At 40.3% G+C, this 141,804-nt stretch overlaps 10 protein-coding genes and 1 long non-coding RNA gene across 12 annotated transcripts; 4 read left to right on the forward strand and 7 right to left on the reverse strand.

Moving 5' to 3' along the window:
• Positions 1-4,671: 4,671 nt before the first annotated feature.
• On the reverse strand, positions 4,672-7,061 carry eif2b2 (eukaryotic translation initiation factor 2B, subunit 2 beta). Its single transcript, XM_073492819.1, has 8 exons — positions 6,793-7,061; positions 6,279-6,399; positions 5,847-5,998; positions 5,573-5,736; positions 5,360-5,455; positions 5,143-5,280; positions 4,997-5,063; positions 4,672-4,868 (listed from the first exon to the last, which is right to left on the reverse strand). The coding sequence occupies exons 1-8, from the start codon at positions 6,962-6,964 to the stop codon at positions 4,711-4,713; spliced, it is 1,068 nt and encodes a 355-aa protein (XP_073348920.1). The 5' UTR covers positions 6,965-7,061; the 3' UTR covers positions 4,672-4,710.
• Positions 7,062-9,498: 2,437 nt separating this feature from the next.
• tmed10 (transmembrane p24 trafficking protein 10) lies at positions 9,499-15,952 on the reverse strand. The gene is made up of 5 exons (XM_073492824.1): positions 15,734-15,952; positions 14,629-14,749; positions 14,160-14,233; positions 11,359-11,485; positions 9,499-10,906 (listed from the first exon to the last, which is right to left on the reverse strand). The coding sequence occupies exons 1-5, from the start codon at positions 15,908-15,910 to the stop codon at positions 10,785-10,787; spliced, it is 621 nt and encodes a 206-aa protein (XP_073348925.1). The 5' UTR covers positions 15,911-15,952; the 3' UTR covers positions 9,499-10,784.
• Positions 15,953-22,390: 6,438 nt separating this feature from the next.
• LOC141018253 (protein c-Fos-like) lies at positions 22,391-24,799 on the reverse strand. The gene is made up of 4 exons (XM_073493175.1): positions 24,513-24,799; positions 23,923-24,135; positions 23,705-23,812; positions 22,391-23,592 (listed from the first exon to the last, which is right to left on the reverse strand). Exons 1-4 carry the CDS (start codon positions 24,645-24,647, stop codon positions 22,933-22,935), a joined length of 1,116 nt encoding a protein of 371 aa, XP_073349276.1. The 5' UTR covers positions 24,648-24,799; the 3' UTR covers positions 22,391-22,932.
• A 4,917-nt stretch (positions 24,800-29,716) lies between these two features.
• LOC141017626 (uncharacterized) lies at positions 29,717-34,181 on the reverse strand. The gene is made up of 2 exons (XR_012180662.1): positions 34,051-34,181; positions 29,717-30,903 (listed from the first exon to the last, which is right to left on the reverse strand). It is a non-coding gene; the product is annotated as an uncharacterized lncRNA (long non-coding RNA).
• On the forward strand, positions 30,030-32,544 carry LOC141017625 (protein c-Fos-like). The gene is made up of 4 exons (XM_073492334.1): positions 30,030-30,158; positions 30,694-30,915; positions 31,556-31,663; positions 31,828-32,544. Exons 1-4 carry the CDS (start codon positions 30,030-30,032, stop codon positions 32,524-32,526), a joined length of 1,158 nt encoding a protein of 385 aa, XP_073348435.1. The 3' UTR covers positions 32,527-32,544.
• Positions 34,182-43,146: 8,965 nt separating the features above from the next.
• jdp2b (Jun dimerization protein 2b) lies at positions 43,147-54,137 on the forward strand. Its single transcript, XM_073493126.1, has 5 exons — positions 43,147-43,247; positions 44,921-44,973; positions 51,942-52,159; positions 52,689-52,793; positions 53,038-54,137. Exons 3-5 carry the CDS (start codon positions 51,965-51,967, stop codon positions 53,227-53,229), a joined length of 492 nt encoding a protein of 163 aa, XP_073349227.1. The 5' UTR covers positions 43,147-43,247; positions 44,921-44,973; positions 51,942-51,964; the 3' UTR covers positions 53,230-54,137.
• A 1,824-nt stretch (positions 54,138-55,961) lies between these two features.
• On the forward strand, positions 55,962-60,061 carry LOC141017734 (uncharacterized). The gene is made up of 13 exons (XM_073492464.1): positions 55,962-56,136; positions 56,225-56,394; positions 56,627-56,734; positions 57,126-57,219; positions 57,355-57,404; positions 57,493-57,574; positions 57,664-57,749; positions 57,817-58,011; positions 58,154-58,249; positions 58,348-58,476; positions 58,603-58,707; positions 59,367-59,452; positions 60,022-60,061. The coding sequence occupies exons 1-13, from the start codon at positions 55,962-55,964 to the stop codon at positions 60,059-60,061; spliced, it is 1,416 nt and encodes a 471-aa protein (XP_073348565.1).
• Positions 60,062-63,648: 3,587 nt separating this feature from the next.
• Positions 63,649-70,044, reverse strand: LOC141018438 (dihydrolipoyllysine-residue succinyltransferase component of 2-oxoglutarate dehydrogenase complex, mitochondrial-like). The gene is made up of 15 exons (XM_073493412.1): positions 69,870-70,044; positions 67,796-67,829; positions 67,438-67,480; positions 67,236-67,300; positions 67,069-67,143; positions 66,898-66,953; positions 66,701-66,809; positions 66,230-66,376; positions 66,026-66,093; positions 65,825-65,922; positions 65,466-65,596; positions 65,247-65,320; positions 65,068-65,151; positions 64,775-64,942; positions 63,649-64,686 (listed from the first exon to the last, which is right to left on the reverse strand). The coding sequence occupies exons 1-15, from the start codon at positions 69,930-69,932 to the stop codon at positions 64,552-64,554; spliced, it is 1,350 nt and encodes a 449-aa protein (XP_073349513.1). The 5' UTR covers positions 69,933-70,044; the 3' UTR covers positions 63,649-64,551.
• Positions 70,045-70,419: 375 nt separating this feature from the next.
• On the forward strand, positions 70,420-77,049 carry LOC141017735 (prospero homeobox protein 2-like). Its single transcript, XM_073492466.1, has 5 exons — positions 70,420-70,546; positions 70,883-72,276; positions 72,661-72,762; positions 73,328-73,522; positions 76,882-77,049. Exons 1-5 carry the CDS (start codon positions 70,420-70,422, stop codon positions 77,047-77,049), a joined length of 1,986 nt encoding a protein of 661 aa, XP_073348567.1.
• Positions 77,050-78,665: 1,616 nt separating this feature from the next.
• Positions 78,666-95,016, reverse strand: LOC141017780 (uncharacterized). Its single transcript, XM_073492511.1, has 21 exons — positions 94,169-95,016; positions 93,108-93,323; positions 92,046-92,234; positions 91,355-91,866; positions 88,260-91,091; positions 87,748-87,868; positions 87,120-87,261; positions 86,940-87,029; positions 86,660-86,840; positions 86,222-86,412; positions 85,920-86,074; positions 85,766-85,828; positions 85,452-85,571; positions 85,131-85,307; positions 84,958-85,041; positions 84,605-84,688; positions 84,443-84,517; positions 80,376-80,427; positions 79,842-79,963; positions 79,419-79,605; positions 78,666-78,951 (listed from the first exon to the last, which is right to left on the reverse strand). The coding sequence occupies exons 1-20, from the start codon at positions 94,727-94,729 to the stop codon at positions 79,459-79,461; spliced, it is 6,114 nt and encodes a 2,037-aa protein (XP_073348612.1). The 5' UTR covers positions 94,730-95,016; the 3' UTR covers positions 78,666-78,951; positions 79,419-79,458.
• A 5,592-nt stretch (positions 95,017-100,608) lies between these two features.
• Positions 100,609-120,691, reverse strand: LOC141017781 (uncharacterized). 2 transcript variants are annotated; one of them, XM_073492512.1, is made up of 22 exons: positions 119,902-120,691; positions 118,830-119,051; positions 117,661-117,699; positions 116,793-116,981; positions 116,130-116,641; positions 113,142-115,847; positions 112,636-112,759; positions 112,395-112,530; positions 112,220-112,309; positions 111,941-112,121; positions 111,505-111,695; positions 110,886-111,040; positions 110,726-110,788; positions 110,411-110,530; positions 109,560-109,736; positions 109,396-109,479; positions 109,206-109,289; positions 109,044-109,118; positions 102,495-102,546; positions 102,058-102,179; positions 101,418-101,604; positions 100,609-100,918 (listed from the first exon to the last, which is right to left on the reverse strand). In XM_073492512.1, exons 1-21 carry the CDS (start codon positions 120,454-120,456, stop codon positions 101,458-101,460), a joined length of 6,024 nt encoding a protein of 2,007 aa, XP_073348613.1. In that variant the 5' UTR covers positions 120,457-120,691; the 3' UTR covers positions 100,609-100,918; positions 101,418-101,457. The 2 variants fall into 2 exon arrangements, with proteins under 2 accessions (XP_073348613.1, XP_073348614.1); XM_073492513.1 differs by lacking the exons at positions 100,609-100,918; positions 101,418-101,604; positions 102,058-102,179 and having other exon boundaries at positions 102,501-102,627.
• Between the last annotated feature and the right edge of the window lie 21,113 nt (positions 120,692-141,804).

Below are 141,804 nucleotides of genomic sequence, written 5' to 3' on the forward strand. Positions count from 1 at the left end.
TTACTGGTTACTATCATCCAAAATTGATTACTAACGTTATCCATCCTGTTCTGATAATGAGCCATATTCATTTCTAGACTGTCTGCTTTCATTGCTTTAGGTGTAACAAAAGCAATTGCCTTTGCCTCTGCGCTCAAAGCGACAGGTAGTGGCCCACAGGTTAGCCACGCGCCTTCAAAGTCCCCTGAGGCCTCCAGGGGCCCCGCAGGAACACTTGGCTTGCTGCTGGCCTCATTCCCCGCTAATTACAGCACTCATCTCTGCTGTCCCATGAGACGCCACCACTCTGATGACAGCACGCTGCACAGTTTGGGGCTCTGCATCACCAGGCAGCAACAGCTGGGGCTGCCGGCTGCACGTCAATACCCAAGGGAGGGCAAAAGGAATAATGATGGTGTGTGTGTGTGTGTGTGTGTGTGTTGGGGGAGGTGGTAGCATAGCGCATTCATTCACACAACGCAGGGATAATTTTGTTGCTATTTTGCCTCCCAAACTCTTATCCTGTAATTGCTACTCAGCAGTGTTTCATCTGTTAAATTAGATTTCTGCTTCGACTGAGCGCCTGTGGAACTTTAACCACAACACAGTAACATGTTGTCTGAGGTCAGATATACAACATCATATAATCCAACACGATTAGAAAAATCAAGATGAATCTTGTTGTCCTTTGATCTGACAGGGTCAGACTACAGCTTACAGTCCCTAAGGATGACACCGGATCGATGAGCTCTACACATACTGTACTCCTCTCGGTGTGATTGCACTGACTCTTCATTAGCAGGCCGCTGGGCTTTAATGGCCCTACACACTTCTGTCGGCCGTAAATCTCCAGACTCCACCCAGGTTTGCTCCCCTGTCTCATCAAAGGGCTGTGAAGAATGAAGTCAGCGTGATGAAAAAAAGAACGAGATTTATCTCCTCCCTCCTCCTCTTCTACGCACTAAGACGAGCGCGTGAGCACAGAAAAATGACAAAGTGGGACCTCGCCGAGGCACGCCCATAAATGTGATGATACCACTGGATGTGTTTGAGATGCTGATGAGCCTTCTGGCCAAAGACAGTGACATCAGTGTGTGTCTCTGTCACATCTCAATGTGGTTCTTGGATGTTAAGTGAGCACTCGAGAGCAGAAACTCAAAGGCACAGCGGGAGAAGATAAAAGTGAGGTTTATTTTGTGTTGCAGACAAGCACACAAGGAACAAGGCAAACAGGCAGAGAAAGAAAATACGGCTGGAGCACAAAGACATAAGATAACTTTTTTCTTAAATGTTTTTGTGATATGTTTGTTTCGCGTGCAAAAACTCTTGAAAAATGTAATATATGGGCACAGTTGCTATTTGACTTTTGAGTTTATGTAACAGATGTCTATGTATTGTGTTAACAGAACTTACTGTGTTAGCAAGCATGCTAACCAGCTAGCCCCGGCCCATCTTGTCTCGAGGACTCCCCCATGTCCCAAGGTTATGGTCCGGTCAGATTCCGGTCAGCTAATAGGGCCACTGGCTCCACGGCTAACTAAGCTACTTGCAATCTAACTGCAGCTAGTAGCTAAAGCCTAACACCATGTCCTTACTGCATGATCAGCTTGATTTCATTGTTTCCTATCAAAGTGTCCTAACTGGCTGCCAGCAATGCAGCACTGCGCAGCGAGTTAGCATCACTGGACAAGAAACGGTTGATTCATGAAGTTGAAATCTGTTTGAATCTGAACGGTCAGATGAATCATTATGATTTTCTGGTGTTTTGGGTAAACAGAGACCAGATATGTATTTCTAAATCTTGCCCACTATGCTCTTTTCAGAGGGGCTAATTGTCAGAAAATGTTGTTTGACAGTTGGATGATGTCATGGTCTGACCAGCGAGTGTGGCGCAGCGGAGAGTGAAGACATGTTGCTGCGTCCCATTCATCCTGCAGTTCCAGGTCAAGAAATTTAGGTCAGAGAACAATGCACTCTCTCTGTTAGACCGTAGCGGGGTGCCAAAACCCTTCTCATGCTCCCCACCGACCTCCATCCTAAGCCTTCACATCCAACCACTCAACGCAACATTACACTTGGCAGACACGCCAAAACTAACAGTGGATTTAAAGATTTAAGGTGGGAGAACTACCTTTAAATAAAGCAGGGTGGGGAGTCATCTTGTGGTTAGATATCACAATTACACTTGAGCTATCTATCTATCTATCTATCTATCTATCTATCTATCTATACTGTCACTGTCCTTTTTTTTGTGTGAATTCAGGGGTTTTGGGAGACTGGGATGACAGTTACATTCTATGAATAAAAAAAGACATGATGAATATCTTGTAGGCTGGCTCCAGTAGGCAATTTGAAATTAGATATATATCATTTTACAATTTTTGGGTTGATACATAAGCAGATAAAGGATTCAGTATATTTCCCTGACAAACTTTGGTGCCTGGCAGTGTGAAGAAGGCTTTGAAACAACATTCATTTAGCCCTTCACGTTGGCATTTAAATCTTAGGCCAACAGGAAATGTAATTGCACAGTTAACTGTTGACAACCACAGCTGAATAGATAAAATATGACTTTTATTAGGGATGCCTACTTTGGTTACATTTTCAGCACACAATTATCCTACATTATTAAAAAAAACAACAAAATAAGTTTTTAAAAAATGTTGGCTCCAACTATAGGCTACACCATTCCTTAAATTTAAAGAGGCACTATGTAGTTTTAGAGAAGAAATTCAAGAGAGTTTTAATATCTACAATATTAATGAGGTAAAAATACAAACTCAAGTGTATTTATTTTTTTCCACAACTGAATAAACAAGCTGTTCTCAGAGGACAATAAGGTCCCCAGAACACTGTTTGAAGCTAGAAAGGTGGCAGGGTCTGCCAAATATAAACAAAGTAAAACAGTATGTAATTATGTTGTCCTTGTTTGTTTATTTAGTTTATTCAGTCATGAAAACAATGGGCATGTCAATGCTTGTTAATGGAATGTACTTTGTAACATGCTTTTCCTTTTATTATGCTTATTTGTCGAACTAATTTAACTGATGGTTTGGTTTTGTTTTGTTTTCACATGTCCCAAATAAATTTGCATTCATTCATTCAACAAAGAGAGTTTGTTAATTTAGTTTGTTTAGGCTGATAAACACTCAACTCTCTGCTGATTAAAATGTCTTCTCCAAAACTAACTAACAAGTGCACCTTTAAAGAGAAACAAATAAAAATCTGATTTATCAGGTTTTAGCAGTGACAGTAAACAAGATCAGCCTTCATTTCCGCCGCTAGAGGTCGCTGCTGGCACTTTATGATGACGTCACGTCAGTCCAAGTCAAAACCACTATGAGCTCTTCTGGTGGTCGCCGGGTGCGGTGGCGCGCGCCTGTAATCCAAGCTACCGGGAGGCTGAGGCTGGCGGATCGTTTGAGCTCAGGAGATCTGAGCTGCAGCGGACTATGCCGATCGGGTGTCCGCACTAAGCCCGGTATCGATATGGTGCTCCTGGGGGAGCCCGGGACCACCAGGTCGCCTAAGGAGGGGTGCACCGGCCCAGGTCGGAAACGGAGCAGGCCAAAGCCCCCGTGCCGCTCAGTAGTGGGATCGCGCCTGTGAATAGACGCTGTAGTGCAGCCTGAGTAATACAGCGGGACCCAGTCTTTTTACACTCACCGGGACGCTGCTGTCACAACACACACACTCAAACCCGACCTCTGTGCGCCACACAGCGGCTTCTTCATCTTCTTATTCCCGCTGAAGCCTCCACACACCTGCTGCTCTGCGTGTCCTACACCGCCTCCACCTGGAGGACACCTGCAACTACATCAGCCACACTCAACACTTCTCTGCAGGGTTGTAAACGCTGCTGGAGCGAAGTGACACATTTCTGTATGATTGTGGTGTGAAAATGTTTAATGTAATGTTATAAAGTGACGTCAGGTTGTAGTTTAAGATGTCAAGAAGAGAGCTAATAATGCTAGATAATGAAGCTAAGTTAGCTGCTAAGGATATTTATGAATCATCTGAATGTGAAACCTGTTAACTTATTTGGCTTACTGTTGCTGCTGTTTAGTGTCCCTCCTCCTACCTAGAGTGACTGACCAATAATTACACGTATTGTTGGGCATGTATAACTATTTAATTGTAGTGCAACCTTTTATTTTACTAATGCATAAACACAAGTAGGTAATTTGTTATGTTGAACCACTGGTGCAAATCAGTGTGCCGGCTGCAGCAGTTGTTTGTCCTTCTCTGTCTGCTGCAGCCACGTTTTTTGCTTGTACAGTAATAGTCAGTCTCTTGATACACTGCTGTTATTATTTTTATTATCACTGAATGTTATAGTTTAAACCTGTAACTAATTAAATGCCGGTCTTAGTCAAATTAAAGCTTATTTGTACAGTGCCTTCTTTATATGAAGTAGAATGACACCACAGACTTAATGCAGTGGTGTAACAGTATAGATGCACTGTATGTTTGAATACAGCTGCACATCCAGTATGCCACCTACCTCCAGCAAAACGCAGCCTGAGGCAGGTGAGTTCTGTTAATATATTGTGGTGAAGTGAGGTGATGTTAAAAATGATTTAGCCACAAAAATACCTAAAAACACAAAACTTACAGTCTCACAACTGTATTAAAGTGTAGGGAAGACTCCAAGAAGAAGACCTAAAGTACAGCAACAATAAACGACACTGCTTCAATCATTTATTTTAATTTATTTGTTAATTACACTAGTTAAAGTTCATGGTCTTCTGGGTGGTAAAGTTCACTCATCAGTCGGTAGATGTATGATGGTGCATGTCCTCCAATGTTAGAGATGAACAGTGTGATGAGCTCGGGTGGGACGTAGTCGAACACCGGACAGTGCACATTGACCTTTGAGAGAATCTCACCTGAAATACAAATTATAAACAGTGAATCCCTCAGATAATAAACTTTAAAGAGGAACATTTACTCTAAAGTCTTAAAAGCTGATGTTCAAAATGAAAATAAAGTTGACAGTCGTTTTGTTAGGGGTTACCTTCAGTGAAAGGAAGAACCTCATGTGGAGAGACAAACTTATGGAAGGTGTCTTCTTCATTTGGGAACTGAAGACACAAAATAGTTTCATTATTATTTGTCATCAGCAGAAACGATAGAAATCTGACAGGTGGAGAGTCTTCTTACCTGAGGCGAGAGCTTGAACATGGGGGCACAAACGATCAGAGGAGTCGAGTGGTGCTTGGCTGCGAGGGCGAGAGTGTGCGTCCCATTGACGGCCCTCAGTCCTCCGTTTGCCAGAACTGTCTGCGTACCGATGATGACCTGAGGGGAGAGATCACCCCTCATGTTAACCAACGTGCTTTGAAGTGACCGTTTTAAGGTCATCTGTGGTGTTGCATACCTTATTAACACGAGACATCACTGCAAATATGGCAGCGTCTCCGATCACGGTTGTTTCGATGCCGGCTTTTGACAGACTGGTTGCCATCTCATGTCCCTGGTGGAAGGTGAGTAAAGAAGATAAAGATTATAACTATATTTTATCTAAGAACACATTTTCTTGTTTTTCCTCCATGAATATAGAATTTCTCGTATTTTGGTGTGTTTGAGGTACCTGGCAGAAGGGGGCACACTCCGCCACGATGACATGGAACTTGCGTTTGCGTGCAGCATCTTTGAGGAAGGCCTCCACGGTGCGAGAGCGACCAATAGTCATGATGACCTCATTAGAGTGAATGTGTTCCAGGGCCTGCATCGCAATGTTGTCAGTTGTTCCCTCTGAAAAAGGAAACAAGAAGTGAACAAAACCTCACAGAATACATACAGACTTTAATGATTATCTAATACCAGCTGAAGGGAAATGAAAATGAGAAAAAAAAAACCCATACCAAGCTCTGTCAGCAACTCATTGATGGCCTCAATGACGTTCGCTTTGAGGGCGGCGAAATGCTGTCTGAAGTTCTCGTCACTGACTCCTCCAGAGGTCAGAAGCTTGTGGAGGGATTCCTGCTGGTCGGCCTCTTCACTGCTACCTCGAGATCTGCAGAAAACCACAAAGCAAACAAGCTTGTGAAAAAGAGGAATTGTGACATTTTTTGCAGAAATCTCAAAGTTTCATAAACACTGTGTAAATTTGAAGGCACGACACAAGTAGAGCAGCATTTACAATGCAGATTTAGGCTCCTTTCTGCAATAAATCCAGATCTGCTTTCATAATATTCATGATCCATGTGAGTGTGTGTACTCGGTGACCCTCGTCTATAACATTTCCAGCACAGTGACTGGTTTTTATTCTGTCTAGTCTCTGAAGGCCTCCTCACCTGGCATATTCCTCTCTGATGATCTTCAGCACCCGTCTGATCATGTTGCCAACAGTGGTCTCTGACGGCTGGGCGGCAGTCATTCTCCTCCCTTCTTTCCGGATTATTTCCATCAGATCGCCTGAGACGGAGAGCATTTTAGGTGGAAGTAAGAATGTGTCAATGCTGAAACTAGTGACAATTTGTTTAAATCACATATCTTACATACAGCTTGTGTATAAATTGATTCATTATACTGTGTGTGACAGTATATTGAGCATTTTTTGTTGTCTTATTAGTGTGACATCTCATATATATAATCTCATCACATCTCATATAGAAAAACAAGCGCAGTTTATTAGAAACTCGTTCCCTTGAGCACCATCTCCATCTGTAAGAGTCATTATTAGTTACCACAGCTCTGACAGGTGTTGCAGCAGCTACAACACTGATGTCCACACTGTGCAGCTTCACTGACAGCTTTCATACTCCTGTAAAGTCTGGGTTACACTGTATATGAAGTATCATGCGGTACCTGCGCTGCTCCACCGTGCCTGGGCTGTGATCCTACGGAGCAGGGCTGTCGTTTCTCGGGCTGTCTCCGCCGAGCCCCGCAGCGGTCCCGCCCCGCTCCCTCCACGGTTAAGGTCGAACAGAAACGCTTCAATTCTCTCCGTCAGGTCCGTTTCCTTGTCTGGACCCGGCATAGCTGCTATAAAATATGCCTTAATGTCAAAGTAAAAACTACGCAGCGCAGTGTTGCTACCACGAAACTGTTTTGACACGGAAGTACTTCAGGAGTACATCCGGGTGATTAGCTCGGCGCCTCCATCTGATTGGTGGATCGCTTCACGAGCTATTGCGTCAAGTCTGCAGTGTGTTAGCAAACAGCTAACACGTAGATTTAGTAGCTAACTGTGAACTTCGTCGTTTTTTAATCGTTTAATGAGCGCCTCGGACGAGCTACGCGTCTGTTAAATCACCGGAAAGTGTGTCACTGCTGTGACTTTCATTTGTCGAGTATTTTTTTACAAAGATGTGCAGCACAACCAGGCCAATCATACCTGGAGACAGGTGTAATGCCAGATGTTGTGTCCCCTTTAGATTCTGTTCCCTTAGCTGGCCGAAAATTGCCTGAACATTTTAATTGCCTGAATTTCAGTGTTTGGTGGAAACTTTTTTATATATATACTACTCAACATTAGTTAGAGATATTGGGATATTTTAGTCTTTCACTTAATTGTTTATTCTGTGACATATTATGTGTTATGTAAATATTTTTAGTCCCCATAAATAACGCAACACATTTCATTTGACTTTTATTGCATATCCATGCACATATGCACCCATATCCCAATATCCCTAACTTATTTTGAGTATTGTGCTATTTAAAGTGAAATACTACGGAAGCCCTAAGGGGCCATGCATTCATAACGATAACGAGTTAATTTCATTTGTTTTCTCGAGATCTCGAGTTATTATCTCGAAATAACAACTGCCGTTTTCCCGAGATAACGAGATAATTTTCTCGAGATCTCGAGATAACAAAACTTTGTTTTCCGAGATAACGATATAATTAATTCGAGATCTCAAGATAATGACTGTGATATGATAGGCCTTAGATTTCCATCATACGGAAGCCCTAAAGGGCCATGCATTCATACATTTTATTTCCTCCGTTTTCCCGTGATAACGAGTTAATTTCATGTGTTTAGAGATCTCAAGTTATTATCTTGAAATAACAACTGCCGTTTTCCCGAGATAATTTTCTCGAGATCTCGAGATAACGATATAATTCATTCGAGATCTACATCAGGCTCACTAAGACTGCGCCGCCAATATAGCTGAAGCCTTGCTAACCGTCTTTTTAGATTACGCACACTAATGTGTATATTCTCTGTAATAGCAAGGCATAATGCTATTTCAGCCTGTGTCAGGCCTTGATTGAAAAGATATGTGACGCGGTGATCGATATGCTCCTGCTCCCGACATTGCTACACTGAATGATGTTTCCTGCAATGATTTAATATACTACACTATCGTTTTGTTTTCTCAGGATCTCAAATTAATTATATCGTTATCTCGGGAAAACAAGGTTTCATTATCTCGAGATCTCGAGAAAATTATCCCGTTATCTCGGGAAAACGGCAGTTGTTATTTCGAGATAATAACTCGAGATCTCGAGAAAACAAATGAAATTAACTCGTTATCACGGGAAAATGGAGGAAATAAAATGTATGAATGCATGGCCCTTTAGGGCTTCCGTAGAAACATGTAAAACTCTAAGTAACAAGTTTTGGCTTTCAAGCACAACTACAATGTTAATTTACTGTACTGAGCACAGACTTGTCTTCAGAGTAATTTAAAAGAGGGTTATGCTTCTTCCCCAGTTTCCAGTGATGGAAATCTCCTGTCAGAGTCAGGCCGACTCTGTTTATTGGTGGGTCCACCACTCTGGTGGAAGTGGTGAGTTATATTTATCTTGAGTTGAGGTTCGAGGTTTGGTGGATCACTTACTGTAAATGTTCGCTTCCTGGTCTGTGATGAGAAGATGAGCTCATGATGGGATTCAGCAGTAGTTGAATAAATAATGAAATACTTATAACGTAACAAGTAAGCGATGGGATTCTGATTGTTGATTAAACTGATTGTCCTCAATCAAATCATGTGATGGTCTGTCAAATCCGAAGATTTAAGCTGGTGAATTCAAGTGCCATTGTTTCTTTGGCAACTAATAAGGGCCATAATGAGCTCCTGTATTGTAGCACTGTAAATGCTTTTCTGTGTTTGGGAGGGACGTGTTCAATTTTTGATGACCGCTAGCTCTTGTTACGATGGAGTTTAAATGCACTTACTGGAAGTTGCTTTGGATGAAAGCCTCTCCCAAATGAATGTATGACTCCATCCAGTCTTCAAAATACACCGAGGATGTAAACAGCTGTGGTCACGTGACCATTTACCAGATGATTTTTTTCAGACAAGTTGATCTTAAGTTACACATTAACACTGATATTTTATATTTGTCAGTGTTTCCTTTCCAGTGTTTCAATTGAATATTAGAAATTATTTTGAATATTTGTAAACCTTTACCCATAGTATTATGCCGTCGTGAGGTATTTTCTCTTGTAGCTATTTGAGTCCAGCACTCACCATACTGTGTATTTAATTTAAAGACCATAATCCTAATATATGGGTTATTAGAACTGCAAGTGGGAAATGAAATGTTAGACTACAGTATAACTAATGTAAATCCATCCAATATTTTATTGAATAAAAGCCCAACACAAATTTACAAAATTTGTCAGTCAACATAAAAATCATTGATTGCGCACAATGCGCATTTGTTAAAAATGTATCCATGACAGATGCCTCAATTAATCCCTGTCAAAAACAATCTGAATATTTGCAACCACCCACATTCTTATGTAACCCAAGCCTCATAAGTATTTCTAACGAAAAGAAGCACGCTGGATGGATCCGCAAGTACTGTAATTGGGAAGTGATATTCTGAAAATTACAAAAGGACAGCTGAATTTAACAGTGAGTAAAGAAAGAGGTTGTATGACTGAAAGGAAATTTCACAATAATGTTTGGATAGAATACTTTACATTTCCCCTGAAAACCTCCGTCCACTGCACTGCGACAAGAGAAACTTGCACAAGTATATATGAACCGTATCACAGAAGTCAGGTGGTTAAATTACTGAATAAACAAGGTTTTTGGTTCTGGCTACCTTTGATTGGTGACAAACTAATATTCAGGTGTTTCAAAAACAAAACTAGAACGTGCAAGAGCTCATAGAAGTGACCTAATTTATAACTAGCAGAATATTACTCTGACAGCTCACAGCCCCCCGCCCCAGAAAATATACCTGTTGAAGCAACTAAGTAGCATTTACAATATGAAAACAAACTAAAGACACGGTTAAAGTTAGCTACCAAACATGTATGCAAAATTAAGTGACATAACACAGAAGTTAAGTGGTTGCCAATTTTCTCATCGAAGTAACAACAAACCACTTTTCAATTAGCCTTCACTTGATAAAAGGGAACCAAGGCTCTAGTTTGCTTGGCATGGCAAATAATGTGTACATCAACAGAAGGGAAAAAGACATTCGCTCATGGCACATCCATTCAAACAAAGCTCAAAATCAAACATCACTGCTCAACTGATTGAAGGAACAAGTTCTTATTCAGTAAGCTGCAACATTCAAAACAGTGCAGACAGAAACGTGAAGTACCATGGAGATGGACGTATCTCACCAATGCAGTGACATACGCCTCCCATGTCTCAGAGTGCATTTCTCCCTACAGCGCTTTTCATGTTTTAAACCACTAAATAAGCAGGTGAATCATTTTTCAGAGGACAGCCTTGGTACTCTTTCTCTTACAGCTGTGAAAACTAGAATTTGAGCCCCTCGACCCCACTTGCTGTTGTTTGCTGAAGCTAGTCCAAAGAGGGTGGATGTTGGGATGTGGTGGCTGACTGGCAGGCAGCTTCCCCCGAGGTTAGGAGCTAGGGGCCGCTCTACTCGATCAGCTTCTTTGCCTTGAAGAAGCGCCGCAAGTAGAAGACCTGCCATGTGGCCAGGCCGATGAGACAGCACATGGAGAATATGCTGAAGTACAGCACGCGTGTGTTGGTGGACTCTGGAGGGAGGTAAAGAAAGAGGGCCAGTCATGTTATTGGTCAGTGACTTCTTCTCCACCAAAGTACAAGTACCCCAAAGCTGAAGAACAGTACTTGAGCGAATGTATCCAGTTACATTTCATCACTGTCCTCAGGTAATTAAAATCTGACACTTAAAGCCGGGCAGACAGATTTTATTCATCTTGTACATTGTGTTAACTCACGCTACCTATTTCAAATCAGCGTCTTTGTGCAGCTACAACTGACTTTTGTGCTCGCACTGACAATTTCAATGAAGACAACTGTGTGTCCTCAACAATGTTGAAAACGAGAGGAAGACAGGATTACTTCGTGCACTTCTGCTATGAACGTAAAGGATGGAGCTGCAGATAGCTACTATGGACCAATCAATTGTCTTTTCTCTGGTCAGTGTGGTCAAGTGCAATTTCAGTAAATTGTGTTGTTTTCTTACCATTGGTGTCCCGCATCTCCTCCTCTCTCTTCTTCATGTAAGCAAAGTCATTGACGATGGACTCTGACAGGTCCTCCAGTCGCCTCAGCTCGACCTCAAGGGGCTTCAGCTTCTCCACCTTGGCAATCTGGTGGGACAAAACAGGTACTACTACAGCCATGTAAAAGTGACGCCTTCAAAGCCAAAGTTAGGGTAGACAGAAGTACTCTTTCAGCAGTATATACTTTGTCCAGCAGGGGTCACTCTCAGACTGCGCACACACTGCTCTGTGTGTTTAAATTGTGTTTGGCCATTTCATCTTGTTCATTTAGGTTGGTGAGAAAGCTGCCATTTAAACTCTGGTGTGAACTGTACAGGTGCACTGCCTGAGAAAGAGGGTCTTTATCTTGAACAAACATCTGGTCGGCCCAACCACAGGTTGTTGTGAAATAACTGTCTGACGTGCAAATTTAACAGCCAAACAAGATTTATCTGATGATTATGACATCTAGTTGGCACTATGTTGTTGTGCAATTACGCTGTTGGTCCTAGAGCTGCAACGAATAGTTGATTAATCAATTAGTCAATCAAAAGACCATTAACCAACTTTGCCAACTTTTTTGATAATCAATTAATTGTTTCTGTCATTTTTCAAGCAAAAATTTAAAACCGGTTCCAGTTTCTTAAATGTGAGGACTTTCTGCTTTTCTTTGTCATTTATGACAGAAACTTAGTAGTCTTTGGGTTTTGGACTGTTGGTCACACAAAAACGATTAATCATGAAAATAATTGATTAATCAATAATGAAAATAATCATTTGTTGCAGCCCTAGTCGGTTCGCTTGTCTTAAGTCTGTGTGACCACAAAATAGAACAAATTTAAAACAGCAGCAATGTCTCGGATTCTCTCTTTAGTCCCGACCAAATAAACCCAACTACAGCCTTAAATGGTGCAGCAGCCCCTACCACAGAGATTTGCCCATTAGGGACTTGCACAGTAAAATCTGCCTGTGATAAAGTGTGCGTAATGGCAGCAAATAAGCAGATAACAAAGAAACACTGAGTACTGCAGCTTGCATCTGCCAAGTACACATTTCTAAAACATTGTGTAACAGACAGGGACTCTTTCCAGCATTTTTTTTTACCAAAAACTAATACATCATCTACTGAACAACATGCAAATTTGTTCTAAGAAACACACCCATCTATCTACGTAGGTGAATACATGTGTAAATTCAGCTCCACCCTCCTGCCAACAGACAGGCATGCCCACTCGAGCTCTCCCTTAACATCCACCTACACACTCGCTGTGCAGAACAGAACGTCATGTTCACGCAGCAGCATGTGTGGGAAGGAGGGTGATTCTCAGCTCACAGGGCTTTATCACTTCTGTACTTATTTTTAAGTGTTGCTGGAGGCAGCCGCAGAACCAAGTGCTATCCATTCTCAGAAGGGCTAGTAAGTAATGGATGTGATGATGCACAACGACGTGTCCCTATAAGGGGGCGATATTGAATGATGTGGAGGCAAAGAACCTCCCCCATCGATTTCCCTGTTTTCTATAATAGGAAGCTGTGACGCAATTATCATGTTTCGACAATGGACACGTGGCAATGCCACTGATGCATCACAAGGCATCTACGCAAGTACAAGTATTTAAATGTTGCATAAATGTAAATGAAGTTCCACAGCTCAACTTCATTTATTCATCTTTATCTGATTGCAGTATTGTGCAACTGTTACGGGGAAAAGACCACATGTCTCTTGCATCTCTTGAACCTGTACTTACTTTGTCTCTCACATAGTTTGATAAATGAGGGCCTTTATCATGACTAGGGGTGTACTTTGTACACATTTAACTGAGTGGTTCAAGCTGCAATTTTCAGAGTACAAAAGCAGCTTCTAAAAGAAGAACCTTGACCTAAACTGTAGGTTATATTTAGGACATTTAGGCCCTCTAGCACATTTACCAGGCTCAGGCTGGCAATCAAATGACAAAAGCATCCAATACCACTGATCATGATATGCACCTGCAGACGCTATGTGACACTGGCTTTTATTCTGAATGTAAATGATTTTCAGGATGACCTGTCTTATCGGCAGCCATGTGTGATTTGGGGAAATGATCATTATTCATTTAATTTTTTTTACCACTTTCAAAAGGTGGTTCTGCTAGGTTAAAAATTTTACCTCCTCCATAACAAATTGAACACCCATCTTCATGAAGACGTTACAGCTCTGCACTGCCCTACTAATACTGCACATTCAGCCACTGCAATCCTACAACAAACTTTTGATAATTTGCAAGATGCATTTTTAAATTAGAAGTGAGCCCTGAATACAAAAAAGACTGAATACATGCAATTCTCTAGAGCTAAAGATATTGTTGGATTATAAATATCATGGTATCTGGTTGGGTGCAATAAACACTTAAAGTAAGCCAATTTGTTGTTAGTTTAGATTAGAGTCAACTTTATTGTCATTGTGCACAGTACAAGTACAGAGGCAATGAAATTGCTTGTGTTCTTGTTAATCATTTTTGTCTATTGTCTTAAATGCACTTTCGACATCACTGAAAATTAGGGCATGCCCTCAATGATTCTTCAGTATTTCTATACAGGTTGTATGAATAAATGAAAAATGAATCTATGGGTTTAGAGTTTTTCAAACCGGAATGGTGAAAATATGCATTTGAAACCCTTGCTAAAGAAAAACAAAGGCCCACATCCACTGACCTAGTCTGTAAACTGCAGACAGACTTTAATCTGCACAATCTGTATCATTCTACAAAAGAAAGCAAACACTTTGGGCTCCAACACTTACCTCTTCATAGTTTTTGGCCTCCACACCGTGCTTCATGTCCAGATTGACCAGCTGGTCAGGCACTCTTCCAGTCCCTGATCAAAAGGAGCACAAATTTTAGTATCATATGCAGTTACCTGTGTTAAATTGTTTACTCACTGAACTACGTAACCCTCGTTTAGTTTCAGAATCAAAAAAACCTTCATTGACAACCTAAGAAACTTCCCCATATTTCAATTAATCATTTATCTGTGTGAATCATTATGAGTTTCCAGTCATTGCTTTATAACTAACTAATTTCCAGACATTCACATCTCTAATTTAATACGTTAATATCATAAACATGCAACATTTCCATCTTCTTTGCTCTTGCTGATGGTTAACACAAATTAATTGTCTTCATGTAAATCTGTCAGTGACAGAAAAATGACATTGCATCTGGTGAGTGTGTCTCAAAAAAAAAAAAGTAATTGGGGATTAACACACTTACCCATGGGTGATTTGCTCTCGAAGCACACCTCGAACATGTCATAGTCCTCTGTGGTGAACGCAAACTTTCCTTTTGTTGCATCTTCCTTGGAGTAAAGAGTGTGGCTGGAGGAATCTGTGATCTGCAGAATTAACAAGGAAATGATGTAAATATTAACTGTATTGCTGAATCAATGAGTCTATTGACAATATTTCAATATTCACTGGTCCCAGCATCTCAAATATTTAGATTTTGCTACATAAAATGATCAATTAAAGAATTTCAGCTTTCTTGAGCTCTGGGGGAATTATGTCAAGCCTGTTAATATGTCATTTACTAGATTACAATGTTATTGAAAAAACATAATCAACAGCTCAAATCATGTTATTAAACCAAAATTCAGCCCAAACAGACTGCATTAACCTTCTTAATACCAGCATGCCATCAATATTAGTTTCAATGCAGCAGCTGTTAAAGCAAAACAAACAAACAAACAAAAAATACAGAATCTTTTTTATTAAAATTCAATTAGTTAATAAAAATGTTAGGGTAGAAGTCCCTGCGTGATGAATGAATAAGACAAAACACCCTATTAATTAAAATAACAGTGCACAAAGCTGTCGTTGACATGTATCATAAGTGGCTAATATGCTAATGTCGCTAGCTTGAGGCTGCCAGTTGAATGGACAGTAAGACTGACGTGTAACAGCAGCAGAGGCGAGCCGATGATACATACGAGATTACTTGACACAATACAACACACAATACTTGTGAAATTAACACCCGCAAACGTTAATACATGTTATGTCCATTAGTGTCAGGCTACTGTGAGTTTATGTCAAAATACATACTTAAAGATAATGCAAGCAAGCGCTGACGTTAGCTAGCTAGCTAATTAGCCAAAACCAGGAAGACGAGTTTTTCGGGGCCTAGGTTAGCTACAGTGCTAACAACAGTTGTCACAAATTTCAGCCACACTCCACCAACAGTTCACGCTATATTTAACACAAGCTGTGGATTTGTCGCGTAGCAGCTAGTGTGCGTCAACATAGATGTTACCGGCCACTTCGGCCTCAACACAAGCTGGCTACGTTAGCTGTGCAGCTAGCCGCAGGTCTGTGCTCACCTTCAGATTAGTTTTGGTGTTCGCCTGTTCGCTTATTTCATACTCCCCCGTGACGAGGACGTCTTTGTGGATCTCCTCTCGTAAGCACTTTCTTGAGTTGACCGGTAAAAAGAAAGAAATGGAAAATACAGATTCAATGAGAACCGGTAACAGCAGTAGCGCAGCGAGTCGAGCCATGGCTACCCTCAACCAACCGACCAACCAGCCCGTGCCAGGCAGCCACCGAGCTTAACGCCGAGTTCCAACTCACACTGCCGGCTTGACCGGAGCCTCCAGCGCCGCCGCTGGCCTGGAGGTAGAACTACACTCCCTCTCCCACTTAATGGTGAGTTCACTCAGTTTAAAGAGCCTCTGGCTGTTTGGGTCGTTGCCTTTTGAAAAATATAAAAGTAAGACAAGCCTCTTTTTTTTTTTTACCTGGGATTGGCACAACTTTCAACCACATCTCACTGTCTTCCTCAGCAAATACAGTTTGTACACGATTAGAGCTGCAACAATTAATAGCCAGGTATTTTGATATTGCAGCAAGTGGCACTCAAGGCCCAAAGTTAATGGGAGTACCCCCCCCTGAATTAGTGTCTGTAAGACATGAACAGACACTGCTAACTCAATGGGGACCACCGGAGGCATCCAAGTGGGACTCCAATACCAGGCTGTTACAGATTTCTGCTGGTACGCCCTAAAGACTGGACCCCTGGGAAAGCAGAAGTGGAGCACGCCACATATGTAACAGCTGTTGGGGACGCTACATAAATGCAACAACAAGGACAACAGAATGAGTGGACGCCAGAGAGGCAGCACTCAAAGTCTTCTTCCAAGAGGTAATGGATGGGTGGGGAAAGATCAGGGAGGACGTTCACATCCGACACCAGAAACCTTAAACAGACACAGGGGTTAAAATCCAACACATGACCAAAGTTGCACACATGACCTAGCTTAATTTGCTGAACACTACAGTGAGAGGCAGTTGAACCCTTTGAAAGCTTGTGATCAGACCTTTGAGCTTACTTTATTACAGATAGTGACATGCTTTGTAGTCTTGAACTTTGCAGCTTGTTGTATTCAGGTATCACACTGCAGTGTTTACACACTTAATTTGAGTTATCAGACCATTAAATAGGCATTAGTAGTAGTAATGACCTACTACAGATGTGATAATAACGCCTGCTCACTGGTCTGATAACACCAAATCAGGTGGTTTACACCAGGTGTACTTGTAGTCACAAGCAGATAATTTTACAAAACAAGTGAACCACACACACAAGACCCCTTTGGGACAACCAAAGTTTCTGGTTTTGAGAAGATCTGAGTGGGGCCCTCACTGAGACTATAGTATATTTATGACCTGAGGCCCTCTAGTGGGTCAAAAAGGCCATATTCCTAAGTGGCAGAGTATGGGTATTCATGTGCAATGGTCATGGTAGTGAAAACCAAAAAAAGAAAGATCAGGGGCTCTCGTTATTTTACTGTCGATAATAGACAAATACCTGTTTGCAAGTTCTTGACACCAGTTAAATCCAGTCATTAGTCCAGGTCTCAGGTAAGCTCCAAGTCATTTTTTTCTTGGGCAAGTCAAGTCACAGGTTGTGTCAAGTCATGTCACTTTCCCCCACCTGAAAAACTGCAGTCTTACCTGCAGTATCCGGTCTGTATGAAGTGAAAAGATAAGGTATTAGTACCTGTCAAATAATGAGATTATTAAGTGAGATTTAGTGAAATGTCATCATACAAGGAACTTTGTAAAAGATTATTTATTTCTCAATCAGAAATTTCCCCTCCCTGTCACACTGAAACAGGGAAATACTGACAGACAACAAAACACTAAGCCGAAAAACTAAAAATAAACACAAAAGTAATTCGAGTCATCATGTTGGGTCTCAAGTCATTTACTTCTTTTGAGAGAAAAAGTTACAAGTCATCAAAACAGTGACATTACTTGACTCAAGTCCACGACACAGTGATTACAGTTCACATCTTTTTCACCAAACTGGCTCCGGTCATTCATCCGGTTCCGTTCAGGATTCTTTGGACCTTGATGCGAGCGAAGTTTGGAACGTAGCTATTGTAATCACTGATGTGCCATCAATGGAGGGAGCTGCACAATGCACAACAGAAGTAAAAGGTAGTAGCAAAATGGCGGATTGCATTGATTACCTGCAGGCGTTTGTTCTTTTATTACAGATCTTTGTTTTTTATTTTAAAAAAACAAGCAAGTTCTCACCTGACTTCTGCTTCCTCTTTTTATTAAAAGTACTATATTATAAAAGTATTATATTAAAATAATACTGCGCTACATTTAGGATATATCCACTATATGCACAATGCACACTGTAGTATATCTGGATATTTTGAAATCTCCTAAAAAGCACCTCATAAATACTACGACTGGGTGACAAGATCAAATATCACAACATGTTTGGCCAAACCTAGATATCAGTATTGTAGTGATGACTATTGGTACTTAAAACAAAATAATAACACAATGAGATGTTTGATAGATAATCATCAGTAATGTGGTTGTAATGACTACGTGGGTAAAGACAAGTCTTAAAAACAAGTACAAGTCTGGTAAGTTCAGAAAATTAACATCACTTTACAGTAAAGCAGCCTTATAAAACAGGAAAAGACAACACTTATGTCATATGAAGATATATCCAAAATCCAGGACGATGTATAGTCTCACATCATGATAACAATATATATCAATACATTGCCTATAGTTGCTGTTTTATAGTCTAAAGTCTGACCTGTTATATAAGTCAGAGTTGGTCTCTGTAATGAAGATGGTTGTATGACCCTGTTTCATACCATATAGACTCTTGTGGACACACGCTTTAGCTGAATGAACAATGATTAATATACTTCTTTTGTTAAACCTGATAGAAGAGAGATATTTAGACAACAGCTGTAAGATTACAAATCATCCCTTTTCTTCTTGCTATAGATCTACACTTAAAATGTCTCTAATATTACAGTAACTGCACAGTAATCCATCCTGTATGCGATTGGTGAATCCGGGTTACGAAACAGCCATATCACGCTCAGTGTTGGCTGGGGTATTTTGAAAATCCCAAAAGCTATTATTTTTCTGTCAGCGGCTCAGGGATTACCCAATTACATATGATAGAGCTGTCCAGTTTCCAGGGAAACATCCTTGTTACTGATCCCACGAGACGAGACGAGGACACGCTGCTGTGTGGGGAGTCTGGCACTAAGTGAACAGTAATTATTGGATAGAGAAATCCCTGCAGTATTGTAGCTTAGTGCGTCAAATAACCTCTAAGAATAGCATGTCACACACTCCTCCATGCTACAGAGCTTTTTAGGGCAGAAATGAAATGCACAACTTTAAAGTCATATACCTGAGACTTATCTGCATTTTTTACATGCTCTAGTAGCCATTTTCATTTTACATGTTTGAACATATTCAATGTGGATTAACGTGGAAAGCTACCGCAATAATCTCACTGTTGATTGACTAACCTTTATATCACTCCTGGGCACTGGTTCAGCACTGTAAGTCATTATGAAAGTTCTACCTTTCACAGTAAGATTACTTCCTTAAATGAGCGCGCATGCTGACGCAAGTGTCTACACGCCCTTCGACTAATTGCTGTCATTCTTTGAGTTGTGCTTGTTATCACCTCTAGACACGGAAAAATACAAAGGAAAGGCAGATGCACGCAGATAAGAGCCCAGAATCCCAACCTGAATTTGATTCGTCACACTCCTACAGATGAACACACAGACTGTGTCATAGAAATGTGATTTTATGAAATATCTGCACTGTGTCACACTCACGACACTAAAACAAATACATCAAGGACAGATCAAAAGTATAATTTAGCGTCATTGTATCACTCAGACAGACACCTGTCTACAGGGGTAAGACACTGAGTGCTGTCTGTATCCTCTCTCGACAGAAGGAAGGTATCAGGGGATGGATTTCTCTGAATATGGAGCCGAGCCAAACCGAGCTCTTGCTGTCGTGGCACGGAGGCGAACTCAGCTGTTTCATCATCACGGTGCTCGCAATTACACCCAGGCAGGGATCTCTGTCTGCCTCCCTCGCTGCTGTCCTCAAACACTCATCATTTTCTCCCATCCTCTTCCTCCCCTCGCCTCGCTCTCACTTTCCTCCTCTTTTTCTATCGGGCGTACGCTTGCCTGGTTCCTCCCATGGGTTGCAGCACCGACGCAGGTTGGCGTCATAGTGGTCTAATTTTACTGCTGTTGATGCTGATGTTAAAAGAAGCAATAGGCACCTGCTATTTCTGCTGCTACCCCAGCTCCCTGGGGCCGACATAGAGGTATTAATAGATGGAGTTATTAGGCGCTGCATGGTCGCACACTGAGGCTTTATTGAGGGAAAAGGAGGCTCATCTTAAGTGGAAAGGAAAACAGATAGGTACTCAGAATTCAGCTGTTATGCAACAGCACAGTGCTAACAAAACAAGAGGCTTTGTAAAAGCCCAGTTTCAATCCAAGAAATTTTCCTCAAGCAGGAAACTAAGAAAGAGGCATTTTGCTTCTGCAACTTTCCCTGAATCTTTTGATTTGTTTCAGGTCATACTTTGGAGGAGCAGGCCTGACAACTGTTCATATCGTCTTGGCCGTGTTGCACAAAAAGGGTGTGTCCACACTGGAAAGGGCTCAAACGTCAGGGCAAGTTAGTTATTGTGCGACGGTAGTCTTCCACACCGCACGTCCCTAACGCACACACACCACGCACTTCCTGTGTAAAGCCATTGAGCAATCCGGCTTCCGGTGATTCTTTACATGGTGCAATATTGATAAAAGGGTCAAATGAGCGAGTGAGGTGAAAGAATGACAAGTAGGAGGGAGCGGTAGGGAAGGTTTGATGACCAACTGCGTAACAATAAGGTGTTGCACAAACAAGAAATGTTTCAGTGGAAATTAAATAGTGACACTGATGATTTTACTGTCTTCAGGGTTTATATATTTGCCTTCTAAATAATAATGGGAGAGACAGGACAGATGCCTGTAACTCCTAGAATTCACATTAAATGCACTTGGACCATGACGCTATTATAAAAGTTGAAATTAAAGAAAGGACAAATTAAAGGATGAGTTCAAGTATCGTTATCTACTTACCCCCATGCTGATGTAAAGTTAAGTTTTGCAGTCACAAGACATTTCTGGAGCTTCACAGCAAAACAGCGTTGCAGCATTCTCCTAAACAACTGAAGCAGATGGGGACTATTTTGTATTTGAAGTCTCTGCTGAGCCCTGAGACCCCTAATTGATTAAAAAAGATGTTATTTACACCCTCGGCGCACGGCCGAGCATGTCCACCCACCTCAGACGGGGTGCGCACTAACACTTTTAGATTAGCAGCTTTAAAAGTTTAGGATCAATTTCACTGTTTCAGTTTGGTTTTTTTATATTTTGAAACAAGTCCCCATCGACTTCAGTTGTTTAGGAGAATTGCTGTTTTTGCTGTGAAACTTCACCAGACTTTCCGTCGGCATGGGGGTGAGTAGGTAATGACTGAATCTGAATTTTCTGGGTGAACCCTTTTCTTTAAGTTTCACTTTTGGTAAAAAGGTCATTTTCTTGAAATCATGTTTTATGTTTCTGGAAAAAACGACACTTAAGCTTTATCAGTTATTCTTCAATGGAAAGAAAACCTACACTAGGTCTGTTTGCCTGCAGCCCACCAGTTATTTTAATCTGTACTGTATTCACCGATGGAAAAAGATATTTTCTTGATCACCATGTTCCAGATTAGGCGTTCACATGTGACCTACTTGTCATTCAAAGACATTTTTGATGTGATGCTGGCACATCGGTGTTAATCTTGGCCCCGGCTGTGCTTCCAGAAAATGGGGTTTCAGTGTCTGTCTGGAAAAAGACTTTGCAGACAGTCACTTTACACCTATCTGTCTGCACGCCACGGTCCATTTGCACAGTTACTTTTCTGTGGCTTCATGAATTATTTCCGAGGACTCTTTTCTCCTGCATTGTGCTGTAACTCACATGTGCCTCTCTGACTGTGGGAGGTGATATTTTGGCGACTTCAAAAACCTGCCGAGAGAACAGAATAAATTAGACCGACGCAGATCGCGGTCAAAATGTTGCTTTCGGATCCTCTTGCGAATTTCTGTTTATATAACCAGCCGCGTGCAGCGAGAACAAACACGTCGGCTCGATTAGGGAAGCACAATTTCACGTTTCTTTCTATTCCCTATATCAGAAGTTAAGTTCCTCTGTTAAAAGAAAAACATAAAAAAAATCTTTACATGCGTGTATTTTAGCGGAAAAACAAGGTGTCTGACCCGACGAGTCAGTTTGCTTTCTTCCCTGCTGGGAGACAGAAGCGGAGCCGAGTCGTCGAAGCGTTGGGCACGGAAGTACTACGTCATCGCGCTACGCTTGCAAATTAAAAAAAAAAAAATGGAAAGAACGCACTGACGTCAGAGCCCTGACGTATAGTTAACCTTGGCAACAGACGGAACAATAAATAGAGCCAGTGGAGGTGCAGGGAAAAATACTGCTATCCCTTATGGAGGCTAATTTTAGACATTATTATAATTGGATGCCACTGGAGCCGCTATGCTATCTCACTGCTCGTTATAGGAAGTGTGAATATAATATGTGTGCATGTGATAAGCAGAAAGCCAAAGCCAAAGATAATTGAATTGAAATATCACTATCTTTTATTTACATATCTTACAAACAGCGTTCATCTTTGCTCTCTCTGTAAAAAAATAAAAATTTCATAAATTAAAACCACTGTTGTTTTCACAGAAAACTTCATACCAGAAGATAAGGACCACTCAGACCATGGTTAGGACAAAGCACATCAGTTTTTTTTTGGTTTTTTTTTAAGTTTCACAAAAAAAGTTCACAATTACTCTCACATTCCATCAACCAGAAAACAAACTGGATCAATAATAACTATTGCTCTGAACACACATCAACACTACGACGAGTTTTTCTTATCTAGCACCATTAAAATCATATATGAACTCATACAACGACTAGGTGGTATTAGTTAAAACATGCTTTTTAACTTGCTACATTGGTGTAATAGGCAAGTATAGATAAAGGCAAATAAAATCATAAATAATTTGCTTCCTGGTACAAGTCCGCTCCATAGCCCTGTGATCTGCACATCTCATATGTCAAGAAAATGTGCTAATAGGAAGTGTTTTTGCTTTTTTTTGGAAGAGTCTTTAAAGGGCCAGCAGGGTGGGCGAGCTGAGCGAATCAGAGGACTGGTCGTTGCTGTTGCTTCCTCTCCTGTGGGCGATGCCGCAGGTGGGGAAGGTCTCCGCCTCTGGGAAGGTAAACACGAAAGAAGACGTGAAGGTGGTGCAGGCTGGTGTGCAGGTCACCACGGGTGTGCACAGGGGCTCGAAGTCAGTGGTGGTGGCTGAGGCGTGAAGGGCCTCCCAGTCCTGAGTTGTGTAGAGGGAGTTGGATAGGTCGACCTCGGGCACTGACCGCGCCGTCTCCATCTCAGTCTTTGTGAGCAGATCCAGAGACTCCTCCAGGACGGAGGAGTCCAGGTCTGTCATCTTGACCGTGCTGTTGGAGATGGTGGCGGTGGAGAAGATGGAGTTGGAGGTGGAGGTGGAAGTGGAGGTGAAGGTTGGCTGGCTGGAAGTGATCATGGATGCCTGGGGGATTGTGGTCTGTGGCTGGGTGGACACCCCGGTTGAGAGGCAGGCCGGAGACATGGAGATGACGGCGAAGTCTGAGTCCAGCTCGGAGGGGATTTTGCAGATGGGTTGGTGGGCAGCAAGAATGAACTCAAGCCTCTCCTTCTCCTTCAGAAGATTAGCAATATCATTCTGCAGGCTGGACTTCTCATCCTCAAGCTCATCAGTTTCCTGCGAGGGAGAGAGAAATGGAGGAAGAGGCATTAGCTTGGCTGTTGGATAACACTATTAGCTGTGGCGAGAAATACTCTGATGAATGATGGTAAATCTGTGGCATACTTACAGCTTGCAGTGTGTCTGTGAGCTCTCGCCTCCTGTTGCGGCATTTTGCTGCTGCCTGCTTGTTCCTCTCTCTGCGAACTCTCTTCTTCTCTTCCTCCTCAGGTGTCACCTGCATATGATAAATTAAAAAAAGTTAAGCCTCCAGTTCTACACTGTAACATGAAAGTTACTACTTGTTATGCAACACTTGAATTATTATGTAGGTCAGATGGTAATTACCTGCTCCATTCTGCCCCTCTTGTGAGCCTTGGATGCTGCAGACCTCATGCCCGGTCTGGAGTAGGCGGGGCTGGGGCTGTAGGGGTTAGCTCTGTGAGATGGGGCCACCGAGGAGATCAAAGGCTGGACCATCCACTGCAGATCCGGGCTCGTTGAAATGGCTGTGACGGTGGGGATGAAGGAGGCACTTGATGCTGTCAAGTCAGTGAAATCCTGTGGGGAATGAAGCAAAAAGGATCATCAGTACATTTACTTTCAGGAGGGGGGGGGAGCAGCAGAGCAGGATGTCTATGAATGAAGAAGGGGGTCTATAAAAAGCTGGGTGGTTTAAAAATATCCTTATGATGTCAGCTATGACGTTACACTCCCTCTGAGGAGTTTCCAGGTGAATGAATGAAGCTCGCCTTGCACTGTGTGCATTACTGGTTAATGGGCTTTTACTATTTCTCAGCCTGACTATATTTATTATTTAGAAACTTAAAGCTTTTTGAGAGTAATGTAGTTTTTCATTGCAAGCAAACAAACACATTTTTAAAAAATCATGTAGCTCACATTGTAATGAAAGTGTAATAATATTTGACAGGACATACCTGAGACTGGGGTGATCCCATGCTGGAGTAAGATCCGGCTGGGGAAGGATAGTAGCCCAGCTGCTCCCCGGACGGGGAAGCCGTACTGCAGCGGGAGGAAGAGTCGCACTCCGTGTTGAAAGCGTTAAACATCATGATTCCCCGAAAAAAGCAAGTAGGAAGATCCAAACAAAGTCTACCGAGGGGGAATGAAACCTTGAGATGAGGAAATCCTTTGAGTAGGTTGGTGAGAAACTCTACAGTGCTGCTCCCGATGTCTTTTCTCTGCTCGTTGCTCTGAAAGTTTGAATGCCAACTCTGTCTGCTCGGAGCCTTTTTATAGCCTGAGACCTGATGACGTAGGCAGAGGGAGCGCTCCGTCTACGACAGCGCGAGGAAAGAAAACACCAAAACACGGACGTAACAACGCGGCAATAACGCCACAAACTGCTTTTACGTCGTTTAATCCGCCATATGTTGAACATGCAATGCCGGCTTGTGATGTTTAAAGGTAAAAAAAGTCGCATTTAAACATTATATTTTACGCTCACCCTCCATAAATGGAATATTCCAGACCGGGATCCCCAGTACGTCATTTTCCAAATATGGTGCATCCTGTAAAACGGGGCGGCGCCTGCTGGGAAATAGACCAGAGATTGGACGACGGCGACATGACGTTATGCAAGTCAACAAACACACAGAGGCTGTTGTGAACACCGAAGAACTGGGATAATGGTCAGCAAAAGTACGACCTACACGCCAAAGTACACCGAGAGGTAAATTTGAACATGCAGATCTGTCTGTTCTGAGCTAAGTGTGTCAAACAAACGCATCAAAACACACTGCTGGGGTATTTTTAACACGGTGCCTTTACTTATTCAATAATACAATATAATTCATTTTAAACATTCAACAATTAATATCAAGACTTTTTAAAACCTTTCTTATGAAGATAGCCTTTGCTGCTCTTTTTCATTTTTTATAATTTAAATCAGGTATGGTGCTCCAGTTTGAGAAGTGACACTCAGCACTCTGTACAGAGATTTAAATCTGCTTCGTCAGCTTTGCATTCTGGGCTTTCTGATAGTGTTTTAACGGGGGAAGACAACCTGAAACTGAAACCAATGTAAGGGCTGTTAGACAAATGCAGTTTGTTCAATTATCAAAGATGCAAATTTACTATTAAGACATATTTGCAGTTAATAATGGTAGTTTCTGCTTGCTCAAAAGGAGCTTTGAAGCAATAATTTTATTGAAATAATTGATCCATAACACTATACAGCATGGAGGCAAAACAAAAACCAAACTATGTTCCAAGTAGCTAATTTAACAAATATCCGCAATGTGTCCACGTTTATCAGGTGAGGTCCTCCATGAGTAGATGGTCAACTTCAAGGTATGGCTGCACCTGAAGAACTTGGTTATAACCAGAGTCTCCCACTGTGGTCCCCAGACAACTTTCGTCTGCCAGGGCTAACACAAGGCAATAGTTCAATCCTTTCCCATGTTTGCATGAAAAAGGATGTACTACAAATAACTAAAACAAGTGTGCTCATTGAATACAATGCTAACTTTTGCAAACATAAAAACAGCCTTATGGCTCAATCTTTACAGAATTATGTTGTTTTATCAAGCATTGTTTAATCCCACATCAGTTTATTTTAAACTCCCAGAGAGATACATGTCCAAACATGCAAATAGAGAGCGTCGAAGCACTGTGTTGAGTGTCTGCAAAGCAGGTTTAAAGGGTTTTAAGACAAATATTTGTAATAGGGAGGCACTTGTTTCATGCATTCAAATCCTATTTTCCCCATACATGTCAAAACCACAGTTCAAACTTTCCTATTTACTTTCTTATAACCTTTAAAATCGTTTTTATAATATGTGACTGTAATCTAATCCCGTAGGTGCCATGCATTTTAGATCTATAAGCAAAAAACAATAGTAGCGTTAAAGTGAGAGAAGTGTATGAAAAAAATGATGTGTGCAAATATATCTCTGTTTGTTGGCTACCTGCAAAAACAGCCTTTTTAAAAAAAAAAAAAAAAAAAACTGAAACTCATTCTCTAATCTGAGATGCAAAGAACTTTGTGTCTAAAAGACTATAGCCTATTTTCTGTGGGAATCCAAATTCACTGTATACAAACATTGAAAAGGGAACACGGTAAAAACATGTCAGGGCAGGAGCAGTTACATGTGTGGTACGTCCCTCAGGCAGTGCTTGTACCTCTTTGTTTGGAATCCAGGCTAGGGTGTGTTAAATTGCACAGTAAGCAGATAACTGGTTTGTCGTGTGTACTTTTCCACAACAGCAGTTTGCTTTCCTCATGGGTGTCAGGCATGATAACACAGGTCTTCCCCTATGTCTGTGAGAGGGAATCCTTTGTGATTTACATAAGGAGCTATAAATCACTCAACATTGAGCCAACAGTCAGAATGTGTATTGCTTATCAAATATATGAGGATTACTATATTACTTTGTGACGTATTTCCTTCACATGAGCACTCTATTCAATACTTTCTAACACCCTTGTCCTGTAAATTTGCCCATAATGTAGAAGTAGGCCTACAGAATAAGTAAAAAAGACCCCAACCCAAATATACTACTATTATCATTGGTAGTTTTTTTGTTGATTTACTACTTCTAAAAACTATAAATTGACAGAGAACGAGGCAAAAACTCCAACTACAATAGTCATTCTTACATTCACAATAGTTATGTTAGGATTTCCTATTTTTCTTTCCCAGGGGTCTTCTAGGAAATGCCCCTCTTTACTGCCTGTCTTTAAACAGTGTACAGGGTTCAGGCTGGGCTGTTGTTAAAAAACACATTTAAAAAGGAATAAATATAAAGGCGTTGAAATTCCATAATTACATGGATAAAGTGATAATAATAGTGTTATTGTGTCAAAGTGCAGCAATTCAGGCTAAAGGAGTTGTGTTTTGTTTCCCGCGCTTGTGTTTTGTTGAACATTCCTGGTTGGCATGGCAACACTCCACCCCTTCGCGTCAGTGACGTCCTCGTTTTGCATAGCAACAACGATCGTTTGCGTTGTGACGACGTCTCACTCCACGAAGAAAAATAAAAAACCAGCTCTTCCGCGTCGTCTGTTGAGAGGCAGCACGGGTTTGTTTGTTTTTCATACGGGCCGGAATATCTGGTATCCAGGAAACGGTGTCGGAGTGGGATCTCTGTCTGTGTCGCGGCTCTCAGACAGCGGTGTCTCGCGGAGCAGCGGAATGAAACGGGACACCAAACAACCCGTTTATCTTGTGGATTGTTTGAGTGGCCTATTTGTTTGACTGGTTGGCAAGAACAGCTTCCAGATCAAAGAATGCTGACCCGGACTTTTTGTTCCGAACAATGTTTTTCACTTCTTTAGTGATAAGCGTTGGTAAGATGTGATCACAGAAATAATGTTATTTTTATCCTGAGTTGTCTTCTCATAATAATATAGGCCTAGTTGGTGACCATAATAATAGCCTTGTGCACAAGTAATAAACATATATAAATGAGTTTGCAACTACACAGAGGAGATGATGATTAAACGATGAATGAGATCATCTTCACACAACCTTAACTTTCAGAAAAGTATTTTTTGCAACATAGTAGGCCTAATGTATGCTACTTGCCGATTCGTTTATTATATTTTATAAAGAATCTCTGGATATGTCATTTAATTCTAAGTCTCATCACATAATAGCAGTGGTGTTACTCACATGAGCTCAGTAAACTTAAATGATCTATTTACCTAATTTACATGAACTCTGACAGATGATGTCACGGAGTCTAAAAATAAACTCCTATGCTCACGCACATTCACGCTCCACCTGCTCTGATGAAAACAAGCCTTTGAGCTGTAGTGAGAGGTGTCTATAGTTATGTCCGACCTTTGAACCCGTCTGGTCTTGAGCCGCCGGAGGCTGAATAGGCTCAAGCCGACCACCTAATGATGTGCCGGTAAATGAGCCCGGAGGGGGGCTGGCACTGCCGGGAAGCAGCCGGGAGCGCAGCCACCATCAGAGCAAGGGGAGAGGCCCCCCTCTCTATTCACCAGCTATCGCTCTCACTTGAGTGGTGAGGCCATGTGAAACCTAAATATAGCCTATATACAATCCCTTTTCTTATAGGAGCTTGACAAGCGGGAATGACGCTTACATAATTGGTGCCAATAAACTGCATCAGCAGAGCTGATTAGTATGTGTGAAAGTGGGAGAACAAAAGCAGGAAATCAGCCACCAAATCAATGCATTTCTCCTGGAAAAGAAGATGATTAACATGGTTAAGTGTCTGCAGTAACTCGTAAGTGTGATGTTAGGATTTGTGATGCACTCACAGGTCTAAATCTGCGCACAAAAAAGCTGTCTGCATTCTATTCTTGTGGTTCAAGTGCAGGGGTCTACCCTCCTCTGCGTGTCCTAAAAGCAGCCCAGCGCCTCTGCGGTCAGTCAAGTCGCAGCTAATGACGCTGTTATCGGGTAGCCCACAATTCATGACGGCCGAGCCTTTTAGCGCATGTTTCACTTTTTGTTTTGTGTCTCTGAGTGAGTGGGCCACACACACACACACACACACACACACACGCACACACACACACAGACACAAGTCCGTCTGCGCGCTCTCCGTGCGCCACACAGGCGCGCCCCCTGCTCGCCGGAAGCATCCATATATGGCTCGACCGGTCCACTCTGCGATTGGCTGCCTTACTCCAGCGACAATTTCTGTTGCTGGAGCTATATTCATATGCAGAGACAGGTGAAAGGCACTGTGATGTATGGCCGACACTTGATTTAGCAGCTCATAAATAATGAGGCGGTGTGCTGGAAGCCGTGTGCGTTAATGAAATCATGCTGGGTGTCACAATATTGGTGATAAATAAATAGATTGTGATTTGGGGGCAGCTTGTAGCCGCTCCATCAGCATTGTTCTGATCTGAACGACTCGAAGGGGACATACAGTGAAACGTCACAAAATGATTATTAATATTCTTCATCACCTTCATTCTTTCTGCATCTATGTTGAATTAAGTGCAATTAAGATCAGAACATATGTGGACATAAAGGGAACATGATGTATATCATGCAGATGCTGCATACGTGAACTGACGTAGTTCATTCATGGCGATGGGCACCTCTTGCAGACGGGGGTCGTCACTTCACATATACTGGTTATTTTTTATTTGGAATATTTGAGAAAATAAGATGAATGAAAATAAAAACGCCGCTCATGTTTCTGCTCAGACATTTGCATGATTTAATTGTTAAATTGGAAAACATCTGCTCGCTTTTTTTCCCCTCACTCACCTCTCCCTCTGTCAAATGGTTCGGTCTCACCACACAGATTTCATTCATAAAATTCCAGCTCACTATAAAAGGCGGGCCTCTCCACTATCTGCACAGTTACCATTTATGAACCCGGCAAATGGAATATAGAAAGACGTTTAGGCGTCAGTTTTCTACTTAGACTTGGATAGACTATTCTATCTTTTTTATTTTTTATTTTATTTTTTTTGTAAGCAGTAATTGTTAGACGAGAACATGCATCCAGACTCCAGCTCTGAGTTCGACTCATCGTCCAGCTGTAGCACAGCATCGCCTGGCGGGGACACCCCTGGGTGCAGCCAGCATCCTCCTGACTCGCTTTCATCATCAGTGGACAGCGCCAAGGTAGAAGATCATCTAAAAAATGATTCACATATAATGAAATCTTGCAAGATAATTCATGCATACGGTTAAAACGGGGTTGCAAAAGGCTCATGTGGACAGTAGGGACAAAATGTTCACACGTATCCAAGTAGACAGACTGTCCCGTGCTTTACATTGATTCTATACAAACACATAGGCGATCTATACAGTCTCAGTGCATGTGAGGGAAGTGTCATTTCAGGGAAAAGGGTTGTAATGTACCTCACACAGACATGTCTTGGTCGTGACCTTTCATTCCAGAGTGATAGTGATGATAAAAATGCGTGATAAGGATGTGATGACAGGGCATGCAGATGATTTTGATGGATTCGCAGACAATATTGATTCAGTCATTTTTTATTTATTTTTTGACATTCCTCATCACAAATGATTGATGTAGCCTACCATTTAAGCACACCCAAAGGTTAGATTCCTCCTTCATCAGATAAGCTAAATTAATATTTGACTGCATATGCATAATATGTCTCTGTCATGTGTTTTTTTTTCCTTCCAGGAGGATATTGAGACCAGTGTAGCAGACTCCTTTGTTCCGACTGTGACTGCAATCTCAACCTCGCCGGATCTGAGGTGGATGGTGCAGCCAGTGCAGACAGTCATCACATCTGGCTCTCCGTCGTCCGGACGCGCGAAGAGCAAAACTCACGGCGGGAGCCAGTCGTCTTCCCCGGCAGCTGCGAGCAAGGCGAAGCCCTCCAACAGGAAGGGGCTTAAAGACAAGGTATGCAGGAGAGCAAGGTGGGGCGGGGGGGAGGGTAATGCAATGTCACTTTAATTAGGTAGTCAATCAATCAATCAATCAATCAATGAAGGAGTCAATATTGTCCTATCCCTTCCCACGACTCCTTTCCACTGATTCAAGGTTAATATGAAAATTTAGTTATCGCGATATTTTCAACAGGACGTGAAAGTAGATTTTTTTTTTTTTTTTTTTTTTACTGTTTAAGTACAATTAACATACCGAGCTGTGCATATAAATGACTGCAGGGACACAGGTGATTGGATTATATCTAATTGGTGCTGCGCGTAATTACTCTTGGAGTAACGGGAGCGCACCACTGTTTATGAATGGGATGGCAAATTGCATAAAAAAAAGTGCGCGTTCACGTGCTCGACCAGACCGTGCCAGTGGTGCAGCATTTTAACGCCTGAACTGAAAGAGAGTCTGCACCGCCACGAGCAGATCAGTATTCCCAGCATACACTGCAACGAAGATTTTTTTGTCTCCCCCCTTCTCTCTCCCTCTTTCTGTCTCTCTCTCTCTTTTTGGCAAGAGGAATGGTGCTGAAGAGCCAACTGCTGATATGGCAAAAGTTAGCAGGATGCGCATTTAAAATGGGCTTTTTTCTGATTGATTTTAGCCCTCCAAAGAGGAGGAGGAGAGGAGGAGGATCAGGAGGGAGAGGAACAAGATTGCTGCAGCAAAGTGTCGTAACAGACGGAGGGAGCTGATAGACACACTGCAAGCTGTAAGTATGAAGACATAGGGCACATGCACTGTATGTTCCTGTATGACATGTACAGATAACAGGAGCCCAGCAGGGATGACTGCAGAGCACCACGGTGCAGCAGTGTTTTCATACTCCCCCTCACGCTAAGTCTTTTTTTCTGATTCTGTCCCTCCTCACCTCAGGAAACCGACATGCTCGAAGACGAGAAGTCTACCCTCCAGACGGAGATAAACGACCTGCTGAAGGAGAAGGAGAGACTGGAGCAGGTCTTAGCCTCCCACAAACCATCCTGCAAGCTCGACGACTGCGATGAGGAGCAGGAGGAGGGGGAGGAAGATAATGGAGATGATGTTAACACAATGCTGCAGGATCCTCCGGCCTCCCCAGAGCTGCTGTCCATCTTAGAGAACGGAAAGACCCCAGAGAGCGCCACAGAAGCTCCTATATGTCAAGACATGGACAGTGTCCCCTGCATCCCTGCTGCAGCCATCTTGGGGAACTCCAACATCCTCCTGTGTTCGAGCGCAGAAGAGGAGGCTCTGGAGGATTTAAAAGGAGACGACCTGGACGACTTGGTGCCCAGCCTAGAGATGGCAGTGTCTCCTGAGATGGCTGCATCGGTCCCTGACATAGACCTGAGCGGCCCCTTCTGCCTCTCAGACTGGGAGACCCTGTACAAGTCTGTGGCAAACGACCTTGAATCTCTGAGCACACCAGTCATGTCTTCCAGCCCCACTTGTAGCAACTACCGCACAGTGTTCTCCTTTAATTACTCCGAGATTGATTCCTTGGCCGACGGCTTCGAGAGCCTCAAAGGCAGCCTCGGTGCGTCTGAGTTAATGAAAGATAGTCTTAACTCTCCAACACTTCTGGCCTTGTGAATGCAAAGAAGATTATGCAATGCAATGATACTGTAATTGTATTCTAACCAGCCAGCAAGCAAGCTATGATCCCTCTCTCAAATAATCTTTTGTAGTGTGAGTTTTGATGTTGTGTAAACCCTAAACATCAAAGGTTGTGTTGACGACATGTTTTGTGGCTGTGACAGGGTTGACTTCTTCCATACTGCTGGTGCAATCCTCCGAGATAAGACTTTGTGCTGGTAACAGAAATGCATGCAAATACGAGTCATCCGTAATCCAAGAAGAGGTGGTATCTTGTGTTTCTAAAAAATCCCTAAATGTGATGTGAAGTTAGATCATGCTCAGTAGCCTAATGTGTGTGTAATACTGTTGACAAAGTTGTGTTGTAACAAGTGAAACTAACAGGGTTACTAACGTGTAGTGTGTAGGTGTAACATCTTGCTGTAAGGTGTCCCCTAACTTGACATTTGCTCTCGAGTGTTTCCATGAAAATAAAAGATAATGTCATGTATTTTATCAAGATGTATTTTATGACATAGTTTATTTTTTTACTTATCGAAACCGATCAGATGCAAAAAGTTGTATAACGCTGGAAATAAAAAAAAGACAACCGCAAACAATTTCTTGCTTTTGTCGTCATTCAGTCGGGAATATTAATTTGTAGCAGTCACACCACAGGGTTCATTGTTCACAGCTTACAATTAGCTATGGGTCGGCCGATGTTATTAGCCGATATTGGCTTATTACAGATATATCAGTATTGGCATATATGTAATCTTTGTCTTTTACAAAGAACATAATGTACAAAAAGATGCCTAGGAAGTTTCAGTAGACTGATGTCATTATGGACATTAACAGTGTATTGAATTGTAAAATATCCTGCCCTGCGTTATACATACATATCTTTCTCACAAGTGTTTGATAACCACATTTGTAGGATCATCGCAAAATATGTGTGCTGATGTATATAATGTGGTTGTGTATAAGAATATTGGCCGATATAGTGATATCTACATTTACCACCTCCACCCACATCACATGAGCTTCATAAGCAGATGGAGTTTGCCGAATTGTTTTGCGAATTGCAGATGTTCAAATTAATTTTTTCTTCCGAGCACTTGAAGGTCTATATAGCGTCTCAACTGCTCTTCATCTGCTGAGGAAGATCATGTAATATGTTTGAAAGCTCGTGTCTTGGGGTGGAAGTCAGTTGTTAGTTCCTATTAGCAGACTCAATTTCTAAGCTAACGTTTGCTACTGTTGCTGTCCGTTAGCGGAGCAGAGAGAGGCACTCGAGAACGTGTATAAAGTCACATCCTTTGGACTGTTGTGGAAAAACCGACCCGAGTCCTTCACAAAAAAAGAAGAAAAAAACGTGGTCCAGCAGCATTAAACAACTCAAACAGATGGTCTATAGGCTTGTAAAGGCAACTGAGAGAGACGGGTCACGTGATTAGTACGGGTAAATTGCTACAAACTGTTACATAGGGCCTCTTTAAGCAAAACATGGATGAGAAAGGTTAAAAAAATAGTAAAACTCACCTAGAAATCGTCAATGCCAAGAGAACAGTTTAATCTACAGCTGCTGATAAAGATTAGCATGTCATGCTCCTATGTAGATTTAGCAAACTTGCTAAATTGAACCAAAAGAGGGTCACAAAATGACCCTTGAACCTTTTTTTTCAGCTCTCTGTCAGCATGTAAAGATGTCAGCGTGCTTATTTTTGGACTCCGTATTACATAAAGCTGCACCACCAGGGAGTGCATCGTGTTTAAAACGGCAGAAAACAGCAGGTTAATTATTTATTCACAGCTCGTTCTCGGCTCCACTGTTGTCACGGTCAAGGGAATCCGATTCTACAGCGGCAGAACAGGACGTGCTGTGCGTGACGTCAACACGCGACTGCCGCGTCGTCACACTTCCCTTGACCATGTTTGGGTAATTGCAGTTGTTTTGTTTCCATGGCGACGGGTGTCATGTTTCGTGGATGTTACCGGAAAGAGTCGAAGCTGCCGCGCCGCTGAGCGTAAACACACGAGACCTCCTCATCTATTATTAACGAGCGGGCATCACGTGCACGACGATAATTGGTCTAATAAGTAATTTAACGGTGCCAAGGCCTTTCTCGGAAGAAGGAGCGGGGATTGTAATGACCACAGGCGGTTTGGTTTCGGTCATCAACGAGCAAATGTTTCAAGACAGCGTTAACACCGCAGTGGATGCATTTAATGTAACCACGTCAAGCCCCGACGATTACATTCATCCACTTGTGCCAAAAAAAAAAGAAGAAGAAAAGCATTTGTTGAACGTTTTATAACATCTGCCATGTTTCCTCTTGTCTGTGTGAGAAGTGCAGTGTTTCTTTCCATCAGTAGGGGGAGCTAAACCAAACAACACGAGCTTCTCCTTAATGTGACAGCGTGGTGTGTTTGTGCCACTGCTATTTTAAAGGGATGATGGACAGACCTGTCAGCAGCTCTGATGTCTTCTGACTCACCCTCTGTCCACTTATTCCGTCTAAACTCCGTGTGTCCGTCAGTGTGAAGCTTCTCAACATGTTCCACAGTTGTAAAAAGGTCACATAGCTGAAGTTGTTCACAACAAACCATCGAGCCACAGCCTCAGCCCCACTGTATGAGGAGAGTTTAAGAAGTGTGTTTTTTATTTTCAGGTTGGGATCGAGGCCATTACCTGCTTTTACTCCATCTGAATAATGTTACCAACGAGTAGAAATCATTTCTTAAAAGTACAAGTCATGCATTCAAGATTTTACGCAAGTTAAAGTTGGATGTTATAAGTATCAGCATCAAAATATTCTTGAGCAAAAGAAAGTGAAGCTTGTTAAAGGGGCCCTATGTCGTTTTTCAAAGAAATTCAAACTTTTAATATTTACTTTATTAATGAGGTAATAATACACACTCAAAAATATATATATTTTTTAAATAAAAGCTGTTCTCAGAGGAAAATAAGGTCCCCAGAATGCAGTTTGAAGCTAGAAAGGTGGCAGGGTCCGCCACATATAAACAAGTAAAGTAAAACATTTGTTTATTTAGTTTGTTTAAGCATAGTTAATGAAGATCTTTCTCTTCTGAATGCAATTTCTTTCCCCAAACTACATAGTGCACCTTTAATTGGAACCTTGATAATATTGGATTGTGATTATAAATGCGTACATCACTTTAATGTTGCAGCTGGCAAATGTGGAGCTGATTTCAACTACTTTATAAAGCCTAATCTTAACTAATACGTCACAAACTGTCAATTATATTTTGAATTAATAATGTGAATTTAGTAAGAAGTAGCAGGTAACTAAAGCTTTAGAATGAATATGGTAAAAAGTACAATATTTGCCTCTGAGATCGGCTTACCATTGTTCCTAAGTATAGTACTCAAGTAGATTAATCTAGTCACTTTCCAGCACTGTTTCTCGGTGGTGGAGGAAGCATTTATTTCTCTTACTTTGACCAAAATGATGTAATTTTCATGAAAAGTACAACACTCAAAATGTTGATTATGCATATTATCAGCAATGTGGGCTATCATAAAAAGGAATGGAAATTAAAATTACTACATGCAGCAGGATGCACCCTGTCAGCATTATATTATTGTGTAATGTATTATTTCATCATGTGTGACATATTCTGATGTATAAGCAGCTTTCAAATGTTGTAGCTGACAAGGAGGAAGTTACATTATTTTCATCTTAATTGTAGTATTAGACAGTAGTTGTAGGAAATATAAAGCATGAAAACAAAACACAAGCAGTTGCTATTCTACTGTAAAGCAGTATTTCGGCATATACACACAGTTACATTCCACCAGTTCATGTATGTGGCAGATCTTTTTGTAAAAGTAATAATATCACAATGTAAAAATAGGTCATGTGTTCAGAATTTAACTCGAATAAAAGTACAGAAGTCTTAAAAAACGCACTTATGGTGTAAGGAGTAAAGTTATTTAGTCCCTGTCACTTTCATATTATCATTCTTTTATTATTATATTGCTGGATGTAGCTATTTTAGTTATTTGAATTTTACTTTATTAACAGATTATTTCTGATTTTTGCATGTAAAACCTTAGCTTGCAAAGTAACCACTAACTATAGTTGTCAAAATAAGGAAGTGAAATAAAAAAGTCCAATATTTCACCCTGTTTCAAATATTTGTTATTATTGAGCCAGAGACAGTTATAGATCCAGTGCGTTGTTATGTAAATGGTCATAAATTATTTGATTTACATTGACAGATATAAAGCATTAAATAAAATAAATCAAATATAAATCAACAAAGACACGATACACTAAATAAAGGAGAACGTTGGGTGACCTTACATAATCCCTCATCATAACCTCAGAGGTCTAATTAGCCACAATGAAAACACATGGGTGTGCCGGGCCTTTAAGTAGAGTACCAACATTTGAACTTGTCATGGCAGGAGAAGCTCAAGTGATATATTAACAATGGCTTTGTTGTATTCAAGCGTCCCAGTAAGTCATGACAGTGTGACAGTGAGCCAACATGCATAATACCAGGACCCTAAATGGAGCCAGATGGAATTCAGCCATCATTCATTGTCCATGGTAACTGGAGCTTGTATTGAGGTGTAAACTGCTTTTGAAATGAGGAAATACCCTTTAAAGGTTGACTTATTTAGTGATATCATGCCCAGTATCTACCCTTATCACATAATATCGACTGAGTGTACAACAGTAAGCTTGTTAGATCTGTCCATTTGCCAGTGCTCTTGTTTTTTTGTCTTTTTTTTTTGCAGATTTATGTCCTGGCATTCTGTGTATATCTGGCCTATAGGTGTCTGTATGTATCTAATATGAACTGTACAATGTAAAGTGTTGACCTGACTTGTTTATAAAATACAAAACTTGGAGCAGTTTGCTTCCTGCAGTAGTATTTCAGTATGAGCTTACTCTAAGAAACACCAGCACTCTGTGCCATGTCTCACATCGCCCGCTTACAGATCTCTATCTTTCTATTATCTGTTGTGTACTCACTGTTTCCACCCCTGTTATCTCATCCTCATACACCTCCTGACCACTCTGCTTCCTGCTTACTGTGATATTCCCAGGGAAGTGCTATATTTACAGGGATAAATCAATGTCATACGGGTTTGGGAAGACTTCGTCACCTGACATGAGTAACGCCTTGAGCGAGCAATGTTGTTGCAGAACCAAAGATGTACATGAGTTTCCAACTGGATATCTTCAATGATACAATAGGAAAGAAAGACACCTCGTGCTGATTTATTTTGAGATGACTCGCCTTCTTTTCATGACTAATTTACCATTAAACTAGCCCTGACAAGTGTAAAACTACAAAGATTTCGTTTGTTTGTGCATGAATGTGCTTTTAATAGGCTTGGCTACAACATGATACAGTGGATAAACATCAATCCATGTCTCACTTCACTAATAACACTGGGAGCTTTTACTCAAATGGAAACAGGATCAGTGGGGGGGAGGAAGAGGAGTGCTGCTGGCATGATGGCTGACAGCCTGTGGTTGTGAGAGGGAGATGAAGATGAAGAGGGGGTTTAAATTCAGCGCCAGCACGCAACTGGTGTTCTAAGTGATTGGTCTGATTTCTGTGAATGGAGTCGATGTGAGTCTGCTACAGCATCACAATCCATTCCATTAAGACTGGCACGCATCGTCTCCGTGTGCTGGATCCATGCTGTCATGTGTCATGTTCATGTATGTGACAGAAAGGAGAATGTTTCAGTTGGGACGATAAAGAAGGCCGTTTTCGACAAAAACAAATAGATGACAACTTAGCCTTAAAAATCATAGTTATAAGATTAATATAGTTTTTATCTCATATTATGACTTTTAGTTTATAATTGTGATTTTGTCATAAATATGACTTTTGTTTCTCCTAATTTTACATTGTGATCTAATAATTCTGACTTTTTATCTTGTTATTTTGACTTTTCCTTTTATGACTTTCTATTTCATGATTTCAACTTTTATCTCATAATTGTGACTTTAATGTTATAAATATGATTTCTTATCTCGTATTTTTGACTTTTATGACTTTCATCTAATGAGATAAAGTCAAAATTATGACTTTTATCTCATAATACAATTTTTTATCTCATAATTTCACCCTATTAACTTATAAGATAAAAAGTCTATTATAATTATCACTTACAATGGGATTTCTTTTTCATCAAGCTTGATTTTCATCTTGTTTTTTTCTTTAACTGGCAGAAATTGGCTTCCATAGTACACAGATTGTATTCATGTAGAGTATGAGTGCATTAGAGTAGTGCAAGCAGAATTTTGGCATTCATTCAAAATCATAGTTCCCATTTACTCCTAAACCATTGCTGTCAGAAGAAGGGAACTATCGTTCTTGAGTAATACACCATTTCCAATGACTCTCTGCATGTTACGCACAGTTTTAGAAAACCTGAATGAACATTCTGCATCTTTACGAGTTGCCAGACGTGTTTTGACGCGAACTACAACCGTCTGAGATTATTTTGAAAGAAGAAAAAAGGAAGGAAGGAAGGATATTAAATGGAGCGTTAGTAAAAATAAAGTTTGTCTGCAGTGTGGTGCATGATGAGTCAGGATTATGTCTGGAGGTGTCTGGTTCGCTGGGTATTTCCCAAAGATGTGTAGCTGGATAATATTACGACAAAACATTTCAACTTAATCTCCAGATTTTAATCAGGTTGGTCCTTTAAAGAAAATGTGAGAATATGACTGATGCACTGGGATGCATGCTGTTTGAGCATCAAACTTTAGTACGAATATGTCTGTAATTGTCTAAAAATTAATAAATGCATAGACAGAAAAACAGACGTTGTGTGGGCGTCAGAAGTTTTTTAACCTCCTGGCGCCCACACAACAAGAGCTCTGCACATGAAGCTGCAAAACTCCAAACTGAACCCCTCTCAATTCATCAGAGGGCAGCTGTTGGAAAGTGCACCCAAGATTATTTTTTAATGCGGAGACCTTCTGGAAGGTTAGAACAGACAAGAATAAAGATATGTTTGCACTTTTGTCATGATCACATGCTCACCCGGACCCTGATTTTTCTATAACAGCAGCATTTCTCCAGCTTCTGTATATTCTTGTTCACAACTTGAGTTGAAAAAAAAAGGACTTTTGTTAACTTTTTCATGAACAAATTAGCATGCTTTGCATACTAGCTCTGCATATTCCAACTGGTATAGTTTTTCAGAGTGTCATTATCAAGGCTTATTGTTCTCGGCAGGGACAATGGCCTCTCAAAGGCTTAGAGTGCCAAATGGGCCTGCACCATGTGCGTTTGTGCACTGAGTGACATCTCTGGCTGCCTTCCTGCAGCTCGGCTGAATGTCTGCACCTGTGATGGGAAAACCCCTGAAATGTCTTAACTAAAGACGTCCAGGACCCTCCTGTTTTATGAAATCTGTCTGCATGCTCGGTTCAGTTCTGCTTTATTAACCCCAAATGCCTCCCCTGAAATTTGTCATCTATGTTAAGAGCGACTGTGACGCACAGTCCCCCCCACCCTCCCTCCCCGACCTCTACTCAGATGCGAGACATAAATCACAGCAGAACCAAATTAGAATCTAAAAAAAGGAACAGAGTGGGGTATTTTGGTGAGCCTCTAATAACTCAGCTGCATGTTCTGGGGGGGAACAGTTGAGGTGGCATCGTGTAAAACCCTACTGAGCCTGGGATAATAGTAATGATAGAAAGCTGAGATGTAATTAAAGGTGCACAGGAGAATGGGTTGTTCTTGATTAAAATGATGCTAAAACACTATGTTGTTGTAATTTGAGGATAATGCTTTAATTGTTTCGATATTATACTGCCTCTCATTTATGATTTGGTCTTAAAAATGTGTCAAATAATCCTTTGTTTAAGATTTAAGCATTATTTATATAGTTATATCGAAAGCAAACCTTGCGTTCCAGACAGGGACAACTTTAGACATTAAAATTAAAAAGGCAAAGGTTGTTTTACTACTTCATAGCTTCATGTTTGTATAATGTGCATCAATAAACAGGCACATTTCAGTTTTACAAGACCAGTCCACTGGGATGTAGTTACAACTGTCCACACTAGAGGGAAGCAGCAGGAAGAGGCATTCAAATGAAGATTTATATTTTTTCTGGAACTTTCTGGAACCTCTGTCAGGAATAAGACATGATTTTTAGCATGTGTGGTTTTTATGTGTTATGAATCAAGTCACATTTTTATTAAGGAGAGCTTAAAGGAAATACAATTAGATTTTTTGCAGCAGCAGCTAACGTTACACGTGGAAATACCCTGCAAGATTTACTGCTTCACTTAGGCATCAAACTTCCTCTGCCACCTGTAATAATAAGGTTTAAGCTCTCTGTGAATTTGTCTGAGAAAAGCAACGCCGGGTGTCTCGTTCAACCGCACAGACAGGTGTAACAGTCACATTGGGAGTAAATCTCAATGCAACCCTGTGAGTCAGATTACTTTTGGGTGAAGGATGAAAAAAACAACGACAATGTGTCATTAACTGTTGTCAAAATAAGATTTAATAATCAAAGAAGCAATCTGTCTTTCCACTCAAATGGTAAATGGCCTATTAAACAGGAAGTGATGACTTTCCCTCGTCACTGGAAAATGAGACCGCAATGTGTTGTTGCATAAACATGTTTGATTTGGAACTGAACACTAAGTGTTAAATTAGTTTATTTTTGTCACTTGTAGGCTGCAAGTTTTATGTCAGTACTTGAAATAGTCCTTTGATGTCAGGAACTGTCGTGGGTTGTTGACAAACTTGTAAAACTTCCTTGTAAGAGCCTGAATGGCTAATTGACTTATTTCCAAGGTTTCACTGAAACACATTTAACTGAAAGTAATCATCTGCTGTTTAGAAGGGATTTACATGTTATTAACTCTGAAGTGCAGGCTGAAGTGTCTTAAATGTTCCCAGTGTGGGGGTCAGGACCCCCTGAGCAATGATAAATGTAACTAAGTACATTTACTCCACTACTTGCATATTTCCATTTTCTGCTACTTTATATTTTGATGGCAAATATTGTACTTTTTCCCCTCACTACATCTATATGATAACTTTAGTTACTATTTACTTTGCAAATTGCATGCTGCATCAGAGCCAAAGCACATTTTAAAATTCATGTTTTTTACCATCAATTGGTTGAAAAAAGAATCCAGATACCTATAATCTGAAAAATGTTGAATATCTGATTTGATAATCGTCCAGGGCGATAATCGGTCAACCTGTAGTATATGGGTATATATGTATAATTTACTTTTACTTGTAGTTTCGATAGTTAAGTACATTTATTGCACGCAAATTACTTTTGATACTTTAGTACATTTAATATCAGATACTTCATGTACTATTCGTAATAATCGATAATTTTAGTCATTTTTTTTACATGTTTTAAACAAACATTTTTGACATTTTGCACCTTTTAATGCATTATATTTACTTTCCCTCAAGACTTCTGTGTACTTTTTACAGCATGGCCCCTAAGAAATCATAAAATAAATCTGAGAGGTCAAAAGATGATTAAAGAGTACAATAAAGAAAACAGATCATATTTATGTTGAACAAAACTGTTCTTTTCAGACTTTATTCTCATTTTTGCTTCTTTCTTGTGAAATGGGATCAATTCGGGTAATCTGGGACATTTTATGGCAATTTTATGGCAATTTTGACTGCTGTGACTCATTACAATATCTAGTCACTCTACATACACACACACTAAGATTTCTTAAGATGATGAGATGTTTTCTAACCACACCACAAGAAGGAATATGATACCCTGAGGACACATGACACACCTATTAGTGCTCTTTGTGCAAAAAACAAAATTCTGCCAAAATTTGATAATCTGTGACCGCTCATTTTGTAATCTGTGACTTGTATTAGGCTTACTTTATACGTGCCAAACTCAATGTCACCGTCCTGAATGTCTGACCTCTCAGTCCTCCCACTGAAATGCCTTCAAATTGAGGAAGGTAAAATCACTCCTGGGTCAAACTAAACTCCGAACTAAGGACATTACTTGTGAAGGGAGGTCACAAGTTTTCCCACACCTACTGACATTAAAGGGGAACTATGTAGTTTTGGAGAAGACTTAGTTTTAATATTTACAATATTAAACTCTTTTCCATAACTGAGTAAACAATAAGGTCCCCAGAACACTGTTTGAAGCTAGAAAAAGGTGGCAGGGTCCGCCACACATAAACAATGCAAAGCAGTATGACATTTTATGACATAAACAATACTATTACAATACTGTACGTTTATAAATAAGTTGTATTTTATTGGTGGTTAGAGCTCCATTTTCTCAACCCCACTTTTTGTCAAATAATAAAACACCTGCAGCTAAGACTGTGTGTGTGTGTGTGTGTCTGTGTGTGTGTTTATCTGTATTCCTTGACGCGTTCACGGCCCTGGGGCGTGTGTTTCACCATGTCTATCCGTCTATCAGCTGAAACTTTCCTCTCCTCCTGCCTGTGTGTATTGTTTTTTTTTTTTTTTTTTGTGGTTGCTAGGGGTGGAGCAAACAAACCGCTGTGTCTCCGGCCGTCCTCTTACATTATTTTCATCCGTGCTTACGTATGGGGAGGGCAGTTCCGCATTCCGGAGCCCTCACGGAGAAGAGCAGTACTTAAACGGGCTGATGCAACGACTCCACTTAGTCCCAAAACCTACATCCGACTCGTAACTCCCGCACCGGCCCATTATTACTGCGGATTTTGGACGCACAACAGGTAGGTGTGTGTGTGTGTGTGTGTGTGTGTGTGAGTGTGTGAGCCGTCGAGCCGTGTTGCTGTTTGTTTCTTCCTCCTCTTTGTGTTTGTGCTGGATGTTAGCTAAATGTGACCGCACGCTTCACGTTATTTGCATAATTTTTCACACTTTTCCACACCACGTTGTGCGCGCTCAACGCACCCAAATCCGCTCGCTGTAACTTGTGTGAGTTTTCGTGCGGTGTTTGTTTCAGTTTATATCGACGCGCGGGGACGTGTTTTCGGCTAATCGCTGCATTAAAAGGTTTTTTTTAATAGTTGTAAAGTTTTTCTCGCCGCACAAGTCGGTTTGTTGCTGCCACAGCCGATAAGGACGTTGTTGTTACAACTGTTGTAGCAACTGTCGCTTTACAGCTCGTTATTTACAGACCCGCTTGCTAAATTACACACCAGCCTGTGTCCCGCTGGAGGTATTTTCATCTGGGGAGTCTTAATTTCAGTGTTGCTAAACAGGAGAAGTGTCGGTTAGCCTTGTGAAGACAGTTATGTAACGCTATACGCGCCACACGCTGTGGGGTGTTCAGTAACTGCTAGCTAAGCTAGTCTGGTGCACCGAACTACGCGGAGCTGGCGAAGGATTTATGATTTCACACCACAGAAACATGTGAATTAAACTTTGTTACTGCTGCATAGTCGTGCCATGCGTTCAGACTGCTGTAACCTTAAAATCGGCTGGTACTTCAAGTTCAAACTCTCAAACTACTTTCACTATCACTACTTGAAAGTCACAGGCATGGCATGCAGCTGCAAGTTAGATAAGCTAAGAATACCAGATTTGCAAAATGACTGATAACTGTGTGTCTCTGCTGGTATTGATGGAGACATCACTATTAGGGCTGCATCTTATTATTAATTTATTATCAGTTGATGTATCTTTTAATGGTTGAGTCCCATTTCTAGAGCCCAAGGTAATAGTAGTAAATAATAAACTGTATTTATGTGGCACAGTTCATGCATAAAATGCAACACAAAGTGCTTAACATTAAAGCAGATTATCATCACAGTTATGATATGAAACAATAAAGACAACAGCAAGATGGGACAAGATTAAACAGTCATTAGCTTAAAACACTTAAAGACAAACCAATAAAGAAGAATAAGTCTTTGAATAGTTTGATTTGACAGATCATCTTCAAATATATTAAATGTACCATGAAATGAAACAGAAAAAAAAAATTAAGATACAGGAACCAGATAATATTCACTTCAACTCACTTGAACATCACATAGATTTTCAAAATTGTTTTTAGTTAATTTTCTGTTGATCAATCTAGGGCTGCAACTAACAATTATTTTCATTCCCCAATAATTTGTCGTCTATTTTCTTTATTAATCAAATCGTCTGTCTTTTTTTGTCCACAACTAAAAGATATTCGATTTACTGTCATAGAGGAGTAAAGAAACCGGAATATGTTCACATTTAAGAAGCCTGAATCAGAGAATTTTAACTTTTTTCCCTTAAATTACTTAAACTGATTAATTGATTATCAAAATAGTTGGTGATGAATTTCACAGTTGAAAACTAATCAGTTAATCTTTGCAGCTCTACATCAATCAGTCAACCATACCTTTCAGCTCTCAAAACAAAACTTCTACTTTGAATAGTAATCCATATCTTATTTCCTTTTCTACAGCGTCCAAACACAGTTGCATCATTGACAGAAGACAACTGACACGTTTTCTCTGAGTAAGTATTGTGCATTTGAAACTGTTGTAGACTGAATTAATGAGGGATGCTCTCTTGAGTATCCCCTCCTGCTGCACAAAAAAAGCAAAGAAAAAACCACCTTTTCTTGGCTTAGCCACTTCACCTTGAAACATAAGTGATGTAAATGAAGTGTGAAGTGTATTTGGCAGCATGTGAGTACAGCCAAGAATGTGTGTGCTCAGTTTGGCTCATATTTCTAATCTTTGCTTTGGCCCATCATACTGCACATGCTTAACTTATGTTTAACTATACGTTTTCTGCATTGGATAAGAGAAAATCTGTGTGTGTGTTTGTGTGTGTGCAGGCTTCACATTGGAATTTTCATACTGCATGTTAAATATGACGCTTCCTCTTGATCACCACACCAATTCTTTGTTTTCCTGCTGTTGTGACGAGTCACCGAATATCCTCCTCTTGTCCACATCAGGCTCTTTGAAGAGATTTACACTTTACTGTGTAACAGCAACTCTATCCAGGCCAGAGGTAGCTTTAGTTATCTGCCCCTGTTGGCCTGAAGGTTAAAGGCCAATCATGGAATGGGAAATATGGTGGATAGGGGTGGATCATGTGCATATGTGTGGGTTTGTGACTTGCAAGTTCATAGGTTCAGCATTTTCCTATATAGTGAATGCTGCATGCAGCTGGTGCAGTGCTGGCTCATACAGCTACATGCCATGCAGGGGAAACTATTTGTGTGTCCTTTATATATATATTTATATATATATGTATATATATATGTGTGTGTGTGTGTGGGTGTGTGTATCCTTTGTGCCTTTATCTTTGTTTGCGTGTGTCTAAGTGATAGAGCGTGTGTTGCAGGGGGTTTAAATGCCCCAGTGCCTGCCCGGGCACATCCGTAGGATGGTTTCTGCATAAATGGAACGCTGCAGTGGATTAATGGGGAAGGGCTGGCGAGCCGACAAGCAGCGCAGGGCCGACAGGGCTGAGAGGCTGGACGTGGGCGCACAGGGTTTATTTTAAGTAGAAATGCCTTCCAGTGCGTCTCTGGAGAGCTGGAATTGCCAAGCTGCACCCCAGTATGCTGAATAGACAGCAGACGCATTGCAGGCTAGCGAGCCAACTATGCAACAGCTAGGCTCAATGATACTAATACTAATGCTGGGGGAGCAGCTATTCGCTGCTGTACGTATCACATTATCAGTATCACATTGTAGTCCCCATAAGCCTTTCCACATGGTTTGTAAAAACAGTGTGTCAGGACTGACTAGACGTGCTCAGTGGAAGAAAACACCCAAATGTCCAAAGGTGTAACCGCGAGGAGAGACATTAAAGCCAGTGTTTTTTCTTTTTCTTCTTTTTTTTTTTTTCCTCAGAAAAGAGCACAGTAAAAGCTTCTTTTTAACAAAGTTATGCTTTCCAGATTTCCTGAATGTATCCCGGACTGGAAGCCAGTTTTCTCTGTTTGCACAAAATCTAGTCTTGTCACCGAATGTCAGCCCAAACACTGACCTTTAGCCTTCGAGAGCAACAAAAGGATTGAACACACAGTGCAGAGCAGACACTGGAGCTTGTTTAATCAGAGCAAGCATCTGCTTGACGTGGGGCAGATGAGGAAATCAGAGGACAAAGTATGAAACGGCATTAAAGTGACAACCACATGTTACACAACAAGGGTGATTGCCTCAACAGGCAGCATTAAATCTGATTTTCTGGACATGGTTGGCCAACATCTCGTTGTCAGGGATTGCACACAACTTGCCTTGGATTTGTCATAGACGTGAACTCCATATATTTGAAATAGCTTTTGTCTGCATTTTGTATTTTGATTCGTTTAATCCATGTCTGAGCCAAGCCAAAGCACAGTGCCATGCGAAGTCTAATCCTGACTTACAATGGGGGGAGAAATGGTAACATTCTAATAATTCAACCAGGACCACCCAGATGCAGAATATAAATGTGTGACTGTATGAATGGCACGAAGCGGGCCAAGCAGGAATCCAGCCAATGATCACATCGTAATGTTTGAATGAAGGCAGCCACAGTGCTCATGACTTGTGCATATCTGCAGGTGCTTTGTCTTTCCATTCGCCTGGAAAACTTTTCATTCTTCAGCTGAAGGCTACAATAAAATGCAACAGTTAAACTTCCTGCTCTCTTGTGTAATTTCATTGTGAACAAAAGATAGCCTCTGCATGCACTTACTGCTAAGGCATCCAAACTGTGATTGCGAGAGGAAATTAAGACCGGTCATTACCGCTGCAGCCCAGGGTCTCATCATCACCGACAGTGTTGTGATGTTAATGTTCATAATTGCATTGAATTGCTTTGGGAAGGTTTATTCAACTTCACAAGAGGAATTTTGAAAGGTTCCTACAAGCTGTGGCAGCTGTTTAGCCCAAACGAGAAATGAAAGCTGAAATGAAAAGAGATGATCTTTTCTGTTGTGATAATCACTTCCACTCCCACACGCTATCACCCTTGAGTTTAATGGCCAGAGATGAGTGCGGCGTGATCAGAACAACAGCCATTACTACGGCGTCTCTCTCCCCTCCTCGTTTCTTGTCCCTCCAATGAAAATAATGAGGGGTTGGAGGAATGTTGATAATGTATACTTGGACTGTCCTGTCCTGGAGGAAAGTCTGTGCCAAATTCCCTGGTTTCCTCAGAGGATTGCGAAAGGCTGTAACTCAACACACAGGCTGACTGAGTGCAGACGGTAATGATGATCGCTCAGACCTTGGCCCCGGATGATGAGAGTGTGCGTTGGCCCGAACCTTTTGCGCTCATTGTTCAATTTCAGCACTCGTGTAGAGCTGTAGAAGCTGTTTGCAAGAGTTTTGCAAGATGCTGGCGCGTGGGCCTTGCAATCCCTTATTAGTCCAAAAGTAGAATTTAATAAAGTGAGACGACAAAAAGTGGTCAGATTTTAGCATCTTGCTAAGTGCACGTCTGCAGTCCAGTGATTTAAAATTGAGTTGTCTGGCAGCAAAAAGCCTCAGTCTCAGGCAAAGATTAATTAGCAAGCAACTACTTTTGACTCCTGCTGTCAGTCCACAAAAACCGCTGCGCTCCTAGAGGTTAGCTGTTTTTAAAAATATGTGAAGGTAATGAGTCGCCTTTGAAAAGCCCCTCTAACCCCCCACACCCCTCTCCTTCACCATCTCTATAGGGGACGAGGATAATAGGGCCTCCAGTCGTGCTGCTAGCTATTGGTAAGGGGCTGAATTCCTCAGCGCTGCTAATTGCTCTCAGGAATGACTCAGGAAATGGACACATTTGGTCGAACTGAAGACAGATAGTGTGTGAGCAGAGAAACCAGGGGATTGTAAATGTATACAGGGCACGCTTCACATATAGCAACCCTCACTGTCTTCACACACACCTCCAGCTATCTACGGCTCCCATGCATTTAGATTAGTCTTGGACTGAAGCCAGAACCAGCGTTGGGTCCGCTCCTATATTTCATAACTAATACATGACATTTCCTCTCCCCGCCCTTGGCTTCGGCTCGTCTCCTCTCAGTGAGCCCTGAGAGGCAGCGGTGCTGGTGCTGTGTAGGTGTCTTTGTTTGAGGCGAGTGTGGGCCTTAAAGCTGTGGCACTGGCTGTTCTGCTCCACTGCAAAAGCACAGCGACGGCGTTGCATCATCAAACGCTGACCACTAATCCTTGGCTGCTGGCTGCTGCTGACAGAAAAAAGAGAAAAATACCCTCTCTTTCAAAAAAATTTTAAAATCAGTTTGAGTCATGCTTTTGGGTGTATTTACGCGCTGCGAGACACGCAATCAGCAAACTTTCCCTGTGTTGTACAGATGAGTCTTCTTCAGGGTTTCATGTCTCGAGGCCTGACTGGGTGTCGAGTTTGCAAGGGGGATTTTATCTTTTTTTGTGTGGCAGTTTGAAAGAGACGGAACAGATACTCAACTTAAAAGTTATGTTTAAGTCAAAAGCGAGCCACGTCAAGTGTCTGTTATGTGTTTGAGTTCACAAAAGCACAATAAATCGTCTGGAATGGCGTGTAACTCACTTTTATGTCTCATAATTGATAGGCATCTCGCTTCAGACATCATTTCACCTTCAAGGGCGCTGGCAAAACAACCTTTTGATTGGTTCGTGCTGATGTCATGCAGACAAATATGAGGTTTACGGGTTGATTGTGTATCTCTGCATGTGTGGCTGGCGAGGTCTGCATGTTTCAACAAGCCCTAGCGATGGAATGGGGGCTTTCCTTGCAATATGTCTGTCTGAGCAGTGTTTCATTACAGTCTACTTTATACAAACCAGTCTAATAGATAAAATATGATTATTCCTAACTTATTCTCTTAGAGTCAATTGCAACTGAAAAATCGTGCATGTCCAGGACGGAGCCTAATCGGAGTCTGTACACTGGTCCTGAGTGTCTGGCCAACTTGGATATCAGACTCCATTTTGGCTCTGAAAGCGATTTGCTCAGTCATTCCTAATGGACGCTTCAGTTCCTGTGGCTGTTCTCTTGGCGCAGGGGTTAGTTTGGATTGCATCTTTTGAATTCCTGCACAGTTATTGGTCGCCGATGAGCAATGTAAGAAAAACATGACATACTCGTTAGTCACACGTTGGGGGATTTCTGCATGGCGTTAGTAAAACATGCAGATGTGCAGATGCAGACAGGGAGACATCTCAAATCTGATGTCTAACACCACTCTATTGAATCATTTCCCTATCCAAGACTGTATAGTAAATGCAGTGGCTGAGTCACTCCAGCCCAACAATTTGTACAATTGTCTGGCTTTATTTAAAGAGCTCGTGCTCTCATTCATCCCTGGATTAGCTGCCATATGGTTTACCTTGTTCTTAGACAGCCTCTCTGCAGAAAAAAAAGGCCTTGGCACCTTCCATTCCTCCACCTCTCCCGGGACGTTGAGAGAGAGAGAGGGAATTTTGTCTGAGTGAGATTTTTTACCAGGGCCGTCTTGTTCTTTTCCTCTCCAGCAAAAACAACAGGCGGCTGCCAAGTGCAGCGTAAATGGGAGTATACATACAGTGGGAGAGAGAGAAGGAGGAAGGGAGGGGGCAGTCGGGATTTAAATAATAAAATGCCTCATTGGACACTGGCTCCACACACCAACTTGTCCTTGGAGCGAATAAATCATGCAGAGTGAAGGTGGTAAAGAACAGGTCAGAAGAAGTGTGGAGATTAGCTGAAGCACTGACTAATTAATAAGGTAATAGAGGAGTTTTTCTCTTATAATAGACGAGAAGTAAAAAAAAAAAAATGCATCTGAAGAGTTGTGAGTCATTCATCGAGCAGAGAAGCAAATTGATTTCTTCTTCAAAGTGAGCTGATTTGGTTTCCCCCACGTTCGACAGTAAACTCCACTCCAACTGTAAAAACACTTTGAGACCAGCCCATAAGCAGGGGTGGAGTGCATTAGAATAGAGTTACATAACCTTGTTTTTTTTCATTACCTTCTCCACAGCCTTTGTAATAGAGCAAGTCTTTCAGCTTTGCTAAAAAAAAAAAGGTAGCAAAGAAAGAAAAACTTGGTTTAACTTACAATACAGTCGGCCTGTCAGCTAGTCACCCACCAGCAAAGTCAGCTGTTTCCGCAGCACCTCACAATACACGTCTTTGTTGGTTCCATATGAGAGGGGCTTTGTTCGGTCTGTGCCCAACCTGTAGAGGTTCAGCTTCGGCCGAATACTCAGGAGTGAGTTGAGCTCTCAGTGTCGGAGTCACACTGATTTCATCAAACTCCTCGTAGCTGAGATTTTGTCAGAGTTCTTGAAGTATCAGTTGTGTCAGTCATGCACAGGTTTTTTGATTCATGCAGTGATTCTGTATGTATTTTCTGTAACATTTCATCAGCTTTGTTTTCCTTCTTACCTACCAGCCTTTTTGTATTTTAAGTATTTATTTTTCTGCATAAATACCGAGCAGTAAGAGGAACAATTTCTGGTCAGACTTTCCTCAAATCCACTGCTCTCGCTCTGCCTCTCCTCAGAGATTGCAGGGATGGGCAGGGTACGGTCGGCTCATGTTACACTGTTCCCATCTGTAACATTTGTTTTTTATTTGGCCATCAGAAGTTTTCCAACTCTCGGTCTTACAGTAATTAGAGAGACGTCTTAATTCTCCAGCCACTTCCTTCAGTCCTGCACAAGTTCTCCTTCTTTTCCCATTCCTCCCTGATTACGTTAAAAAGTACTGCGGTCAAACCCTCGAAACTACCCCAAAATGTTGAAAGAGGGGTGGTGGCGGAACGCACGAGTGTTAGCGGCTCCGTTTTGACATAACTGCTTTTTGATATTCTTTGAATCCTCTTAACGAAAACCAAACGAACATTCAAGATGAAAACCACAAGTAAATTATGAGAAGTGCAGGAGATAGCCCTCAGTTATATGATCATACTGAATGGTTTCAGGGCTTCCTTTTGCATGTGAAACTACAGAGATGAGTGTTTAGCTGCTGACAGTGTGAAGTTTGTTTTTTCGCCGGCTGCTGACTAAGAAGATAACACAGCTGTCAAAGCTGTCAACGTTTGAATGCATTCTTGGAAACAGCAACCCGCTTTTAGAAAGATGTTTGATGACAAGGACAGAAGACAGTCAATTTATCGTCTGTGGATAGAATGCCAATAGTACCAGATCATAATAAAGATGCGAGACACTGTCAGATGGCTGCAATATGATAGTGGAAGAAGGCTATGAATGTATGGCTCATGTTCCCGCCAGACAGAAGGATGAAGACAGCATGATAACCTTTACGTTTCAGCACAAAATGCATACACCATGAACCAGAAAGTCTCTAAATTAAAAAATTCCGTTCTTTCTTTCGCTTTTTTGACTTGAGGAACCAGGCTGTTTTAGGTCACGAATCGAAACTTTGATGCTAATTGTGCCTGTGTGGCTCAATGGTTAGTATTATTATAGACTAACCACAATAAAAAAAAGTTTTCATTCTCTCGTCTTAACCGTTCCCTCTCTTCCTCTTCTCTCTCCCCACAGCGGCGGTGGTGGCCGGGTCGGACATGATGCCGGGACAGATCCCTGACCCTTCGCTGGCGGCGGGCTCCCTGCCCAGTCTGGGCCCGCTGGCGGGCATCTCGGCCACCACACTCACTGATCAACTCAAGCTGGCTGACTTCCGCCAGCTGGGCACCATGCTGTCCCCGCTGCATTTCCTGGGGAGGCTGGGGAAGAGGCCGCTCGCCATCAAGACAGAGGTGAGGAGGAAAGAGGAAATGGTGCAGAAGTAGGGTGTGGGAAAGATGTGCAAGTCAGAGTAAAAAACAAGGAAGAGGGTGTTAGATTTAGGATGTTATACAACCCTCAGTCAAGGCAGGTTATTTAATTTTCTTTAAAAAAGTGACATCACTTTCGTCAGCAAGAACCAAAATGTTAATTTAAGTGTCACATGCAGTGTCTCAAGTGATATACAGCATAAACATAGGAGCTGTTTTAAAATTGCTGCTCTTACCTGGTTTTGGGACCGTGTAGTCTTAAATTTTAGGGCAGTTGTGATAAGTATTCATACTTTATATACATCATGTTGGCATGATAAGCTGATTCATTTTGAAAGTGGAATCTTGCCCCCTCTAGTGCCTACAACGAGAATTTAGAGGTTGCACAACACTGTTTTTCAGCCTAGGTGATCACTTCTGTTGGTTGTAGGTTTATGTGATTTAGTAAGTCATTATCCAATTTTTTCACATAATTCCTTTTTCTCATATTAACAATACATTGTGTTTGCAGATGGATGAAGACGAAGAAAGGAGGAAACGGAGACGAGAGAAAAACAAGGTAGCGGCAGCACGATGCCGAAACAAAAAGAAGGAACGGACTGACTTCCTTCAAAGGGTGAGTTCATGACACAGCACTGCATACTGATGAGCAGCGCAGGGTGGTGTCCAAGAATAACCTGACTTCAGTTAACCTGAACAGCTGCTTCGTGTTTAAGCCTTCAGCCCAAGTCAAAGCTAACATGATCAGGCTAATACTTATTGCTTAAAGTTGTGAGATCATTCTTTTAAAAGTGATTGAAACTGACAACTCTGAAGTGAATTTGTCCAGTGGTGTCTAATAATTCAACATCTGTTTCCAGGAATCGGAGCGTCTGGAGATGGTGAACTCCGATCTGAAGGCCCAGATCGAGGAGCTCCGTCTGGAGAGGCAGCAGCTAATGGTGATGCTCAACCTCCACCGGCCCACCTGCATCGTGAGGACCGACAGCGTCAAAACACCAGAGAGCGAGGCCAACCCCTTGCTGGAGCAGCTGTCCACCGACGCCAAGTGAAAACCAGGAAAGCAGGGACGCGGAGTCCCTAAAGCCCAGACTAGCAGCCATTTAAATGAAAACATAACTGGCAATTCATTTCTAAACAAGCACTTGAGCTCCAAGCCGAAGACTTTTGGAGACTCTGCCCAAAGACCTGAGGTTGTACGGCTTCCTTAGTACTGCTACATGAGCTGGCTCTGTCCATTGGAAGACTGGAAATACCCAGTTTCATCTCTGCATTAAGTGTTGTTGTTGACACCCACTGTGCCTAGTTGTTACTTCAACCATCTCTACATAAAGGGACCAATGGAAACCGTAGAGTACGACTGGAAACAACGCATGAGGAAACACACTAATATCAATATGGTGCTCTGTTACAAAAGCCCTGAGTAGATTGTGTGGCATTGTTTCGATGCAGAGGCCCACAAAGGCTTAATGTTCTGCAGTTTTCCTTTGTATTCTAGCCGAAATATACAGGTGTAGAGTTTTTAGTATACAGTACTCAATACAAGTACACCAGACGGAGTAGAGTTGTTTTTTTGTTTTTTTTAATGTTGATTTCTATACCCTGCCTCGACGATGGCAGTTAACCGGTTGATCCGATTTGTGGTGACGCTGGCGTCATGAAAAGCACATATACACAAAATGTTTACACCCTTGTTTTTTGGACTTGTCCATTATTGTACTTGTTTTATACTGCTTTGTATACATAAACATATATGAAATGCTTGTTAATCACTTGATGTGATTTGTCTTTTCAATCTTTCCAGTCCGTGTCTTGTCATGTTGCGCTGTCAAACAGCTGTGAAAACAAGCAGAAATCTCTTCAGCTGAGCAGTATTTCAATGTCTGTTCTGGACCTGTATCTGCTATGTATGACTCTGGTACCCTGAATAGATTAAATTTTATTTTCTAACTACAAGAAAGTGCATGACTGGTTGTTTTGTTTTACTCCATGAGACGTGCAACATGTCTTGTATGTTTCGGTGAAATGAATCCAAGTCCTTGTACTTTATCCTCCTAATCATGACACATGAACTGTCAAGTGACAGAAGTTGTGTAATCACGTTAAGGCAACCTGCACAGAAAAGGTCATTCATGCTTGATTATTGCAGCTCCCTTTGTGCCGGGCTCAGTAGGAGAAATATCTCCTATCTGCAGGCTGAACAGGAAGCTGCTGACCATGTGACACTCCAGCTCTTGCCGCCCTTGTTGCAAAACTTGGAGAACTTTTATGATTTTGTATTACTTTCTTTATAGCTGCCATTTAAAGAAAGACCTCCCCCTAATTGTTGCAATAATAACTGCGTTGTTTCACTTTCTTGAACCCCTTCATCTTTGTTTCTACTTTGAAGAACATACTTTTTGTTATATGATCATTCTTATTGTAATGCAATTAAGAAGAATAGTCAAATTGTTGATGAAGAAGGAACAACTGACCCTCATCTTCATCACAGTGATGGATTTCTCACCTGCTGGTCGGATGTAGAGGGAAGAAAAACACTTGCTGGATCCCAATATTAGTCTTGTAACGCATACATTCAGTCAATATGATGACAACATGATGAATACATTGACTTTCAGACATAGGCCTCCTCCCTAAACTTACTCACATGAGTAATAAGAAAGGTAGGTGAACTGTTGAGGTGAGTGCCTGGACTCAGACTGCGGTCAACAGCTCCACCTAGTGGCGTTTTTGTGAATTGACAACTGCGGTGGACCCAATAAATCGATCCAGCTTCAGGTTTTTATGTTCAAATTAAATACTGATCGATATATGGTCAGCGACTATAAAGGCGAGCATTAGTAAATATTTTTTCTAAATATATTTATTTATTCCTTTCTTACATTTTTATTGTTGTCGACCTCCATCAACCACATTTTTCCTCCCTAGCAACAACGATTGACGTCCTGCGGTTTAACGTTGATATTTTTTTTTTAACAGGCTTTCTCATAAAGTGGCACAACTTGCTCAGGTAGGCAGTTTTTCACGTGTCATTTAACATAACATGTTAGACAGAGAAAAATAATGTTTGTTTTCTTAAATAATGAACCAAATTGGGCTTATTTTGGTTTTGTCCTTGGCGTGAGAGACGTTGTAATCGACGCCATCTTAATGAAAACGGCAGAAAAAAAAAAATGCTAAGCTAGCTAACATAACTTTTTAAAATAAATTGTAATTGATACTTGCTAGAAATGGAAGTTTATAGCCTCAACTGTCACATAACAACCTGGGCTTCAATAACACGCTAACTAGCTACAGCTGTAAATAAATTGGCATAAATTTGGGTAAAGCTAACATAGCTAAGCTAGCCTTAAGTGTCAAAAAAGCTGCTTCATACTGCAGGTTTTGTCAATACCATTGTGTAGAAATACTCTCTTACAAGTAAATATCATGCATTAAAAATGTTATGTATGTGATTATGCAGAACGGACCACCACAAACGAGTGAATTGTATTATTGTTATAAAGTTATTGATGAATTAATGTGTACATCACTTAAGCTAGCCAAATGTTGAAACCAGCTAGTGGTAAGCAAACCTAAAAATACCTTTGATATAAAATAAAATTAATTAAAAGCAAGTCTCAAATCTTAGCTCTTCTGGTAATTTGTTCCACATTTAAGAGGCATCCAAGCTAAGCACAGCGTCACATTTAGTTAGAGCTTTTGATGCTCTTGTTACAACCCTGGCAGCAGCATTTTGGATCCGCTGGAGCTGTCTGATAGCTGAGAAGGGTGGTGTGGTGTGATGGATCAGTGTGAGGAGGACAGTGAAGTTCTCCAGCTCAATGAGGAGGAGCAGTGGCCCTCTGATCGGTCGGTGCCACCCACGGGAAGCACGGATCAGGCGGAGGACAAGGAGCAGCCAACTCAAGGCCAGGAGGACGATGGTGGTGATGAATGGGACACTGATCTGGAAACAGGTAGTAGGTTACAGTGACCAGTTTAGTGATAATAAATGCATAGTCAACTCTCCCTTCTACTTCCCTGATTTGTCCCATTCGGTTTCAGATGACACCAAACAGGAACAGTCTCGTGCAGAGAGGTACCTGAAGGCCTGTCGAAAGTTAGGGATTGCTCCCATTTCTTCTTTCCTCCGCAACTCGAGTGAAGCCAATGTCAACCTGAACCACTATGGCGTGGGACCTCTGGGGGCCAAAGCTCTGGCCAAAGCTCTGCAAGTAGGGACCTTAAATCCCTTCATCTAGATATTCAATTTCATGAAAAAACTAGCACCAAAAATGTATTAACCATCATTTGTATATGGATAGGGTTGAGGTAGGAGGCCATGGGGGTGATAGATTCTCTTTTCCTAACTTTTCAATGTAGTTTATTAATATAGAAAAATGGGACCTGACATTTACTTCTCAAATTATCAGGATTTTCTGTGTTCTGTGTTTTTTCATGTTTAAGTTTGACCGTGTCGTCACTAACCTTGAGCTGGAGGACAACGCACTTCGGGCAGAAGGGGCACGCTATCTGGCGGAGATGTTTCAAACAAACATCAGCATTCACAGCCTAGTAATTATTTCACAACTATCATGCTGAATACATCCGCTCGGAAAAATGTGCCTGGTATATACAAGTGGTACAACACGTATTTTTAACAATTTAGAATACACCAGTGCTTTTTCATTTAAAATAAATGACTAAATGTTTTTATTTCCAATCACAGCAGTTTGCCAAATACTGATGAAATGTAATCAATAAGATTCATGTACATGGGCACGAATTGTCCGTCAGTATTTCGAGAAGATATGTATTAATGTATAACCGAAATCCCGATCTTTCCCTGACTTTAACCGAAGAGATTGCTTTAGATTAAACTTCATGATGGTTTCTCTTAACCAAGGTGCTTTTGTTGCATTAACTAACCACAAACTCGATATACAGTATTATGTTGTTATTTCAGAATCTCTCCAACAACCAGCTGCACCATGACGGAGCGGACATCGTCTTCAAAATGCTGTTAGACAATTGCTTTGTCAAATCCATCAAACTCTCAGGTGATCAACTGCATCTTTCCCCTCTCAAGATATTTCTTATGTGCACCTCTGTATCACTGTAAAACAGTGGGAATTTGGAGGACAAGTGAGCTCTTTTGGATTTGTAACTAAATTGATACCTCCTTCCTCTCCTAGGAAATGGTTTTGTTGATACTGCTGCAAAATACTTTGCGGAGGCTTTAAAGGTTAGTATTGACTCTTAAAATCCACGTGACAAGAAAGTGTCACATCTAACTGCATTGAGGTTCAATCCGACATTTTCTTTTTTCTCAGGATGACCATTTGGTCACAGAGCTTGACCTCAGTGACAACAAGTTCTGTGAATCAGGAGGGGAACACCTGGGTCATATGTTAGGTACGGATGTTCTTTTCCGACAGTACTATTTGTGGGTTAAAGTTTCAAACACATTGCAAACTTTTAAATCTGTCTCCTCTTTCTCAAAGCCAAAAATACGTGTATTAAAGTCCTGAATCTGAGCTGGAATTCTCTTTGTACGCGCGGTGTGGTGGCTTTGAGTGCTGGGCTGAAGGTGAGTATATAGCCTACAGTCTGATTCCAATCGCAGCGGTTTGCCGCTCATATTTTCTTTTCCTCAGTTAAACTCGACTCTGGAGCAGCTCCAGCTGTCGTGGAACCGTTTGGGCCACGTCGAGGCAGAGTCACTGGCTCAGGCCCTGAAACAAAACAAGAAACTGGAGCTGCTGGACCTCAGCGGTAATGTTATCGACAATAAGGCTGTGACACTGCTTTGCCAGGGCCTGGCCAACAACGGCAGCCTCAGGGTCCTCAGGGTAAGCGGACAAAAAGAGCGAATCCTGGAGCACTTACATTTATGTGGTGTTTAATCATCTTCATGGTGATTTGCAACATTTTGAGAAACTGTAGATTATCTGATGTTTAATGTGAGGCTTGGTGTGTGTATATTTTGCTCAGCTCTCCCATAACCCCCTAACAAATGACGGAGCTCTGACGCTGCTCAAAACAGTTACAGACAATAAGAAATCAGCAGTGGAGGAGCTTGATATTTCTGTAAGTACAGCACTAACAATTATCACCTACTTAAGTATAAATATGTGATGATTACATCTGCCTGCAGTACTACTTCTGTGATACATGTGTGAGTGCAGACAGTGTTTGTGTACGAGGCCTTTGTGGAGCTGTTGGAAGAAGCCCGTCAGAGTCGTCCTGCTCTGGATGTTCGGTACAGCATCATGAGCGACACAGAAAGGAACCTATCTGCTCTAAGGATCTTTAAGGTCAGTGGTAACACATTATGAAGATATTTAATGTTTATGCTCGCCCTCACAAAAAATTGGCCCCAAACCCAAAGAAATATTTACCCTGTTTCCAAAATTTGAAACATGATCTGGACTCCCCCACAGAAATTCCTTAATGAGCGAAATGAGAGCATCATGGACTTCTGCCAGGCTTTGGACAAAGACGGAACCATGACGGTCTCCACATCTGATTTCAGGAAGGCTGTTAAGGTCAGGCTAGCAAATTAGACTGAGAACAACATACATTAAGAAAGTTACTTAGAGGGGAATTCTGGTTTTTTAAGTCTTGGTCCACCTTTTTTTTTGGTGTTTAAATATTTTAGATTTTGGTGTGTGAATGACTAATAGGTACTAAAAGTTTTGGTATTGGTTCTAGTGGTTGCCTGCAGCTGTGTCATGGGCTGCAGTGGCTGCAATGTGATCCTTAAGGGCAACTTCGACTGTCAAATTTTGTCCACTTCAAGTACTTAGTTTTTGCCACTGACAGGCTGAGATTGATATTCTAAGAGTCTGACAACATTATAAAAAAGATCCCTACAGAGATAGATGTTTTTGTTAAAGAGAAAATTTGTTTTTCTCTACTCTGTCACAGCCACTATGTTGTTCTCACCAAATTCACCAGACTCCATCAACAATGGACACTGAACACACTTCAGTCAAACTCAACCGAAAGAAATTAAAACTCACCAAAACCCTTCCACTCTTGCAACAGCCACTAACTCTGGTTTGGTCGAAATAAACTATATTAGTCATTTACACCACAAAGATATGTAAACAAAAGGTTGTAAAAATAGAATACTTCTTTAATGGGGCTAAAGTATTAAGATACTCACTATTGCATTGGAGATAATGATGTTCTCATGCTTCAGGAAGCTAATGTACCTCTGAATCACGGACAGCTAGAGTGGTTGATCAAGAAGTTTGACAAGAACTGCACAGCCACGATAAACTACAGGTTAGTCTGTGAGCTGGTGTGGGATAATAATATTTTTTTGTCAACACGAAACACAAACATCGGAACATTCATGAGGAAAATCACTTGTTTGCTCAGTTTGCTCAGTTGTTATAAGGATGGTTGTTTCTCCTTCTCCTAAGAGTTTTTGAACACACTGTTGCTTTAATCACTCAATTTGACCCAAATCAGCTATTTAAACAGTTTAGGAAAAGTGTGTTGATTGTCAGACAAAAATATAATATCCAACTGTCTGTTTGTTGCAGTCACTTTGAGAGCTGACGTAGATACAGAGAACTACAGCACCGCTAAGATAAGAAGAGAAAACAGAGAAGACATCTTCAAATAAATGTTAATGCAGACTATTTGATTTTATGGTATTGTGACTTTGCAAATTGAGTATGTCCCCGATTATTGCCATACAAATCTCACAACGGCACGACTTCACATTTTTGAAAAATATAGATTCTTATAAGGAGGAAGTGACGTCACGAGCCCAACTGTACCGTGCACCACTGACAGGTGTACCTAAACGACCTCAGCTACTCCCCCTCCCTGTCCTTCCGCTGTAGTTCTTCGTTCAACCCCATTCTGTCCAGTGTGAATACTTGAACCTCTGACACCAACCAGCTGCACCCACCTGAGCGCTGCCAGCTGTGTCCGCCGCTGGGCCACGGGGTCCTCCGCCTCATTCTGTCCATCCAAAAATAATCTTCTGGTATGACAACAGAACAAGAGGAGGAAGAAAAAGACAGCTGGCATCCATATCAAAGGACCGAGAGGAGGGAAAGAATAGGGCCAGATGCAAGCTAGTTGTTTGGCCACATTGGTTAGCTTTGAATGAAACGGCCTGTAAAGGAAACAGCACACTTATGAATATGCATGTGCAGCATTACTTATTCAGGCCCAGCAGGGTAGGATTATTAAGGCTGATGAATTGTCTCAAGGTGATCCGTTTCTGTCAGGTGGCTCCAGAGGTAACCACAGGGGAGACAATGACATGACGCACCGTCTCTATCAAATCATGTGGAAACTACTTGACACCATAATATCCCGGGTCATCATCAGAACACGGCACAACTCTTTCTCAACTAACATCCCATTTCATTTAAATGCATTTATTTGTCTCTTCCTGGATCGGACAGACAGATCTTCTTCTTCTTCTCCTTCTTCAACATGCTGGTTGACATCCATATCAGCTCCAGCGTCACTGGCCTCATCAAAGCCACCTCTGTCAATATCTCTTTCTGAGGAGTTGTCATAGCTGTCAGAGTTGCGATATGCAAACTCTTTCATCTCTCCTCTTCTTCATGACCGCATTCATCTCTGGATCACCTCATGCATCAGTGCATTGTTGTCAAAGCCATTCAATTCTTCCTCATCCTTCAGATTTGGTCTCAGAGGTGTGGCGACTGGCTGCCACAGAGGCCCCAAAATATTTTGGAGCCTGCCTCGTTTCAATAAATGATGAAAAGATGAACATTCGATATGGTCTTAATTATAGATCAATGTCTGGAACATAACAGAATTAGTTTGTTTTAACTTAACAAGGTGAAAAATTTACTACAAGGAACTTTTAACTGGTTGTAAAACACTCTCAGTTTAATACCGATGCCTCTGTTTGACCTACATAAGCAAACAAGGCGAACAGCAAGAAGATTGGCTTCTTGATGTCTGTCACCGGTTCTTATTCAGACTTGTCTGGGTTGGATAAGTAATCAAATTAAAACTATTTTTAATTGCATTATGTTGAGGATGAATTAAGGAGTCTCATAACACGAGGAGAGAAGCCTCTCTGTGGTCTGGTGGTACGGCACTAGAACAAAGTTTACTTTGTTCCGCCCTTGTCATCTTTCCACAATCAACAAAAGATGAAGTTCCTTTTTATAGCTTTAACTAGCACAGACTCCATGCTGGTTCTGAGTCAGTTTGTCTCTTTTCATCCACCATCTTGAATTATTTAGCACCTTCTTTACTTTCTCCACATTTGTCCTCATTGTTGCCTCCTGAGTTTCCTCTTTTTCAAAAATCTGAACGTGCATTTCGCAGAACTCAAACTTGCAGTGTTTATTACAGTACTCATACACGAACAAGTTAAGGGGTAATTCTGGTATTTGTAAAGCTGGACCTTATTTTCACATATTTGGTGTGTAAATGACACAAACAGTTTCAAAAAGTTTTGGAATTGGTCCAGTAGATCACCTGAGCTGGCAGCTACCAAACTGGCTGCGATGTAATCCTTGTGGACGGCTACACTTATCAAAGTACATCCTCTAGAGGTGCTTGATTTTGCCCCTGACAAACTCAAGTTGTTATTCCAAGTTTCTGACAGAGATAGACCTTTTTGTTAAAGAGTAAGATCATTTTGGTTCAACCAGAAGCAGCCTCTATATAGCTCTCTTCAAAGCCAGCAGAATCCATTGACAAAACGGGAGCTGCTGGTCTCCTGCTGCCTCAATCGATTAGTTTATATCGTGTGATTTTGCCGTTTGTATTTTGGTTTAGTACAATTTCGGTTGTTAATATTACTATCACTTTAAACTCAAAACACATTTTCAACAGGACCAAAATAAAATTCTTTATGTAATGACATTGATATAATTGGCTATTTAAAAGATAGAAAAAAAATAACAGAATAATTTAGGTAAATTATCCCTCTGATGTGGCTTAATGAAAACAAACAGCTAGCTGCCAATTTCTAATGGGCCATCTTTCATCTGAATGGACACAAAGACTTTAAACCCACATCTTATTGAGCAGTCCAATTGAAAATTCACAGATTTGGCCAAATTTTGAAGACGAGACAAAAACCTGCCAACAAACCCTTCAGATATCTATGCACCCACTGGCACACGCTGCCAATTAGCATGATCTCGAAAGCGCTAATGGAATCTTGAGCAGTAATAAAAGTAAATAATTAAATTAAAGGAACCCTTGTATCATTGTTTGCTGTATTCAGGCCCATTAGGACCTCCAGTATTCTCATGGTAATCTAATGTTTGGGTTTTTTGTGTTCACATAATGAATTCTGTGTTTTTCCTCCAAACAGTGTTGTTCAGACATTTGTGTAGGTGCTGGCAGAGAAACAAAGACGTACATTAGGACCCATTGTCCCCTGTGATTATTAAAGTAAACAGAAATACTGAAGGGGTACCATACACAGCTGCACACACTTGAGCCTGTGTTTGTGAAGTGGGAGAAAGGGCCGATCAACCCTCAAGACTTTGTCAGAGATGATCCCATTATTTGGGGCTTCTCAAGAGCCGAGCGAGCGGTAGGCTGGCTAATGAGGCTTTGAAGATCAGTCTTTGGCACAGAATTCAACTGCAGCAGAGAACTCGGGAGCAAAATAGATTTGGCACGAGATGAAATGCTCCAGCCAAGATCGATCATGAAGATCCCTGCCTCGGCCTTGTGCTTGTATTTTGCCGTCATCGTGTTTCTGAGTCGTTTTCAAAGTATGTTGTTAGAAGATGGAAGTTAAGGTGAAATGTGTAGTCAACAGGTTCTCTGGTGCAGTGTATGCTTTGGTTTACACAAACCATCACAGGGCTGCAGCTAACTTATTGTTAACAGCTGTTTGGTCTTTACAACTTCAAAAAATAGTGAAAAATGTCCATCACAAGTTCCCAGAGCCCAATATGACATCTTCCAATGTCTTGTGTGTACAACAATCCTACGGCTACACATAACGATCATTTTTGGATTGTTTTTTTTTGGTCTATAAATGTCGATCGTATTTCTCATAGCTAAAGATGCTTCAAATGTCTTGTTTTGTCCACAACCCAAAGATGGTCAGTTTACTGTCAAAGTGAAGGAAAGAAACCAGAAAATATTCACATTTAGAGAAGCTGGAATCAGAAATTTGACTTTTCTTGAAAAACGAACCCAGTTATCAATTATCAAAATTGTTAATTTAATAGTCGACAACTAATCAATTAATCATTGCAACTCAAACAATTATAATCAAGAGATTTAATTTATGATTAAATAAGACACACTTAGGAGGAAATCTGGAAACAACATTTTGCTTGAAACGTAGCTTAAATGATTAACAGACTATCAAAATTGTTGCAGATTGATGGATTAGTCAATTGATAAATTAATCAACCAATCGTTTCAGATCAAATAAATCACTGTTGAACTAATAGTAATACAGCAAATATGTATAAAGTAAAATAATTATGCAAGACAAAAGCTTTAGTACATAAAATTCTTGAGATGTTTAATGTTTAAAATTGCTTCTTTAAATAGATACAAGTATTTTATGTATAGGATAGTACAATGAAAACCCAACAGTGGAGCTCAACATAAAAACCTGCTACCAGATGTGCGTTTTGAACATTACTCCAAACATTCTGCTCCAAAAGTAACAATAAGTACATAAAAAAAAAAAAAATAGTGTCTGCTCTGTGTTTTGTACAGTTTCTGTGAATGAACAGTGAAATCATGTGGGACTGTTTTACTAAGAGCTCTTAACAGTTTGATCAACATTTTCAGATTTCGATGGTCAAAGTATCTGCCTGGCAGGTTCAACACAAATTAAAATAAAAAGACAGGACGTACATGACTGTGTGAAGCAGGAATATGACTGAACAGTCGCTGATTCCAGACGTTTGCAGCAAACAAAGATATCAGTCAATCCTGTGTTAACATTCAAAACATCTTGAACTAATCTGAGTGAGCTCTGCTTGGCCCTGCTGTGGAAAAACTGGCTCAGGAGCACCAACTAATGAGCAGGGGAGAATATCATGCAGCCAACTGTTGCCTGGAGAAGCCATTTTGTTTCATGGTTACACAACTGTGACAAGCGAGTGTTTATCTACTGCAAGAGGACATGGGCATAATAACACCCATGAATGAGTTATCTTTAACATTTTAAGCCTGTTTTTTTTTACGCGTTATGTAATGTCTACAGGTAATACCACGTTTTGAGCTCCATACAGAGTTTGGAACACAACCTCAGTGTCCCGCTGCAGTCTGGCTGAACAGTTAAAAAAGACAACAGTAGTTGTGGTTGTGTTTGGCGATTTTGTGCGACTTGTGCGTTATTTTATTCAGCCGAGCTATCTTTAAATGAGAGTAATGTTTCAGTAGAGACTTCACATGTCCAGAAGCAGCACTCGTGGATCTTCCACCACCGCTTTGATCTTGCGTAAGAAAGTGACCGCTTCTCTGCCGTCAACCAGTCGGTGGTCGTACGTCAGCGCCACATACATCATGGGCCGGATCTCGACCTGTCAAAGCAGAAAGAAGTTTTTCATTGTTAGATGAACAATTTGTTTCTGTATTTGTTTCTGATAATTGTGGACACACAATTCTCACCTGGCCATTGATGGCCACAGGTCGGTCGAAGATGCCGTGCATGCCCAGGATGGCAGACTGTGGGGGGTTGATGATGGGTGTACCAAACATGGAGCCAAACACGCCGCCGTTGCTGATGGTAAAGGTGCCTCCGTCCATATCTTCAACAGCAAGCTCATTTTTACGAGCCTGAGGCAGACAGCAAGGATTTTCTCATTTTTGTGAAGTAAATCGATTTCAGCTTATTCAAAAATCGAGGACAGATTGTTCATCATAGTTTTAAAAACAGTAGTTATCTCGCACAAAGCTTTTACCTTTTCTCCCAGTGCATTAATGGTTTTCTCGATGTCAGCGAAGTTCATGGTCTCAACATTACGGATCACTGGTACAACGAGCCCCTAAACAAATGCATGATGTTCAAGTGTATTAAATATTATTGAGCATATAGCAGCAAAAGTTTTTCTACAAAAAAATGTAGAGCTTAAAGTCTCACCTTTGGTGTTGCCACAGCAACACTGATGTCTACGTAATCCCTGTAGACAATCTCTTTGGTTGTGTCATCGATAACTGTAGTTGAAAACAATTTGGGATTCAATTTTGTGAAAAAGAAATGTAAAAAGTATAATATTTGGCTATGTCTGCTACACAACAGAGAGAAAAGTTACATTTTAAGCAAAAATAAAACATGGAAGTCAAGTGCACGTTGTCTTACCGCCATTGACAGCAGGTTGGTCAGTCAGAGCGTGTGCTGCAGCCTTCACAAACGCAGACATAAAACCCAGTTTGATGTTGTGCTTCTTTAAGAAAGCATCCTTGTGGATTTTCCTCATCTCCTGAATGTTGCTGAAGCAAAATTGACAATATATTAGCGTATTTGTTTAAAAAGAGAAGCCTCTTGAGTCAGATAAATACGATGATCACAGTGTGACACTGGGGTGCAAATTACACACTTCTGCCATGAAACGTGAGTCAGGTTCGTTTGTAGTGAGGCTTGTAATTCTTACTGGCTGGATCAATGCAAATACCAGGAAGAGAGTTGGAATAATCTTTTCGAGAGCAGCCGTGGCTCACCTCATGTCCACCTCGTTGAAGGTGGTCAACATGGCGCAGGTGTTCTGAGCCTCCTTTAACCTCTGAGCGATCCTCAATCTCATACGGTTCATCTTCACCTGAAGGAAAACAAATTATCTGTGAAACATTGCCTTTAATATTTTTATATTAATATATTAAAGAAACAAAAAACACTAATGAAACACAACATGTGTGTTTTACCCTGTTTTCTCCTCTGACTCCTGCTGGTGGAGGAGCTGGTGCTGGAGCAGTGGGCTTCACAGCAGAAGCTTGATGGAGAGGGAAATACAGAGTGTGACATTGAGATCCAAAAGCAGATCTGACTGCACAACAATAATAATAATAGTAATAATAATAAATGCCTTCTGCAGAATGTAGATTTATATGCAAGAGAAGGAAACATACCAGGTTTGGCTTGGATAGGCTGTGGTGGCACTGGGGGCACTGGAGGCATGGCAGTGGGGGTTGAAGCTGGAGGTGGAGTTGGTGGAGGTGGAGGGGCTGCAGCCGGTGCTTCTGCCGCTGGGGAGGGAGCGGCTTTGGCAGCAACAGCTGAGGAAACAGAGGTAACAAATGTAGTTTGGGTTTAACAATTCACAAAATACACATTTTGTATCAATGTGTTTACATTTTAAATCATATATTTTTATTAATTTGGGGCATAGTTATTATAGTAGAAGTCCTTGTTTTTGTTTTTTTATCGTTTCAAAACATTTATTAGGTTCTCAGCATCAACAATCATTGGGTTTTTGTTAAAAGAAAAGAAAAAAGAATTTCTATTTAACAAAGTCAAATATCAAAACTGTGCTGAAATGACATCAGCATATAAAAACTTGCACATTTGATTAATGCAGTTATTAAGTGATAACTGTTCACCTCCTTTCCGGAGTTTGAAAAGGGGCGTTCCTCCTTCTACCTTCCCTCCGTCAGGCACCAGCAGTTCCTCAATGACTCCAGCAGCTGGAGAGGGGACCTGTACTGATGTCTGGAACAACAAAATACAAACGTTTAGAGAATTTCCTCTCTTTTTTCTGTTAAAGGAAAACAGAGGATTTGGTCCTGCTCGTTCATACCTTGTCAGTCTCAATTTCACACACCACTTCATCTTCTGTCACCGAGTCGCCCACGGCTAAAACAATGAAAGAACACGCATTTCAACATTTGGCTCATTGGTGATACAATATGGGACGCCAGCACCTCTGAAGCACTGACAATATTTAGCCTATAAGTTGATTTATACCAACCTTTCTCCCACCTCACATCTCCCTCTGAAACAGATTCTGCGAATGCAGGAGTTTTGACTGTGACTACCTCATCTCCTGCACGGAAAACAAAACAACAGCTGCTGTGAGTTAAACGCTGAGCAGAGTCAACGTCAGTTCATAATGCTGAGGATTGTTGCAACACATACTGTGAACAGCAGACGTCTTGAAGTATCTGATGTGGAAGACGTTCGATGATGATGGAAATTCACATCTAAAAGACAGGGAGGAAAAGTATTTTTAGACAAATCTTACACTGACAGAGCGTCATTGTGCTGACAAGTTTCTCTACATGAAGTGGTTACTGAATGGCATTCAAAGACAGACAAAACAATGGGAGAAAGCACTTACGGCTGAGAGTTCCTGTAAATGAGCCGGCTGCAGACAGACAGGCCTGAAGATTAAAAAAAGGAGAGGGAGAGAGAGAAGAAAGAAAATCAACCAAAGCTGTAACTACTGCTTCTCCTGAGGCTCCAACATGAGACATGAGTGGAGTTCTCTCAAAGCTGCAGTTAACCACTTGCGGTATCCTGAGGCATCTCAGCCATTCATGAAGCATTACTAATTCTGTTTTGGATGATCCACTCTTAGAGCTTGTTTTTTTACGAGCAATAAACTAAAGACTGCAGTCTTAGATGCAGCTTTATTGATGCGGTCCCTCAAATCCAAATCTAAAAGATCTAATCTACTTAGTTAGACGCACACTTACCTGATACACTTTGTCGGACGAGCACATTATTGGCCTGAAAAGATAAAAAGAAAAAATCAGTTTCACATGTATCTAATTATATCTCATGTTGGCAGCTTTTAAAATCACATTAGTGTAAACTGAGATTAAAAACACATGTCTTAACGTTGAAAGAGCGCACCAAAACATAGCCTGCTTTCCCTTTAAATCTAGTTAAATCTTTGGGGCCTACTTAATCTGCTCTTGTAACCTTTAAGTCTTCTAAATTATCAGATTAATCTCGCTTTTAAAAACTTGCTGTGCAGTTTATCTCGCCTGACACGAAGCCAACTCATTTGGGTTGCAACTAACGTTTATTTTCATTATCAATTAATGTACGGACCATTTTTTCTATAAATGCCAATAAAATAGTGGTAAATGCCCAACACAATTTCCCAGAGCCAACGTGGACAAAACAGCTTCCTAGTGTCAAACTCTGCACATGCATCATTCAACACAGTCACAGACTGACTAAGTTTACCACAAGAGGAAATGCAAGATCTGGGAGGCTTATACCAAAGGGGACCTTGATTGATTGTTATGAATCAAAGAGAAAATTCAGATCTCAGTATGTACATCTCAATGACTCACACAACTACTACCAATAGTATAATAATAGCTTTCACTTTAACAAAGGGATTTTCCAATGCTGACAAAACCAGGCTGCTGTAAAGTGAACTACGCTGCATGGCTGTATGTTATGAGTCACTTGTGTGGGTACTTTGAGGGCAGCGCCTCTCGTGAAGAAGCCCTCTAGCTCTGGATGGTTGTCTGGCGGTGTCGGTTACAATCGTAACGCAGTATGTGGGACGCCAGAGGAGGGTGGAGTTCTCAGAAATGGACCTCATCATCTACAGTGAATGAACGCATGTGCGAGCATGCAGCCGTGAAGTACTTGTTCGTACTCTCACAGGGACAACCCGTGCGGAGAGTACAACAACAACACACTGGCCGATGAATCACTCTGACTTCGGTCTTCTTCTCCAGATGGATTCTTTCACAAGATCACAAGGTTATTAGGTGAAAGTACTGCAGGATAATTCAACCGCCGTGCAATAAATCATACCTTCATTAAGGTTGTAATGTTCAGGTTTTAGAGGCGTTAATTATCTTTATGGTGGCTGTAGTTTGTGGCGCTGCTGGACAGAGATGTATTGGACGGAGAGATGCTTCTGTTATTAAGCCAATCCATATTGCAATAGAAGTGGTGGACACAATAATAGAAACACCAGTCGGTAGGGACAGTGCAACAGCACCAGAAACTGCAGCCACCAAAATGACTGACATTGTAACCTTCATGAATGTACTGCAGAGCTGTCGTTTTAGACTGCATTACTTTCAGCCAAGTGTACCTAATAAACTACCAACTGTGAAAATAATACATTAGCAGCAGTGTAGTTTCTCTTAAGTAGGGAGATGTGAAACTCATATCAGCTCTGACAAGACACATAAGTTAGTACCCTCAGCTTTACTACTGCTCAGCACTGTCAAGACATCTGAACCTGTGAGGGCAAAGTCACGTTACCCCCTCAAGGCACATACATGTCTAACATAACACAGGCTATTTCTATCAGGTCAGCTGCACACACCTACATCTTAAGCTTACAGGGCACCATAGCATGCAATCATTGGCCTGTCACGACCGCTTTGTGTAGTGTCAAGCCAGTTACAGAGATTATTGTTGAGTAAACAATAAGATAGCTTGAAGGGGACAGATGTTTTAGTTTTTTTGGTTTGTTAGCTAGTCATGTTATTACCTCCAGGCTAAAGCTAACAGTAAGTGCAACTTTTATCTTCAATTAAAACCTCTTTTAAATAGTCAGACATTTATCGTCATACTGTCCTCGGCTCCTTCTCAAACTTTGGGCTCACCAGCAGACTCTGAAGCTGTCAGGGTCTGTCTGCCCTTGGTAAGTGAGGCCCTACTACACAAGCTAACGTCTGCTGAAAGCTAGCTAACAGCTAGCTTTTTTTAATCCGTCCGGACCGTTTCAGAGTCAGCACACAGGCTCAGTTCACTGATTATTTCTTCTTTTTTTTTTTTTTACCAACCTACCTGGCTCACCGCTGACAGAGAACGGCCTACCGTCCGGGATAGACATCTGGATCGTGATAACATAGCGCTAGCTGGCGGCTGTGTCCCTTCCTTGGCAGCGGTTGAAGGAGCGGTACGGAAGCTCGCTGCTCCCAGGAGCCGGGGCGGTGCGAGTGGGAGGAACCACTGCGGCTGGCCGAGAGGGGGGGGCGGGCTGTCGGAAAGTGGAAGCTGAGAGCGGAACTGAGTAAAAATCACGCTGAACACCATAAACTACAGCCTGGTATTTTAAATAGGGCGAATTAAAAAAGTGATTTCTTTCCGCGATAAAATAAAAACATTAATTGAAAGGGAACAGGACTGTACCATTATCTGAATCCATACTTTTAATCATCAAATATATTTTCACAACAGGGACAACAGCAATGATCCGATAAAAGGATAATAAATGGATACAATTGAAAGTGAAAACTCAACATGTATGCCTATACTAGTCAATTAACAGTGGGTTGTCCGGTTCAAATGAAATATTGAATGGTATTATGTGCAGGTAGGGGTGGGATAGGTCAGGATGTTAGACCACACCCCCTGGTTTGTGGAGGAGCTGTCAGATGGACCAGTACAAATACTTGAGTCTCTTCTCCTCCTGCAGGCTCCAGACCTGCAGCCTCCTCGGGGTCCTCTTCGACAGGCAACAGGTGGGTTGTGACTGTATGATATTGTATGATTGTTATCATCAAAGCTGCAGGTTTTTAGTTTTCACTCTGTTTTCACATCAGACAGAGACGGTAGGATGGTTTTCTCAACAGATGTAATAATCTACAACACTGATAAGTTGAATCAGTTGCTTGAATGAAATAAATAGCCAGGAAAAAGCTTTTTATTGTTGTTAGTGTTTATCTGCAAGGCAGTTTAGATCCGTATTGGTTTCCATTGTTACTATTTCGTTTAGGTTTTTCATTTCTTACAACACCTGCATTGCATAATTAATACATCATTAAGTGTTTTTCTTCTTCTTCTTCTTAACCCAACAGGCATGAATTCAAGTATCTGGAGCAAAGCTATGTATTCTTCCAGCAACATATGCCCTGACGGCTGCACTGCCGAGCACCTCTCCTCTTTTCGACCTGATCCCATGCAGTCAAATTCAGATGTGTCAGGTCCTCCTGTGACCTTACACGAAGACATGGAGAACATAAAAATGCTACCAGAGAGTGATTATTACAGTAGCAGTGCTGCTGGTTCAGCTTCGATCTTTTCCAGCCAGATGGAGCTCAACGCATCCAGAGACACTGGACATTTATCCACAAGAAGGCATCCATCTCCTGCATCCAGTTCTTGCGGCCACCATGACTGCGGCCATCAAGCAAAGCGAGCAAGAGTAGAAAATATCATTAAAGGCATGACCGGCTCTCCTGGTATGCAGGGCTCAGACGTGACGATAAATCAGCATGAGGAGTCAGACGGCATGCAGGAAAACAAAAGGATTCAGGAACTTCCTTTACATCAGGAAAGAAGTGGATCTGGCAACGCAAGCCACAGCCAGATGACAAGAAAGCTGCTTCAGAGTCAGCATCAGCACCTCAGACAGCTCAGGACAAGATTCAACCATGTGGATGGAGGAACCGACACTACTGACAGTAGTAACGAAGAGAAATATCCCACCTGGACCAATTCTCCGGAAATATCTCCAAGGGACACATGTACAGATTCATACAGAGAGTTTGAGAGCAGCTCAAGTAGAAAATATCAAGGATGGAAGAAGGTGAAGCTGATGAACTACTTCCAATCCAAACCTGAGAGAATAAAACTAATGGCAGATGTTTTAAAGTACGAACTGTCCAGAGCTGTCAGTATGAGCGTCGACTCTATTTTCCAAAGCATGCCGCTTCTACAGACATCAGCAAACGATGAGGGGAAATTAAGGACTGATGTGCCTCTTCAGTCATCAGTTTGCAAAGATAAAAAAGTAACACTTTCATGTTGTGGGGACGCAGAGGTGCAACTCCCAGATGTTCAAACTGAAGCTCTGTCTCTGGTCGTGCAAAAGCCTCAACCTAAAAGGGCAGACAAATTCATCCTCAAATCCAGATTAAGAGCTCACCAGCGTCCCAAACCTCCGATCCCCTTCAGTTATGACTCTGCTCTGCATGAAGAAGAGCCGTCAGAGAAGAATCAGAACACCACCTGCCAACATGCCCTCAGATGCTTGCAAGATGGATGCTCCGAAGTCGGTCAAGCAAAGTTCGAGACGTTCGACGCACATTGGAATTCGGTCAAAGTGCGATCGAAGGTCAACTCTCGATCTGCGAGAAGCCCACAGACTCGTACTGTGTCGATGGATCCCGTGCTTTTGCAAGGCATGTGCCTCCCTCACGTCAAGGTTGAGTCCGACAGCCTGGTGAAGAACAACCTGTACATACTGAATGTATCCTTTACAAGTGTCTATACTGATGTAGTCCAATATTTCATCCTTAATTTTGTTTTCTTGCGCCTTAAGGTAGCAATCAGCAATGACCAAAAATGTTTGATGTCTCTTTCCTTATTGTTGCTTCAGAAGCAGCCGCCTTTAGACATCATCAAGTACAATCCATTCTGTTGGTTCAATTTTCAACACCTTACAGAATACAACAAATACTCTTTGATCTTCCAAACTTTGAACTAAATTGCAGTCTCTCTCAATTTGTCTGGCCTTGTAATGATTTCTTGGAGAAAAAAATTGCTTTCCTGCCTCAATTATAAAGAAAACTCATTGTGTCTCGTATGTCCAGGATGTATGTTTTTTTTTAATCCTTAACACTGGTGCATTTAGGAGGGTCTGACCACAAATCATCTGAAGAAAGCAAAGCTTATGTTCTTCTACACTCGCTACCCGAGCTCTCTGGTACTGAAGATGTGTTTCCATGATGTGCAGGTGAGAAAATAATAAAATAATGAGCACTAGCACAGTTCATTTTCATGAATTATATTTACAAAACATGACCTAGTTTCATTGTAAAAAAATACAGATGTTTAACATTCATCAGAATCTTGGGAAAGTTAATGTATTTTGCATTCAAGAACACATTTATTGCTGTTTCTGAGAAAAAGAAATCTTTAACCTAAACCAAAAAGCATTGTGAAAATGTCCATGGTTTTTAAACCAGCTGTATGCATTCATAATGCATCCCTGTCACTACATAATAAAGGATCAGTTCCAAACAAGTTCTTGCTTTTTGATTTTTATTCGTCAACAGCATCATGATCAAGCAATCAGATCAGAATTAACAGCTTTACATCACTATTGCATTTCTGTAAAACAACATTTGCAAAAGGGAAACACAGATGTGATGAAATAGTTTATTCATGTTTTATATTTTTAAATTAACATGTAAAACACGTTAAGCAGCTTCTCTCTCACATAACGACACATTAATTACAGTTTATTAGATACAGGGACAACGTGGACTCACTTACCTGTTTGTCTGTTACGTCCTCAGTTCACGCGATGCATCACCTCTCAGCTCATCAAATGGTTCAGCAACTTCAGGGAGTTTTACTACATCCAGATGGAGAAGTTTGCCCGACACGCTCTGATTGATGGAGTGGCCGACGTGAGGAGTCTGACTGTGGGGAGAGAATCAGAACTCTTTAGAGCTCTCAACATGCACTACAACAAAGCCAATGACTTCCAGGTAACTGATACCGCACACTACAATTATTGTTCCTCTACTCAAAGATTTTATCACTCAGCTAATTTTGATGTATTTTCTGCTTTCACTGAGGTCATTTTATTCTCAGTTTGATCATGTGCATGATTCACTTTTGTTGGGTGTGTGTTGTATTTTATATTTCTTAATATAAATACCAAAGACTAAAATGATTTTCAATCTGTCCACTTCACTGCATTTGCACATTATCATTTGTAGTTGGTATAAATTTCAAGAGAGATCAATAACGGACAGGTACAAGATTACTTTAATATGTCTTGATGATATTTTATAGGTTATATAAATCACGTGTGAATTGCTTTTGTAATGTATGCTATTTACCGCAAGTATAGAGGTGAAGAACAAGCAATAACAATTTAAAAGGATGCTTCAATAACACCAGAGGTCCTGCATGTATTAACACTCTATATTTGATATGTCAGCACATACAGACAATTATAGATATAGATATAACAGAAACCTCAAAAATTCATTTGTGCTCAGTAGGTAATATTTAAAATTTATCGATTTTTATTTTTACATTTAATTATTTTTTAAAAACTTTTCCAACATGTGAATTTAATCACATTGTAATATGTTTTTTCTTCTTTCTTCGGTCGACCATAACTTCATAAAGCCAGTAATAAGTTTTGTAAGTCAACTCTCAGCAGAATAAAGCCTAATCTCTGAGGGACACAGTGTATTCATGTGCATGGATACATGCTGTAATTAATGGTGAGCGAGTCATTGTGATCAGCATTTCTTCCTTATTGATAATGCAGTTAAATACTGCTCATGTTTACCTGTTTGTACGCACACTGATCACAGCCGGTCAGTCAATACATTCACCGACTTACATGTACTCTTCCACACAGACTGACACATTTTTGACATACAGTAACAAAGCTTTAATGTTAATTGTAGCACAACTACTGTAACACACCATGATAATACAGCAGTAAGACGTATCAGAAGACAGTGAGACTGAAGATGAGTTTTAGAAGAGAAAACTCTCAGACGGAGAACTTAAAATGATCTTAAATGAGGAGTTACAGCAAAAACGAAAAGAAGTATTTATTAATTTAATTACTTATAAAAGTAAATACCGTCAAAATGAACACAGATGATTAACACAGGCTGGCTGACTTAAATGCATGACTTAAAGAAGAATACTATTAAGTCCATGCCACAATGAGTATGTTGTGTCATTAGTTCTTCTCTACTGTAAAGTTTGAATATTTACCACTATTAGTTTTAGAGAAAATATTCAAAATGTCACCTTGATTTGTTTTTATTTCCAGTCATGTGTTGTAACATTTTTGTGTTCAATATTTTATTTACAGTGTAAAAACTGAGAGGTGGACTTGTTTTAGTGGCAGCTGTGATATGAAAATGGCACCTCTCGGCGTTTAACTTTATATTATGTTTTAGGAAATTCAAATTCATGCAAGATAAAAATCTAAATTTGACCTGGAGGAGAATGTCGATTCAATTTAATAAATATCTTAAATATATTTTTATGGCATGTATTTTTTGTGAAATGTGCAATAAGGCAAAAAGTACTCACTTTAACAAGAGGTGATTTGCTTGAACATGGTGTCTGAAGAGTTAACTACATTAAATGTCTTTTTATTCTAACATAGAACTCATTTTAATACACGTCACGATCACACATTTTGATGATACAATTAATTAATTATGCATTATTCAATTGGACCCAGATGATCAGCAAAAATGGATGGATAGATTCAAATGAAACTGATGAATAATTCTAATTTCATTTCATTTGATGGTGAAATCAACACTTGTTCATTAGGAGTCACTGATCTTAAGAAATCCTCAAGTATTTTTGACGAATTTCTCTCAAGTGAAAATTGAGATCATTATGTGATAACGCTCAGCATGAAATGTCAAAGATGTCGGGTCAGAAACAATTACACAAAATCAGTACAAAAATTCAAACGCAATGAGCCAATACAAATGGGTAAGCTGTTGTAATATCACCATCTGCTATGGTTCGGTTTTCTGATAAGTTGTAGAGACATTAAACCTTCAACTCTGCTTCAAGGGACAGGAGTCAAAAACAGCAGGGCAGGAGGAATAAAGAGCAGAAAGAGGATCTGGAGACTGTCTTTGTCAACTTTGGTAGCATTATTAACTGAAGGTGCTGAAAGAAGAATTCAGCTCTCGGACCTACAGTGAAAATGATTTTTGGAGGTTTTGACTGCATTATAGATAAAAAATGCTTTTGCTTGTAGATCACTCCCTTTTTTTTTGCCAAATGGGATCAAATTTTACACATTGAATTGAACATGACCGTTGAACATGTGACAAAAATTTCCGTCAAACCTGAACAGCTAATTATGAGATATAAACGTCTGGAATCAGTGACTCCCCCTAGTGGCAGAATACCTCCAGACAGCTAGGCTAGGCGTTAGCATCCAAACACGTGCACCATGTTTGGTTCCAATGGCTTAAGCCACCTGTGAATGTGTTTCGTGAGGTCACAGTAACCTCGACCTATGACCACTAAATTTTAATCAGTTCATCCTTTTCGTGAAAGTGGGCATTTTTTCCGCCAAATTTGAAGTAATTCCCTTGAGGCATCCCTGGGATATCACATTCACAAGAAAGAAACGTAGTTACGTACATCTTCCATTCTTTTAAATACACGTATTGACAATGCTAAAACATATCGTCGACCACAGCTGTCGCATGAAATGAGGCATAAACAAAAGGGAAAAAAATAAATTGGTGTTTACAAGTTATTGTAAATCAAAAACAAAACTTAAGAACTGATTCTGCCACCTTATTTACATCTATCTATATATTTGATAAGTCAGCTGATATTAGTGAACTGCATACATCTGTATCTGCGTACGTCAGCTAATAAAGGGCAAGAATGGAGGATTGACGATTTCATAGACAGGAAACTTTCAGAAAAGACTAAGAACATTAAAAACCATTTCAGGCTATTTTACTTTGCCTTACAAAAAATGCTCTTGTCTGAAAGTGTGTGGGACCCCTACTCTCACTTGTTTAGTTTCCAGACCAGTGACTCCAGGTGAGTGTTACCATTCTGGAAAAGGTTATGTTGGCAAGTAGGGAATCACACAGTATTACATCTGAACAGCACATGTGCAGTGTCTCCTCATGTACTGAAAGGTCTTTGACAGTGGACTGTTGTCATTTTGACCCATGACTTACCTTGATTTGCTCAGCTCGATTCTACTTATCTCAAATATAATGTCAATCTACAATACAAACACACATTACACTGGTGCATCAACAATATAGGTTAAAGGTATGGCAGCTAATGTCTTTAATCTTCTGTGGATTCACAGGTACCTGACAGATTCCTGGAAGTCGCTGAGATTACACTGAGAGAATTTTACGTTGCCATTTCAGTGGGCAAGGATCGTGATCCATCATGGAAGAAAGCAATCTACAAGGTGATCTGTAAACTGGACAGTGATGTACCTGCTGAATTCAAAAATCATCACTCTGGATGATCACCAATCAGAAGACCACGTGTGCCACAGTGGTTAATGTCACAATGTGGACTTACTCGTGTCTTGATTAGAAAAATATTTTGTTTAATGAAGAACTTGCTATATTGTAAAAAAGGTAAGATCGGCTGGGTTTATCAAAGGCATCATGTGGTAGTTTTAGATTTGTATTTTGCTACATCAGTCATACGATGTAGCAATAATACATTTTGTATGATTGTCAAACAGACTTTACAGTCACCAAGTGCAACACAACACATTCGTGTTAGAGCAGCATTTTTTAAATAAGCACAAAACAAGGTCCACACCAGTTAATAAAAATGTTTAATATTCAGCAGTACAGGATATATAAAATGCAAAGTACATACATTCTTTAATGAGTGAATGAGTATTTAACCGTCTTATCTTTCATTTTGCTTAAAGTAAAACAGTGTTTCTGTCTCTCTTCCATACGTACCATGAAGCTCCATCCATCCATCTAAATGATATACTGTGGCCAGCTGTCCAAATCAAACATGCTCTTCATCAGTGGTTCTGTCTTCGATCAGAACTGATGATCTTTGCTTCGTCTTCAGTTGTTGATAATCCAGATTAAAATCTTCGTGTGTTAAAATTCTGAACCTTTTGCTTCACAAGTGCAAAGTTGGTACATAAAATATGTATTTCAGAAAGTAAATATACATCTGCTTACATTGCCTTTTATTAACCATGATGATCATACTCAGTAAGACCGAATTTGGTTCCTTGGTATAAATTATATGAAATGTGCACACAGGTATCTGCACTGAACCGTTTGTAATGAAATTTCTCAGAGAACTGCAGCAATGGACAAGAACTACTTCAATGTGGGATATTTTCTTTTAAATGATGAGTCAGAACAAGGGTCAAACAGGCAAATTCTGGTACACGTGTGCCACTGTATGTTTAAAAAATATTGCTCTAAGCAAGAGCATATATTTTTTATAAAACATCTTTTTAACTAGAAGATTGTCCACAAATATGCGTGCAGCCAATTCTCAGCTTGTTTTAAAGTTGGACAGACTTGTCAAACATTAAATTTTTACTTTACTTTCCCGTCGTTCAACGTAACAAATTTGGTATCATTGGAAATTGAGAGTTCTTGACAACTTCTTGCACAATGGGACAGTCTTGCATCTTGAGCTTTTTTTCACATTTACTACAACGCTCTGATGATACCTTCCAGGTTATAAACAGTGAGGTCAGTCCTGCAAACACACACTTCAATACACACCATCTTCTGACAATCGCTAACTCATTTAAACCACAAGTTGAACCAAAGACAATTCTGCAACAAGCACATACTTATTTCGCTTAGGACTTAAATTGGCACCTTCTTATTAAGTGCAATTGCTTGGTATTATAATTTAAGCCAACAGAAAAGAGTGGACATTTCACACGTACATGAAAACACACATTATATGATGTTACCGTTTATTTTCTGTCTAACTTACATTCTCCAAATTTAACCATATACAGTGTTAGACCTGATTACAGTCATTCAAATTCTATATTGTTTTGTCTGCATTTATGCTTCTATACTGACTTGCAAACAAACACACTTCTTGTTGATGAAGCCTAAATGATTACTCCCCAAGGAGGCAATTTTGTGAAATTTTATTGTCTTTTTTGCATGGATCAAGAAACAGTGCTACATGTATAGAGTACAGAAAGCATGAGGAGTATCAAATAGCAAGAAACAGTAGAAAATACAGGATACATGCAGCACGCAATCATATACTACAAATTTATTGATGTAACCAGTGTTTAAAATAAGAAAAAATATACTGTATCCTTATCAATAAAATAACTAACAATCTGATAACTATAGATGATGTCAGCTTGACGAATCTCAAGTAAGCTTCAGTCTTTTCACATTCTGGACACCTGCAGAAAGAAAAAGAAATTGATAACGGGTCAAAGATTTGTTTGTGGTATCAATTAAAGTCCCAATAAATAAAAGTTATGCAAAATCAGGTATATTCAGACATTCTGATAACGATCCCTTTAAAAATACTGTTACAACTGTATTCGTATCATCATAGAGGTCATTACTGTTTTTTTTCATGAGTAAAAATATATTCCCTCAATCAAACATCCATTTTTTTTAATCTACTGTGCAAATACAAATCTTTTTGCAGAAATGGCTTGCTAAAAAAAAAATGGGATAAAACTGGATTAAACAAGAAATCTGCAAAGTGGTTTTTATAATTTCAACGGAGGCCATGTCATAAGAAAAGGCCATCAAGTCATTTAAAGTGCATTACTACAAAAATATTTAAATTACTCTTCTAAACCATCAGTAGCATCTACATCCATGCTAACAATATTATACAAAAAAAGGAAATACATACCTTTTAATGAAGGGGAAAAAAGAGGGATAAGATTATCTTCTTAGAAATACTTGGTGCGGTTGAGAGCTCTTTGTGCCAGCTGTCCGCTCTCGTCCGTTATTCTCTCCCAGTCCGTTTGACCCACCACAAAGCCGATAGCGCGCTTTCTATCTGCCTCTTTCTGCTCTTCAAGATCAGCCCATCGCACCTGAAGAAAAAGGAGAGCAACCGGGGTGTTGTGTTATGACCAGGGAATGGTGCAAGGAGCATCATTACAGATGAATCAGTTACATTATGTATGATTCAATATTGTACACAATGTTGTATTTCCAAACTGGAGTACCTGGAATTTTAAACTTTGTATTTTCTTGTTGCTGCACTGGAAAACTAAAATATTTCAGGATGACCAAAGAAAGAACTCTGTAGGGCAGTGTGTCAATTTACCCTTTTCTTTCCCGGTTCGGATGTGCGCGTGGCATAGTCGTCTGGCAGCTGAAGGTAGTCATCCAGTCCTGCCATTTCTCCATGTTTCCTCTTCCCACTGCCCCTCAGACCGTCCAATTTGTCTGCATAAATGGATGATTATTGTTCAGGTCTGCCCTCCAAATAAAACTTTAAACTAATCACCCTAACATTAATTTATCCATTAAAAGCCAGCTTCAACTCTTCCAATCTTGAGGCCTCATATGCAGAACCTGATCTTTTAATTCTCTCAGTAACAAAACAAAAGCGGGCTGTATTTAAACGTGTTAAATGTAAAGCACCTTGCAATTCCAACATTACTATCTTAGATTGTAGTCATGTCATGCTGTGTGCACTGAGACAGGTCATGGTTCACAGATGGGATCATTTCTTCTCATGGACTTGACATACACAATTAAAAAACTAAGCTACACAGCTATAAGACATCACAAACATCACAAATCAAACTGGGGTATTCGGTCATAAAATAAAGCCCAATATTAAAAAAATACCTACCGAGTTTTGCCTCAGATGTGTCCATCTCCCATTTGCTTTTAGGAATGTAGCCCTATATTACATAAAGAAACACTGCAGTGGTTAAACATCTGGTCGATACAGGGATCAGAGAGGGAGAGAAATCAGGGGTGGGCTAAAAAGAGAGGAGACTGGTTTATTAGTAGTTTACAGACAACAAAGACAACTGAAGGATGAGACGGCATGAGGAGCTTTTGGGGTTACGGGCATAATAAGCAGGACTTTCCTTAAATAAAACTGTTTGACCGAGGGCAGGGTGAGCAACACGCGCACACACAGGCAGAGCAGAGAGGCAAACAGCACACAATATTAAGCATGTACTTTGGCTGTAATCACACAAAATTCAGAGGGTTGTGAGGGGCTTTGGATGTGCTTATGTGCGCTTTAGAACGTAACCGGAGTGAAGCACTCAGAAACAACATTTCATTGGATTTGGATTCACTGCCATGTTTTTGCTGCTCACTCTTCATTCACTCTTTAGCTTATTTACAACCCAAAACTGACAAATCCTGCATATTATGCCTATAAGACATACAATTAAGTAAGTAACAGTGGCATGCAAGTATTTTGACAGAAACTGTGTTCATACTAAGCCTTTGTTTTTGGCTACATGCAAAAGAAAATAGTGGACAACGGCTGTACTCTGTTTTGGAGAGCACAAATTCAGCGCCAAAGTGCTTTCCTTAAAAGAAAAAAAATAATAGTCGTAAAGCAATCTGCTCTCAAGTCACCAAAAAAAAAAATCTGAAAAACTTCTCCAGTCATGTAGTTTGCCTGTGTTAGTTAATAATCATGAAATCAACACATTTACATCACCAAAAAACAATGTCCCTGTGGATGTCAGCAGTACTGCTGCTCAGACTTTTACACAAATATTCATGTTGACTAAACATGAAATTGCTCCGTATAACAAAATACACTGATGCTATTTGGGTAGCGATAAAATAAATTTACAGTTGCAATTTCTGTTGAAATGTTATGATTTAACACCATGTTTGCTGGTTTCATAAGTACAATAACTACATTTTTAGCTCAATTTCTCTTTTTGTTCAGATTTGTTTTGTTTTTTCATTGACGGTTTTTGTGCCACACCTCATGTTTTTTTCCCCTCTTGACCTCTTATTGTTTTTTTGTTGTGGTGGAAACCTAAATCTTTCTAACACATAAAGATGTTGATTAAAGATTTGATTTCTCAATGGCCCACATCTTCTGTTCAGACCAGCTGTTTTACTACAACAACATTAATCTGCTCCTGGCTAAGAGGCAGGAGTAGATTAATATATTTATGCATTTTTTTGTATTATTCAGTTCTCACATTCATTTATTGCCGTGCTGTCTTTATTTTATTTTGTTTCTTTCACTTTTGATAGATATTTTATTTTAACCTCTTTTTTGTGCAAAATAAAATTTAAAAAAAATTCACACAGGTGTTTTCTATTATTTTTCCTGATTAGACCTCTACTCAGGTTTAAGATGGGCGGAGCTTTACCTGTACATTCATAGTTACAGAGATGTAAATCAAGCGCAAGTCCTGACAGAAAGTCTAATCAGACATAGTAAGTGAAAATACCTGTGTGGGTGGATGTAGGGTGTGTAAGAGCTTTAATGACAAGATACTTTTATTCTGGGTATTTAAAGTGCATTACGTAATGTTTTTCTTTTGGTTACAATGTTCAAAGTTTGTAGAATTATGCTGGATATACCAGTCTTGCTCCATTAGTTGTGAGTATGCACACATGGGACAAAAAACAAAACATGAATGATAAAGATACACTGCTGAAAATTCAAATCCCAGCAGCTTCTGCACAAATTTAAAACAAACTGACGCTTTAATGATCAAAGCTGAAGAGAGGAAGCAACTTGTTGCTTTATAAGACTGTTTGAATCATTCATTAATAGATTATACACATAGAAGACACACTGCCTCTCCATAGACTTTCACTGAAAAATATTCTGATTTTTAAAAAAAAGAATTAAGTACATTCAGATGAAATATCCAGCTTCTACTACCAGGTAGCAGAGGCTTTGTGCTCTGTCCACACATCACGCAGTAAAGCACTACACAGTGCACTCCTGCTCGACACTACATCATTGTTAGATGTGGTCACAGGTGCGATAGATAACCGTGATGCGAGGTGTATTTTCAACATTTTAGTTTGGAAACAGTTTTTCTTTCAAAAACCAGAAGTAACTTCTTACTTTTAGTTTCTAATTAAGATTCCTTATAACTAAACAGCATTTCAAGTTTTATTGTTTTTATGAGTCATGTCCATTGTAGTCAAGTGCTGGATAGGCAAGCATTTTATGTCATGTGGAGAAAGCATTCCTAACATTTATGGATTTATTTTGCAGTTACATTTGAAGAACATCAAACTAGGGTATCAGGAGTCATTTCTACCAATATTGCCTAGACTTTATTAAGACTGCTTGCATAACCCTAGTGCTTACTGCACAGAAATGCCAGTGAAAAACTTTGACATTTAAGGAAGCGGACATCTTTTCAAAAAATGGGACACAAGAAAAAATAGGATGCTGAGTGAACCAGGACAGTAAAGCTAGGTCTGTTTGACCTAGCTAAAACCTGATTTCAAGCTCTATAAGTTGAGGAAAGCTGCAGATTCAGATGATAATTAACTGTAGCTTCATTGCTACATGCGGCCTTTTCTGTTGCCACATTGTCATTTGATACATTGTTATTATAGAAATATTGATTATAGGCACTTGTTTTTAGTTGTTCATAGGTGACCAAGGCCAGTGGCCTATTGGTTCAGCTGGGGTTTACGCTTCCCTTTTTCATCTTATGAAAATGACTTTTTCATGATCACAAATTCATGTAAAAAAATGAAAACAGTCCAGTTTTGTATGCTTCATATGGAGACAATCACCCTGAAGGTGGTACCATGTCATTTACATTTTGATACAGCTTTAGGTTTCATCAAAATGTCGAAGCAGGAGGAGAATCTCTCACTGCAACTTTGTGGATACTATGAAGTTCATCACTCTGAACAACAACAGTATAGGTAATTACATTTTTTTTTACTTTTTATAGTTTGTTTACATTTCAGCAAGTAATAATTGTACTTGCTTTAAAAGAAGTACCAAAGTCTGAGCCCAAAACACTGAAGTGATTATAAATGCTTCTGTAAAGTTATAATACTATCAAAAGCAATATGCACCTCATCTTTGTAAAATTCATTTGGCAGAAAAACAAATGTCATTCATTTATTTGTTATGAATTTTCTTTGGAATCTTTAGTATTTTGAACTTTCTGGTATTTTCATTTTAAAAATTACTCAGCAACTAATTATGCATTAAGAACATTACGCACAAGAAGTTGTTGTTTTTTGTTTACAACAGATTAGACATGTTTTCAACAACTCACCGTATGAGTTTTTCTTTCTTGTTTTCTCAGACGTGATTTTTAAATTAAAATCTTTGCTTGGTTTAATCTTTTGATGAAAATGTGCCCTGGTGTGAAAGAAAATCGGCACTAAAAATGGTCCAGTCTCATGCACAATGACACAGCCTACAGTTTGGGAACACTTTTTCTGATGGTGGTACTTTAGCAACAGTATGTAGTTTATGCGGAAATGAAAAATATTTAAACTTTAACTACAGAACAAATAAATGCTTAAAAAAGAAAGAAAAAAAAAAATAGGACAAAATGTTAACAGGAACCCATTCAGCAGGTTCTAAATTAAATAGACTGTTACAGCTATAACTTACTTTTGGCACTGATTCACAACTGTATTTTGATTGTCTCAGTGTTGGTGCTATATATGTTTTCCATTTTCTGCTCTGGTCTTTCCTTGTAAATCTGATAGTTACTACATAATCATTTACCTTAATTAAAAATAGATTAGAACAAATTAAGCTATGACACTCAATGAATTTCACCTATTTTGGTTTGTAACTCGCCTGGTCAATAAAACAAAACGATCAGAATTCAAGACTAATGGGTAACTTACTGGATAAACCTTATGTGTTAGATGGGAATACAAATAAATGGAAATGCTGCTGAAATATGAATAAATCTGTCTTTGTCCTACCCGATCACCCTCTTCTTCCTCCTCTGCTTTAGGTTCCTTGGGCTCATCGTCGGGATTGAAGTCTTCCATTTCAACCTAATAATGGACGCACATGTTAGCTTAAATGAGTTACTGATAAAAGACTATAATATTATGAGAACCATCACGTCTTGAAGACCACACCTCTTCTATAGCAGCATCCTGAAGCAGGGACCGGACATCTAAGCGCACCATATGACGCGGCGAAGACTCCCAGTTGTTGGACATCTGTACACAGAAACTTCCATAAATAATTGTATGTTGTATGGACTTAGACTGTATAAAACAAGCGGACGTAGCCACCGTGGCATCCCCCATTGAAGTCGCACCTTGCTGGCATTTAGAAAAAATGCAGGTATAATGCACTTCCACATTGTCTTCACTTTTCAGACCTGGAGGTTACGTCCACTTCATTTATATAGTCTACATGTGTGTAGGTTATTATTGATTGAAATGATTATATATATTTTTTAAGAGAGCTAACGGATCATACAGACCTTTGTTATATCCTTAGGCGTTCGCCCATGGACATTTCTCTTTGCACAAGTCTGAGTGTCTGCAGTGATTTCAGCCAGGTACACCTTAATATAAAAAACACAGAACAAACAAACCTTAGCAGAGGGACGATTGGAGAAACATTTTTACCAGGTCATTCATGAACACAACTCACCTCAAAGCCTTTCGTTTTGGCTGCACTCCAGAACTGGTCAAAATGTTTCACCCGGTCATTAATAGTGTCTAAAATGATGAAGGGGAAAAAGCCGTCGTCCAGAGTTTTCTTAAATGTTTTAAGCATGCTGCTCCGGTAGGTATCCTCCATCTCTGGCTCATACTCGTACTCAAGAACCTGAAAGACAATTTTTTTGTATTACATTGTCTATGTTCACAATAACTGTTATGCATCTGTCACTTGATGTTGCTCGCAGGTGCTGACTTAATTTCTAACTGTTTAATACAGTACCACTTTGTTGTTGGTGCATGTCAGTCTCACCTTCGTTTTGACCCTTCTCCCTGTGTCTGGGTCTTTCTCGACTTTCTCAACCTCTGTCATGAAGTAGTCATCCAAAACAAGAACTCTTGGAGGTGTACCGCCACAATCAACTTCCTTATCCTTGAAAATGTCGAGATAAAAAAAAAACCTTTCATATTTTTGATTTGCTTTAATCAAAAAGGTTATAATAATAATTTATGTAAAAGAAAACATGTTTTGGGGAAGGACATATAAACACACTCTATGAACACTGCTGTTGCATATCGTTTAAGTATATTACAATACATTATGATTTGCTGGTAGGACTCACTCACCCGTATGAGCTTTGCGACATGGCTTTTTCCGCTTCCAGGAAGCCCTCTCATTATGATGACAATCTGTTCAAATACAACACTTAAATGAGTACTCAGTACTACACAACTAACAATGTGATGTTGTTACATCAAACGTTACGGCATCAATTAGTACCCTTTCAGGCCGAGACGATCTGCCAGGTGGTTTGAGAAGATCGTCAATATTCTTGATTTCTGGCTTCTTCTCGACTCTTGGAGGTGGCTGAGGTGGAGGTGGAAGGGGTGGTGCAGAGGGAGGTCCTCGGTCCTCTGGATAACTTCTTCTGTCCGCTGTGTGATAGTATTTGCAATTCAAGTTTTTCTCTAAAGTTTCTCACATTATACATTTATACTCAATGCAGATTAGAGTTTCAGTGAATTCTACCTAAGAGCGGAATTACTGAACAGACATTTCTAACAAATGTGGGATTGAAATACCGTAAGGTGAGGAGCTATGGCTGTAACGCTCAGACCCACTGCGGTCGAGTCCAGTGCGCTCATATGGCGGTCTATTGTAGCCAGGTCTTCCATAATGTTCATCTCGATCACGGCTGCCACTTTGGTCCTTCTCTCGAAGATCCCGATCTCTCTCCCTGTATCCTGAGCGTAAAGGAGGTGCCTGTGGAGATCTACACAGAGGAGGAGCAGTATTAAGTTTCACTTCATCAAGAGAATTAATTGTTTCAAACTGGCACACACCGCTGACTAATCACAATGTATAACACAAAGTGATATAGTACCTTTCTTCAACCATGGACTGTGTGCTTGAATCAAAAACAGACAAATAGAAAAGAATATTACATATGTTCTAAAGCACCGAGCTTTCCCATGGTTTGGAGAGAATAGGGTGTGAGAGCCACTGAGGAAACATGTTACCTTTCATCTCTCTCTCTTGGGGGATAGCGCTGTCTCTCAAATCTTTCTCTTTCATATTCAGGTGGAAGCTTCTCTCTGTATAATTCCCTCTCTCTACTGTACTCCCGGCGGTCCATATAAGGGTCTGATCGTCTGTCATAATATGGGTCTCTGCTGTAGGGATCTCTGGGACCAAGATGTTCTAGAAGAATAAAATCATTCATCAATAAACAATGGTTAGAAAATTGCAACATTTCCTGTAAGAGTAGAGAAAGATAAGCTTTACAGAACTGGAACTCACCTTTTTCATATCCCCTGTCTGAAGGCACTGGGTCAGGCCTCAACACAATTCTCTCACCGTAAGACATCCGCTCAACTGTGGCTCCAGGCTCTGAAATAGTCAGTGTTAATGTTACCAACATCCTGAAGCTTAACCAGTTTCATACAGTATTTAAAATATGTTTATATTTGCTGCTTATACCATGCCCATGTCCATAATCCACAGTCTTTGGAATCACCGTAGGTGTGGGTGCAGAAGAGAGAGGCTGCTGGTAGTCTCTGGTAGTAAGCTTGGTATCCCAAGACACAGACTCATTTGAAACAGGCTTTGCAGCTGTCATGCCCTAAGGATGATAGATTTGATATGATATAGTTCTAACAGTAATATACAAAATGGCTAAGCAAAAATATAATTAATACTGAATTTGTACAACTGTATGGATAATTAAAAGTGTGGCTAGCACTCTCAAGTGACCAGCATGGTTTAAACTAGGGCCCCTTAAATCATTTCCATTTCTTTCCATTCTCGCTTAGTCATAGTAGGTAGTGTTGAAGCACCTTAACGCTAGTTTCCACCAGCCAAAAAATGGAAGAAAGAAGAAGACAAAGTAACTAGCTAGCTAGCAACAACCACAGGGTGCGTCTTTCACTGCTGCAAAATCATCAAAATCATGAATTACTTTGGCCACAGTAATCGTGCAGAGAAAATGTGATATTGTGACAGCCCTAGTTTGAACCACCATGTATAACCAATGATCTTGCCATTTATACAGGAATGCATTCTTGCAGTTGGTGTTAACAATTAACAAGTATTAATAACTATAAATTACCTTCAGGACATTCCTGACATCTGGTGGGATCTCCAAACCAAGAAGACCAGCTGGGAGCTCAGGCAGGACATCAGTTGGTGGTTGAGGTTCAGTACCGGGTGTTTTACCCTCCTTCAATTCCCTGTGGACCAAAAAGAATGGAAGTCAAGTTCAACTGGAAGTTCTCCAAAATCTATTTCACCATAAAAATAGGTAATTTACTATCCAAATGCCAAAGCTGTGATGAAAATAAAATACAGATCTGCTTTGATCACTGCAATGTCCAAAGAGATGCCAAGTGAACTTGTTGAAATTTTTGGATGATTTGAGCACCACAATAATTATTCCATTCAACTCCCCTGCTCTTTGGTTGTGGCAGAAATCTCAGAGGTTGACATTTCAAAGGTTTGGCAAATAATAACAACACTACAATCTGCATTGCTAGATTCCACTCGAGCTAAGCCAGAATCTAATTTGTGTGACTGTATCATACAATTTATTATTTATATCAGTGATTAAAGAATAGAAATTACCTTATAAGTTTCAGTTCTTGAGCAGCTTTCAAGATGATCTCATGTTGATGTTGGGAGAGAGCAAGTACATTTGCTCCGCTCATTCCTTCAGCTGAGTTTTCTGGCAAGTTTGTGACAGGCGCAACAGAAGGTAAAGGTTTATCAAGAGGATGTTCTTCCCTGTGATCTTCATAGCGAGCTCTGCGTTCCTCATAGTCAGAAGGGTACCCTCTCTCTGGTGGTGGATGAAGTCTTGAAGGCCTATCCCTTTCTGAAGGTGGTGGTGGGTATGGTGGCTCTTCCTGTCGGTACGGGGTCTCATCTCCGTATTCACGGATTCTAAGTTCTCCTCTTCCCCTGTCACGCTCATCAAATGGATATGGGGGACCTCTTTCTCTTTCCTCTGGCCAATGGCCATCTCTGTGGGGTTCTGATGGTGGCATGCGGGGTGGATAGTCTCTCTCAGTAGGAGGACGCTCTCTATCCCATTCAGACTCATAGTGCTTAGCCTCATGTCGATAGTCATCAGGGGGGTAGTCCTGTGGTGGCCGCCAGCGATACCCAGCTTCCCCATGACCATAATCCTCAACGATACCCTCTTTATATCCCTCTTCATATTTCTCATGCGTTTGACCTGGCCGCCACATGCCTCTGGCCATTCCTCGACCCATAGGTCTCCTCCTCATTCCTCCTGAGTCAATTAGCTCATGTGGAGGCAGTGGAGGACCTCTGCCATGTGGTGTTTGCCACCCCGATTCTCTCTCCATTTCTTCATCATACAATGGCTCCTCCTCTGTAGGATCCATCATTTCATGAGGTGGTGGTGGCATATGACGCCTGCCTCTCCCAACATCAGGATGCATCGAATGGCTATGAGGGTCATGTCCATGGTACATGGGGTGACCTCCTGGATCCATTTCAGTATCATCAGTGTCCATTTCATAGCCTAATGCCTCGTGATCCATTGGGCCAAGTGCTGGGTGAGGAGGGCGTCCTCGTCCTAGGTGCATGAAACCGGGATGACCTCGTGGATGCCGACCCCGGCCAGGTGAAAACAGCGGTCTCATGCCTCTCATTGGAGGTCTCCTTTCTTCCCAATAAGAGTCCCCTTCCTCTGAGAACTCCACTGACTCAGGGTCTTCCCAGTGCCTGTCCATTGGCTCTCCTCTACCCATGGTTGGTGGTCCTCCTCTACCCATGGGGAGTGGTCCTCCTCTACCCATGGGGAGTGGTCCTCCTCTACCCATGGGGGGTGGTCCTCCCCTACCCATAGGCGGTCCTCCTCTACCCATAGGCAGTCCTCCTCTACCCATAGGAGGTCCTCCTCTACCCATAGGGGGACCTCCTCTACCCATAGGTGGTCCTCCTCTACCCATAGGCAGACCACCTCTACTCATAGGTGGACCTCCTCTACCCATAGGCGGTCCTCCTCTACCCATAGGGGGACCTCCTCTACCCATAGGGGGACCTCCTCTACCCATAGGGGGACCTCCTCTACCCATAGGCATACCCCCTCTTCCCATAGGAGGACCTCCTCTTCCCATAGGAGGACCTCCTCTGCCCATAGGTGGGCCTCCTCTACCTCTTATCATTGAGGGCCCCCCTCTTCCCATCGGGGGTCCAGCTATTGGCTCTTCATAATATTCTTCCTCTGTTAGGAAGTACTGTTCCTCTGGCATCCACATTTCTTCAGGGGGCACCTCAGATTCCCCACCACCATACTCCTCGTATGGATCTTGCCAGTAATATTCTTCCTCTTCTTCTGGCATTCCCAAGTCACCTTCAGGTGGCATGTAGTCATAAGAGCCATCTTCTTCCATCGTCCCACCAAGCGGTACAGTGTTTGGTCCCCTGAACTCGCCAGAGCCCATCTGCCCACGTCCTCTCCCGTGCGCTTGAACAGGTACTGGGGGCTGGCCTCTTCCCCTACCAAGAGGAGGCCTTGGAGGATCTGGTCTTGACTGCATTTGGCCAGAAGCTTGTGGATCATGTTGGACTCCAGCGGGCTTTGGAACAAGTGTCTTGCCTGTCAGGGGTCCATCTGGTTTGACTTGATTTTGTGCAGCAGTATTCATGGATCCCACAGTAGTGGGAGAAGTTACAGAAGGCTTACTGTTTACAGGTTTGGGTTTTTCACTATTGCTAGAAGCATTATTGCCATCAGTTTCGTCAGTCTTTGTGTTTGTTGGTAATGTCTGTGGAATGGGGTCATCTTGGACAAAAAAGCCATCAGTTCCGAGCAAGTTGTCATCTGTCAAGTCGTCAGATTTATTCTTCTTATCTGGTGCAGACTCACTTTTTTCTTTTTCAGACTGTGGCTGCACCGCTGATTTTCCAGGTGTCTTAGCATCCATACTGGCAGTTGGTTTTGTAGCTTGTTCTGCTTTTGGTTGGGGAGCTTGCTGTTGTATTTGCGGTGGCACAGGTGGGCGTTCAAATCGTGGAGGTGCGGCAGGGTGCCTTGGGGTCTGTTCAAATCTAGGCTGCTGCCCAAATCGAGGTTTATCAAATCTGGGGGGACCATCAAAACGTTGCCGTGGATGGTCAAATCTGGGAGGACCATCAAAGCGGTGCCTTGGTTGGTCAAATTGAGGGGGGGCATCAAAGCGCGGTGGTGGTTGGTCGAACCTTGGGGGACCATCAAAGCGCTGCTGTGGTGGGTTGAACCTCGGTGGACCATCAAAGCGTGGCGGTGGTTGGTCAAACCTTGGGGGACAATCAAAGCGCTGCTGCGGCTGGTCAAATTTTGGAGGACCATCAAAACCTTGCTGTGGCTGGCCAAATCTTGGAGGACCATCAAAACCTTGCTGTGGCTGGTCAAATCTAGGGTTGTTTCCACTCGGACCAGTAGGACTACAAAAATGACAAGAAAACATTATTATTAAAATAATCTTTCTATTAAGAGAAATTCACTGATAACGTAACAACATGAGACATTACATATTCATTACAAACATGAGATACTGCCGCCTGCTATCTCAAGAGCCCACCTCATTCAAATACTCTCAACTGGTTTTCAGAAACAGATTTTTCTTTTGGAAAGCCTTTCTCAAATGTGTAAGATTTTAATGAAAAAGAAATGCCAGTGACAGTAATATGAAACAATCTCTACTGACCGTGGACCTCTAATGCTGTTGAAGCCTGGTGGCTGAATGGTAGCGGGTCCTGGGGGTCGGACAATTCCCGCAGGGCCACCTCCTCTCACAGGGGGTCCAGTAGGTAATTCTGAATTTGGCACAAAGCCAGTGGGCCTTGGACCTTGGGATCCAGGACCAACAGCACCAGGAGAATGCTGCATACCCGGTGTTACTGACTGCTGCTGCATTTGCATGTTTTGTTCAGGATACTGGCCATACTGTCCCACCATCCCACTGCTATACTGGCTTGAGGCGAATGGCACCATGGCGGTGAGAGTGGCCACTCTTTCTTGAAGGTGAGCACTGGTGGCATTCATCTGCTCCTGCCACTGCTTCCATTGATTTGCATAGTCCTGCAGTTGGTCTTTGTGGTGATAGGTTTGAAACTGCTCATGCCACAGGACGAAGGAGTGATTCCAGTCTCGGAATAAGGGTGTGAACTGTTGTTGTTGCATTTCATAGTGCCTCAGCTGCATTTCTGTGGTCATTGACTGTAATAAAGACATTAAAGAAAAAATGCTATTTATTTTTGGTTCAAATATTGTGCAGGTTCCTGGTGTTGGGGGCACACAAGATAATATGGTTTCTTTTGACCTTACAGGTCATTTTAAGACCAAAAAAAAAAATCTGCAAAAGTGTCTTAAAAAACACTACCATATACTGTACCTACCTGTATGTTTGCAGGTTGCTGAAGCAGCTGTTGGTATTGTTCCAGGACATGCTGAAGCTTTTCGTGCTGTGTCATCAGAGCCTGGTATTGTACGCTGGCTCTCTGCTGCTGCACCTGTTGCCACTGCGCTGCTGCAGCCTGTAGCTGGTTGAGGCGGGCAGCCTCATCTGGGTCCTGTGGGACCTCAGGCTGTGAACATAAACAAGGCAAGGTTGGAGCACAGTATACGTTTGTAACTCACAAAGACTACTTGAGGGTGGTTTGTAATGCAAGGTATATTCATTTGTACAGGTGGAGGAAAGGCACTACTGAGAACCATGAATGAACCAACATTCAATGTGTAACTTTTTTCCAACAGGCCTGGGTATCAAACCTCAATACTTTGTGCTCACATTGTTTCCATAGCACTTAATATCCCAAGCTGCTTATACCAAGTGATGGCTGGCTCATACATTGTCATAAGACACATGCATTTAAAAACAGCTTTCGGATAAGCAAGGTGTCTAAACAATTTGTTACAGATTCCAAAACTCATATTGGCATTTATACAGAAGAAATTTCAAAGGATTCCCAGTCCTATCGACAAGAAAGAGGAGGGTTAGAAAAAGTATGTATACAAGTGAATTAATTTTACTTACGTGGGTAAATTACACTGGGCATATGGGACAATTAAAATGAATAGGGACGGTCATTAAAATAACAATTCACACCATTTCAAGGGGAAAGATGAATGAATGTGTTTAAGACTATCTATAACCGGTCTACGCGTCCTGGAAGATTTCAATATCCTGGACAAATGGGAGAAATACTGGTCAATCAGTTCTTATCTCGCTTAAAAACAATTCATGGAGACAGATGATGCTGTACATCAACAACCCAGTTATGGGTTCCTTGGAATTATTATCACTGAGAACCACAAGCCAAGGTGGCGGGTTAGCAATTTGGACAGGAGACTCCAAGACAGATAGCATTCAATTAAGTTATGCAACTGGCCTGTAGGAGGCAGCAATACACTAATACAGCAACACACCTCTAAATAACTTCAGAAATAATTACCCTTACCTCTTGAGGAGGTGGAGGTGGTGCTGGGGGCTCCTCTTTTGGAGGGGGTGGAGGAGGTAAGCCTTTTGTTGATTCTGATGGAGGAGGAGGAGGAACTGCTTGTTCTGGGGGTGGTGGCACTGGAGCATTACCGTCTTTCTGATTCTGTTTGGAGCGCTCATTTTTCAACTTCTGGAGATTTTGAAGATGTTGTTTGTACCAAAGTTGCTGTTTGTCCTGGGTGAAACAATTACAAGGACAATTGTCAGACAATGCACACAAAGAATCCTTTTTCCTTATTTACTTCATCTGTACACTTACTGTAGTTCAGTAACTTGCAGAAGTGAGAAGATCTGTCAGTAAAAGACAAATATACTGATTCACGGCCTTTATAACCCATACATAGGACACATGCTGAAACACATTTTTGTTCTCACTGTCACACAGCAAGTGTTAGTGGAATCTTGCTCTCCTTGTATTGCATGCTCAATTCTTGCTCAATGTGACACGATAATTTGTGAAACGATACGACTGTCTTCAAATTTGTTTTAATCTCAACAACTCAGTAATTAAATGCTCTTTTACCTGCTCATGATTAAATGAATGACTTTATTACATATTCATTAACCTCAGGCTTGACAGCCTCTTGCATGATTAACTGGACCATCAAGGTACAGCTCTCAAAATGTGTCTTATGGAGGCAAAGAATATCCACATTTTTTCATCCATCCTAGACTACATTCAAGCACATTCATTGTGTATATATATATATAATCTGCTCGTTGTTTTTGAAATAATCTGTTGATAAGCATTTTGATCAGAAGGAACAAAACTTGAACAAATCCAGGTCAATTTCTTATAATGACCTTTCATACTGAATCTCAAGTATGGCCAAGACCAGAATTTACATTTACTGACAGGCAGATTACAAAGGTTATTTCTTGTGATATCACAAAAAAATGGTGACTAAGATGTAATTAGCTGTATGTTCTGGCTTCAGGTTGAGCGAAAAAACCCAAAATTATTGATCAAAGTAATGAGATTTAGCATTAAAGCATGCCTACAAAGATAAAGGACATTACCTGCAAAGGTAAGGATTTGTCGTCTGTGGTGGATGTATGTTTCTTGTCTTCTTTGGGTGCCAAGTTGTTCTCCGGTAGCTTTACTGACGGGGGCTCTGGAGGGGGAGGACCCGGCTGGGGCTCGTTGGGTTGTGGTGGAGGCGGAGGAGGCTGTGCGTGACCCTGCTGAGGGGCAGCGGGGTCTCTGGTCTGCTGAACAGGAGTGTCGTCTTGTTGACTGTACGACTGAGCCCCAAACCCGCTGTCTGAATGTCCTGCTCCTTCTGGATGCCACGAAGTCCCACCTGAGTAACCACCTGAGTGTCCAGCACCGTACGAATTAGCATTGCTGCCGTGGTGTAACACAGACTGGAGCTGTTTCTGGTGCAGCATCTGGAGCTGCTGCATCTGCTGGCGGTGCTGCTCCTGCAGGCTGGAGAACATCGAGCCGGTGGATGGAGGCTCGAAGCCGCCGAACCCCGCTGACTGACCGGCGGGCCCGCCACCAGGCTGCTTACGGGGTCCAGGACCTCCAAAGTTTTGTGACTGGGGTCCACCAAAATTTCCATAGGAGGGGTACATTGTTAAAAAGTCAGGGCGGTGTACCCGGCCTTTGTGCTCACATACAACCTGGGTGGCTATAAAAGCTAACAGCTAACACGGACCTAGCTACTTTGTATCATCGATGGCTAACGTTACATTTTTATTTATCGACTAGGTCAAGTCGCATTAAACAAAAACGATATATCCCACTCTGTAGTAAGAGTTGTAAGAACGGTTGTCCATAAATGAGAGAAATGTGCAAGTTTAGCCCTGAGAGAGTCTTACACAAACACTCGGATAGTGATATCCCTTAGCTGCTGAGGCTACAGTACCAGTCGGTACATGGATGTGGCGCACACTGATGACGAAACACTGACCGCTTCCGCCTCTGGGAAAAGGCAATAAAAAAAAAAGAAAAAAGAAAAGGCAATAAAATATAATATTTTATCCTTGGTTACTTGTTTTGGCAGCTCTCGTGTTATAATTTGTTAAAAATTACATAAATAAATAAATAAAAATGTTATGATGAGTTATTTTATTCACGACAGCCTCTTTTCTAAAAGAATGTTTGTTTTTTTTCTTTTCTTTAATAAACCCTCTAAAAATTACATAATGCAAAATGGACTGCATTTATATCACACTTCTATAGTCTTACTGACCACTTATTCACACGCATTCATATTTCACTGGTGGCCCATGCAAGGTCAATGCACTCACACTCACACAGAGATGGAACAGCCAATTTGGGGTTCGGTGTCTTGCCTAAGGACACTTCAGCATGTAGACTGAGACGGCATCCATCACCAGCATCCACTTCTTGTAGTCAGTATGGCTGGAACTTGAACAGTGGCCAGGCAAAGCGTGTCAGAGTAGAGAATATCATCAAAGCAAAGACTTGACCAGCTCTCCTTGTATGCACTGCTCAGATGTGACAAATCAGCATGAAAACACACAGGAAAATGAAAGGATTCAAGAACTTCCTTTACAGCAGGAGAGATGTGGTGCAAAAAGCAGCATTGACCGAAAATGTTTGATTTTTTTTTTCTTTATTGTAACTTCTGAAGCAGCTGGCTTTAGATATCAGACAGAATTCTTCCTCCGCCTATTTGAGATCCAAATAACAACCAATTCTGTCACAAATCCTGTCACACCCCAGGTCATCAAAACCTTACAAAATCTAATAAATACCCCCTTTGATCTTCCAAACCTTGAAAATTGCAGTCTCTCCATTTGTCCTGAGTTGTAAACATTTCTTGGAGAGAAAATGTTTCCAGCCTCAATAACAAAGAAAAGTGATCATGTTTCTTATGTCTAGGATGTGTGTGTTTCCATCCTTAACACTGGTGCATTAAGTAGGGTCTGACCACAAATCATCTGAAGAAAGCAAACCTTCCTCTGCGCTCGCTACCTGAGCTCGCCGGTACTGAAGATATGTTTCTTGCTTTATAAATCTAAATCAAAAAGGAGTCTGAAAATGTCGATGGAAGTTTTGTGCTGCATGCTTTCTGGGGTTAATGAAAGTGTTATGCCCTAAAAATGCATCTCTGTCTCTACATAATAAAGAATCTGTTCCACAGAAGTTCATTTGTCAACAGCGTCATAATCAAGAAATCAGATCAGGATTTACAACTTAACATCACTTTTGCGTTTCTGTAAAACAAAAAATTTGTAAAAAATGACAACAAAGAGATGTGATTAAATATATTTATTCATATTTTATTCTTATTTTGTATTTTTAAATGTACACTGTAAAACAGGTTAAGCAGCTTCTCTCTCACATAAAGACAAATGAATCACGGTTATCAATACAGGGACAAATGATACAGGGACTTTGATGATCTCACTTACCCGTTTGTCCGTTTCACCTCTCAGCTCATCAAGTGGTTCAGTAACTTCAGGGAGTTTTGCTTCATCCAGATGGAGAAGTTTGCCCGACATGCTCTGACTGACGGAGTGGCCGACGTGAGAGGTCTGACTGTGGGGAGAGAATCAGAACTCTTTAGAGCTCTCAACATGCACTACAACAAAGCCAATGACTTCCAGGTAATTGACACTGCACACTATTATTACATCTTAATGACAGATTTATCACTCAGTTATTTCTGGCACATTTTTTAGCTGTCAGTGAGGTCATTTTATTGTCTCATTTGTTCATGTGCGGTCCAGTACACGATTACTTTTGTTGGATGTGTGTGTTGCACTTTATATTCTTTCAATAGTGTCAAAGCCTGTAATGATTTCCACTTCACTTCACTGCATCTGCATTTCCTCATTTTTAATTGGTTAAAAATACAAGATTCATTTATGTTTCTAATATTTTGTATGTTATATAATAAACACACAATATTATGTGAATTGCTTTAGTAATGTATTTACTGTAAGTACAGAGTTAAAAAATAATTACACATTCACATTACATGACACGTCACAGTGTTCAATAGTTTAGCTACTATAAATAAAATATGACACTGAAACAAACCTATGAAAAAAGTAATTAAACTGATAGAAACTGTGGTCTGAGGAGAGGGAAGGTAGCTTTTGGGAATGTTTCATGAGTGCATAACAACCTTTGTTCAATGTAAGAAAGACAAAATGTAATGTTCATTATATAATTATATATTATGTACATACGTATATGTAAAGTGTATATATATATATACACACACACATATATACTTGTGTGTATACTGTATATATATACATTGTATATATGTATGTATACACTGTATATATACATACATACACATATACACATACATACATGCATATATATTTACATACATACATATACATACACACACATGCAGCAGTCAACAGTAATAAAGGTTAGAGAGTGAATGGGAGGGTGTGAAGGGATGTGAATATCGGCACTTAAGGCTATTTCCTCTAACGCACTGTCTCTTAAGCAGAGTAAGGTATAGCCTCTACCATACTCTGCTTTTTATTACTTTTTTGTACATGTACTGTAGTTGTTTTTTTTTATTATTCTCACTTGATCATAATTATTTTGCTAAGTTTCGACTTGTTACTTACCTCAATCGATCAGGTTTGATTGTGATTATCTTAAATATAATGCCTATCTACAGTGCTTCCCCTTCATGTCAAACACACACCAAACATTGGAGTGTGAAGAATATGTGTTAAAAGTCTCAATGTAATGTTACTAAATTTCTCCTGTGGATCCCCAGGCGCCTGAAAGATTCCTGGAAGCTGCTGACATTACATTTTAAGACTTTTGCATCGTGATGCATCATAAAAGAAAAAGCAATCTACAGGGTAATCTGTAACCTGGACAGTGATGTACCAGCTGAATTAAAAAATCCTCACTCTGGATTAGAACCAAGCAGAAGACATAATGTGCCACACTGGTCGCTGTAACAACGTGGACTTACTCGTGCCTTGATTTGCAAAAAAACTTGTGTTTAATGACAGAGGATAATATATTGTAAAACAAGTTTGTGTTGTACATGCTTGCACCTCTCCAGTCATACAGCCACATACAGTTGAGTTGGGTTTATCAAAGGCATCGCTAGGTAGTTTGAAATAATATGTATTTCTCTATATCAGCCATACGATATAGCGGAATACATATTTTGTATGACTGTGTAATTTTTGTCGATGTAATGTCTTCAAGTCACAAATTGCAACACTTTGAATTTTATAGTTTTTGAGAAGCATTTTTCTTTAATAAGCACAAAACAGTCAACACCACACAAGCAAAAATATGTATTCATCCAAGTTCAATTTTGCTGTTCTGTATGTAATTACAAGACATATAAAGTGGAAATAACATGAATTCTAAAATTACTGAATCAGTAAATTATGTCTGTTAGCTCACAAATCAAAAAAAGGTGTCTCCGTCTCTTCCATACTCACCAAGAAGATCCATCCATCCATCAAAATGACATTCAGTATTGTGGCTGGCTGTCCAAATCAATCATGCTCTTCATCAGTAGTTCTGTGTCCAGTCTGAATTGACGATTCTTGGTTCGTCTCCAGTTGTTGATAATCCAGATGTAAAATTTTTCAGGTGTGAAAATTCTGAACCTTTTTGCTTGACAAGTGCACAAGTTTGCAAATGTAAAATTCATTTAAAAAAGAGAAAACATCGGTTAACTTTGCCATATATTACCCTTGATAATCACACTCAGTGAGACTCAATTTAGTGGATTCAAACACTGACATAAAATGTGCACATTGGCATAGATAAAACAGTTTTTAATTAAATTCCTCAGAAAACTCAACCGCTACTATCTAATATTACTACACTTCAATGAGGGATATTTCCTTTTGAATTATGAGTGAGACTGAGGGTCTTTTTTGACTTGAAGTCTACAGATAAACTAAGCAGCTGTGAGAAAAGCCACTGTGGGTTCTGACATGTCATTTAAGTAACTTGAACCCCAATGTTTCCAGATCCATGGAAATGGAGAGTTCTTGACTACCTTGTGCGCTTCAGGACTGTGTAGCATCTTGTGGCTCTAGTTGCTCTAATATACTAACAGGTTATAACCTCCTGCAATCATATTCTTACATTACACCACATCCTGCAACAAACACATTCTTGTTCCAGACTTAAAATTAGCAGCTTCTTCTCAATTGTAATTGCTACATATTGGGGTTAGGTGGTAGACCGGTTTCATCACCGGTGTCACGTTCTGCCACAACATGGATTTTGCAGTACCATCATTACTGTGATAAATGTTTCAGCATATTAAAAATAACATGCTTTACTGTGGCTGCGATAACAGACAGGTAGAGGGCTACGCACACACATAGAACTGGAGTTATAACAAGTACCTACTACTTTCTTCACTAATGCTGATTTCAGTAACACAGAGATGTTGGAGCAAAGCAAAGCAATTTCTCGGTTGTTGTTTGCACGAACACAAAAGTTCTGATCTACTCCCACCATCCGAGGACTTGAAGAACTCAATTTAGATGGAAATACCCCCACAACAACAACAACAAAGGGAAAAGCATTTCACCTTGGACTGCTTTTTATAAAAGGGACAATAAAAGCAGAATTCAAGGATCAATACCAACTTCAAACCTCAAGCCTGTAAGTTAGCCTGTTGAACTTGGCATTGGCGCATTTTGCGCTAATGTGGGTAGCGTCTATTGTAGATACCTAAGTAGTGTTGGAGTTTTGAATATTGAGGGACAGTCAAGAGAAATTGTGTGAACGTTGACTTATTTTAATTTAATTGGTTACTAAATTAAATAACCAGAGTAGTCAGCTGGATGTATGAAACTGTTTTTAATCGGGTTTTTTTTTGTGGAACTTCATACAGCAACACAAGTTCAGATGGCTGTTGTTACAGCTCCCTCTGCCCTGTGATCTGCACCGGTGTGTGTGTCTGTTGCTGTTGAACGTAATTTTACTTGATGAACATGTCCTGTGGTTCACAGGCTACTGTATTCATACAGTGTACTTTGGGTTTTCTGCTGAACAAAGGCTGTTGAGATGCCTCTGAGAATGAATAACCTTACATTCACTACATTATGGGGGATGTTTGTGCAAGTGGAGCAGAATTGCCCCCCAACAGATAATGCTTGAGGTCGGCATTTGAAAACTGAGTTGGATGACGACCACCAAAGCAATGGTAGAAGCTTTGAAGCATATATAAATTTGCATAGTTTTACACTGAAATCTGCTCTCCAAGCCAATATAGACGCAAGTGGAGACTTCACATGCATATGAAAACAACCAAAATGTAATGTTACCATTTATCGCTTACCTCCACTCTCCTAACTTATCCATACACAGTGATATACCGTCTTTAAAACATGTCACAGAGGACAAACAAGTGAAGTCAGGCAGATGTAATTGATTACATTCCAGCACATTCTGTTTCTGCTGTTGTGTTAACAAATACACAACTCAACAACAATTCAAGAAGGACTCCCCAAGTAGGTCATTTTGTGAAACTTTTATTGTCTTTTTTCAAGTCTGCATGGACCAAGTGACAGTGTTACAGGTATACAGTACAGAAAGCATGACGAGTATAAAACAGCAGGGAACATGACTGAATACAGGATATATGACCGGAAGAAGCAGAACACAATCATAAACTACAAATCTAATTAACAGAGTGCCTGTTTAAAAATAAGAAATAAATTATACTGTATCTCTAATTCATACTGTATAACTTTAAATTGATAACTACTGGTGATGTCACCTCAACGAATCTCACGTAAGCTTCAATGTTTTCACATTCTGGACACCTGCAGGAAGAAAAAGAAATCATTGATAATTTGACTAAAGTCAGATTTGTTTTTGGCATCAGTTAAGTTAAATTTAAATGTTTTAAATAAAAGTTATGTAAATTCAGGCATATTCAAACATTTCAATCCCTTTATACAAAGGGAAATACTGTAACAACTGTATTTGTATCATCATAGACGTCAATATTGTTGTTTTTAATAAACGCCACCAACAAAATATAGTGAGGTCACTTGAATTATTCATAGCACTTGTTCATTATCATTTACTGTGCTTAAGCTTGGAAATTGAAAAGAAATGGCTTGCTGAACAATGTTGACATCAAACTGGATTAAAAAATGTTTTTATAAATACATTTTCAATGGAGATCGTGTAATAAGGCCTAAATCATACAATTTGGGTAATAATCCCCAAAACACAAATATGATCACTGCTCTAAGTTTTTAACAGTAGCATCTAAAGCCATCCTGACAATATTGTACAAAAGAGGAACATACATACCTTTCAATGAAGGGGATAAAAGAGGGATAACATTATCTTCTTAGAAATATTTGGTACGGTTGAGAGCTCTTTGTGCCAGCTGTCCGCTCTCGTCCGTTATTCTCTCCCAGTCCGTTTGACCCACCACAAAGCCAATAGCGCGCTTTCTATCTGCCTCTTTCTGCTCTTCAAGATCAGCCCATCGCACCTGAAGAAAAAGGAGAGCAACCGGGGTGTTGTGTTATAACCAGGATATTGATGAATATAGAAAATACAACAGTTACATAATGTTATATCTAATATTGGATCAAATGCTGTAATTAAAAACTGGAGTACCTGGATTTTTACATTTAGTATCTTCTTGTTGCCTCATTGGTAAACAGATTTTAAGATGACACAAGCAACAGCTCTGCAAAGTGTCAATTTCAGGGTCTACATTATCTGTTAGTTACCTTTTTTTCTCTTTAGTCATAATGTCATAAAGTCTCAACAATTAACCATCTTTCTACTCTTTCAAAAAAATACTTGATTGTTGAGTCTCATTCCTAGGTCGTCAGATACTGATGGTTTGGGTTGGTGATGCATAGCAGAGGGCACTGAAATCTGCCAAGACACGGTGACCGGCACCATTTTTTTCTAATGGAAACTCTGGTCAATGTACCCTTTTCTTTCCTGGTTCAGACGTCCGTGTGGCATAGTCGTCTGGCAGCTGAAGGTAGTCGTCCAGTCCTGCCATGTCTTCACGTTTCCTCTTCCCACTGCCCCTCAGACCGTCCAATTTGTCTGTACAAATGGAGGATTATTGTTCAGGTCCAATAAAAGGTTTGCACAACCTGATTCTTTTCATTTTCTCAGTACAATCAACCGTATATGAATACATGTTTTCTTAAGATAGAAAAAGTGAGATATTTGAACAGTTTAGGTTTTTGTCATGCTGCATGCACAGAGACAGAGAGTCATAATTCAATGATAGCACCTTTTCTCCTCAAGGACTTGACTTACATTATTAAAAAAACAGCTAGAGCACATCATAAACATCATGAATCAAACTGTGGTGGTCACTCATTAAAAAAAAGCCCCACAAAAAGGAATACCTACCGAGTTTTGCCTCAGACGTGTCCATCTCCCATTTGCTTTTAGGAATGTAGCCCTGTATTTTATAAAGAAACACTGCAACGGTTAAACATCAGGGTGATACAAGGATGAGAGGGGGAGAGAAACCAGGCACGGGCTGAAAAGAGAGAAGACTGGTTTATCAGCAGACAACAAAGACAAGTCAATGTTGAGACAGCATGAGGACTTTTCAAGTTAAGACAATTTAAAAATGGCATGCAAACATTTTGATCTTGCAGGTTTAGAGAAACTAACATCTTCAACTAAGCCTTTGTTCTTAGCTACATGCAAAAGAAAAGTAGTGGACAACAGCTGTGCTCCACTTTGGGGAACCGAAATGTAACATTAATCAATCAATCAATTATCAAGCAAATCGGCAGTTTGACAGTGTGAGTTAATAATCTGCCCCTGTGGCAGTCTGCAGTGATGCTGCTCAAACTTTTACACAAATATTAGTGTTGACTAAACTAAACTAAAAAAAGCACACTGTGTGCTTTCCCTCAATAATCCTCAACTGTCAAATCTGCTATTTGGCTGATGGCACATTTTTGACAGGCCACTATCAGCATCAGCCAGCTCCTATTTAAAGACGCACTATTGTATTTTTTTGACACATTTATTATCTTTATTATTATCTTAAGTGTCAACTACACCAAATGTCTTTTATTTAGAAACTTACAATATATGTACATTCAAAGTAAATGCAATTAAACCTTGAGTAATAGTTTGTTAATCTTGGAGGAAGTTTTCTTGAAACCTTTGTTATTCCAAATAAAAACAGGTAAATCATTGTTTTATCTAAGACAGGCTCAACTATGAATTAAACCCTGCTATAACCTGGAAATATGACAGTGAAGAGCCTCCACAACAAATGGTGAAACAAAATTACAGTTGCAATCTGTCAAAATGTTACTGGTTTCATAGGTGCAATGACTACATGTTGAGGTCAATTTATCTCTTTTTGTTAAAATATGTTTAGATTTTTTTATTGTCATTGGGTTCCTACATGCCTCATATTTTTCCTCTTAAATCTTTTGACATATTTTAGTGTCTACTTGATTAATAGGTACAAAAATGTGTGAAATTGGTCCAGTAGATCACCTCAGCCAGCACAAAACGAGCTGCAATGGCTGCAAAGTAATCCAGTCAAACTACATCCACTAAAAGAGCTTGTCACTGACTGAGGCTGAGGTTGTGTATGTCTAACATCATTTATGATTATTGAAAAAGCGGTTATATCGCTCTCTTCAAAGCCACCAGACTGTATTGACAAAAACAGTCATTTTAACAGAAACACGGGAGTGTCTTTTCTTTGAACTTCAGCGTTTTAAGGGGTTAGTTTGATTTCATAATGACATGTTAAAACACTAAAATCACACAATGACACAAACAAACTAACCAATTGAGGCAGCAAAAGACCTTCCATGTTTTGTGAGGAAAAATGTAATGGTAAAGTTTAAACTAGCTTTTAAGAACTGAATAATCCAGGTGAAATGGTCAGCAATCAAATCAAGCTACTTGAGCTAGGAATGGGGGAAAGGTTTGAGAAAAATACCGTATTATTAGTATTAGGTCAGTGCAGGTTGATGACTATGATAAAATTGTTTAATTAAACATGAGATATGTATTCTAAAATATATTCATGTTTATGCATTTATTTTTATATCGGACAATATTTGTTGTGGTGTTTTGTTGATTTCATTATTTGTTTCTTTTGCTTTCAGGATGTAATCCATATCGATCAACATATTATTTTTTTTTGTGCAAAACTTAAAACTCAAAACAGGTGTGTGTTTATTTCTCCTGATTAGACTTCTGCTCAGGTTTAACAGACTCAGACCTTGTCCACACATACACAGGTATTTCTTAAAACAAAGCTTTTTTTTCTGCTAGGGTGAAGATATTCAGAAACATCGTTTTCAGTGTTTATGTGTAGACAAGAAAACCAGGATTTTTGGCATGTCTCTTGTCTGACGTTAGGGGACGGCCGCTTGATGTGGGTGCAATTCCCTGACAGGACGCTCCGCCTGTGCCGGGCGGATTTCCTCGGCAGCGGTGCACCGCGACCGGCTCTAGGTCGGCTTGCAGAGCGGCTTGGGGCAACGGTGGCTCACGGCTCCGGCCGTGAGCTTTACAGATGTGTAGAAGCTTTGAATATCTTTATTCCATATATTCATAGGCGTATATTGTTATCTTTTTTCTTTGTAACAATGTTCAAAGTGTGTAGAATTATGCTGGAAATACCAGTCTTGCTCCATTTGTTGTATGTACAATTGGGAAAAACCAAACATGAATAAATGATAAAGATACACCGCTGGAAATTCAACTTCCAGCAGCATGTGCACAGATTTAAGGCCAGAGTTCAATGTGCAAACTGAAGTTTGTTGATTAAAGCTGAAGCAGGAGGCAACCTGCTGCTTTACAAGAGAGCAGACTTCAGGGTCCATTTGGATAATTCATAAATAGATCATATACATAGAAGACAAACAGAAGAAAAATATTCAGCTCTTTAAAAAGGAATAACTACATTCAGACAAGATTGTACGTCCCGTTTGCACTGCCAGGCAGCAGCCTCTGAATGCTCCGTCTACACAGTGTGTAGTAAAGCACATAACAGTGCGGTCTTGTCTAACACTACATCACTGTTAAATGTGGTCACAGGTGCAACACAAAAATATCGGACCACATCCAACTGTAATGACGGGTGTGGTACATTAAAACAGATGATGTGCTACAGCAGAGTCAGATGGTGCAGCACCACCTTTGTTTCAAGAAAGAGATTTTAACAATCATGGTTTTCAATTCACAATAATCATCTGATTATTAAGATAATTCTTCCTGTCAAAGTTGACTCTTTTGGGTAGTGTGCACAGATAGCTTCATTAGATTAGGCGTTTCATGTTTGATGGCTCTAGATACAGTTGTTCTGGATAACAAGTCTTGAAAAAAAAAGCTTTACAAAAAATAGTACATGTACAGAGAAATGTTTAATGAAGCTGAAAACTTCATTCCAATGGAGACGTGTGTGGGTATGAGTAACATGCCCATTATCAAACTACAGCTGATGCTAATATATCTTGATGTAAGATTATATCTAAACATTTACGATCATATCTGTAGCTTCCTTTTGTTGTAAATGTTTCTTGATTTCATCCACAATAGTTTATCTAAGATGTCAAGACAGACTTAGAACAAAAGATGAAATCAAAACCTTTTATATTCAAACCTGGCAAGTCTCAACAGTGCAGGGCCACAATACAGCAGTTTGAGACCTGCATATCAGACAGTGAAAAGTTTTGGTTTAAAGATAGGGTTGATGTTATTTCAGCCTCTGACTGCTACTACAATCAAAATAAAACAAGGAATGTTTGGAGAAGACTTGCATGCACTGAGTGGAACTGCAGGTCTTAACTGGCTGATTGTAACATAACAGCTATACATTTTTATTCATAGGCTGTAGAAACAATATCATATTTTTTGGATGTCTGGATGTCTCAGGTAATGCGGAGTTCAAATCTTTAAGGTTTTCAGTCACTACTTCTAATTTTATCCAAAGCATATTTTCATTTTTTAGTCAGATAAATGAAGAATTCTAAAAGAGGTTTTTCTCAGCTTAAATCGGTGACAATGTTTAGACGAATAACCAACAATAAACTGATCATGTTTCGCTGCCTATTCCTCTCAAACATTGAAAATTTCACAGCGTTCATCGAACATACCTACAAGAGCGCACTTAGTTGTACCTCATAGGGTACTACGAATAAAAAAAAAAATCTTCAGTGTTCAAATCTTCATTCACATCTTCATCCAAAGTTCACAGTGGATTTCTATTATGTTTTGTATACACACACTACAGTCTTGTCAAAGTCAGCTTATGAATTCTAGTCATGTTTAAAGAAAGTGTTCATCAATAATAAGGTGCATAATAAACATGGCGGACACGAAATTGTAAAGAGCTTGAACTTGTATGTGATTTTCATGCTAGAATGGTCTACAAAGCAAAGCAATCTCTCATGTTATTTTCCAATGGATATTATGCTGGTGCTGTACCATGTGAACAGCTCAGTGGTGCCATGAGGCAGTGTTGGAACTTACATGATGCATTTAAAAAGCATCATGTAAAAGAATATCAAAGAAAAATACATTTTAATTGGCATTTTGGCATGAGGAACAAAAGCTATGCAAAATTGTAGGTCTTGAGGCCACAAATGTGTTTTCTATCAGTTACTAAGAGTTGGGCAGGATCACATGTTTGTATGATAACATGAATTGCATATAATATGTGATAAAATAATAAAATACAAAAAAACTTTAATACAAGAAGCTTTTTCAGGTTAATAAAGCACATCAATAAATTATTATGAAATTTACTATACAGTTATAAAATCAATTTACAAAAAACACTATTTTTTTGAGGAAACTCTAGAAATAATATTTAATATTTTTGATTGTTTATTCTGCAACCCACATAAAAACCCTTAAAACATGTTATTTAGGTACTATAAAAGATTAGTTCTAGAAACACTGTTTCTTCACCTGTCCAGAGTAAATGCAATTTCATTCCTACCCTTAGTTCTTTATCTCCGGTGAAAGCCTGGAGGCGATTGTGCTTTTGGTCATATGTGTGTGTTTGTTTGTGCATCTTTCCGTCCACAGCTAATCTAGCATAAAACTGCATACCCATCAGTCTATTATTTTTGATGCACATGTATGACTGTATTCTTAAGGACCTCTAGTGGTCGCTATGATTTACAATTTTTGAAAAAACTATTAACCGCTTCCATTACGAATTTTGTTTCCACTATGGACAATGTATGTTGCAGTCACATTAGTAATGGCAATTTCATTTTGAAACTTACAAACATCGCTGGTGTTTTGAAACCTGCATATTGTCTCCTCTTCATTCCAACACCTCATGCAAACATGTTGGCGCACTCTTCTAGTATACGCAGCTAGTTTGCAAATGCATGCGGCAAAGGTTTTCTGCTTTTAGATAATCACACTGTAATCAAGTGCTGGATAGGGAAGTATTTTATAATATGATGTGGAAAAAACATTCTACAATTTGTGAATTGAATTTGCACTTATGTATAAAGGACATTAAACTAGGATATCAATAATCATTTCATCTCATTTCATTATGAAACTTTGTGGTGATTTTGTAAAAATTAAAAGATAATAATGGGCAGTTGATTTTGATTATGCATGGGAACATTTTCCGCTACAGGAAGTTTTACTCGCAGATGTAACAGACATGTTTTCAAGGCTGTCATGTGAGGATTTTTTTGCTTTCGTCTTTTTTTTTCAATCTGGATTTTTTAAAATTAAAATCTTTATTTTGTATTAAATCATTTGATAAGAATGTATCTTGAAGTGAAAGAGATTTTGAACTAATTAAGCCATGACTTTCCATGATTTCCACCTATTCTGGTGACATTTAAAAACTCACCTGGTCAATAAAACAAAACAATATGTTTCAAACACTAATGCTAATATTAACTTCTGGATAAACCTCATGTGGTAGATAGAAAAACACTGCTCCAAAAAAAATAAGGGAACACTTATCAGATCAGATCTTGATGAACGTATTCTTCAAGTTGAAAATCTTGATGTACATCTAATGATGTACATTGTGCACCAGGAGGAACCCAGGGCCCACTGCACCAGTGTAAGATCTGACAATCACTCTGAGGATTTCATCCCGGAACCAGTACCCGGTAGCAATCAGGGAACCCTTGGCTATGACATGGAGGTCTGTACGACCCTCCAAGGATATGCATCCCCAGACTATCACTGCCACTGACCCACTGCCAAACCAGTCATGTTGGATGATGTTACAGGCAGCGTAACATTCACCTCTCCAGACTATTTCATGCCTGTCACATGTACTCGGTGTGAACCTGCTCTCATCTGTGAAAAGAATGGGAGCCAATGGAGGACCTACCAATTCTGGTGTTCTCTCATGAATGCCAATCGAGCTGCACGATGCTGGGCTGTGAGCACAGGTCCCAGTAGAAGATGTCGGGCCCTCATGCCAGACTCATGGAGTCTTTTTCTGACAGTTTGGTCAGAACATGCACACCAGTGGCCTGCTGGAGGTCATTTTGTAGGGCTCTGGCAGTGCTCCTCCTGTTCCTCCTTGCACAAAGGAGCAGATACTGGTCCTCATGCCACCAGTAGTGACAAGGACACTAACAGAACACAAAACTAGAGCAGAATCAGTTAGGAAGGATAAGGAGAAAGCAACTGTCTGTGGCCGCCACATGCAAAACCATTCCCTTTATAGGGGTTGTCTTACTTTAGCCTCTCCATTGCACCTGTTGTCACTTTCTTTTGCACCAAAGCAGGTAAAATTGATTCACAATGACTTGTGCTTCATAAATGGACAGATTGATATCCTTGAAGTTTAACTGACTTGGTGTTATTCTGTGACGATTAAGTGTTCCCTTAATTTTTATGAGCAATGTTCAAATACAGTATGTGGAAATGATGCTGAAATCTACGTGGCTATAAATAAAAAAAAAAAATTCCTACCAGATCACCCTCTTCTTCCTCTTCTCTCTTGGGTTCCTTGGGTTCATCATCAGGATTGAAGTCTTCCATTTCAACCTAAAAACAGATGCACATGTTAGCTCAACTCAGTTATTGATAGAGGACTATAAAATCATGAAACCTGTCATGTATTGAAGACCACACCTCTTCTATAGCAGCATCCTGCAGCAGGGACCGGACATCCAAGCGCACCATATGAGGTGGTGAAGGCTCCCAGTTGTTCGACATCTGTGTACAGAAACATCCATTATAAAGTGTATGTTTTATGTTTGAGCTTTACTGGATTTCACCCCTTTCATAAATGTATCTGGGAGAGCTAACTGGTCTTACAGACCTTCGTTATATCTTTATGGGTTCGTCCATGGACATTTCTCTTGGCACAAGTCTGAGTATCTGCAGTGATTTCAGCCAGGTACACCTTGAAATAAGCAAAAAACAAACAAGACCTTAGCCAAGAGCTGCTTGGAGAAAAAAAACTCATTCATGAACACAACTCACCTCAAAGCCTTTCGTTTTGGCTGCACTCCAGAACTGGTCAAAATGTTTCACCCTGACATTAATAGTGTCTAAAATGATGAAGGGGAAAAAGCCGTCGTCCAGAGTTTTCTTAAATGTTTTAAGCATGCTGCTCCGGTAGGTATCCTCCATCTCTGGCTCATACTCGTACTCAAGAACCTGAAAGACAGATTTTTTGTATTACATTGTCTATGTTCACAATAACTGTTATGCATCTGTCACTTGATGTTGCTCGCAGGTGCTGACTTAATTTCTAACTGTTTAATACAGTACCACTTTGTTGTTGGTGCATGTCAGTCTCACCTTCGTTTTGACCCTTCTCCCTGTGTCTGGGTCTTTCTCGACTTTCTCAACCTCTGTCAACTTTTTTAAATTTGTTAGCTACCTCAGAACTTTGTCGTTTCCATCAACCTTTTCTAATGCAGTACTTCAACACGCACATGAAAATATGATGGAAAAACAGTATTATAACTACTACAACTACAAGAAACGTTCATGTTGACTGTGGCGCCCCCTATGGACAAAAGTGGTAGTTTTCCACCAAGTGACTTTTTTGTTCATGCTGTACCATACCAACAGACTACAGAGAAACGTCCTCCTCAGGCTGTTTGACCCCTCAATTCAACCTTGTCAATCAAAGAATAATTTTAATTTTATGACTTAGCCAACAGTTATTAAAAATAACAATAATAACTATACATAAAAAAGCCAATCTTCTCACTGATGCTCTCCTTATGCATGACATACAGAGGCATCAGTAAGCTGAGAATATATCTATTTAAGTTTCTGGTACTACAACTTAGCGCCACTTTATTATTGCAGGTCAGACTCACCTTGGTTTTTACCCCTCTCCCTGTGTCTGGGTCTTTCTCAACTTTCTCAACCTCCGTCATGAAGTAGTCATCCAAAACAAGAACTCTTGGAGGCGCACCACCACAATCGACTTCTTTATCCTTAAAAATATCAAAAAGATTTAGTTGTAGAAAAAATAAATTATAAATATATAAATTATTTATTGCTGTCAAAAACATGTTTTGGGGAAGGCATATAAACATGCTCTATGAGTACTGTTGTTGCATATTGTTAAAGTTTATTACATTACATTATAATTATATTACACTATGATTTGCTGTTAGGAATCCACTCACCCGTATCAGTTTTGCGACATGGCTTTTTCCACTTCCTGGAAGCCCTCTCATTATGATGACAATCTGTTCATACAATACAGCGCTCAAATGAGTACTTAATATTACATAACTAACAATGTGATGTTGTTACATCAAGATATATTACAACAGTAACTGGTACCCTTTCAGGTCGAGACGATCTGCCAGGTGGTTTTAGAAGATCGTCGATATTCTTGATTTCTGGCTTTCTCTTGACTCTTGGAGGTGGCTGAGGTGGAGGTGGGAGGGGTGGTGCAGAGGGAGGTCCTCGGTCCTCTGGATAACTTCTTCTGTCAACTGTATGATATTATTTGCAATTCAAACATTTCTCTAAATGGCATTATTTTTCCACTTCTGGACACACGACATTAGTAACAACACAATGGAACAAAGCCTCTTCCTCATTTTGTTATTTCCATACAGGCAGGAGGCTGTTACATTTGCTGTCAAAATAATTCATTAATTATCTGCAGCTAACTTCCTAAAATAAAAAGGGTGACCATTCATCCTTACTGCCAGTTATGTTTCGAATTTGATTTCAGTGGACTAAGCACACCAGTAAATGACTGTCTCACGAGACACATCTGTTGGTTAAGCATGTACCAGGATGCGGTTTAAAAGAGAATTTCGTTGGTCAGACATGCACCACGTCGTTGTGCCGACCTCAATCAACAGATACTTGCCACCAGGCCTAAAAACTTTTCTGGGGGAAACCCTGAAGGTGAAGACACATTCATTAACGAATTTGGGATTGAACATACCATAAGGTGAGGAGCTATGGCTGTAACTTTCAGGCCCACTGCGGTCGAGTCCAGTGCGCTCATATGGTGGTCTGTCGTAGCTAGACCTTCCGTAATGTTCATCTCGATCATGACTGATACTTCGGCCCTTCTCTCGAAGATCCCGATCTCTCTCCCTGTATCCTGAGCGTAAATGAGGTGCCAGTGGAGATCTACACAGAGGATGAGCAGTATTAAGTTTCACTTCATCAACAGAATTAATTGTTTCAAACTGGCACACACTGTTGACTAATCACAATGTATGACACAATGTGATTTTCACCTTTCTTCAACCATGGACTGTGTGCTTGAATCAAAAACAGACAAATAGAAAAGAATATTACATATGTTCTGAAGCAACGCAATTCCCATAGGTTGGAGAGAATAGGGTGTCAGAGCCACTGAGGAAACTTGGTACCTTTCATCCCTCTCTCTTGGGGGATAGCGCTCCCTCTCATATCTTTCTCTTTCATATTCAGGTGGAAGCTTCTCTCTGTATAATTCCCTCTCTCTACTGTACTCCCGGCGGGCCATATAAGGGTCAGATCGTCTGTCATAATATGGGTCTCTGCTGTAAGGATCTCTGGGACCAAGAGGTTCTAGGAGAATTAAATCATTCATCAATGAACAATGGTTAGAAAAGTGCAAAACTTTCTGTTGGAGTAGAGAAAGATCAGCTTTAAAAACTTGAACTCACCTTTTTCATATCCCCTGTCTGAAGGCACTGGGTCAGGCCTCAACACAATTCTCTCACCATAAGAGATCCGCTCAACAGTGGTTCCAGGTTCTGAAACATTGAGTGTGAATTTAACCAACAATGTCCTGAAACTTAGCCAGTTTCATACAATATTGTTTATTTCTAATACTCCTACCATGCCCATGTCCATAATCCACAGTCTTTGGAATCACCGTAGGTGTGAATGCAGAAGAGAGAGATGGGTGGTTATCTGTGGTAGCAGGCTTTGTGTCCCAGGACTCATTTGAAGCAGTCCTTGCAGCAGTCATGCCCTAAGGATGACATATTTGATATGATATAGATCTTAAAGTTAAATACAGAAATGCTCTCTTACACTTGGGGTTAAAATAATTGTTAATAAATACAAATTCAATTACCTTCAGAACGTTCCTGACTTCTGGTGGGATCTCCAAACCAAGAAGACCAGCAGGAAGCTCAGGCAGGACATCAGTTGGTGGAGGCTGAGGTTCAGTACTGGGTGTTTTACCCTCCTTCAATTCCCTGTGGACCAGAAAGAAGAGAGGTCAAGTTCACCTCAAGTCCTTCAAAATCCATTTGAACATAAAGTAGGTAATGTTCTATTAAAATTCTAGAGCTGCAATAAAATAAAACAGCCATCTGCTTTCATCACTGCAGTGTTCAAAGCCACATCTGCTGAACTTGTTGAAATTTTTGGATGATTTGAGTGCCATAATAAATATTCCATTCAACTCCCACGTTCTTTGGTGGTAGGAAAAGTCTCAGAGGTGGACATTTCAATGACTAGGCAAATATTAACAACACTGCAGCCTGCATTGCTAGATTCCACTCGAGCTAACCAGAATCTAATTTGTGTGACCCAATCATGCAATTTATCAATCAGTGATGAAAGAATATAAATTACCTTATAAGTTTCAGTTCCTGGGCAGCTTTCAAGATGATCTCATGCTGATATTGGGAGAGAGCAAGTACATTTGCTCCGCTCGTTCCCTGTGCCGCTGGATCAACTGAGCTCTCTGGCAAGTTTGTGACAGGCGCAACAGAAGGTAAAGGTTTATCCAGTGGATGTTCTTCCCTGTGATCTTCATAGCGAGCCCTACGATCCTCGTAGTTAGCAGGGTACCCTCTCTCTGGTGTTGGAGGAAGTCTTGAAGGCCTATCCCTTTCTGAAGGTGGTGGTGGGTATGGTGGCTCTTCCTGTCGGTACGGGGTCTCATCTCCGTATTCACGGATTCTAAATTCTCCTCTTCCCCTGTCACGCTCATCAAATGGATATGGGGGACCTCTTTCTCTTTCCTCTGGCCAATGGCCATCTCTGTAGGGTTCTGATGGTGGCATGCGGGGTGGATAGTCTCTCTCAGGAGGAGGACGCTCTCTGTCCCATTCAGACTCATAGTGCTTGGCCTCATGTCGATAGTCATCAGGGGGGTAGTCCTGTGGTGGCCGCCAGCGATACCCACCTTCCCCATGACCATAATCCTCAATGATACCCTCTTTATATCCCTCTTCATATTCTGGCCGCCACATGCCTCTGGCCATTCCTCGACCCATAGGTCTCCTCCTCATTCCTCCTGAATCTATTGTCTCACGTGGAGGCAGAGGAGGACCTCTGCCATGTGGTGTTTGCCACCCCAAATCTCCCTCCATTCCTTCATCATACAATGGCTCCTCCTCCAATGGATCTATCATTTCGTGAGATGGTGGTTGTGGCATGAGACGCCTGCCTCTTCCAACATCAGGATGTAGTGAATGGCTATGAGGGTCATGTCCATGGTACATGGGGTGCCCTGCTGGATCCATTTCAGTATCATCAGTGTCCATTTCATAGCCTAATGCCTCATGATCCATTGGGCCATGTGCTGGGTGAGGAGGGCGTCCTCGTCCTAGGTGCATGAAACCAGGATGACCACGTGGGGGACGACCCCGGCCAGGTGGAAACAGAGGTCTCATGCCTCTCATTGGAGGTCTCCTTTCATCCCAATAAAGGTCCCTTTCCTCTGAGTACTCCACTGACTCAGGTTCCTCCCAGTGCCTGTCCACTGGCCCTCCTCTTCCCATAGATGGTCCTCCTCTTCCCATTGGTGGTCCTCCTCTTCCCATAGGGGGACCTCCCCTTCTCATGGGTGGACCTACCATTCCCATGGGTGGACCTCCTCTTCCCATTGGGTGTGGTCCTCCTCTTCCCATAGGTAGTCCTCCTCTACCCATAGGCGGTCCTCCTCTACCCATAGGAGGTACTCCTCTACCCATAGGCGGTCCTCCTCTACCCATAGGCATACCTCCTCTTCCCATAGGAGGACCACCTCTGCACATTGGTGGGCCTCCTCTTCCCATAGGTGGCCCTCCTCTCATCATTGGGGGCCCTCCTCTCCCCATAGGGGGTCCAGCTATTGGCTCCTCATAATATTCTTCATCTGTTGGGAAGTAATTTTCCTCTGGCATCCACATTTCTTCAGGAGGCACCTCCGATTCCCCACCACCATACTCCTCATATGAAGGATTTTGCCAGTGATATTCTTCTTGCTCTTCTGGCATCCCCAAGTCCTCTTCAGGTGGCATGTAGTCATAAGACCCATCTTCTCCTATCGTTTCCCCAAGCGGTACAGTGTTTGATCCCCTGAACTCACCAGAGCCCATCTGCCCACGTCCTCTTCCCTGCGCTTTAACAGGCACTGGGGTATGGGCTCGCCCCCTACCAAGAGGAGGCCTTGGAGGATTTGGTCTTGACTGCATTTCTTCAGAAGCTTGTGGCTCCTGTTGGATTCCGGGGGGGTTCGGAACCAGAGGAGGTTTCTTGCTTGCCAGTGGTCCATCTGGTTTGAGGGGATTTAGTACAGCACTATTTATGGATCCCACAGTAGAAGGCGCAGTCACAGAAAGCTTGCTGTTCACTGTTTTGTTTTTTTCACTATTGTTAGAAACATTTTTGCCATCAGTTTCGTCAGTCTTTGTGTTTGTTTGTAATGTCTGAGGAATGGGGTCATCTTGGACAAAAAAGCCCTCAGTTCCGTGCAAGTTGTCATCTGTTGGATCCTCAACTTTACCCTTTTTATCTGGTTCTGATTTACTTTTATCTTTGTCAGACTGTGACTGCCCAGCTGATTTTCCTGGAGTCTTAGTTTCCATACTGGCAAGTTGCTTAGTGGTTGGTTCTGCCTTTGAGTGGGGGCCTTGCTGTTGTATTTTCTGTGGCACAGTTGGCCGTTCAAAATGAGGCGGGGGGCCAGGGTGCCTTGGGGTCTGTTCAACCCTAGGCTGTTGCCCAAATCGAGGTTGGTCAAATCTGGGGGGACAATCAAAACGTTGCTGTGGTTGGTCAAATCTGGGAGGACCATCAAAGCGTTGCCGTGGCTGGTCAAATCTGAGGGGACCATCAAAGCGTTGCTGTGGTTGGTCAAATCTGGGAGGACAATCAAAGCTGTGCCTTGGTTGGTCAAATGGAGGGGGGCCATCAAAGCGCAGCGGTGGTTGGTCGAACCTTGGGGGACCATCAAAGCGTGGCTGTGGTTGGTCAAACCTTGGGGGACCATCAAAGCGCTGCTGCGGCTGGTCAAATCTTGGAGGACCATCAAAACCTTGCTGTGGCTGATCAAATCTCGGGTTGTTTCCACTGGGACCAGTAGGATGACAGAAATTAAGAGAACATTATTATTAAAACAAGCTTACTTTTAGAGAAAGTCAGTGATAACCTAACAATATAAGACAATGCATATTCATTGCAAACATGAGGTGCTGTTGTCTGTTACCTCGAGAGACCACCTCATTCAGATACCCTCAACTGGTTTTAAGAATAATATTTCTTTTGGAAACCCCTTCTCAAATGTGACAATTTTTAATAAAAAAAATGCCAATCACATAAGTATGACAGTAGTATGAAACAATCCCTTCTTACCGTGGACCTCGAATACTGTTAAAGTCTGGTGGCTGAATGGTTGCGGGGCCTGGGGGTCTGACTAAGACCGCAGGGCCACCTCCTCTCACAGGGGGTCCCGTAGATGATTCTGAATTTGGCCCAAAGCCAGTGGGCCGTGGACCTTGGGATCCAGGACCAACAGCTGCAGGGGAATGCTGCATACCTGGTGTTCCTGACGGCTGCTGCATTTGCACATCTTGTCCAGGGTATTGGCCATACTGTCCCATCATCTCACTACTATACTGGCTTGAGGCAAATGGCACCATGGCCGTGAGAGTGGCCATCCTTTCTTGAAGGTGGGCATTGGTGGCGTTCATCTGCTCCTGCCACTGCTTCCATTGGTGCTCATAGTCCTGCAGTTGGTCTTTGTGGGGATAGGTCTTGAACTGTTCATGCCACAGGACGAAGGAGTGATTCCAGTCTTGGAATAAGGGCGTGAACTGCTGCTGTTGCATTTCATAGTGCCTCAACTGCATTTCAGCAGACATTGACTGCAAAAAAGCACATTAAGGAAAAGATGTAATTCATTTTGAGTTTTTCAGGCTCCCACACAATCTTTTTTTATTCTTTTGGTTTCACTTTTAACCTTTCACAGTAACCAGCCATATCGTAATTATCAAAAAAACCCCACAATTTAACTACCTGTAGGTTTGCAGGTTGCTGAATCCGCTGTTGGTATTGTTCCAGGATCTTCTGAAGCTTTTCGTGCTGTTGCATCAGAGCCTGGTATTGTAAGCCAGCTCTCTGCTGCTGAACCTGTTGCCACTGTGCTGCTGCAGCCTGTAACTGCTGGAGCCGTGCAGCCTCCTCTGGGTCTTGTGGGACCTCAGGCTGTGAACATGGACAAGATTGGAGCAACACATATCTTTGTAACTCACAAAGAATATTTTGACATAAGTGAGGGTAGCTTGTGATGGAAGGGATGACAATTTATTTTGATGGAAGCAAGGCACTACTGAGAACCACCTCTAACCATTCCAAACACTCAATGTGTAACTTGGTCCAACAGGCCTGAGTATCAATCTTCAACCAAAATATCCCAAATGGTCCAACACAGAAAACTGGCACGAAATTATGGTATTCATATATTGTCATTAGACACTGATGGATTAAAACAATTTGGCATACTTTGTAAAAACAAGAAAGTCTAACCAAGTAATCAGCAAATCAAGGTATCCTTACAAATTGTTGCACATTACAAAACTCAAATTGCACTGATACTGCAAAATTTCATATGATTCCCAGTCCGACAAACAAAGAAGAGAAAGGTTAAAACATGAGTACAAGTGCATTACTTCTGCTTCTGTAACTTACAGAGGGCATCTGCGACAAGTAAAATCAATGGGGGGCGGTCATTATTACAATCATTATCACCACTACAAGGGGAAAGATGAATGAATGTGCTTGAGTCCTATGAATTTATCAAATTCATGACATGGCAGCTGTCACAAGAATTCGGCTTAAATATTTTTGGACATGATGTTGATGGGAGAGTGGCAGTGGGACTTACTGTGTCTGTAACTGTAGGCGATTTTCCTACATTTTCACTCTGTAAATTCATGCAAACAATACAAATAATGTTTAGAGCCACTAATAATCAAATATCGCTGGTATACGCTATATAAAACTGGATTTGGCGTGTTCTTAAATGCTGTTGACTACAGCACTTGCAAATACCAAAAAAAAACAAAAAACAAAAAAAAACCCTATGCATTGCATTTAACTAAGCATTGGAACAGAAACAAAAGTAACAAAAACAGAAAAATACTTTAAATGCTGGGGTTAGGTTACTGTCAATCAAAAAATTTAATGCAAATCATTTTCACCAATCTGGGATACATGAAGGGTTCAAAAGCACAAGTACAAATCAGATGCTTTTTTGTCATTGTTCCTCAACTAATCAGTGCCAGTAGAGGTACAGCCATGATAAATCAGGCCAATAAATATTAGAATAAACTATTCTCCTTTACTGTTTTAAAAGTACATCTGTAGCACTGTTCAGTTTATAGTATATAAAGAAGAAACATCAATGAGTGCATCTAAATATTGATTATAAAATACATATTAAAACATTGCTATAATGTTCTAAAAATCTTGTGGGTGAAGAATATTTTATCATAACAGTGCAACAGAAAAGAATGAAAATGTTAACCAGTTGTCGTTGTCAGAGCGTTGAAACAGTGAATAAAACTGTTCAATTTAAAAAATCTGACTTAATCTTAATTACTCACTGTATCAGTCAAAGCCCAATGCAGATGAGCAGTATACTGATAGCTGAAAGTTACAGAGTTTACATTTTTGTATAACACATGTAAGAAAGCAGGTTATCATTTTCCCTCATCGATACAAAAAAGGGCTCAGCTTTACTACCTTACTACGCTTATATGACTGAACAATGCTAGATTCTTTCATTCCATCTGTATCAGTCTTTGATTCATGAAATGACAAAAAGAAAATGATTAAAAAGAGATAAAAATCAATGCAGAAGAAGCAGAAATATTATCTCAGTTATTCCATGCATTCTTCTTACTTGTCAAAACTGCTGCACACATCACTCACAACACAACTTGTCTCCCACCAGTTCAGTCAGAGATTTGGATGTGTTGCCACAAAAAGTTTTATACAACTTTCGAGTTTAAATTCTTACATACACCTCTGTAACACTTTAGGAATACTTACCCTTAACTCTTCAGGAGGTGGGGGTGGTACTGGGGACTCCTCTTTTGGAGGGGGTGGAGGAGGTAAGCCTTTTGGTGGTTCTGATGGAGGAGGAGGAACTGCTTGTTCCGAGGGGGGTGGTGGCACTGGACCATCACCATCTTTCTGCTTCTTTCTGGCTCTCTCTTGTTTTAACTTTTGTAGATTCTGAAGATGTTGTTTGTACCAAAGTTGCTGTTGATCCTGGGTGAAACAATTATAAGGACATCTGTCAGAAAATGAACACAAGGAACCTTGTTCTTTTTGTTTACTTTACTCCTACTCCTTTACTTTACTCCACTACTTACTGCAGAGGTGAAAACATTTATTAATACACACAGCTGACAACAACAGTAGGACATTCCTGAAAGAGACATGGTAACATTACGCATGTCCAGGTGTTGGTGTGTATACTTTGCAGGGCATTGCTGCGATGGCCCTTCATGCCTAGAGCTGGACTAAGTAGTTCAGTAGTAGTGTAGTAGCTGCTTTTTGCTTTTTTAATTTCCATACTTAATGGCTAATACTAGACTGGATAGATGCCGTTATAAGGGGTCGACCAATATCATTTTTTCAGGGCCGATACCGATATAGATTATTAGTAATCCAAGAGACCAACAACCAATAACTGGAACGATATACATTTAAAGAAAAATAAAAATCTTGTCTCAAAGTTGAGAATAACCAGTGATGGAATGTAACCAACTAGAATTTAATCAATGTATTCGATTACTGTACCTATATACAGTTTGGAGGTACTTTGCTTCAGTATTTCCATTTTCTGCTACCTAATACTTTTACTCCACTTCATTTATTTGATAACACATTCTGATTATTAAGTGATGATCGGCTATTACTTGTGACGTCGGATAGTGTTGTGGAAACTGAGAGAAGAAGGATTCTGCATCAGTAAAAAAAAAAAAAAGGTACTGCATTTCTAATATTTTTTTATTTCATTGGCAACAAAAAACACTCATTCCAAAAATTATAAAAATGCTGAATATCAGCAGGAACCCATCAAAACATGTCTACACAAACAGATACAAGACATTACCTGCAAAGGCAAGGATTTGTCTTCTTCTGTCGTGGATGTCTGTTTCTTCTTGTCTTTTTTGGGAGCTCCGCTGTTCTCCGGTGGCTTTACTGACGGGGGCTCTGGAGGGGGAGGACCCGGCTGGGGCTCGTTGGGTTGTGGTGGAGGCGGAGGAGGCTGTGCATGACCCTGCTGAGGGGCAGCGGGGTCTCTGGTCTGCTGACCAGGAGTCTCGACTTGTTTACTGTACGACTGAGCCCCAAACCCGCTGTCTGAATGTCCTGCTCCTTCTGGATGCCACGATGTCCCCGAATACCCACCCGAGTGTCCAGCACCGTACGAATTAGCATTGTTGCCGTGGTGTAACACAGACTGGAGCTGTTTCTGGTGCAGCATCTGGAGCTGCTGCATCTGCTGGAGGTGCTGCTCCTGCAGGCTGGAGAACATCGAGCCGGTGGATGGAGGCTCGAAGCCGCCGAACCCCGCTGACTGACCGCTGCCAGGTTGTTTGCGGGGCCCAGACCCTCCATAGTTTTGTGACTGGGGTCCACCAAAATTACCCCAGGACGGGTACATTGTTATTAAAAAAAAAGCCGTGGCGGTATACACGGCCTCTGTGCTCACATGCAACCTGAGTGACTTTAAAAGCTAGCTAACGCAGACATACCTGGGTCGATAGCTAACGTCACATTTTCATTTCCCGATTAGGTTAGGCCATATAAAACAAATATTATAAATACCACATCGGTAATAAGTAACACTCATCAGTTAGGGAAATAAATGTGCAAGTTTAGCCTGTAAAAATATGTTATGAAAACCTTTAGAAATTGGGATATCGATGAGCAGTTGATGCTCCAGTGAGAGCAGGGCTCACACTGATGACGGAAATACGTCACACGTCATTCGTGACCACTTCCGGCTTCAGAAATACAAATTAAATGTCTTAATTCACAAATGCTGTTTTTTTAAACTTTTTTTTCTTTACCGTTGTACATATTTGATAAACTCTGAAATTGCACAGCATTGTCTTTTTGAAAACACTATTTATTATATTATCCTAGCATTACATTTGTGTTATCATGATGAAATGGAAAATGGGCATTTATTTGAATTTTTATTTATGTGTATTGTCCTGATAATTAATGATAAGAATAACAATAGTAGCAGTCTTAGCAGTAGTAGTTGTGTTATCTTCCTTGTAGTAGTAGTATCATTTCTCTTTGGTATCCAGCCTTTCTACATGATACCAAAGGTCAGCTGTTGTCCAGTGAAGCATCATAAAAGAAAAGTCTCAAGTTAGATGTTTACTGTACCAATGAATATATGATGACATTTATTCGAGAGCATGTTTGCATTAAACTCACCAAAATACATGCACACCACAAGACAGAAAATTGTTAAAATGTATAACATGAATATGCAACACACAGAACAAGGCAAAAAATATTAAATGAAATTTGAAATGTTTGGCAAAAGGGGATTTTTGAGCATGACTCACAGCAAATACAGTACATGATGCAGAGCAGCTGGCTCTGGATCTGTGCTCTTACCACAAGAGGGAGACATTTACAAAGACATATCTACTCAAACAAGGCACCATTGGCTGCTTTAAACAAAAGTAACAGTCTGTTCCACATATGAAAGAACAACAACAGAAATAATATTAATCATGATGATAATAAAATAAATACTTCAAGCTTTTAATTCCCCAAAATTTCAGCTCTAAAAACGTTTCATGGTTGCAGAATTGTGTCGGGCTGCTAATTAAAGTAATATAAATGATTTAAATGAACAACAATAAAACATGTAACTCTGATTACAAGAGATTCAATATTAAAACCAATCAAAATAATCTTTGAGGATAGACCGCGTGTGTTTCCATACAGTCTACAGTAGTTTGTTGTCAGAGACTCAGGGACCAACTGTGTGAGTTCAGACTGTGTTTAACAACAGCGAGGGTGGGGTGTGAGGGAGAGCAGTGGGAGGTAAAAGACCAGTGACTTTAGGTTGCCCTTGAGGTCTGATACACATAAGAGTATTTTTTTCTTAAGATCACCAGTAAATCTGTATTAATTTTGACCAGAACCACTTAAAAAGAATCGTTAAAGCGGATTAATCAAGCCCGTCCTGTTTAATGTCTCCCGTTAATTAGTTTGTCAGCAGTGTTTTAATATCGCCTAATGACTTCATATTTCACTGATGACATTAAAGGGGTGTTAAAAGAGGGGAAATGGCCCATTCAGGATTCAGTTCTTTCGCTTAAGACGCCCTCGATGAATAAGACAAGGTCACGGAGGCCTAGCCTTTAGGGAGAGATACATTATCAGGGGATGGGGCTGGGAGAAATCCCATAGAGGAAGCTCTCTCCCCTCTAAAACAGCATGACGGGCACAATGTGATACAGTTCTGTCTTAGAACAATACACTGCACAGGGAATTCATGATACAGCTTAGGGCAGCCACGTTGTATAGGATGGCAGGATAGCCCCACAGTGTACAATAACACTGATACTGGGGACTTATGCATGAAAGAGGACTGTTCATGTTAATAACAAAACCATTTGAAGTCTTTCTTGAACATGAATGCATGAGATAAAACAACAGCCTAATATTTTTCCAATGCATTAGAAGTTATCCCCTTTTCAATCTCCATCAGCACTTTCTAAAGCTTCCTAAGCAACAACAAAGAAATCAGAAATCGTAAAGTTGTAGCTCACAGTATTGAGGACACTGCATTTTCTCTGTGATGAAAATCCTATGTTAAACAAAATGCTCAATGGAGGCTAATGGATCCCGAACAAGTCCATGCGCTGCTTCCAAAATGCTTTGTTTGACAAATCAATTTTCCCATAACCCGGTGAGGAGAAAAGTGATGCGGATTGATCGCCCCCCCTGACTTTGTTTCCAGAATATTGTTTGATGGCTGGATAGATTAATTGGTATGACATTTGAAAGCCTTCTCTTGACTGTCAGCATCCAAGCCTCTATACGCCAATCGAACCCCGGTCTAATTGTCTCCTCTATAATACCTCACTTCACAAATTAGAGACGGTGCCTCTCTAAACTATTCCCAATGTAAGACCCGCACAACATCACACTGCTCAATCAGACGCTGGTTTGAATAGGGGTGATGCCGGGCTGATAAGATAGAGCGCATTAAAGGGCATCACCCAAAGTGCTGCGCCAGCACATCTTCCTCTCAGCACAGCGGATCTGAAATATACAAATAAAAATCCCAGCAGCTGCTCCAAGTAAATACGCTCCACACTCGTTAATCTACAGCAGTTCTTATTATCTGAATCTTAGTTAGGAGCCTAATTTGAATTAGGGAAGACTACAGTGAGGAGGTCAAAGGGAAGGATCATTTAAATAAATGACCTTGAAAACAAATGTTGTTGTCAGATTTGGTATTCAAATGTGTTTATGTTTATGAATGTTATGACATGATCAACAGTCCTCATAATAAAAGGTCTTTTTCACAGCAGACATATCTCAGCAGGGAGAGCACAGGTTTAAATGATGAAATGGATGATGGCTGAATTCCATTTAGCTGCTTCAGTTTCAGGGGTCCTGGTGTTGTTCATGCTGGCTCATTTTCACACCGCTTACTGAGACGTTTCAATATTATTTTATCCCCTTTTGTATTAATGTAATTCTATGTTTTACTCTCCAGACTGTCCCTTGAAAAAGAGATTCTTAATCTCAGCGGGACAACTCAAAAAAAGTTAAAGCTGCTGTAAGCGTTGTTGTCGTTTCAGCTAACTTCCTGTCCTTTTCGCAGTTAGTTAGCGTCTCCTCCCTCTTCTCTACGTCACCACACTTGCACGACTCCTTTATTTTTTTCCAGGCAGCTCTCTTTGTCTCTTTCTTTTCATAAAGTGTTTTTCATTACCTACAATAGTGTCAAAATGCTGTGAGAAAGGCCTTTCAAAATAAAAGCAGGGTTGGGTTTTATGATAACTTTCTGTATAGTGTGAGACAATATGAGTGAGTGTGAGATTTTACCATACCGCTTATGTTGTGGTATCTATATATCGTTTTCTCTGGCTGCATTCATACTGGGGCAAGGACTACTTTTCTGAAAAACTGAACTTTTATATGATTTTTGCATGACTGGGATGAAGTATCTTTATTTATTTGTCAGGAATTGAATTTACTGGATTAGATAGTTGTTGTTTTATTGTTATTTTGCCTATAAACTATTTTTCTTAATTGATTATTCAAAACAAAATCACAATAAAAAGACATATATCACAAATTACATTACATATACTGTGAAAGAAAATATTATCCATATCGCCCACTTCTAATTCAAAGTTTTAAATATTCTGTTCCATGGATAAAATATGGAAACACATTAATAACAATGCATTATGGTTTTTGTTTTTTTGTTTGTTTTTGATTACTTACCTTACCTCTTCCTGGACTCCATGTAAAACAATACAAAATACATTATAGCAGTTATTCCCATTTGTTATGAAGAGGAATTTGAATACATGCCTACAAATATAACATGACAACACTGTTTGGAGTTAATTTCTTACAGTTTACTGTAAATAATGCGGTCTGTGGAGAAGTCCATGCCTTACTCCAGAGGGAATTCAGCAAACAAATGAAGTAAATGAATCCGTGCATAAAGAGAAAAAGACACTTCTGCATTAAATCATATCTAAAAACAAAACTATTAAGTCCCAATACTAATTGTAAATATTTAAAATAAAAATGTCTTTCTTCTTCTACACATAAAAGACAAACTGTCACTGAATCAAATAAGACTGGAGTTGCTGGGGTATCTGCCCTCCACAATTCATCACCATTTATTTATCATCCACGATGACTAATTACCTGACTTCACTTCAATTTTGTGGGCTGGGTTCCTCACAGAGCAAGCTGCTCGGCTGCCCACCTCCCTTCACTCGCCGCGCCTCCCTATCACCCCAACACACCCACTTGCCTTTGAAAAACTGTAATTGAATGAGTTTATGTCGTCAAATTGATTAATCATATTAATTTGTACTTATTAGTGGGATGGTTGAAAGCGATGACAATTAGATTAATGAAATTAGTTAATTCTTCCTACCCACACCATACTCCCAACTATAACGAACAAAAAAAAAGCATAGAAAGGGAGACTGTTATGACAAAATTGGCAATCAAGATTTGCCTGCTAATTGAATGTCTGCTTTTATTAATGATGAGGTTTATAAAAAGACCTTGAGAAAGGAATATTAATTGATTAATCAAAGAGCTCCAAATTAAAGGGGGAGTATACAAAGCAGAGGTCTGAAAACCCCCCTCATATTTGATTATGAAGAATGCTGCAGTGTCTTTCACGCGTTTGATAAACAATAAACTGTTTACTGACATCTGACTATGAAGCTGTTGTTTGAATGTCCTTGTTCTGGAGGTTTTTGCTGTGATTATTGAAATTTTCATCAAATTGTCTTTCAGTATATTGTGATTGAAAACATCCACTTGCTGGCGACATTGGTTTAATAATGTCATCCTTACATTACTCTGAAGAAAAAGTCTTTATTTGTCAGTATGTTGAGATGATAAAGAGGCTCCTCTGTGCTAGAACGCTGCACAGACCGAGGCTCTCCAGACTTTACAGTAAAGCTGGAAGTTGCCTGACCACAGATCAGTTCTTCAGGGAGCCACATGTCCCTGTGGGACCGCAGCCATACATTCATCATGCCTGTTTGCCTGTTGTAGAAAAACAAAATCCACATAAATATATGTAAATATAAGTAAACAGAGAGTGAGATCCCTGGAGCCGATAGACTGCTTTGAATTTCATTACGCAACAAGCTGTCCGGCGGTTATAAACGATGCTCATGAAAAAGAAGTGATTGTTCGATGTGATAAAGATGAAATGTAATAGTTTATGCCACCATGAATCTGATTGTAACGTCCACACTATTAGAATGGCTGATAAGAGCATTTATGACTATTTGCTTTGTGTCATAAAGGGAAGTGGGCTGTGTGATTAATATGAGCAGCTGGCTGGCTACAGGTCCAACAGATTGTGTTGTTGCATATAACTTACACAGGCAGTAATGGGCTGGTTTATATACTAAAATGTGAGCTGTCGCACAGGTGAGATAAGCAGAATTATGACTAGCACGTTCTGCATTTACAAAGCATAATGTTGGATATGCACGCTGTGTAAATGTAGGTGAGTAATGTTTTTGTTTTCACTGAAGAAATATTAGTTCGGATAGCGAGATGCTATCTGCTCATGTGGTCTATACAAAAGTGTAAAATAGGCTGTTTCCACATTCAAAAAACATATAAATCTTGCTCATAGTTATGCTGCAGGAATGGATTGCACCATAACATTGCCCATTCAATCAATGTATTGGGTCAGCATTTTTTTATACACTTACATAGCTTATATCATATTTAGTCTATTTCTTCATATGTAGGGAATTCTTGCCAGGGAAACAAAAGGGGAGATTCATCAGTGTTACCCAGGTTTGGGGGGGAGAAGTGAAAAAGTGTGTAGCGCTTCAAATTTGTTGTGATTTTACTTGATTTAATCGCGGCTCGAGCTGAAAACTACAAGTTAAGCAAGTAGAACGAAAAAAAACTGGAGGCTAGAGGCTACATTAGCCGCTGCTAGCATAATACACCCCAATATCTGACAAAACATACCTGCCAGCATGAGGCTGTGAAAAAGATGGAGGATTTGTCTGCCCTTAACGCAAACGAAAAGCGGGAGTGTTGCATTATGGGTAATGTCAGTACCATTTCTTTGACAAGGAAGAGGAAAACGCAAAATAAAGAGTTGATATCTCCGGTTCTGCTGTATCCATTTTGATCCCTGTTTCTTTAAAACTGCCCATTGCAAGTTCAGTAATGCTAAGAGTGCTCTTTTAAGTTAATTTAAAGGTGCAATGTGAAGGATTTAGGGGGATATCTATTGGCAGAAAAGGATTGAAATATTCATAATTATGTATTACGTTTTTAATATTATGTTTTCATTAGTGTATAGTGTAGTGTAACACCTGAAACTAAGAATTGTTGTGTTTTTGTTACCTTAGAATGTCCATGTTGCACTGCCATGTTTCTACAGTAGCCCTGAATGGTCAAACCGAACACTGACTCTAGAGAGGGCCTTTCACATTTATGTGTTTTTAGTGGCACCGTAGTGGCATCCTATATGCTTGGTGAATTGTATGTAGCGAGATGAGAACTACACACATCGTATTAAATAGTAATTATAAAGTTGTTTTTGTAAAATGTGCCTGATGAATTACTTGTCATTTAGTACTCAGGGTGACAGTTTGAAAGTCCAGTATGGCCCTTTGAGTGCCAGATTACAAATGCAAATATTTTCTGCAGGGGTTAGAGGCTGTTTGCCAAGGGGTGGGCCCATAAATGTTATGACATCTGAGGATCTTTAAACTATATAAATAATCATACACATGGTCCATTAAAACTGCTGCAAAGAGGAATATTGCACAAAAAAGCTGATGCCTGAGATATGGTAATACAAGTCTTCAAAGATGCAGAAGAAATGTTTTATTTATAATAAATCACTTTTGAAAATGCATACCATCTGGGTTTTATTTGGGGAATTCCAACCTGATGCATAATATTGTTGTGGGAAACAGAAACAGTTAATTTAGCCTCCACGAAGAACCGCGTGCACATATTACAGATCACCCGATTCTCATCACGCTTGAACATGCAAACATGATGAGATGAAGTCCGAACAAGATGCTGATTTATGCATCTATTAAAGCTCATAATCTGCATCTTTTATAGTTTTTATGCTATAATATGTCAAATTCATTGATTGAATGTTTCTTTATTCCCTTAGTTTGTCTTTAAATAACTGGTATTGTAAACAGGGAGTCCTAATCAGGGCTGACAATTATTCTGCAAATTGTTTTCTTGCTTTATAAAATGTCAAATGTCAAAAAAGTGAAAAATGCCCATCACAGTTTCCTCAAGCCCAGGAATACGTCTTTAAATGTCCAAAACTTCCTATTTAAAATGATATAAAACAAAGAAAAACTGTCGAATACTTTGTCTGTTGATCAACGAATTGATTCATTGACTAAATTGTTGCAGCTCTAGTTGTAATATTAACTTTTCTTGAAATCAAAAGCGCATATAACCAGGATGAATGTGTGCTTCAGCCGCTCTGAACTGAACAAGGTGAATCTGCACCCCTGGGATGCTGTTATCGGATGTCCATTTGCCAATACCCGCCAGCATCTCCAGATCCATAATGGCCCCAGTTCATCCTTGATTGTTACGCTCAAACAGAAAATTCTCTAAAAATTGACCACTCATCTTTGGACCCAACCTCCATCTGTTTCACGATCCTGATGTCCCACTGTCAGGGTCCAAGCCTCTCCGTGCCAAACGTATTGACAGCCGTCAATGTTCGACTTGATCAAATGCTACCACAACAGTCAGAGGCCATCAGTGGTCAAGGCATCCTCATCGGCAGGATCCATCGTCTCTATTTACACAGTCCATCCTCTTTAAACTGTGCTATTGATCTTGGCCTAGGTCATGGAGGTTTGGCATCAAGGTAGGGGAGAGGTGGAGGGGTGGTGGATGGGAGAGTGAGGACAGAGGAGGGAGGGAATAAGGACGCAGAGGAAGAGGTTTCCCCTGGGTGTCTCTAGTGCCAGTTTCTTCTTATTTAGCATTTGACCCTGGTCTTGGCTTTACTGCTCAATGCAGCTGCCTTATTTTCAGCATATAGTCAATGGCTGCCAATATTTTGAATGAAGACTTGTCACTGCTCTTCAACAAAAGCTTAAAGATACTCTACACAAACAGGCTTGATCTATCTGAGGTCAAAGGTTTCATTTTTCCTTTCTTTTCCTACAAACTCCTTTTCTTGATCTCTGTCTGATCAATATTGGAGTAAAAGACGACGTCCAACAACAGCCCAGTTTCCTGCTTTCCAGATTATGTGTTGCTCTGCACCTCCGCACTCGCAGTTCAATTACGGGCATTTCTCGTGGACGCCTGTTGCTGTCGTTATTTTACTGCTCCGCGCTTCAGTCCATTAGCGACACCGCTGCCAGAGCAGAGCCGATAAACCATCTGGCCAGGCTCCTGAAACAGATAGCAGCCTCTTAATGGAGTGAAAAAGTAAAAGCAATTAATGTCACATTAGCACATCACTAATAAGGCCTGCCCTCCAGTATGCTGCAGCGAGAATAATTGGTTGGTTCAGACTGAGATGCATCCCAACAACCCTTCACTGGTAGCACAGATGAGTCCTGAACGAGGCCGTGTTAGGAGAATCAATTTACACAAATGAACACTTTCAGGCCACCTGGTCATTCGCTTGGAATGTAATGTCAATGTCAAGTTCTTTTTACAATATTATTCAAGCTAGAAATGATGGATTTTCTGGCCTTTTGGGTGGCGGCACAACAAGCTGTCATAACACTGACATCACCTGATAAAGCTGATACGGTGAATGCGTTAGCAACATCAACGTTCATTTGCAGTTGTGTGTCTAAAATGTAATGTTGATGTGATGTTCACTCTGTTTTTTGTGTATTTGCTCTGTTTTTGGTCTCCACCACCTGCCGAGAAAAATATTTGCATCTCAAGCTGCTAAATGCTCCACTATGATCACCAGCTAGTTGCTAACATTGTCTGTCTGCTTTCTTGTGCATGGCAGGTTCAATTGGTTTACCGTAATTAGTATTTTCAACATTAGCTTAACATTTGCTAATTAGCACTGAACACAAAGATCAGCGGACAGGAATGTCGTTAGTTTTGCCGGCGTTTAGTTATAAACCAAAGAATTGGAAACACTGACGTTTTGACCTGATAACTTTAGTTTGACAGTCAGAGGATCATCAAATACAGTTCATCCTGATGGTAGTATGTAACATTTCTGCATCATAATGTCAAATATTTCCAAAAATGTTCAAACCCAGAGACACTGGTCAGTTTACTCAAGCTAGTGGTGAAATTTGGTCGCCTGTTGCTACAACATCCGGAGAAACACCAGATGATATGTCAGAGTGTGAGGAAGGAAGTTGGCAAACGTGACTAAAAGTAACATGAATTAAACTTTGATATATAACATCATCTGTTAATATTTCTGCCTGTGTCACATCCATAGAGTTGTGATAGAGCTAGATAGTAGATGCAAGATGGCGCCTCTTCAGTCCAATGCATAAACCAAAAAAGTTTACAAGAGAATCTGTGCAGTAGTGTTTCTGCTCCTGGCCCTGCCTGCGAGTTCCTGCTCAGTACAAAGACTTTACATTGTGATGTCACAGATTTTTAAATAGCTTTTTTGGTGAGAGGGAAGTTTTACAAATACAAAACCTTCGTAGATCAAACATTCATAAAAGAAAGAGACATAAGTTTGCAGTTTGAGGTGTGCTGTCAACAGCTTTACAGACTTCTCTTTTCTAATGATGGTGGTTCTTTGGAGAATTTTTGGCTGCAAGTGGCCACTTGGCAAGGTTCGAAGCAAAGCACAGCAGCACCGGTGTATCCAGATCTAAAGTACATACTTGGTCGCCAGTGGTGGTTGTTTAACAATGGGGACAGCTCCCATGATTTATGCTACTTCACAATGTCATCAGTCTATGTCTGTGCTCCATATTGGCAGCAATTACATACTCTGTGTTTAAAATAATAATGAGTAATAATGAGTCCCATATTGTTGAATATACAAGAAATAAAACATTTGCTGCTCCTCACCAGCAAAATATCAACACATCTTTTTACATCAAATATCACATTTTCTGTGGTGTTAAACAAAAATAGATGTCATGTCTGTGTTCGTATTTTGTCTTGGTGGCAGCAAGATGCGGCCATATGGACCTCTAATCTGTGCTGAAATTTGTTCCGAGTAAAACCATAAGATCCAAGCCCTCTTGTTTCCTCTTGAGCACCACAGGCAGAAATCCTTTTATGAAACGTACAATAGATGTCATTCAGCTCTCTATGACAAACATGGCAGCTCCTGTACAGTAGCTGTGCGCGATTCTTACGGCCTCCCTGAACCCCCCACATTGTTGTCATGACCTCCCCTCACTTTCAGCTCTTGTCTTTGAACTGTAATTCAAACTTCACACAACAGCAGCTCCGTCTCAGGAGCCTTCCCCAAAACAATGCACGTCCTTTCTGGCTTGAATGAGACTCGGGTTTTAAGATCTGGCTTAATTGTTGTCTTTTCCCCGTGTTTAATTATAAAAACACCAAAGCCACTGTCATCGCTGCCGTCTAATTCCACCATGTTCCGCTAATTATGTTGTGTTAATAGAGGTTTTTCTGTTGCGGCGTCACACTCATTAACTCAGCGGTGACACTGCCCTTAATTGGATAAGAGGCCATTAAGTCACTTTTCTTTGATTAAAATTATTGCTTCTTTATAAACATCAACCCTGACACTAACTGGTTCAAAGCACATGAAACTACATTAGACAAAGCTTTCACCATGACGTGTGTGCAAAGTGCTGTATGTTGCCTTTTGTGCTTGTTTTACACTGTAAAAAAAAGTCTGTGAATTTTGTTTTTAACGTTAGTTAGGTGGGTGTTACATTTCTAGAGTCGAGCTGTAAATCAGGACTGTGATAGGTCATTGTTGGCCAAGAACTTGCTCGGGTACTAACATAATGTTGTGATTATAAAGCTGACAGTTTTACAACAGTATTTTGACATTTTATAAAATAATAATCAAATGTTTCATGGGTGGTATATCATTTTATAACATTAAATAAAGATACAATTATATGATAAGGCCTGTTTATTTGTATTATAGCAGTGTTTGGACATATTTAAAGGTAATTTCATTGTACTTACGCAATTCAGTATCCTTAAATAAACATTAAAAAGCCCCCCCAAAAAGATCCATCCCTTTATCCTGATCCACACCAAAAGTTAATGGTGTCTATACTTGGCTGAGACCCATCCTCCATCCAAGTTTCGTGGACAAACCAACCAACCAACAAATGGACATGGTGAAAACATAACCTCTTCGCTGAAGGGGATTGAAGCTAAATACTGTATTCTAAGTATTTAAAATTACTGAATTATTATGAGATTTTATCCGGAAAAAATTTGGTGCCCCAGCTGCCAGAATATTACCATTGTTTTAACAGATATTTTTTTTACAGTGTACCTCTATGACAGACATTAGCAAAATGTAAGAAAGTTGCTTAAAATCTTTAGATGTATTATCACACATTAGAAAATCATCTCATCACAGCTGCACACAAAGAAAAACCTGCGCACAATGACTTGTTCCGTATCGTGGGGAGATGTGTCACTGACTGCTGCATGCTCTTGTTACAGATACAACGCAGCTCTGTAGGTTTAATAAGGATCAGTCTGGAAAGAGAAGCTCTACAAACCTCCAAAATGTCAGACACTGCAGTATCATCACTCACAGTAAATGGGCTTCTTTTCCCAGCGTCTCCCTTTGTCTTTTTTTTGTTGTGATCCTCCTGGGTCCGGAGCACAGCGGTGATGCCGTGAGCTGATATGCAATTATTTAAAGCAGCTTGTAAAATACAAACTCTCAGGTCAGCTGATGTAGCAACAGACTGATGCGTATCTACTGAATTGAATTCAACTTATCTCATTTAAGACGAAGGCAAAACCCACTACGGCTGACCGTGTTGTCAAATCAATAGCACTGCCTGCCACCATGTTTTAACATCTCAACGTTAATATCAAGCAGACCTCCATTTAACATGCGGCCCAGCAGAGACAGAAAACAGACTGACACCACCACTGCTTTCCAATCCCCAGTACCCCTGTTCCCATACCCACACATGCCCTCAATTACCCTATGAGCGCCACATGTGCAACATCATTAATAAGATCCACTAATAATGGTGGCGAGCTCCATTGGCCGTGAGTGAGATTTGACTAATTACTGTAATTGTATTGGAGTCATGCTCATTAAATATGAAAATTGTGTTCTGTGAAATGAATGGGGTTTCATGATCACTCTTGTACAGGACAGGCAAGAAATAAATTAGAGAACAGTTTCTCGTTGCGCAATTAACTACAGCACACACAGCTACCTGCCACACCCCGCGGTCTGGTAATATGATGTGTGTGTGTGTGTGTGTGTGTGTGTGTGTGCGTGTGTGTGCATGTGTATTTTTGTGGATGTTTGCCAGTTTGCCATTACTTGTTGCTTATGATTCTCTACACACGCTGTATGCATGACCTGCTTGCTCGTGAAACGTGGAAATGTTAATATTGCACAGAGCATATAATTGCAATTGTAATTATTTTTGCTTTATTTTTTCTATACAGAAGTTTTTCAGCTACATTTAATTCATTTTTTCATTTGATTTGATATTAGTTTCACATTATATCAAGTGTTTTTCCTTTTTCTGGCATGGTTGCAACATATGAATGAACAAGACAGCACCAAAATATTTACATGGACTAAAATCCCTTTAATGCAATTTTATACACTGTTTGAAAAAATGTATGAAAATGTTCTAATGTATTTTTTTAAAGGCTCTGAAAACAAAATACAATCACACAGAATGTTGAATTCACTGAGATATAAGACACTTGTTTTTAGACCATTTTGTTCCATTTGCAGATTTTCTTAACTTATTACAAGAATTAATACATGAATTAAATTATAATCCTATAAATACACAAATGTGCTATCTTTGGCATAATTGTAGCAGAAAAGAACCAAACGCAAATTCCGGGCAGGCAAATAGTGGACCAAAAAGCATAGTAAAGTGCAGAAAACACAGGCAGGAACGCAGATGAAACATGCAGAACAAACACAGAGCAAACAACGAACTGACAACTGAGAGAGGGAGAACACATAAATACACAGGAGACTAATCAGAGACAGGTAAAACTAATCAGGGCTATGACAAGCGAGGGGAAACAAGACAAAGACAGGAAGTAACGACACTTAAAAAAATAAAAGAGGTAACAATAAAAATGAATCCCTACATCATGTCAATCTTTGCCTATTATCCAGGTTCTCATTATAATTCATAGTATTACAGCAGTCATAACATAACTTGTTATAAAAGTACTTATAAATCATAGCATTCATAACGGACTATGCTGCCAACTATTACGTGAATCCTAGACTATTTTAATACTTTATCATTCGGCTTTCAAGAGAAAAATTCATATATTTAATCTTCAACTCATCAACACTTTGTATGTTTTTAAAAAAAGAATATTTAGTTATGAGTTACTGAAGACAATTTTTCCAAAACGCAAGATAAGAAATTAGTGGTGAACAGCTTCCAATCCAAACCGTCTCAGGATGTGCCTGTGACTCTTTACTGTAACTTTTGTTCATACTTCTTTCCATCATCTCTGGGGATTTAAGCAGCTGTCAGGACTCCAGAGCCTAGACGACAGAGTCTGGGAGTGGCTACGTCCCCGAGGAGCAGAGCACCCCCCTCCACCACCACCACCACCACCACCACCAGCAGCACCACCCCTCCCCTCTTGTTTCTGCATGCTCAAGTTGTTTGAGAAATCTTGCAATGCAAATGTGGTACTTACCTTTTACCGCCCAGTAACAAAACTGTGTCACACTCGGTGCCTGCCTGCGAAAAGCCCTGATTTTGTCGGAGGAGATATAGAGGTGAGGAGAGGCAGGTAAACAAAGCATAATGTGGAGGTCAAATGCTAATGAGCGCTCCATTTGTTACGTCTGGCTCCCTGCAAAGGCAACAACGTCAGAGGGACCCAGACATAATAAATCATCCAAATAAATAATAAACTTTAAGATTCCGAGAAGACTTCGCTGTATTCCTCTTGCAAGTGAATTTACAGACAAGTCCTGATTCCTCTCATGTGGCCTTAATTTGAATCGTCCCACTTTAGGCTTGAGACAGCAAGATGCTTGCAAGTCCATTTTCAGGCCTAACACCCTCTCATATAATTTCCATCTGCTCACTGGTTAATAGGGTAAGACCAGAGAGAACCTCGCTATGTAACTTGCTTTAGCTGAGATACAGGCCATAATGCTGCAAGACTTGAACAGATGCAATGCCATGCAGGGTTTGCAGCTGTTGCGAGGCCTTAGAAAACCCACAGCTGTCCCCTCTCCGTCTGAGTCCCCGAGTGAAAGGAGACTGAAAGACGGACGTGACTGATGAGGTGGTGAAACACGCGAAGAGGCAGGTGGATGAGGGGTATCACAGGTAGCAGAGTGCACCATTTTAATGCATATCTGATCGTTTGTTTCCACACCACCGTCACCCAGCCACTGTGCGACCTATAGATGGCGCTCAATTCATTTTGAAAGCACGCTGGCCTTTCTAAGGGCTGTCCATCACAAAGTGCCACAGACTGCACGGTGGTGGGGATGAGCTGCGGAGAAAGGCACCCTTACCTGTCCTTGAGCCAGGCGACAGAGGGAAAAAAAAAAGAGTAGATTCAGCATGTATGTGCGCTGTAGCCGGGAGCCATAAATCATGACCTTCTTCAATTTACACAGGGAGCATATTGATGGTTTCCTATCTCCTTCACTCACTTTCACCTAGTTACATTGTCTAAGACAACACCACTCCGGGTAACCATGACTGACACTTTACAGCCTATTCTCAGCGGACTCTCACCTCAGCCGCTGAATAATCCTCACATGAGTCAAAGGAAGGAGGGCGAGCGTACGGCGGTGGAACTGGAGCCGGTGGTGACAGTACAAGGTTGCACTAACAGTGTGATCATAGATTTTCTGAAAGGGGTAGGCAACAAGGTTGGCTGATTAACAGGCCGCAGTGTGACAGTGTCAATGCCCCTTCTGAAGCACAGACAGGCCTGACGACTGGTGACGATTTAAGGAGAATAAAACACGGTTTACAAGACGGGGAAGTCACTCTGAGGACAGTGGGCCATGCCCTAATTCCCTTCGACAAGACTGAAAACAGAGGAAAAAAAATACTCGCAATCCTATGAGGGTTGAGCTGCAATGATGAGAAGTTCATGAGATGAGAGATTGTGAGTTTTCTTTTGTTTCTGAGCCTCTGTGCAGGTTTTGTTCCTTTAAGGTGCACTGTGTAGTTTTGGGAAACTCAGAAAAGTAATATTTACAACATAAATTAGGTAATAATAAAAATTCATAACATCATTCATAACTGTCCTCATCGGGGAATAAGGTCCCCAGAACGCTGTTTGAAGCTGGAGAGGTGGCTACTTAGAAAGGTCCTGCAAATATAAACAAAGAAAAACAGTATGAAATGATGCTGTCCTTTGGGGACAGTTTGTTTATTCAGTGTATTCAGCGATGAAAATCAATCAATGAAGGTTTTTCTCTTTTGTCATCCCTAAAACTACGTAGTGCACCTTTATTAGCATCAGATATTTCTCATCTATGGAAGCTTATTGCTGCCACACAAGAAAGAAAGTCGATCAGTATCACAGTATAACACGACATTTTTTTCTTATAACATGTTTTAACAATATAACAAGATATTTTCCAACCCAATCGCCAAAATCAATGTTGCCATAGATCGTTTCTGCCACAGATCCGTTAAAACTTTATGTCTCTTTATGTTGCAACTTTGCTTTTCTTTGGGTTCAATTGTCAGTTTGAACAGCGCTTATGCTCTGGTTAGGTGTAGTTACAAAAAACACTTGGTTAGGGTTAGAAAAACATCATGTTTTGGCTTAAAACACCTATTTTGGTCACCACAAACACGGCTACACATGGCCCAACTTCGCGCACAAAAATATGTTTTTTTTTGTTTGTAGCCACAAACACGGGTGGAAATTGTCCCAAGGTCTCCTTAAAAATATCCAGTCATGTTGGAATGCCGTGGTCCCGTAAACAAATATATCCAGTGGTGTAACACTTACAAATGTTGAAATGCAGACTTGAACTGTGGTCACTTGCTTAGCAGCCTTGTCACCTGCAACTCCACCACCGTCCCCACAACCTCCCGACATGAAAGTCAAGTAATAAACATTTAATCTGAACGTGATATGACACGTTTTGTGGAAATGTTAGTACAGTACGTAGCCTATGACATATTCAACTATGTAACGTAATAATTGTTATAACAATAAACGTTTCATGTTATAACAAGATATTTTCTCGTCATAACAAGATACTTAGTTTAATTTTACAATAATATCAGTTATTAAATTATAAAGTTTCACGTTATGACGAGATGAATGTAAAATTCCTAAAAAGAAGTTTGTACGTCGTATTCACATGAAAATGTCTTGTTATAATAATTAACTTTCTATGTTATAACGTGATACTGATCAGTTTTTCTTCTTCCGGTGTGGTACCACTGCACTGCCGTACTCAGCGCTCTTTAAGTGTCAAAGGATAACACCAATACATTCACTACACTAACATACTGGTAATGCTGACGCACTGTGCAGAACAATCCACAAGTTAATACACATCTGTTATTTCCAGCAATAATATGGAGTGGCGGGCGTAGCCGTGCCAAGAGAATAAATAAAAAATGAAAAAGTGACAAGCCCATTTATATGTTTAATTCAATCTTCTGTTGAGAGATCTCTTCGCTGGACATCATAGTTGATTTTGTTTAGAGGAATGGTTTGTGGCAGCCTGATTAAACACAGACTTACTCCCCCAACCCCCCATACTGGCTGAAGTTGAAAGCCCAGTAAATGAAATGACTTCCACAGGATTGCACCACAAAGGAAGGGAGTGTGTCAGATGTGCATTCAGCCAGTGTTGTAGCCAACACAAGGTCAAACGGGACATTGTGTAGACAGCTAACCAACTGACAGTCGGGGCAGGAGGATGCCGTTACACCCCAAGGCACTGTCTTGCTAAATGTACAAGTGCACACAGACACACACATGCACATACATGATTGGTCATGCTAGGCACTGTTTGACTGCACAATTGTTATCCTGAGATCAGGACCGGGCTGTACTGTAACAGTAAATATAGATGCCTCCACTGAGAGCATGAAATTACTTTTACTGTTATATTATTTTGTTGATATTCATTGAATAAGAATCTAATTGTTCACCAACGTATTCAGATGATTGAGAAGCACATTGCAGAAAAATAATTAAAAAGTTATTTTATTTGCCTGCCTGTCTGCCTATGGAAATAAGACAGGCTACATCATTAGCATCTTTTAAATCTTCTCTTAAAATCTTTTTTTTATAGGAAGGAATTTACAAAAACTTTAATAAGTTTGGGGTTTTATTGTTTTACTTTACATTGTTTTATCCCATGATGTTTTAAAATTCTTCTGTTGTTTAATTTTCATTCATGTTGTTTTTATCTAAATGTTGACTCCTTACATTTTGTAACCCTGTTTAGAAAAGTGCTCTATAAAATTAGTTTATTATTATATTAGTATAGCAAATTACATATATACCTTAGAAAGTCACAATTTATAATGATTTTAAAACCAACTTGACAACTATCCTCTTAAATTTCAATTTAGTCTTACATCTACTGTAGTAAGGCTGTTCAAATTGTCTATATGTTAAGGAAAAATGCAGATAAAATCAATAATAAAATGTCTTTTTACATTGTATTACAGTATCATTATTGTAGGATGAATATATTGTATCTTACAATTGTATCTACTTGTTAAAAGTTAAAACAAGCAATATAATTTTGTTTCTTCAAATATTTAAAGACCCCCTCCAGTCACAAATATTTTTTTTCGTCTTGTTCCTACTTGTTTGAGCCTCACTGTGTGGAATGATGTATGCAAAAGTTTGACATGAGAAGGTTTTGACATTCATCCGCTCAAAGTGTGAACTTCCTCTGTGCTCACTGAAAATCTGAGTTTAAGAGGCGGGTCTATGAGCATGATTTGTGACATCACAAATAATTTGGAAGCCAATCCTGTCAGACACACATTAGTAAGTAAAAGTCAACTAATAATTTCAGTTTTTAATTTTCACACAACTTAAATGTTACTTTACTTGGTGATTCCTTTTTGGCAATTTCCAAGTTTTAAGATTCACTGTAGAAGCAATCTTCAAGAGGTACACTGTCAATTTTAAAAGTTGACTTTACTTTAAAAAAAAAACTACCTCAGAATTACCAAGTAAAGTAGACTATTAAATTACAGTTGTGCAAGCTCAAAGTTTTAACAACTTACTATTTACTTGGAAATTTTTTAGGTAATAGGTTTCCCCAATTCCTTTTTTTTCTTTTTTCCTCTATTCTTCCTCTATTTTGCGACATGACAACATGCTGATCACAGTCTTCCTCAGGTGTGAAGGTTGTGGTTAGTATCTAATGCGGACCACTGTAATCAAACATGGTCAAGTTCATGTAAAATAAAGCAGCTAGCAGTGTGTGGGTACTTTTTCCATACAAGACCCTAAAAAATGGTGACGTATTAAGTTAAACTTTTTGGTAAATACACTACAAACTCTTTTGGATGATATTTGTTGATGTAAAGATATTTAAAGAAATAATTTGCAGTGATTACATAAACCATGTGATTTTATTGTCACTGTACATTCAGTGCACTGTTAGATCTGAAAAAAAAAAAAAGCATATATTTACACATGGGTACATTAGGCATGAACACAACAAACAAAACACAAGAAAATGCCACACAATAACTGTCCAGTGAAACCCAGCCAACATTTTCACATTTTTTTTCCCTTTTGTCTCACCAGGACCGTGAACCGTGTGTGTGCATAGTCACCCTGTCCTTTTTATCCGAGCATTGGGTAAGTTTATAATTAAAATGAACCAAAGCTCCCTTTTAACTTGATTCATATATCACAATTGCTAACGTATTGCTTTTGAGTGGAGTAAACCTCTCGGGTAATCACATGTCTACGGTACGTACACCTAGCAGGGTCCTTTATACACCGCGGACCAGAACGGCCAGGGAGGTTCCTCCATGTTTTATGTAAATCTCGTCATCTCAGAGTGCACGGAGATAAGATAAGTCCGCAAATGGAACAGCGAATAAGCAGCTTTCTCCTCCGAGGAATGTGCTCCCCAATTGCAGTAGGTTCATCTACATTTTTTTTAATACCCAGTCAGTGATGTCACTTTATTTCTGTGCCACTGATTCCCAGGAGGGAGCCATGGCCCGTTTCCAAACCCTGTGTAATTTTCAAAATAAGAATTGAGGTATAGGGTCTACACTACTTCACTCGCTATACGTCCTGCTGTGCTGATAACTGAAATCGATGAGCAGTGAGAGACACAAAGACACAGAAAAGAAGAAGAAAATATAGTGTGTCCCACCTCAGACCCAACATGACTCAATACAGTGATTTATATTATACAGCTGTTCAGGTGGGAGAAATTCATTCAACTTAAACAGATGATCATAGTTACATCAATGCACAGCAGCTACAGTATAGTACGGTGAAATATGCACAATACATTTGCAGTGTACAGCACTGTACAGGATGTCCACGTTGTAAACAAAGCACAACTAAATGTCGGTCTGATGCTCCACAACACAAGGAACATAGGTGGCCATATTTGCCTTGCATAGCCCAGTGATCGCTCCGTTATGAAACTATTACAGACACCCATGAAATCGCCTTTGTAAAGATTTAGACAAAAACCCTCCCCAACCACCGCCAACCGAAATAAAACGTCTCTTTTCCCCAAGGTAGAGCCAAAGCAGAAATTTAATTGCTCCATTTCTATTGAGAATTTCAGCTTAGGAGACAATTAGAATTAATTGGATGCAGTGGAACCGTTTTAGAAGTCTGAAAATAAATTAAGCATTTTTCTTTTATTTTTCTTATATTAATTTGACAAGAAGGGAAAGTTGGGAAACAATTATCCTACTATCAGTCTTCAAAGTGCACAGAGGAGGTACGTGAAGGAAAAGAGAGGAGAGAAGGTCAGGTGTTGTAGACAGATCATAAGCACAACATGAGCTTATTGAAACATTCTCCTTTAGCCATCATAATATAGTAGTTTTTACAGTAGTTGTCTCATAATTGACAGAGACGACGTTTAATCAATGCAGGTATTGACCAAACAAAAAAGACATCTTCATCTTGTTCAACTGCTATCGCCACTGTCGTAGCAGGATTGCTCAAAATTAATAGCTGGATTAGCAGATTAAAGATCAAATTATTAATAATTTAATGTCAGTAACATCCATATTTATGTGGAAACAGCAGTAATGTTCACCAGTCGGCTCAAAACACAGTTTAATCAGTGTCTGAAGACTCTACACGCTTTGGTTTGCTACTGTACAGAGGTGAAACACCCCTCACTTCAGCTGGGGATGGGTTAGCTGGTTACACATTTAGAATAGTGCATCATGGGAGTTGTATTCTCTACTGTACTGGGTTATAATTATCTATGCATTACATTAGAGTGAATCAATAGCATCTGCTCCTGTGGGGATCTCTTCAAGTGTAGTAACTGGTCGCTTGGCTTTATGTTTTCTTCTCGTTTGGGCAGAAGCTAATGGCACTTGACACTTTAAAGATGCTTTAAAGTGTTCATAAGGGACAGTATCTGTCTCACTACAGTCCTAAGAGCAGCTCATTAACCTATTGTTGTATTATTTTGATCTTATGATAACATGTCGATAACTGTATCACATTAATCTGATTGCTTGCTTTGAATATTTTGGCAACTGGTTTACAATTGATAGATATTACGCTATAAAAGTCAACTATCACTTCTGGAATATACAGATTTATTAACTTAGTTTGTGCACCTCAGAGTGTCAGTGTTTGTAGAAACGTACATACAGTGCTAGTCTGAACGATCAGCACCTTCATAACGATGAGCAGGAAATAAACATAAATTCAGAGAGGCTTCTGTCATTATTATGTTGTTAAATTTCAGGTCGGAAGGTAATTCAAGTTTGTATCTCAGAAACACAAGTGTCATTATATTGTTGCACATTAATATTTAAACCTCTAGCGATCTGTTGTATTGTTAAAGCCAAGCAGTTTTTTAATGCAGTCATCTTAGATTTAAACAATAAAGGAGAAAATCCTCAGTTTAAAAACC

Source organism: Pagrus major, chromosome 22 (genome assembly GCF_040436345.1).
Source record: "Pagrus major chromosome 22, Pma_NU_1.0".
Taxonomy (NCBI): Eukaryota; Metazoa; Chordata; class Actinopteri; order Spariformes; family Sparidae; genus Pagrus; species Pagrus major.

What these genes read in the sequence shown, in the direction of transcription:
- LOC141017735 (XM_073492466.1), top strand. Translation starts at nt 70,420, where the DNA reads ATGTTAGACCACACCCCCTGGTTTGTGGAGGAGCTGTCAGATGGACCA. An exon ending in ACAACCTGTACATACTGAAT is followed by an intron (nt 72,277 to 72,660) that starts GTATCCTTTACA and finishes TGGTGCATTTAG; the next exon opens with GAGGGTCTGACCACAAATCA. An exon ending in TGTGTTTCCATGATGTGCAG is followed by an intron (nt 72,763 to 73,327) that starts GTGAGAAAATAA and finishes TTACGTCCTCAG; the next exon opens with TTCACGCGATGCATCACCTC.
- LOC141017734 (XM_073492464.1), top strand. Translation starts at nt 55,962, where the DNA reads ATGGATCAGTGTGAGGAGGACAGTGAAGTTCTCCAGCTCAATGAGGAG. An exon ending in CTCTGGCCAAAGCTCTGCAA is followed by an intron (nt 56,395 to 56,626) that starts GTAGGGACCTTA and finishes TTCATGTTTAAG; the next exon opens with TTTGACCGTGTCGTCACTAA. An exon ending in ACACCTGGGTCATATGTTAG is followed by an intron (nt 57,575 to 57,663) that starts GTACGGATGTTC and finishes TCTTTCTCAAAG; the next exon opens with CCAAAAATACGTGTATTAAA.
- jdp2b (XM_073493126.1), top strand. Translation starts at nt 51,965, where the DNA reads ATGATGCCGGGACAGATCCCTGACCCTTCGCTGGCGGCGGGCTCCCTG. An exon ending in CGCTCGCCATCAAGACAGAG is followed by an intron (nt 52,160 to 52,688) that starts GTGAGGAGGAAA and finishes TTGTGTTTGCAG; the next exon opens with ATGGATGAAGACGAAGAAAG. An exon ending in GGACTGACTTCCTTCAAAGG is followed by an intron (nt 52,794 to 53,037) that starts GTGAGTTCATGA and finishes ATCTGTTTCCAG; the next exon opens with GAATCGGAGCGTCTGGAGAT.
- eif2b2 (XM_073492819.1), bottom strand. Translation starts at nt 6,964, where the DNA reads ATGCCGGGTCCAGACAAGGAAACGGACCTGACGGAGAGAATTGAAGCG. An exon ending in GGCACGGTGGAGCAGCGCAG is followed by an intron (nt 6,400 to 6,792) that starts GTACCGCATGAT and finishes TCTCCGTCTCAG; the next exon opens with GCGATCTGATGGAAATAATC. An exon ending in AGTGTGCCCCCTTCTGCCAG is followed by an intron (nt 5,456 to 5,572) that starts GTACCTCAAACA and finishes ACCTTCCACCAG; the next exon opens with GGACATGAGATGGCAACCAG.
- LOC141017781 (XM_073492512.1), bottom strand. Translation starts at nt 120,456, where the DNA reads ATGTACCCGTCCTGGGGTAATTTTGGTGGACCCCAGTCACAAAACTAT. An exon ending in CACCTCCTGAAGAGTTAAGG is followed by an intron (nt 117,700 to 118,829) that starts GTAAGTATTCCT and finishes ATGAATTTACAG; the next exon opens with AGTGAAAATGTAGGAAAATC. An exon ending in AGACAGGGGATATGAAAAAG is followed by an intron (nt 112,122 to 112,219) that starts GTGAGTTCAAGT and finishes TAATTCTCCTAG; the next exon opens with AACCTCTTGGTCCCAGAGAT.
- LOC141018253 (XM_073493175.1), bottom strand. Translation starts at nt 24,647, where the DNA reads ATGATGTTTAACGCTTTCAACACGGAGTGCGACTCTTCCTCCCGCTGC. An exon ending in AGAGGGGCAGAATGGAGCAG is followed by an intron (nt 23,813 to 23,922) that starts GTAATTACCATC and finishes TATCATATGCAG; the next exon opens with GTGACACCTGAGGAGGAAGA. An exon ending in TCACAGACACACTGCAAGCT is followed by an intron (nt 23,593 to 23,704) that starts GTAAGTATGCCA and finishes TCTCCCTCGCAG; the next exon opens with GAAACTGATGAGCTTGAGGA.
- tmed10 (XM_073492824.1), bottom strand. Translation starts at nt 15,910, where the DNA reads ATGGCTCGACTCGCTGCGCTACTGCTGTTACCGGTTCTCATTGAATCT. An exon ending in ACACCAAAACTAATCTGAAG is followed by an intron (nt 14,750 to 15,733) that starts GTGAGCACAGAC and finishes TTAATTCTGCAG; the next exon opens with ATCACAGATTCCTCCAGCCA. An exon ending in GGAGATGCGGGACACCAATG is followed by an intron (nt 10,907 to 11,358) that starts GTAAGAAAACAA and finishes ACCTCCCTCCAG; the next exon opens with AGTCCACCAACACACGCGTG.
- LOC141018438 (XM_073493412.1), bottom strand. Translation starts at nt 69,932, where the DNA reads ATGTTATCACGATCCAGATGTCTATCCCGGACGGTAGGCCGTTCTCTG. An exon ending in CGTCCGACAAAGTGTATCAG is followed by an intron (nt 67,481 to 67,795) that starts GTAAGTGTGCGT and finishes TTTAATCTTCAG; the next exon opens with GCCTGTCTGTCTGCAGCCGG. An exon ending in GAGTCAGAGGAGAAAACAGG is followed by an intron (nt 65,923 to 66,025) that starts GTAAAACACACA and finishes GTTTTCCTTCAG; the next exon opens with GTGAAGATGAACCGTATGAG.
- LOC141017780 (XM_073492511.1), bottom strand. Translation starts at nt 94,729, where the DNA reads ATGTACCCCTCCTATGGAAATTTTGGTGGACCCCAGTCACAAAACTTT. An exon ending in ATGTCAGGAATGTCCTGAAG is followed by an intron (nt 87,262 to 87,747) that starts GTAATTTATAGT and finishes TATCATCCTTAG; the next exon opens with GGCATGACAGCTGCAAAGCC. An exon ending in AGACAGGGGATATGAAAAAG is followed by an intron (nt 86,841 to 86,939) that starts GTGAGTTCCAGT and finishes TTATTCTTCTAG; the next exon opens with AACATCTTGGTCCCAGAGAT.
- LOC141017625 (XM_073492334.1), top strand. Translation starts at nt 30,030, where the DNA reads ATGCATCCAGACTCCAGCTCTGAGTTCGACTCATCGTCCAGCTGTAGC. An exon ending in CATCAGTGGACAGCGCCAAG is followed by an intron (nt 30,159 to 30,693) that starts GTAGAAGATCAT and finishes TCCTTCCAGGAG; the next exon opens with GATATTGAGACCAGTGTAGC. An exon ending in GGAAGGGGCTTAAAGACAAG is followed by an intron (nt 30,916 to 31,555) that starts GTATGCAGGAGA and finishes GATTGATTTTAG; the next exon opens with CCCTCCAAAGAGGAGGAGGA.